Here is a 144179-nt window from a genome sequence, read left to right as displayed (position 1 = left end):
AGGTTAATAGCAAGTCTATTCTAGCTGTAGATGCCGTTGCTGTAATTACGACATTCATAATCATTCCAGGAAAAAGCACAAATCCATAAGTGTAGAAATACATACGCTCAGATTTTATGTGCAAACACAAAAGTATACTTTTTACAAATGCAGAAATGTAAGTGTGAATTTTGCAAGTATAGCTGAAAAGATCTGTTCAAAATATGGTTAGTAATAGCTACTGTAACATAAGCTATTAAAATCTTTTATGGAATCTCTAACGCCACCTATACAAATCCTTTATCACAATAATTACATCTGAATAGCAACATGGGGAATTGTAGAGACAGTAGATCATAGAATATCTCAAGTTGAAAGGGAGCCATAAGGATCATCGAGTCTAACTCCCTGCTCCTCACAGGACTACCTAAACTAAACCAGAAAGAACCTGAAACTTTGTCCAGACGCTCCTTGAACTCTGACAGGCTTGGTGCCATGACCACTACCCTCGGGAGTCTGTTCCAGTGATCAACCACCCTCTCAGTGAAGAACCTTTTCCTAATGTCCAGTCTGAACTTCCCTTGACGCAGCTTCATTCCATTTCCTTGTGTCCTATCACTGGTTACCAGAGAGAGGACATCAGCACCTCCCCCTCTGCTGCCCTCCTTGAGGAAGCTGCAGACTGCGATGAGGTCACCCCTCAGCCTTTTTGTCTCCAAACTGAACAAACCAAGTGACCTCGGCCGCTCCTCATAAGTCCCCTTGAGGCCTTTCACCATCTTGGTCGCCCTCTTCTGGACACACTCTAATAGTTTGATGGTCGCCTTATATTGAGGCACCCAAAACTGCACACAATACTCAAGTTGGGGCCGCATCAGTGCAGTGTAAATTGGGACAATCACCTCCCTCGACTGGCTAGCTATGCTGTGCTTGATGCACCCCAGGACACTATTGGCCCTTTTGGCTGCCAGGGCACACTGTTGACTCATATTCAACTTGCCATCAACCCAAACCCCCAGATCTCTTTCTGCGGGGCTGCTCTCCAGCCTCTTGTCCCCCAATTTGTACGTATAACCAGGATTACCCCATCCCAGGTGGAGAACATGGCACTTGCTCTTGTTAAATTTCATACGGTTGGTGAGTGCCCAGCTCTCTGGTCTATCCAGATCTCTCTGTAAGGCCTCTCTACCCTTGAGGAACTCCACAGCTCCTCCTAGTTTATTATCGTTGGCAAACTTACTCAATGTACATTTTATTCCTGTATCCAGATCATTTATAAAAACATTGAAGAGCAGTGGCCCTAAAATTGAGCCCTGGGGAACCCCACTGATGACTGGCCGCCAGCCTGATGTAACCCCATTTACTGTAATTCTTTGAGCTTGACCTGTCAGCCAATTTCTTATCTAGCTGTATACTGGAGGTTTTTTCCAGAGATGGTATCAAAAGCTTTGCTAAAATAAAAAAAAAAGCAACACATCTACTGGCTTCCCTTGGTCAACTAGATGGGTAACTTTATCATAAAAGGAAATTAAGTTAGTTAAGCAAGACTTTCCCCTCGTGAACCCATGCTGGCTATGACTAATGACTGTATTGTCTCTTAATGTTTTTTCAATAACTCCCAGAATAACCTTCTCCTTAATTTTACTAGGCATTGAAGTGACTGACAGGCCTGTAATTACCAGGGTCTTCCTTCCTACCCTTCCTGAAAATTGGGACAACATTTGCCATCTTCCAGTTGACTGGGATGTCTCCACACTCCCAAGACCATTGAAAAATAATGGAGAGAGGTCCCATGATAACATCAGCCAGCTCTTTCAGTACCCTGGGATGAATCCCATCGGGCCCCATAGATTTATGCGTATCCAGCTGGAGCAGCGAGTCTTGAACAAGTTCAGAGTTGGCTGGGAGTTTATCATTCCCCTAGCCGTGGTCTTCCAACACAGGGCTCTGGGGGTCCCAGGGCCCATCATTGGTGATAAAGACAGAGGCAAAGGCGGCATTAAATGTCTCTGCTTTGTCTACATCCCTATTTGTGAGGTGATCGACCTCATTAAGTAGCAGACCAATGTTATCTCTGATCCTCCTTTTGCTGTTAACATATTTTTTTAAAGCCCTTTTTTGTTGCCCTTCACAGTGCTGGTCAGCCTGAACTCTAATAGAGCTTTGGCCACATTAATTTTTTTCCCTACAGTGGCAAATAGCATCTCTGTAGTCCTTCCGTGTCACCTGTCCTTGCTTCCAATGTCCGTACACTTTCCTTTTCCGCCTAAGTTCTAGAAGAAGATCCCTGCTCATCCAAATCGGCCTTCTGCCCCACTTGCTTGACCTCCAACACTTTGGAATTGTCTACTCCTGTGCTCTTAAGAGATGGCTCTTAAAAAGTGACCAGCATTCATGGACTCCAATACCTTCAAAAGCGGATTCCCAGAGGACCTTACTATCTAGCTCCTTCAGCATCCCAAATATCCAGTGTTGAAATTCTGCTGGCAGTTTTTCTCCTGTTGCCAACAATTTGAAACTCATCTACTTTGCGGTCACTGTGACTGAGACAGCCACCAATCACCTTTTTGCCCACAATTCCCTTTCTGTTTACAAACAAATCTAAGAGGGCACCTTTCCTAGTTGGCTCCCTTAGTACCTGCACCAACAAATTCTCTTCAGCGTGCTTCACTGTGCAAAAAGTGCAAGAATCCACTTATTTTTTAAATCCCTGTGCTGCTGATGGCCTTGTATATTGTGGTCTGGATTGCTCCTGCACACAATACCAGGAATAGTAAATAAGCACAGTTAACAGTGCTGTAGCGGGCAATAAAAATATGCTTCAGATTTCCCAAAACAACATTTTAGGGATGTTCTCAATTTGGAAATTGATGTTGAAGTTTAATTAAGCCTTTTAGCTGAGAACTACAGAAAAGACTGTAGCAAAAAACAAAATGTGGAAGAGACAATTTGGTTCAAAGTTTTTAAGGTGGACAGCAAAATACACTGTTAATCCCACTAGGTCCAGAATCACCAAGGAAAATGGCAGAGTAATTGTAAGGGTCGATCTGGCTCCTGTGTCCTTCTGAGCAATGAGAGATATATCTATACTGAAAAAACCCATGTTATATCACTGTCATTTTGTATTTTTCAGCCAAAAGCTTTTTAAGGTTAAAAGCTGAATAAACAGGTAAGTAATGGAGAAGGAATACTTCAACACTGTATATAATCCAAGCAAGCTTTAAAGTTCTATGTATTTTTGTAACTTCCTCTCTAGGAAGTAAGCCCTGTTTTGGAAAGAAACTACATATGTGCTTTGCTTAATCCTGATACTTCACTGAATTGGGGCTGTGGAGCCATTGCACTGAATGTGTCAAATTTCACACCATATAGTTATCTTCTAAAAGATACAGTTATTTAAAATCCTCTTTGTATTTTATCATGTTGATAAAACATCATCAATATTTTAATTACTTTGTTAGTCTTAATGACAGAAATCACAACAAGCAATATAATTCATTCCAGACTCTCACAGCCCAGTAACTGTATTCTCTAACTCCATACCAGCCAGATCACGTATGAAGATACAAATTTTAATCTCCTTTTATAATTTGAATCTGGAGCTTGAAAGAGTCTTCTCTAGACATAAAACAAGCATTGCATGGAAGTCAAATAGCTACTACCTAAACACAGAGAATACCCAACAGGATCTGATTTCATAGTTGAGACCTGTCATGTAGCATAGAGAATTTATTTTAGTGAAGTCTATTCAGAATTGCCTTTATAGAGAGTTTGATAAAAATAGGAATTGCCATATTCTGTTTTTCCCACATAGCATGTTATTAAAGCATAGAATTCAAACAATTATCATGTATAAAAATGTTATAGGACAATATTTATTTAGAATAAAATTGGGTCATTTAATTTGCTTGATGTTTTCCTGTCCAAAAACTGGACAAACTCTTCAGTGGTCATGAAGCTGGTTTCTATCTTTTATATTCAGGATTTAAAAAAAGGCAGGAAAAACATTGGTGCAGATTAACCTATGTGTACAGTGATTGTAGTGGAAATGGATTTTTCTTTGTGCATACAATAATGTTATCTTCAGCAACCTGTCCTGCTTAGCAGAATCTCCTTAATTTAGAAACATAACTGATTCAAAACACTCCTCCTTGCTTTCTTTGAAAACAGCCATTTTTCCTAGTACAATTCTGGTGACTTTGACAGGTATTATGTCCTGTTTCTATTGTCCTAATACCCCAGTGTCCTGGTTTGAGGTAAAACAGAATCAACTTTCTGTTCAGTAGTTTCACATCTTAGCTAAGCCTCCTCTAACTCTCTGAAATTAACAGCATATTGTGCAGAAAACTCTTTGTTCTCAGAGTGATAAGATGTATGTTTATAGTTAATGCCAAGGAATGGTATGCAGAGAGGCTCTTGCTTATACTGATTGCTGTAACAACCAAGGTCAGCTTTGTTATTTGCCCTGTTGGAGGGTCAGAAACGGAAAAGCGTGGAGGGGTCCCACCTGTGGGGAGGAGCGGACAGGACAGGTGACCCAAACTTGACCAACAGGGTATTCCATCCCATCTGCATCATGCTCAGTACAAAAGCTGAAAGATCAAAGGGTCAGCCCTCTTTCTTCAATGGCCGACGTCTGAGGAGGACCCTGTCTGTTCACAGAATGACAGAATGTTAGGGGTTGGAAGGAACCTTCAGAGATCATCTAGTCCAACCCCCCACCAGAGCAGGTTCACCTAGAGCAGGTTGGACAGGAACACATACAGGCAGGTTTTGAATATCTCCAGAGAAGGAGACTCCACAACCTCTCTGGACAGCTGTTCCAGTGCTCTGTCACCCTCAAAGTAAAAAAGTTTTTCCGCATGGTCAGACGGAACTTTCTGTGTTCCACCTTGTGCCCGTTGCCTCTTGTCCTGTCACCAGGCATCACTGAGAAGAGCCTAACGCCATCTTCTTGACACCCACCCTTTAGATATTTATAAGCATTGATGAGATCCCCCCTCAGTCTTCTCTTCTCCAGGCTAAGCAGACCCAGGTCTCTCAGCCTTTCCTCATAAGAGAGGTGCTCCATTCCCTTGATCATCTTTGTAGCCCTCCGCTGGATTCTTTCCAGTAGTTGCCTGTCCTTCTTGAACCGGGGACCCCAGCACTGGACACATTACTCCAGATGTGGCCTCCCCAGGGCAGAGTAGAGGGGGAGGATGACCTCCCTTGAACTGCTGGCCGAGCTTCTTCTGCCTTTGATCCCGATCCGTGCATTCCTGACTCCAGATCTGGAATCCAGTTCCCATCCATCGCTGAGTCCAGTCTGGGACTTCCCCAGTGCCGGTGACATCATCCTGGGAGCTTGATACTGTTTTGAATATATTGTATCTATTTCATTCTGTCATTTGTATTTTATTATTAATATTTCTTTAAAGTAGTTTAGTTTCTTCGAAACTCATCAGTCTCTTTATCTCTCTCCTTCCTCTCCTCGGACTGAGAGGTGAGGTGAGAGCCTCTGTCGTCTGTCATTGGCCAATCCAGCCTAAACCACAACAGATTTATACATGTCCTCTCCATAGCTGCAGAGGCAAAGCCACAGGAAATCTCGGAGCGGGTCCTATTTTTCTTGAGTCGGTCTCATAGGAGGGCGTTTTTTCTTAATGACTGTGACGTGGGTCTGTTCAGGGGAAAAGTGGGATTCTTTCCCCCTCTTGGACAGTTTTTCAAGCAGTTTAGTAAAAAGATTATAATTTTTCTTAGCCATTTCCTTGTTTTGCTCAGCTATTGTCTTGTTCATTTTCTCTATTGTCTCAGTCATTTTCTCGTTTTTCTCAGCCACTTTTTCCACGGCTGCCACAGTGAGGGGACAAGAGAGACTGTCTTCATACTGTTGTACCTTGTTAGCCACCTCATTTACATTTGGACTATCAGCATCAGAGCGTCCCCAGACCATTGTTGACAACGTATGGGAGTACATTGATGGTGCGCTCTGCACAAACTTCCTCAACAAAGATCATTTGCACGACATTTCATCAGGGTCTACATTCACTGGCCAGTCACCATAAATCACCTCTTGCACAGCCAGCTCCCTCAGGTACTTAATACCTTTCTTCATGCTGATCCATTTGCTTGGATGGAATTCAGTATCATCCTTAAAGGGATACCTGCCCTTTACAGCTGATACCAGTCGCCTCCAGAGACTGAGAGTGTTTGTCTTCTTCCCAATTGCTTTATCGATTCCTAGCTTCTCTACCGTCTAAGTCTATGGTATCAGTCTCACTGTCCCAGCATCAGAGCAACCAAGAGATAAGCGTCTCCCCTTCTTGACAACTAAAGTCATTCCCTGTTTTTCACAAGTCCATAGAGAAGGATTTAACAATTATTTCTGCATCTGAGTCCTCCTCCTGTGCTGACGCTGCCCAGGAATGACCCTCTCCTGGATCTGTTTGAGAAGGACCCTTCCGTTATTCGTTTTAGAAGGACCCTTTTTCTGCTTTAGAAGGACCCTTTCCTTTATTTGCTTTAGAAGAACTCTCTCCCATGCTGTCTGGCTTGAGCTGGTCTTTGTCGTAAGGGACAGGGGAATGATCTGACTTCCTTTCCTGCTTTCTGATCACCGGGGCAACTTGTACCGGTTCTGATGGAATTTGAGTAGCAACAGTACACGTTGTCAAAGCAGCTGGAGTAGTGACAGTGCTCGTTGTCGAGGCTGGAGTGGATGGTGCTGATATGGACAGGGGAAGGGCTTGTGATACAGGTGTGGGGGGCGTGACTGGTCCCGGTGCAGGCAGCAGAATAACTTTTACCGCACGCTGCTGAGTGACTGGTGCCAGGATGGGCTGGGGCGTGGCTTCCACTGGTGCTGGTGCCATGGCTCCTGCCAGTACAGGCAGGGGTGTGGAAGGGGGCGTGGCCAGTGCCGGTGTCGTGACTTCTGCCAATACGGGCGGAGGTGTAGGCCTGGCTGGTGCCAGTGCCAGTGGTGGGGCAGCCGATGCCAGTGGTGGGGTGCCTTGGGGAGTGGTTTGTGCCTGTGTTGGCTGTGAATTGGCCTGTGGGATTTGAGTAGCAGTATCACACGTCACATAATACTCACTCCTGCACTGATGTTCGACAAAAAGCACCCCTGCAACACATTCAGGAAAACCAACAACAAAATCAGGATCTTATGAAAGTAACATTCATTTTCTAAACAGCTCAAAAGGTTTACATCCCCTAGCCCTGATGGTGTCACTTTGGCATAAGCATTAAAGGGCGAAGTAAACCTTCCCCAGGTAAAAGCAAAAGTTTAACTAGTAATATTATCCATCACGTGATGCTTGAGATATGCAAGTAGAACCATTATCCAAGTAATCATATTATACATCTGAATGCCAATCCACACCAAAATACTACGTTTAAACCACCGCATCCAAAACCAAAGAGCAAATAAACCATCCAATATATTCGGCAAGTTAAGCACCACTGCATCAATTAACTTCAAACAAAGCTCTCTAAAGGCACGATATAACATTTCACTTCAGAATGACATTTCCCCAACCCAAAGATACATGCAGGAAACAAACAAGCAAATCTTTTTCAGTATGGAATTGGATTCCTTACAGTACAGTGTGTGTGGGGGTGTGTGTGTGTGTAGAACCAATGTACATCTTCAAAAAGGCTGAGCAGAAAAAAACATGAATGAAATTAGGACTTTCTTCTGAAAAGCTTATATGCTGGGGAAAAAATGCTGCTTCTTCTCACAGAAAAATCTGAAAAATAGGGGATATATAAATAATTTGTTGAATATTTTACTGCTTGCATTACTACTACTCCTAGAGATGGCTTGCTAACCCACACCACTGTGAATGTGTATTCTCACATTCACACTTGCACACACTTATGCATACTTTTGCGAATTTCCTTTCAACTACCACATTTTCCACTTGTTTGCATGGATGCTCATTACCAAAATAGCTAGTCTTTGAACAGGGAAAATAAGGAAGGAAAAAAATGAAACTGACACATAAAAGCAGAGAAGTAATTAAAAATCTCTCTTTTTTTAATAGGGTGAATAAAATTGGGATTTTTAGGAATGCTAGGATATTTCTGATTTTTTTTTTCAAATCCAGAGCGATTGTTTTTAAAAATAGAATCTTGAAAATAATGACACTATATGTTGAAGATGCTTTGGTTTGCTTTTGCAAAATTGGAAGACATTTCATAGAAAAGTGTGTAGGAATGGTTTATAAGGCTAGAAGGTACAGCTATAAGGTTGCTATTTGAGCAACCTGGTCTAGTGGGAGGTGTCCTTGCCCATGGCAGGGGGGTTGGAACTTTAAGGTCCCTTCCAACCTGAACCATTCTATGATTCTATGATTCTATAAGCTTGTCCTGGTTTGAGGTAATACAGAACCTCAAACCAGGTCAAAGCTAATGTCAAAAGGCACATTGTACATTATGAATAAAATACCATTAATATATATATGTTGATAATTTGTGCTGAAGTATTTGAATTCTGTCCATTTGGTCAGTTGCCTGACAATTTCTTTTACTCTCGAACTGGAACATAGCCTAAAAAATGTCAAGGATGCTATGTTCAGCATGTTAGAAGGCTCTCAGCCGATCCGCTTTTAATCTGCTTTCCAGTGTATTAATATTATGTGTCTTCTTTAAAAGCATTTGGATTTTCTGGTTGTTAATTCACTTGTTACTAGTTGGTTGAAGGTTGTTTTTAGAACTTCATTATTCCTATCTGAAATGCTCCAAGCAGGGCTGAATTCAGACTTAAAGCAGATCGCCTGGGGCCTTGTCCAGCTGAGGTTTCAAAACCTGCAGGAATGGAGATTTTGCAGCCTCTTTGGGTAATCTGTTCCAGTGTTTAACCATCCTCATGGGGGAGAATTGTCTGTACATCCAGCTGGAACTTCCCTTGTTTGACATCATATAGGTTGTCCCTTCTTCCACTGTGCACCTCTGAGAAGAGTCTGCTGTGTCTTCTCAACAACTCCTCTTCATACACATACACATCTACAGAAAGAGTTGACTAGAAAAACAAAGGAAAAACTAATTTTCAAGGCATTATCCACCAGGATCCCCAAGTCCCATTCTGTGTAGTTGCTACCTAGCCAGCTGGGCCCTAAACTGCACTGATGTCTGAATGTACTTTCCCTCAGGTACAGGACATTGAATTTGCCTTTGTTGAGCTTCATGAGGTTATTGTCTGCCCATTCCATCATTTGAGTATGATGACCATCAAATATACACAGAGAAAGGAGAAATGTACTGTCCCTAACCATGACAGATATCTAGATAGATAGATAGATAGATATAGATAGAAAGAAAAAGAGGTCACGTCCTAAACTGTAGCAAGAGAGATCTAGGCTAGACATTAGGGAGACAAGTCAAGTAATAATGAGGGTGAAACACCAAAAAGTGGTTGCTTCAGAAGACTGTGGAATCCCTATCATTAGCGGTTGTTTCAAATGGGTTAGGCAAATCCTTGGCAGGAAAGAGGCAGGACAGGATGCGCCTGTCTTGGGATAAAGGGATTCCATAAAGGGAAGCAGAGGTGAGATCCCCTCCTGTACAGTTGGGTTTGTAAATGAGACTTAGGCATTTGCCATCAGGTTGATTCCCCAAATGATGGAAAACTTCAATTTCCTTATACCACACAATTCTTTAAGGGATTGTTTCTCATAAACATAACTCTAAAAGAAATGCATGTATTGCATTTGTGCAGAGAAGCAAAAAGTCCCATTTTCTAATAACTGAAGTTATCAACAACACCTAAGTTAGAAGCAAATGGAACTTAGTCCTGTTGGTTAGAAATTGAAATTGTTTCATCCTCCATTTTTTCATTTATAGAAAAATTACTCTTGATATTTCCTTCAACATTTTTAAATTCTCACTCAGTAGCTAAATAAATGTAAACAATTACAATGTTTATGTTGCTACTGCAACTAATTGTAAAATTAAATTCCTCCTGTGAATGGAATTTTAATGTTCTTGGTGGTGTTTTGTCAGCAATTTTCCTGCTGTTTAAAAGATCAATGTCTAATGGGATTAAGGTAGATAATCAAATCTCAAACTGGAATCTGGGTATGAGGTTTGGATGCCTGGGGAGTACTTTCTTACTGAATACGAATGAAAGATGTTCAGTGCTTAGAGTGGAGAAAAATAAATGGAAGGCCATATTTTCACACTGTGGTGTTACCTCAGACTTCTTGTCAAGGAGCTTGAATACCTTTTCTGATAGTTGCACCATTAGAGAACACAAAGAATAAATCCAACTCATCATCCAATGTCTGGGATTGAAATAATGTTTCAATGGATTTTATACTATATTACATTACTCAGAGGATGTTGCAATGTGTTTTTGCCTACAATTTTTAGTGCAACATTGAAGGTATAGCTGTTTTCTTTTAAATCTTAAGCTTTACTTATGGGCATACAGTATTGTTGGTAATGATTTTAACTCTCCCATCTCAGACATAATTCTGGGCTCCGTGTATGTGTGTGGTGTATGCAGGTGAGAAAGTTGGGGAGAAAGAGTATGCCTGGTATTAGGTGATGATTACTTCTTGCATGTGATCTGCATGTGGGAGCTATGAAACTTACTTTGTAGACTATAAAAAAATAAGTGGAAGTAACTGATTTCCATATGGGAGTGTTATCTATGCAAGTTGTAATAATAAAAGGAGGGAAAAAAAGACATAGCCAGCAAACTCCTGTCAATAACTATTAGATCTGCTTTGAGTACTGTATGTAAGCTGGAACACAGTGACAGACAGAAGGCTACATGGTCACATGGATGGATAAGTCTGTGGATGGATGGATGAGTGTGTCCATGGATGGACAAGTACATGGGAGGATGGATAGATGTGGGGTCACAGAGCAATTAACTATAACTGAAAACAGACAGAGCATTTAACTACAAAATTAGAAAGTAGATAGAACAACTAATTATAGAATAGAAGACAGATTGGAAAGGAGCAAGTGCCAACTTTACCTGTCTCCGGCAACCTAAAGTAACCTAAGACTAATTAGCATGGTAAAAATCACACCTCTGGGAGGAGATCTTATATGCTATTGTTAGACTGCCTTAGTATAATGAGCTGGTATTAATTAGCACATGCGCTGTAGTTTGTAATGTCGTGAACAATGGCTAATTAATCAATGAACTTTTTTCCTGATAAGTTAAATGTATAAAAGTTGGTTGTACCTTGTGTGGGTGTGCTAGCTTTGCGAATGATTTCCTAGCACACTCTTCTGTGCAGAACTGAATAAAGTTTCAAATGTGGAATCTTGACCCTGTGTATGGTAATTGGCTGCTGCGCACCGGGCTCAAAGCCTGTTAAGGGACAACACTATTTTCTTAACTAGGGATTGTCCTGCAGCAGTACAGAGGCCATCTTCCCAAAGGTAATAATTTTTATCTATTGATATCTGAAGCTATACTAACATATAGCAGCATACATCCTGGCAGTGGTATATCTGTAAATGACTGTGACAATTAAACTAATTAATTTATGTACATCTAAAACTGTGAATAATCACGGAATCACGGAATTGTCAGAGTTGGAAGGGACCTCTAGAGATCATCTAGTCCAACTCCCCTGCTGAAGCAGGATTGACTAGAGCACATTACTTAGGACTGCATCCAGGCAGGTCTTGAAAATCTCCAGAGAAGGGGACTCCACAACCTCCCTGGGCAGCCTGTTCCAGTGCTCTGTCACCCTCACCATAAAGAAGTTTTTCCTCATATTTGAATGGAACTTCCTATGTTCCAGCTTGTGCCCGTTGTCCCTCGTCCTATCGCTGGAAACCACTGAAAAGAGTCCAGCTCCATCCTCCTTTAACCCACCCTTTAGGTACTTGTAAACATAGATAAGGTCTCCCCTCAGCCTTCTCTTCTCCAGGCTAAAGAGTCCCAGCTCTTTGAGCCTTTCCTCATAAGGGAGGTGCTTTAATCCCTTAATCATCTTAGTTGCCCTACGTTGGACTCTCTCCAGTAGTTCCCTGTCTCTCTTGAACTGGGGAGCCCAGAACTGGACCCCTAATTTTCAAATTAGGAGAAAACTAGAAATTAGGAGAAACTCTAGTAATATTTTCAGTGTCCTGTGTGCCCTTAAGACATAACATAACCCTAAATTTCCACAAGAATAGTTTACTGAGGCAGAATAAAGGGAGAATCTAATCAATAACAGAAATGGCAGCTGTCAGTTTTTAAAATAGCAAGGATACACACATATGTGATTTAAGATGGGCTAGGTCTTAAAGGAAGAAAAGCTAAGTAGAAAAGTTATTGCTGTCAATTTAGAAATCACAATGCATGGTTTTGGATAAGGAGTACTGCTCTTCATCTGGTGAAAAAGGTTTTACTTCATGATTTCTGTAGAGCTATACTGATGTATATTGTCTGAGTATATGACCCACTGCTTCCAGATTTCAACACCTTGACACTGCAAAACATGTGCAATAGAACTGTGCAGGAATAAAATGCATTGACCAGCCCATTTTTTACATGGCCACGTTAAAGCAGGGTGAAAACTGATCTATGGAAAAGGGGTGGAAGCGCTTTGGCACCACTGAAGTGTCAGCAGCAGCAAAGGCTTTGCACATGAACACTGCCCTTTACGTAGAAGGTTATGCTCTGTGTAATATATTTGCAAAAACAGGGATGACAAGTACAGAAAGTCACATTCTATATCACAGAATCACAGAATGATATGGGGTTGGAAGGGACCTCTGGAGATCATCTAGTCCAACCTCCCTGGCAAAGCAGGTCCACCTAGAGCAGGTTGCACAGGAACATGTCCAGGCGGGTTTTCAATGTCTCCAGAGAAGGAGACCCCACCACCTCTCTGGGCAGCCTGTTCCAGTGCTCTGCCACCCTCAAAGTAAAGAAGCTCCTCCTCATGTTTAGATGGGACTTCCTATGTTTAAGTTTGTGCCCGTTCCCTCTTGTCCTGTCATTGGGCACCACGGAAAAAAGACTGGCCCCTTAATTTTGACACCCTTCCATTAAGTATTTATAGGCATTGATCAGATTCCCCCCTCAGTCTTCTCCAGACTAAAAAGACCCAAGTCCCTCAGCCTTTCCTCATAAGAGAGATGTTTTAGACCCTTAATCATCTTTGTAGCCCTTTGCTATACCCTCTCCAGCAGTTCCCTGTCCTTCTTGAATTGGGGAGCCCAGAACTGGAGACAGTACTCCAGATGGGGCCTCACCAGGGCAGAGTAGAGGGGCAGGATAACCTCCCTCGACCTGCTGGCCACCCTCTTCTTGATGCACCCCAGGATGCCATTGGCCTTCTTGGCCACAAGGGCACATTGCTGGCTCATGGTCATCCTGTTGTCCACCAGGACTCCCAGGTCTTTCTCCTCAGAGCTGCTCTCCAGCAGGTCAGCCCCCAACCTGTACTGGTGCATGGGGTTATTCCTCCCCAGGTGCAGCACCCTACACTTGCCCTTGTTGAATTTCATCAGGTTCCTCTCTGCTCAACTCTCCAGCCTGTCCAGGTCTCGCTGTATGGTGGCACAGCCTTCTGGTGTGTCAGCCACCCCTCCCAGTTTTGTGTCATCAGCAAACTTGCTGAGGGTACACTCTATCCCTTCATCCAAGTCATTGATGAATATATTGAAGAGAACTGGACCCATTACTGACCCCTGGGGAACACCACTTGTTACGGACCTCCAACTAGATTCTGTGCCCCTAATCACAACCCTCTGAGCTCTGTCTTTCAGCCAGTTTTCAATCCACCTCACTGCCCATTCATCTAACCCATACTTCTTAAGCTTACCTATGAGGATGCTGTGGGAAACTGTGTCAAAAGCCCTGCTGAAGTCAAGGTAGACAACATCCACTGCCCTCCCCTCATCTATCCATCCAGTCATGCCATCGTAGAAGGCTATCAGGTTAGTCAGACGTGACTTCCCCTTGGTGAATCCGTGTTGACTACTTCCGATAGCTTTCTTTTCCTCCATATGCTTTGAGATGACGCCCAGAATGAGCCATTCCATCATCTTTCCAGGGATGGAGGTGAGGCTGACTGGCCTGTAGTTTCCTGGGTCCTCCTTCTTGCCCCTTTTGAAGACTGGAGTGACATTGGCTTTCCTCCAGTCCTCGGGCACCTCTCCTGTTCTCCAGGACCTTTCAAAGGTGATGGAGAGTGGCCCAGCAATGACTTCTGCCAGCTCCCTCAGCACTTGCGGATATCCAGTTTGCTTAACTGTTCCCTAACTTGATCTTCCTCAACCAAGGGGAAGTCTTCCTTCATCCAGACTTTCTTTGTTACCTCCAAAGTCTGGGACTCCTGAGGGCTGGCCTGAGCATTAAAGACTGAAGCAAAGAAGGCATTCAGCAACTCCACCTTCTCTGCATCCTCTGTCACCATGGCACCCGTCTCATTCAACAGTGGGCCCACATTTTCTCTAGTTTTCCTTTTGCCTCCAATATACTTAAAGAAACCCTTCTTGTTTACTTTGACATCCCTTGCCAGGTTTAATTCCAAGGAGGCCTTGGCTTTCCTCGTTTCATCCCTGCATACTCTAACAGCATTCTTGTAATCTTCCCAAGTGGTCAGGCCCTTCTTCCATGTATTGTGAACTTCCTTCTTCCACTTGAGTTTTTTCAGAAGCTCCCTGCTCAGCCACGCAGGTCTCCTGCTTCCCTTGCCTCATTTTTTGCTCTTAGGGATGCACCGATCCTGAGCTTGGAGAAAGCGATATTTGAATATCAACCAGCTCTCTTGAGCCCCCCTACCTTCCAGAGCCCTAACCCATGGGATTTCTCCAAGCAGTTTCTTGAAGAGATCAAAGTTAGCCCTCCTGAAGTCCAAGGCATACTGCCGACGATCCTGAACTCTATCTTTTCATGATCACTGCAGCCAAGGCTGCCCCCAACCTTAATGTCCTCCACCAGTCCCTCTTTGTTTGTCAGAACTAGGTCCAGTAGTACACCTCTCCTTGTTTGCTCCTCCACCACCGGAGTCAAGAAGTTATCAATACACTGGAGGAACTTCCTGGACTGTAGATGCCTGGCTGTGTAGCCTTCCCAACAGATATCAGGGTGATTGAAGTCCCCCATGAGAACCAAGGCCTGTGATTGCAAGGCTACTGTCAGCTGACTGTAAAAGGCCTCATCAACTTCCCCATCCTGATCAGGTGGCCTGTAATAAATACCCACAACAGTGTCTCTCATATTGGCCTGCCCCTTAATCCTCACCCACAAGCTCTCAACTCTCTCTTAATCTGCCCCCAGGAAGGGCTTTAGGGACATCTCCTCACTCTCTATCCATTCCTTAACATAGAGGGCAGCACCTCCACCCCTCCTTCCTTGCCTGTCCCTTCTGAACAGCTTGTAGCCATCAATAGCCACACTCCAGTCCTAGGATTCATCCCACCAGGTTTCCGTAATGGCCACTATGTCATAGCTTTCCAGTAGCACAGTAGCTTTCCAACTCCTCCTGTTTGTTGCCCATGCTGCATGCATTCATGTAGAGGCACTTCAGCTGGGCTGTTGGCTGTGCCACCTTCTTAGAGGAACACCCCTTGAGGTGTCTCACAGGTGTTTCCCTGTTGACTTCAACTACCTCAGGAGCTGCTGGCTCATCTCCATAAGACTTTGACTGCAATGCAGTGTCTCCAGCATGCCTCAGGGCAACAGGCTGAAGGTCCTTACTAGCACCCCATCTCTCTAACCCTGATGTGATACCCCACAGCTTGTCACAGACAAGCCTGATATTATTACCTCCCTCCCCCTTCACATCTAGTTTAAAGCCCTGTCGATCAACCCTGCAAATCTCTTGGGCAAAGACCCTCTTCCCCCTTTGAGAGAGGTGTCTCCCATTTGATGCCAGCAAGCCTGGTGCCATGTAGGCCATCCCATTGTCAAAAAAACCAAAGTTATGGCGGTGACACCAGCCACAGAGCCATGTATTAATAGACCAGATTCATCTGTTCCTCCCAGCATCATTGCCTGCAGCTGGAAGGAGTGAGGAAAAAATAACCTATGCCTCAGGATTAATGAAGCATCAGACAGATAGCATAAAGGAAGTTGCAAGAGAGTTCTGTTGAGATGCATTGCAAGTCCCGTGTTTCAATAAAATATCATCCTGATGGCAGGGAATGAGCAGTTAGACAAGAGAGGTTCTTTTCTTATTACAGTGGAATGTCAGACAGTATGCCTTCACTGTATTATTGGTTGGAGTGAGTAAACATGTAAATTTATGGCGACTTGTAAGAAAAGAGAGCTTGTCCACTGGGCTATTTTTCCCAAACTCTCAGTGCTACTCCTTAAAACAGATTTGCAAACTCTCAGATGAACCTTAGAGTACATCACTGATACAGTACAACTTTTCTGAAAGTGTTTTTTACAGTAAAGGACCAAGGGGGTCTGAAATGAGATTATCCTCTTAGAAGTGATAAGAGAAAGAGTATTTCTTACCAGCAGAAGTAGGGAGGGGATTGTCCCCCTGTACTCAGCACTGGTGAGGCCACACCTGGAGTATTGTGTCCAGTTTTGGGCACCTCAATACAAGAGAGGTATCGAGGTGCTGGAGCAGGTACAGAGGAGGGCAATGAAGCTGGTGAAGCGCCTGGAGCATAAATCATACGAAGAACGATTGAGGGAGCTGGGACTGTTTAGTTTGAGGAAGAGGAGACTGAGGGGAGACCTCATCACTCTCTATAACTACTTGAAAGGACATTGTAGAAAGGTTGGTGCTGGTCTCTTCTCACAAGCAAATAGAGATAGAACAAGAGGGAATGGCTTCAAGTTGCAACAGGGTAGGTTTAGACTAGACATTAGGAAGAAGTTCTTCACAGTAAGAGTGATCAGACACTGGAACAGGCTGCCCAGGGAGGTGGTTGAGTCACCATCCCTGAATGTGTTTAAGAGTCGCTTAGATGTGGTGTTGGGGGATATGGTGTAGGGAAAAACTTTGTAGAGTAGGGAAGATGGTTGGACTCGATGATCCCAAGGGTCTTTTCCAACCTGAATGATTCTATGATTCTATGATTCTATGATCTATGGCCAGACTATATTATGTCTACTGAATTTCAGAAGTTATGTTAAGTCAGTATAATTGTAGGGGGCATAGAGTGTATATACTTTTTTCCTGTTGTTTATCTGAACCTTTCAGGACTTTTTAAAAGCACTGAATTCACAGAGGGCTCTGTTATGCCCCAGACAATGATGCACACACCTTGTAAAAGCCTCTGCTGCGCAATGACTAACTAAATAAGAAATCAGACAGTGATCCGGACACACATGGAAGCTGCAACATTTCTACTTCTGCATAACTTAAAAGGAAGAGACCAGTACCATTGTATCTTGAAAAGATAAAGTGCTTCTGGAAGGTAAATTGGGTAAGCTTCTGGGGACTTCAGCTGCGCTTTATTTGGTTGTGTTTCTTATGATCTCCAAAGCATGATTATGTCACAAAACATGATTTTTCCTAACACCAAGATAAAACTTCTCTCAAAAAAAGTGCTGGTTCCTTTGTCTTTGGATGTCATAAAGAAAGATGGGACCACACTTCTGACATAATAAGTAGCACCACAAAACTGGACAACAAAAATGCATTTAAAGAGCCACTAAGTCACTTTTGGCATGAAATAGGCAAAATGAGAAATTATATGCTTTATTAAAGGACGTTCAATATTCTATGTCTTTACAGCTAGGAGCATGAAATCCTCTTTCTGCAAATAAGCCATGATGCATATTAACTGCAAAACTCTATTCAAAAAGAGTTTCAATCCCTGAGCAGACTTCCCATGAGGAGGGGGCCATTTTAGAGTTATTTCAGTCTTCCCAAAATAAAAAGGTATTGTCTAACAACTTAATACCTTAATTATTACCTAATGTCTTATGGGTATTAGGCAGGAAATCGTGAGGAACCTTGTCCAAACACAATAGGCTTTCTCAGTAATAGATTTTTTATTTAAAACCGAATCTTTCAATACGATGAATGAACGAAGTGCAGAGCAACACAAACAACAAGGCAAATTCATGCACTACTGTAATATACAGGATGAATGTACAGATGCTATATAGAAATAAAATAAATGAAATGTAAAAGAGGAAAGGTGAGTTTTAATGAGGAGTAAATGTATATTAATGAATAAAATATAAAGGAATATTAATGAGGTGTAAAAAGTTATTTTGAAGAAATATCAGTAGGAAAATTACCAGTGATTACAGAAATATTATACTAAATACAGATTATTGTTGTGGTTTTGACTGGATTGACCAATCAGAGCGACAGATGGCCCCTCCCTCCCCCCTCTAAGAAAAAGAGAGGAGAGGAAGAGATAAAAGAGATTTATGAGTTTAGAAAAAAACTAAACTACTTTAATGAAGATATTAATAAATAATGAAATAATAAATAATAATAAAAAAATAAAAAAGGGAAAAAAATGTATACAGTATATACAAAACCGTATCAAGCTCCCAGGGTGATGATCATGTCACCAGGAGGCACAGGGGAAAAGTCCCAGGCTGGACTCGGTGATGGACAGGAGCTGGATTCCGGATCTGGAGTCAGGAATGCTCGGATCGGGATCAAAGGCAGATGAACAGACAGGGTCCTCCTCGGACGTTGGCCATTGAAGGAAGAGAGTTGACCCTTTGATCCCTCATCTTTTATACTGAGCATGATGCAGATGGGATGGAATACCCTGTTGGTCAGGTTTGGGTCACCTGTCCTGTCCGCTCTTCCCCACAGGTGTGACCCCTCTACGCTTTTCCACTTCTGACCCTCCAATGGGGCAAATAACAAATTGTTATGGTTTGAAAGAACCCATAACAATCTATTGTCATTAGACAATTATTCTATCACCCGATGACCCCTCCCCACCCGGAAAGGGGAATCGGGGAACACAAAGAAACACAAGGGTTGAAGTATAAATAGATTTAATAGACTAAGACTAAATAATTAACAATAATACTAAAGAACCAGTATTAATCCCAATACTGATATAAGATATACAGAAATTATACTCAGCCATCTATATCAGTAGGAAGCTGTGCACTCCCAGCAGTGGATACCAAGTATCGGACACTGCGAGCGCAATGGCTTCAGGAGGAAGGGGAGGCCTCAGGGCTCCGGCACCGGGGCAAGGAGTTGTCCGGACCGCCGCCATCAGGGAGAGAGCCCGCTACGCAGCAAACTTTTCTAATTTATATTGGATGTGACGTTCATGGTATGAAATACTCCTGTTGGCCAGCCTGGGTCAAATGCCCAGGCCTTGCTCCTCCTTGTCCCTGCACCTGGCAAGGCTCGAAAACACTAACCTTGAATCCCACAGAGCCTGGCTGGCTATAATGTGAATATTTTCACAAATTCAGACACTAGAGTCTTCTAAAAGTGTAATTTTCCCCAGCATTAGAAGAAAAGTTAGTCCTGTGTCTCTCAACCCAGGACACAAATTTACCTGACCTTGGTTGTTATAAGTATAAGCAAGGGCCTCTCTGCATACCATTCCTTGGCACGTAGCACAAACATTGGTCTTATCACTCTGAGAACGAGCAGTTTTCTGCACAATACACCATTAATTTCAGAGAGTTAGAAGAGGCCTCTTTCTTTGATGGCCGACATCCGAAGAGGACTCTGTTCATCTGCCACGGATCCCAATCCGTGTGTTCCTGAATCCAGATCTGGAACCCAGTTCCCATCCGTCACTAAGTCCAGTCTGGGACTTCCCCAGTGCCTGCCGGTGACGTGATTGTCATTCTGGGAGCTTGATATGGTTTTGTATATATTGTTTCTATTTCATTATTTTCTTCTTTTTAATTTTAATATTAATTCTTCATTAAAGTAGTTTAGTTCATTCTAAACTTGTAAATCTCCTTATCTCTTCCTCTCCTCTCTTTTGGGGCGGGGGGAGGGCCATCTGTCAGTCTGGTTTTGGTAAATTTGGCCAAAACCATTACACTAATAAATTATTCCACTTGGGGGAGAGAGGGGAAGAAATGGACTTAGACTGAGTTAATACCATGATAATACCATATGATAATAATTTTTTGAGAAATTATTTATATTTCATGATGTGATATAGTGATTATAGAGCGGTATACCGCAAAATTGAATAAATTTTGTTTCGCTCTGTTTCTCATGGAATCATTTCTCATTTTAAGTGATCGCCATGAAAAAAGGAATGCTGTTGTACAGACAAGTCTCTTTTCTTCTTATCTTTGTCCCAGAAAGAAAACAATAGCTTCTCTATACCATTCTCAAGTGGCTTTTAGAGCTCTGCAAACAACTAAACATATTAATGGTTTGCTATTTATAAGATTATCCTACTGAAGGACCAGCATGATAAAAGATGAAATGCAAAAATCTGCTCTGCAAAAACCTTGTCTCCCATGCATCTTATAGCTATATGCATTAATGCATTTTTAATATACCTCTTTCCTTTTGTGATTAGACTTGTCAGAACTGGAGCTCCATGATCACTAACAACTTAGTAGGCCAGCAACAATTTTTCAGAACAAGTCTTCCATGTGTGTAAATGGAAAATCTGCTAGCAAAAGGAAAGCCATTACATTATTGTTATATATGTGTTTTCTTTTTATGCTTTTGTCATCCTATAAAGTACCACAGTTCATTAACTAACTTATGTACATACAAAAAAATAGGCAGCTGTTTTTCAGCTTCCTAACCATGCTAAACTAAATGAACAATATCAGTGAATTTCTCAGCTATTTTAACATTCAGCTGTGGTCATGCTGTAATGGGAGCCTTTCCGTTGTCTGGGTAAGGCCACAAGTGATCATTTACTATCCAGAGTTCCTATTCCCGGGTGACAATCACTGTGTCTGTCCAATCTGGCAACTTGTAGCTATGACAACTGAACTTCAAGATAATTTTTTCTTTTGCCATTATTAATCATTTAGATGCTATTTAATGTGCCAATAGGGCATTTTCACAGTTTCTTAGCACATAGTGTGCTGCCCTTAAGTGAAAATGTTTCATTGCCACATCAACGAAGTCTCTTCTGCAAATGCATGGAAAAGAGCAGACAGTGTTCCCCTTATCTCTGCACTACCTGCACAGGGGTGACTTGCACATAAGGAATTGCTTCTTCACAAAAACTAAAGGTAGCAGCTCATTAAATTTATTCATAAAAGAATTGGTGATGAAGCATCCAAATAATCATTCTTCGGAGGTAAATATGTGATTTAGGAATTTGATTTTTCCTGTCAAGTCAGTTTTATTTCCTGGAACAGAGAGAGAAAGGAGTTATTTTCTGACAAGCTGTACATGTCTCCGACATCTAGACAGAAGTCAGATCACAGAAAGTGCATGATACTATTTGCATCTTTGGTGTATATATATCAGAATAAATTTTTAGTATTAAATGAAGAGGCTGCCTCATATTCCTGCTGCATTGAGCTATGAGAGGGAAATCGAGAAGGGAAAAAGCAGAAGAAAAACTCCACAGAAGGTAAGGTAGGTTTTTAGAAAAGCCATTCCAATGAGAGTCAGTAAAAAGTTCACAAAAGAAAATACATTAACTGGCCTCCTAATTGCAAAAAAACAATATCTTGATGCTTACAAAACATCAGCTCCATGCTATCTATCTTGAAGAAAGGATCTATAACATTCTCATTTTTCTCAAAGCCAAATATACCAAAAAGCAGGGGGAAAAGGCCTTCAGATGACATTGGATTCACTTCAACTTTTAAAACTGGAATGCAAATTATTCATGTTTTTATGAATGTCAGTGAGACATCATAGCTTCATGACACCTTTAGTGCAGTAAAACTGCAGGTCTTCTCTGTATCTATAATTTTCAGGAACCAAAACTTCTAGGAAAGTGACTAATCCTAAAATACTTCAAAGGAGAGGTGCAGAATAGATATGGTAAAATCATTAATACGCATTTTATCAGGAGAGAGAAAATCCTGTAGTTACTCATCAAAGGAGAAAGCTAAGAAATAAGTTCTCAAAGATACCTATATCACTTTTTGGGGTGCCCTTCCACTTTCTCAGTGTTTACCACAGATACTCCTTGTATGGTAGGGTGCTCATGTTAAAAAAAGAAAGCAAATACAAATCAACATAGATAGTCAAAAGTTATAGGAATATAGCATGCAGAACATTTAGTAAAGAGAAAATTAAATCTGTCCTTGCAGCCTTTATGTTATACTTCATCCTACATGCTGTAGCTGTGTATATTACGTTTAACCAAATGCAAAATATTTATGTCAGAAAACATAAAAAAACAGGCAAATTTCAAAACAAAATAAAGAGGAGGAATTTTTATAGCATTTCAAAAAAGGTAAGAAAAGTACTGTCCTGGTTTGAGGTAAAACAGAACTAATTTTCTGTTCAGTAATTTTTCCTTTTTAGCTGGGCCTCTTCTAACTAACTGAACTCTGAAATTAACGGCATATTGTTCAGAAACTGCTCGCTCTCATAGTGATAAGACCTGATAATACCAAGGAATGGTATGCAGAGAGGCCCTTGCTTATACTTATTGCTATAACAACCAAGGTCAGGTAAATTTGTTATTTGCCCCGTTGGAGGGTCGGAAGCGGAAAAGCGTAGAGGGGTCACACCTGTAGGGAGGAGCAGACAGGACAGGTGACCCAAACCTGACCAACAGGGTATTCCATCCCATCTGCATCATGCTCAGTATAAAAGCTGAGGGATCAAAGGGTCATCTCTCTTCCTTCAATGGCCGACATCTGAGGAGGACCCTGTCTGTTCGTCTGCCTTTGATCCCGATCCGAGCAATCCTGACTCCAGATCCGGAATCCAGCTCCTGTCCATCACCGAGTCCAGCCTGGGACTTTTCCCCTGTGCCTCTTGGGGGGAGCTGCAAAAACGGCTCAGCCCGGGGTTGTCTCAAGATTGCATCACAATAAGAACCGAAACCGAATGGAGCCTTAACTCCCTTAATAAATAAAATGCCCTGAGTCCCATCCCACCACTAGTCCCATGACTTTGAGTGCTAGACATCACAAAATTGGCAACAGAGACTTGGCCATCGCACCACCAGATTTAAATATCCCAGATAGTGTAATCCACTCAGGCATAATCCTGCACCCCCACAGAATCAGGAAATATAAACTGCAAGGTTTGGGGAGAAAAATGGGGAGTCTTCCAATGATACAGCTGGCCTGTAGGAGATTCGTCCCCCCCTTTGTCCAGGACGCTGTACAGGGTAACTTCCCAGGGAATGAGCGACCTTACCTGAGAGAAAGGGTAAGTGATAAAGAAACATACGTATGGTATATGGCATGCTATTAAGATCGTGATTTGTGCACTCTTTTAAGGTATTAATATCTAGCGCGCTTGTGGTTTGTGTTGTTACTTTTCGGGATCACTTGTAGGTTGCAATAGTGTATTCCGTGAATTTCTTTTAAATTGCAATAGTGTGTACACAGAACTCGCAATAGTGGCGTATTGGACCTGTGAGTGAAGTCCAAATAAATTGTTAATTTGAACCTCTCAGTGAAGTCTTTTTTCCCGTTTCGTCACAGTCGTGTTGGTGGTGTTTGTTGTGGTGGTGGTGTTGCTCGTTGTGGTGGTGGTGGTCGTGGTGATAGTGCTTGTGGTTGTGGTGGTGGTGGTGATTGTTGTGGTGGTGGTGGCAGTGGTTGAGGTGGTGGCGACAGTGGTTGTGGTGGTAGCAGTCGTGTTTGTGGTTGTGGTGGTCTATGTGGTAGTCATCATGGTCATTGTGGTGGTGGCAGTCATGGTGTTGGTGGTTGTCATCATGGTGGTGGTCGTGGTGGTGTTAGTAGTCGTAGTGGTCATGGTGTTCATGGTTATGGTCATCGTGGTGGTGGAGTTTGTTGCTGTGGTGGTCGTCGCTGTGGTGGTTGCGGGCGTGGTGGTGGTGGTGGTGGTGGTGGTGGTCGTTGTGATGGTTGTGGTCGTGGTGGAGGTGGTGGTGCTTGTTGTGGTGGTGGTGGTCGTGGTAGTGGTGGTTGTGCTGGTGGTAATGGTCATAGTGGTGGTGGCAGTAGTGCTCGTTGTTGTAGTGGTCAATGTGGTAGTCACCGTGGTCGTTGTGGTCATTGTGATCATTGTGGTGGTGGTGGTAGTTGTGGTAGTCATGGTGGTGTTTGTGCTTGTGTTGATGGAGGTCGTGGTGGTGGTTGTCACAGTGGTAGCGATCACTGTGGTTTCATGGTGCTGTTGGTGGTCGTGGTAGTTGTGGTGGTGGTGGTCATGGTGGTGGTGGTAGTAGTCCTGGTAGTCATGGCGGTGTTTGTGCTTGTGTTGATGGAGGTGGTGTTGGTGGTCATGGTAGTGGTGGTGGTGGTGGTCATGGTGGTGATCGTGGTGGTGGTGGTCGTGGTGGTGGTGGTTTTTGTCATGGTTGTGGTTGTGGTGCTTGTGGTGGTTGAGGTGGTGGTCATGGTGGTGGTGGTTATGGTCGTTGTGGTGGTGCTTGTAGTGATGGTGGTGTTCGTGGTGTTGGTGTTCGTGGTAGTGGTGGTTGTTGTGGTGGTGGTAGACGTGGTGGTGTTTGTCATGGTGGTGGTGGTAGCTGTGGTGGTGGTCGTGGCAGTGTTGTGCTCCCTGTCCTGGTGATGGTCGTTGTAATGGTAATGGTCGTGGTAATGGTAATGGTTGTGGTCGTGGTGGTGGTGATCATGGCGGTCGATCTGTTCGTGGTGGTGGGTGTTGTGGTGGTGGTCGATATGGTGGTGGTGGTCTTGGTAGTGGTGGTGGTGGTCGTGGTGGTGGTGGTGGTTGTGTTTGTGGCCGTGGTCACTGTGGTGGAGGTCGCGGTGGTAGTGGTGGTCGTCATCATGGTGGTTGTCGTCGTGGTGGTCGTCGTGGTGCTGTTGGTAGTAGTGGTGGTCTTGGTAGTGGTGGTGGTGTTTGTGGTGCTTGTGGGCATGGTGGATGTGGTGGTCGTTGTGTTCATGGTCGTGGTGGTGGTGGTCATAATGGTTGTTGTGGTGGTGGGCGTGGTGCTCATGGTGGTTGTGGTGGTGCTTGTAGTGCTTGTGGGAGTGGCTGTGGTGGGGGTTGTGCTGGTCGTGGTGACCGTGGTGGTGCTCGAGGTGTTTGTTGGAGTGGTTGTGGTGGTGGTGGTGGCGGCGGTCGTGGTGGTGGTCATGGTGCTCGTGGTAGTTGTGGTAGTGCTCATGCTGGTGGTGGTTGTGCTGGTCGTGGTGACCATGGTGGTGCTTGAGGTGTTTGTTGGAGTGGTTGTGGTGGTGGTTGTAGTGGTGGTGGTGGCGGCGGTCGTGGTGGTGGTGGTCGTGGCGGTTGTAGTGGTCATGGTGGTGGTGGTCTGGTGGTCGTGGTGGTACTCTTAGTTGTCATGGTGGTTGTGCTTTTCGTGGTTGTGGTCATTGTTGTTAGTCTGGTTGTGGTGGTGGTGCTTGCATTCGTGGTGGTGGTGCTTGTGGTGGTTGTGTTCGTGGTGGTAGTGGCTGTGGTGGCTGTTGTGACTGTGGTTGTGGTAGTCGTGGTGGTGCTGGTCGGGGTTGTGGTGTTCATGGTGACTGTGGCGGTCGTGGTGGTAATGCTCATGGTGGTACTCATTTTTGTGTTGGTGGTGGTCGTGATTTTGGTCGTGGTGGTTGTGGTGGTGGTAGTCGTGGTGGTGGTTGTGGTGGTGGTCTGTATGGTGGTGGTGGTGCTCATGGTAGTAATGCTCGTGGTGGTGGTCACGGTTGTCTTGGTTGTGGTGGTGGAGGTTGTCGTGGTCATTGTGGTGGTGGTATTTGTTTTGGTGGTGGTCATGGTTATGGTGGTGGTCCTTGTAGTGGTGGTGGTCCTGTTTGTGGTGGTGGTCGTTGTGGTGGTGGCGGTCGCGATGGGGGTGGTGGTTGTGGTGATGATCATGGTGGTCGTGGTGGTGGTCGTAGAGGTGGTGGTGGTGCTCTTTCTAGTGGTTGTGGTGTTGGTCATGGATGCGGTCGCGGTTGTGGTGATGGTGGTCGTGATGCTAGTTGTGCTGGTGGTCGTCCTGGTGCTGGTCTTTGTGGTGACCTGGTGGTGATGGTGACGGTGGTGGTAATTGTGGTGGTGGTGGTCGTGGTGGTGGTAGTAATGGTGGTGGTCATGGTGAGGCACGGAAACAAACTTTACAACTCACGGAGAGTTACAAAGCAAGTATGTTTATTGCAGTGCTGGGTGCAAGGGGGATCGCTCCTCCTAACTTGCATACCGTGTCGTAAAACAAGCGTCTATTTAGAATACAAAGGCATACATATTCATTAGTATGGGCTGGGTTATTTCAATTAGTTCTAAGAGTAGGTGTAACTTTTGTAATTATTACCGGAAACTCATTATCATAAGTCTCCTCCTCTTGCCGCATGCGCACTGCCATCCTGTGGTCATGGGCCGGGGTCTTCTGGACAAAGGCTCATGGTCTTCTTCACCATGTGCTCTTCACCTTTGGTATAAAATGCTGAGTTGGCTGGACTCCAAATGGCGGAACTGATTCAACTAGATGGTTGCTTCGCAAAGTGAATGCAGGCTATTCCTGTTATCTTGTACATTGTGCTTTACAACTCAAGGCTAATTCCTTATCTTTGACTAAGCTTTAGTTCTGGGCTTTAACGATTGCTGTGCTGCGCTAAGTTGCGCTAATGACATTTAACTATTTATTCTCTGAATCAGTGGTGGAGGTGGTGGTGGTGGTTTTGATCGTGGTGGTAGTAGTGGTGGTCATGCTTGTGGTCATAGGAATAGTGGTGGTCGTGGTGGTCATGGTTGTGGTGGTGTTCGTGGTGGCGGTTGTGGTGGTTGTGTTCGTGATGGGGGTGGTCGTGGTGATGGTGGTGGGGGTGGTAGTCCTGGTCGTGGTGGTAGTGGTCGTGCTGGTTGTGGTGATTGTGGTGGTGGTAGTCGAGGTTGTGGTGGTTGTTGTCAGGGGGGTGGTGGTGGTAATGCTCGTGGTGGTAGCCATTTTTGTCGTGGTAGTGGTTGTTGTGGCCGTGGTGGTGGTGGTCGCGATTTTGGTGGTGGTGGTAGTGGTCATGGTGGTTGTGGTGGTGGTGGTTTTTGTGGTGGTGGTTTTTGTGGTGGTTCTTGTCGTGTTCATGGCACTCGTGTTCGTGGTGGTGGTGGTCGCCATGGTAGTGGTGCTCGTGGTGGTGGTAGTGGTTGTGGTGGTTGTGGTGCTGGTGTTTGTAGTGGTTGTTGTCAGGGTGGTGGTGTTCATGGTGGTAGCTGTGGTGATGATAATGCTCGTGGTGCTAGTCATTTTTGTAGTGGTGGTGGTGGTCGCCATGGTAGTGGTGCTCGTGGTGGTGGTAGTGGTTGTGGTGGTTGTGGTGCTGGTGTTCGTAGTGGTTGTTGTCAGGGTGGTGGTGTTCATGGTGGTAGCTGTGGTGATGATAATGCTCGTGGTGCTAGTCATTTTTGTAGTGGTGGTGGTGATCGTGGTGGTGGTGGTCATGATAGTCATGGTGGTAGTGCTGGTAAGGGTGGTAGTTGTGGTCGTGGTCATAGTGGTCGGGGTGGTGGTGTTGGGGGTGGTGGTCATGGTGGTAATGCTCGTGGTGGTAGTCATTTTTGTGGTAGGGGTGGTTGTCATGGTCTTCGTGGTGGTGATGGTGGTTGTCGTGGTTGGGGTGGTGGTGGTAGTGGTCGTGGGAGTTGTGGTGGTGGTAGTCGTGGTGCTGGTGGTGTCCATGGTGGTGGTGATGGTCATGGTATTAATGCTCGTGGTGGTGGTCATGGTTGTCTTGGTTGTGGTGTTGGTGGTGGTTGTTGTGGTGGTGGTTTTCGTGGCGGTGGTGGTGGTCCTTGTAGTGGTAGTGGTCATGTTCGTGGTGGTGGTTGTGGTCATCATGGTGGTGGTCATGGTCGTCATGGTGGTGGTCGTGGTCATGGTTGTGGTGGTGGTGGTGGTTTTGCTGGTGTTTTAGTGGTGGTGGTTGTCGTGATGGTGGTGGTGGTAATATTGGTTGTGGTCATGCTGGTGGTGGTCGTGATTGTGGTGGTGTTGGTGGTCATGGTGGTGGTGGTTGTCGTGGTGTTGGTTGTCGTGGTGGTGGTTTTCGTGATGGTGGTGGTGGTAATATTGGTTGTGGTCATGCTGGTGGTGGTCGTGATTGTGGTGGTGTTGGTGGTCATGGTGGTGGTGGTTGTCGTGGTGTTGGTTGTCGCGGTTGTGGTTGGGGTCGTGCTGGTGGTGGTCGTGATTGTGGTGGTGGTGGTGGTTGTCGTGGTGGTGGTTGTCGCGGTTGTGGTAGTGGTCGTGGTGGTGGTGGTCGTTTTGGTGGTAGTGGTGGTTGTGGTCATTGTGGTGGGAGTGGCCGTGGTTGTAGTGGTGGTGGTGGTTGTGGTAGTAATGCTCATGGTAGTGGTCATGGTTGTCTTGGTTGTCGTGGTGGCGGTTGTCATGGTCGTTGTGTTGGTGGTGTTTGTTGTGGTGGTGGTCCTTGTAGTGGTAGTGGTCATGTTCGTGGTGGTGGTCGTTGTGGTGGAGTGTGTGGTGGTTGTGGTGATGTTCGTGGTGGTGGTGGTTGTCGTGGCAGTGGTGGTGGTTGTGGTGGTGGATATGGTGGTGGTTGTAGTGGTGGTGGTCGTTATGGTGGTGGTTGTAGAAGTGTTAATGCTGGTGGTGGTTGAGGTTGTGGTCCTGTTCGTACTGGTGATGGTCATGGTGGTCGTGGTTGTCATCGTGGCGGTAGTGGTGGTGGAGGTCATGCTTGTGGTTGTGGTGGTGGTCGTCATAGTAGTGAATGTGGTGGTGATGGTCGTTCTGGTGGTAGTGGTGGTGGTCATGGTGGTGATTTTGGTTGTGGTGGTGGTTGCGGTGCTCGCTATTGTCCTGGTGGTAGTGGTGGTCCTGGTGGTGGTGATTGTGGTGGTGGTTGTGGTTTTGGAGGTGGTCGTGGTAGTGGTGGTGGTGGTCGTGTTCTTGGTGGTGCTGGTGGTGGTCGTGGTGGTGGTTGCGGTGGTCATGGTGGTGGTGGTGGTTGTGGTTGTGGTTGTCATCATTTTCGTGGTGGTGGTCATCGTGTAGGTGATGGTTGGGGTGGGGGTGGGGGTGATCGTGGTGATAGTGGTGGTGGGGGTGATAGTCCTGGTTGTTGTGGTACTGGTCGTGGTGGTTGGGGGGGTGGTGGTGGTGGTAGTCGAGGTCATGGTGGTGGTTGTCAGAGTGGTGGTGGTGTTAGTGGCAGTGGTGGTCGTGGTGGTGGTCGTGGTGGTGGTCGTGTTGGTACTGGTGTTGTTGGTGGTAGTCGTGGTCGTTGTGGTTGTTGTGATTGTGCTGGTGGTAGTCGTGATAATGGTGCTGGTGGTTTTTGTGGTCGTCATGGTGGTGGTGTTGTTGGTGGTGGTAGTCGTGGTGATGGCGGTGGTTTTGGTGGTCGTGGTTGTGGTGGTCGCTGTGGTCCTGGTGGTGGTGGTGGTGGTGATTGTGGTGGTCGTGGTGGTGGTGGTCGTAATGGTGGTGGTCGTGGTGGTTGTGGTGGTTGTGTTTGTCTTCGTGGTGGTGGTCTTGGAGGTGGTGGTGCTTTCATGGCGGTGGCGGTGGTGGTGGTTGTGGTCGTGGATGTGGTGTTCGTGCTGGTAGATGTGGTGGTGTTCATGGTGGTGGTAGTATTGGTTGTCTGGTGTTCATGGTGGTCGTGGTGCTTGTGGTGCTGGTGCTTTTGGTGGTGCTCGTTCTTGTGTTGGTGGTGGTTGTGGTGGTGGTGGTGGTCGTGGTTTTAGTCGTGGTGGTGATTGTAGTCATGGTGTGGTTGTCATAGTGGTGTTGGTGGTCGTGGTGGTCATCGTGATGGTGGTGATCTTGGTGGTGGTGGTAGTTCTCGTGGTGGTGATTGTGCTGGTCGTTGTGGTGGTGGTGGTCGTGGTGGCTGTCGTGGTGGTGGTGGTGGTCACAATGTGGTGGCCTTGGTAATGGTGGTGGTCGTGGTGGTCATGGTGGTAGTCACGGTGGTGACTGTAGTCATGGTGTGGTCGTCGTAGTGGTGGTGGTGCTCGTGGTGGTGATTGTGGTGGTGGTGGTGATGGCGGTGGTCGTGGAGGTGGTAGTGGATGTGGTGCTGGTTGTGGTGGTCAAGGTGGCTGTCGTGGTGGTGCTGTTCATGGTGGTGGTGGTGGTGGTGGTCGCAGTGTGGTGGCCTTGGTGGTGGTTGTGGTCGTGGTGGTGGTTGTGCTCGGGGCTGTTGTGGTGGTGGTCGATGTGGTTGTGGTTTCATAATGGTGGTGGTGGTGGTTGTGGGGACTGTGGTGGTTGTGGTGAATGTCGTGGTCATGCTGGTGGTGGTGGTTGTAGTGGTGGTTGTAGTCATACTGGTTGTAGTCGCGGTGGTGGTGGTCATATTGGTGGTGGTAGTGATCGTGGTGGTGGTGGTTGTGGTCGTGGTAGGTGTGGTGCTGGTGATCTTGGTTGTGGTGGTGGTCGTGGTCATGGTGGTAGTGGTTGTGGTGGTCATCGTGGTGGTGGTGATCTTGGTGGTGATTTTGGTGGTCATAGTGGTGGTGGTGGTGGTTGTGATGGTGGTGGTGGTGGTGGTCATGGTGGTAGTGGTGGATATAATGATGGTTGTGGTGGTCATGCTGGCCTTGGTGGTGGTGGTTGTGGTTTTCATGGTGGTGGTCGTGGTGTTGGTGATGATGGTGGTGGTGGTAGTTCTGGGGGCCGTGGTGGTGGTCGTGGTGGTAGTCATGGTGGATGTCGTCGTGGTGGTGGTTGTGGTTGTCGTTGTGGGGGTGGTGGTGGTTGAGGTGGTAGTGGTACTCATGCTGGTGGTGGTGGTGATCGTAGTGGTGGTTGTCGTGGTGGTTATTGTGTTTGCGGTGGTGGTGATGGTGGTCATGGTGGATGTCGTGGTGGTGGCTGTGGTTGTCGTTGTGGGGGTGATGGTGGTGGTAGTGGTACTCATGCTGGTGGTGGTGGTGATCGTAGTGGTGGTTGTCATGGTGGTTATTGTGGTTGTGGTGGTGGTGGTGGTGATGGTGGTTGTCATGGTGGTGGTGGTAGATGTGGTGGTCGTGATGGTGGTTGTCATGGTGGTGGTGGTAGATGTGGTGGTCGTGGTGGTGGTGGTCGTAGTTGTGGTGGTGCTGGTAGTGGTGGTGTTCATGTTGGTCGTTTTGGTGATTGTGGTTGTGGCGGTGGTGATGGTGGTTGTCATGGTGGTGGTGGTAGATGTGGTGGTGGTAGATGTGGTGGTCGTGGTGGTGGTGGTCGTAGTTGTGGTGGTGCTGGTAGTGGTGGTGTTCATGTTGGTCGTTTTGGTGGTTGTGGTTGTGGCGGTGGTTGTGATCGTGGTGGTGGTGATTGTGGTGGTCGTGGTTGTGGTGGTGGTGCTGATGGTGGTGGTCGTGGTGGTGGTGCTGGTTGTTGTGGCTGTGGTGGTTGTGATCCTTGTGGTTGTGGTTGTGGTGGTCATGGTGGCTGTCATGGTGGTGCTGTTCGTGGTGGTGGTGGTCGATGTGGTTGTGGTGGTCGTAATTGTCATGGTGGTGGATGTGGTGGTGGTCGTGGTGTTGGTGGTGGTTGTGGTTGTAGTGGTGGTGGTAGTCATGCTGGTGGTGGTGGTGATTGTGGTGGTCATGGTCGTTGCGGTCGTGGTGGTTGTCTTTGTGGTGGTGGTTGTGGTGGTCATGGTGGTGGTAGTGGTGGTGCTGTTTGTGGTGGTGGTGATGGTCGCAGTGGGGTGGTCTTGGAGGTGCTTGTGGTCATGGTGGGGGTTGTGGTCAAGGTTGTCATGGTGGTGGTGGTCGATGTGGTTGTGGTGGTCGTAATCGTGGTGGTGGTGGTCGTGATGGATCATAGAATCATAGAATCGTCTATGTTGGAAGAGACCCTTGGGATCATCGAGTCCAACCATCTACCCTACTCTACAAAGTTCTTCCCTATATCATATCCCCCAACACCACATCTAAACGGCTCTTAAACACATCCAGGGATGATGACTCAACCACCTCCCTGGGCAGCCTATTCCAATGCCCGACCACTCTTTCTGTGAAAAATTCTTTCCTAATGTTCAGTCTAAACCTACCCTGCTGGAGCTTGAAGCCATTCCCTCTCATTCTGTCATTGCGAATGACAATGACCTATGCGAAGAGACCAGCACCAACCTCTCTACAGTGTCCTTTCAAGTAGTTGTAGAGAGTGATGAGGTCTCCCCTCAGCCTCCTCTTCCTCATACTAAACAGTCCCAGCTCCTTCAACCGCTCTTCATGTGATTTGTTTTCCAGGCCCTTCACCAGCTTCGTTGCCCTCCTCTGTACCCGCTCCAGCACCTCGATATCTCTCCTGTGTTGAGGTGCCCAAAACTGGACACAATACTCGAGGTGTGGCCTCACCAGTGCTGAGTACAGGGGCACAATCACCTCCCTACTTCTGCTGGTCATGCTATTTCTAATACAAGCCAGGATGCCGTTGGCTTTCTTGGCCACCTGGGTGTCGGAGTGGGAGACGGACCCGGAGTAACGATGAGTCTCAATATGAGTATGGTCGTTCTCCCTTTATTCAAGTTCACACAGAGTATATAAAGACAGACAAGCAGAGCACGCGCTAACAACAATTATACGATTGGCTTACAGTCTCTGTTCACGCGCCTAGAGCGCTCACACAATTAGTGCAGACCTCTTGTCCACGCGCAGCAGATGTTTCTCTATCTCCTGGAGGCAGTACCGCTTATCACTTACTTATCATGTAGCTACTTCTTCATACTTCTGTTTCTCAAGGACAGTTCACAGCCTCCTCCGGGCTCTCATCCCTATCAAAGACTGGGTTGCTCATTGTAATCAAGTCATGCCCTTTTTCACTCAGCCATTCCTCCACAATTCCCCCTTTTTGTTTTTGAGCAATCCAGGCTTGGTTTACTACTTTTAACATAGCTCTCTTAATACAACTAAGCACTAAACATAAGCACAGACCTATAATCACAAGAGTTATTATAATGCGCAAGCCTTCAATAAGCAAGCCTACTAACCATTGTGGCATATTCCCAAACAAGTTAGTCAGCCACCCATCTAAAAACCCATGGTTTTGACGAATTTTGTTTGCATGCTCTTTTAACCATTGCAACTGTTTATGAATTGATTCGCTGTGATCGGACAAATTCATACAGCACATGCCTTCAAAATCCTCGCAACCATGACCTTGAGCTAATAGCAAAAAGTCAATTGCCGCTCTATTCTGCAAAATTGCGTGGCGTAAGCTATTTTGATCTCCTAACAGAGTTTCTATTACCTCAGTGGTGACTTTAGCTTGTTTTTCAGCCCAACAAGCTAACCGTCCTATCTCCTTCAAAGCTCTGCCTGCTGCTGCCCCAGGTACAAACAGGGATAAAAACACTCTCTCTGTGGGATTGAGTAAGGTAACTTCATCATTGCAATTTGGTGGGAGACCCGTGACAGCCCGTTTCGTACGTGCGGCATTTTCTCCCTTGGTCACATTTTTCCACCAGTTTTGATTTGGGGCTAACAACGTTAGTTTGCCAAGATAACATGGACCACCTATCGCATTTTTCGGAATTCCCTGCCATGCCCTGTCACCACATATCAAAAACACGTTTGGTGGCAAGGCTTTTGGGGTGCCATTGTTCCAAATTTGCTGTTCCCCTTTTGTTCCAACCCCAAGGGCTCCCAGTCCTTGTTTTGATGTGTCATTTGTGCCACAAAATGCACCTTTATGTCTATAGTCATAGTAGTTTGCTTTCGGAGTGACGTTTGTCCATCCCATCCAATTAAATGTTCAATAATAATTTACGCCAGTAAAGGCAGGTCCTCCAAAAAATATGCAGGTTTGAGTCCAGTTCTGGGAGACATTTCCAATTCTCATTGATCCTAACAGTTCTAATTCTTGAGGGTCCCAAGGCATCGTAACATTCAGGCTATTAAGGAGCGTGGCACTACAATTACTAACACTCTGAGAATTAGTGCAGTTCTGCTTACTATACTTGCTAAAGTCTTCTACCTTAAAACCAGGTACTCCTATCAAACATGTCCGAAAAGGCTCTGTAGCAGAGGCAAGCGATAGACAAAAGGCTTGTTGTCCTGTCTTATTCGCCCAGGTGACCCACATGTTTTCCCTAGGTTCAATCTTGTGGAGGGTCATTACCGCCGGAATCAATATCCCCAGGGTCAGGATCTTGAACATCTTGGTTGTCAGGCGGATCATGTCGAGTCAGAGCAGGTTTTGCAGCTCGACTAGGCACCCACACTGGACCGCAATCTGTGGAGACACACATATAACCTCGACCATTAAATATAACAGGAACAGGTCCCATCCAAATTCCAGAGACTGGATCTCTATACATCACTTTGAGTTGCGGGAGTATTGTTGTACTATTGAACTTAAGGTTTTGATGGTGAATCATCACTGGCGGTTCCTCTCGATCACCCATGAGACAGAGAAAGTTCAACGTAAAGAGCACACGATGTAGCCTTTGCTGAGCATCTGTCTCTACTCCCTTTTGTTTACCTAGATAGTCCTTCAATACTTGATGAGTGCGTTCCACTAATCCTTGTCCCGTAGGTGAATGTGGGATCCCTGTTGTGTGATCAACTCCCCATCTTAGCAAGAACTTTCTAACCTTTTGACTAACATAAGCAGGCCCATTATCAGTTTTAATGCATTCAGGCACTCCTAATACAGCAAAGCAAGCAAGCGTTTACATACATGATGTGCCTTTTCTCCGGGCAATGCGGTTGCCCAGATCATTTTTGAAAATGTATCAATGGTCACATGTACATACTTCAAGCGACCAAACTCTGGGATATGTGTGACATCCATCTGCCACAACTCTAATGCTTTTAATCCTTTTGGGTTCACTCCTAACCCTATTCCTGGGCCATGGTTCCCACATTTCGGGCAGGCTTGGATAATGCCTCGAGCCTCATTTTCTGTTAAATTAAATTGTCTTTTTAGCCCTTTTGCATTTTGGTGAAAATTCTCATGACTCTGCCTAGCTTGTTGAAATTTATCCATAGGAGGCACATGACACACTGGACTAACCAGGCTGTCAGCAAGTTGATTGCCCTGGCCTAATCCAAGGTCTAGCTGATGACTACGAATATGGATAACACAACAGGCAGCTGTTCTTTGGTCAAGTACAGATCGCAACGGAATAAATAAAATTCCCAGCCTAGGATTAGCTGTCTCTCTAAGTAGAGCGTCTTCCAGGCGTGGCACTATTCCAGCCACATATAATGAATCTGTTACTACATTCAAGGGAGTGCTTAGCCAATTGTTCAAGGCCCATACTACTGCAGTTAGTTCCAATGTTTGAAGGGAATCTCGAGGTTGTCCCTCTATGATATGCTGACACCATTGACCCTTTTCCTGCCAAACACAGGCTGCACGCCGCAAGCGTTTGCCTGCATCTGTGTATACAGTGATACCATCTGACAATGGGTCTCTCCGTACCTTGGGTCTTCCTAGCCACTGATTTCTTTTTAAAACTTGCCATAATTTCCCTTGTGGCTGTTGTGAATGCACTCTCCCACTGTAGCCTAACAAGGCTTCTTGCATGGCAGCGTCATTGCGCAGCCACCATTCTAAATCTACAGCCTTAACAGGTATGCTAATATCCTCTGGTTCTTTACCACTGATTTCTATGATTCGTGATCTTCCTTTTCGTATCAATTCACCTACTGCTTCAGTTCGCGTTTGAATGCTCGTTTTTGGTTGTACACTTAAGAACACCCATTCTAAGACATTGAACACATTCTCTTTTGTTACCTTCCCTTTGCATTTGTCAGTGGCATCACCAAAGAAGGAGAAGGGAGTAGCAAGTTCCCCCTTTTTGTTTTGCCATTGACAAATGACTGCATATGGTGAATCTTTCCCATTACATATTATCAGAGACATTGGCAACATTAAAATGCGTCGAGATGACCACGTCGATTGCAGTTTTTGTGCAATTTGTTGTAGTGCTGCTTGCTGCATCGCCGTCAGAGTAGCGCCGTCGGCTGGATGATTGCTTCTCAATAATTCTGTTAACGGTGCAATGTCAGTATTGGAAATACCAACACAGTTTCGCACCCATTGAATGTCTCCAAGCAGGGTTTGGACATCAGTCAGTGTGCGCAATTGAGTTGCGAGCTCGGTTTTTTGTGGTCGAATCTTGGAGTCTATGATGGACCGTGGTGCTTTGCTTTTGAGCTTCAGTCCTTTCTACTCTCAATAACATTTCTTCAACGCCTGCTCCTTTTGGTAGACTGGCTAGAATTTGCTTGGTGGTCTTATTGGCATTATCAAAAGCCAATACTTTGAACATCTGTTGTTTACCGCTGTCATCTAAATCAGGGTGATTCATGATTGCTTCCCACAGTCGGTCAACAAAGTTACTATATTTTTCTGTAGTTCCTTGCATCATGGTACCAAATGACGGAATAGTAGATCCTGGGAGGCCGAGAAATGCCTCTAGGGCAAGTTGCGCCGATTGCTGTAATAGGTTTGCTGGAAACGTCAATTGTACTTCCAAGTCACTAAATTTTCCGTGCCCTGTGAACATCTCTGCCGTGACTCCACGGAGGGGGTCTCCCTCCCCTTGTCTTTGAGATGCTTCATTCATAGCTCGTTGTTGCCAGGAGGATTCCCACAACAAATATTGTGTTGGAGTAAGCAACAGTCTCATTAGGTTACGACAATCATATGGACACATCAGATCAGCAGAAAAAATCCAGCTGACAATTTGTCGGGTAGCCTCAGATTTTAATCCATAAGTTGAGATGGTGGTGCGAGCTTGTTGTAAAATTTTCCAATCATGTGGTTCCCATTTGCCAGTATTGTTTACATGTACAACGGGACACGCGAGAGGTGGAGTTCCGCCCAAACTAGCGGCTGTTCCCCACTGTCCTTCTAATATAGCGTCTCTAATAATGCCATTCCAGCGTGCAGTTCTCGGAGGTGTTGAGGGATTCACTAGCCATGGAGGCATGTTATCATCCTTCCTCGCCACACGTAAATCTAACTCGTCGAGCCGCCTTAAAACTGTCTGTAGCAGTTTGTCTGTGGACAGTTTACGACTCTTGTCCGGGGGTGGAGTTGGCGGACCAGAGGAGTCACTGGAGGGGGGTAGCGGTGGATACAAGGCAGGCGGAGTTGCTGGAGGCGGTGCTGTGGGCGGAGGGCGACACGCTGCTCCTCCCAAATCGATGAGATCAGTAGACGTTTCAGGCCCCTCCCCTATCGGAGTTTTCTGAGGAGACGCTTCCGCATTTGCATTACTTTTCTGTTCTGGTTTCGCATCGGTCACTTCCGCTTTTCCCGAGTTTTGCAAGGGGTTCAGCGGCAAGTCTTTACTTTTCTCAGGAGGGTCAGAGTCCTCATTAGCTCGAATTTCAGCAACAGTTTTACACACAGTCCCGGTCATTCCCTTTACCGCGGGCAGCCCAAAGAACCGCGCAATAGGTGCAGGCTTACTTTCAGGTTTTAAGGCGGCCGCTCCTGGACCTAACATTTGAGCAGCTGCACAGGCTACTTCCCGCTCCGCTTTCATCGCTTTTAAAGTCTCTAGCACAGTATGCCACAACCCACGGACGGCTTTTATCTCTTTCTCCTCTTTTTCATCCCCCTCGATTGTTTTTTGCCACATCGTCCCTCCAAAATCTTGCCATTCCGAAACAGAAAACAGCATAGGTGTGTCAGAAAAATGACCCCATCGCTGTCCTAATTTAATTAACTTTATCAACAGTTTCGCCGGTACTTCATTCTCTCTCTTAGAGAGGATTCCAGCGAGTAGCATGTAACTTATCAACAGTTTCGCCGGTATTTCACTCCCTCTCTTAGAGAGGATTCCAGCGAGTAGCGTGGCCGCAGCTTCTACTTGCATCACTGCGCCTGGGAGGCGAGAGGCCACCTCGCACCGTTGTCTGCTCCCGTCTTTGCGCCCAAGCAGCACTTCTCCCAGCCGTGGTTTCCCACTCCCCTCCTCTAGCTGCTTACCGCAGACTCGGAGAACTCAGTCCCGCTGAGCTATGGATCTCTGGGCATCCTCTGCTACCAGATGTCGGAGTGGGAGACGGACCCGGAGTAACGATGAGTCTCAATATGAGTATGGTCGTTCTCCCTTTATTCAAGTTCACACAGAGTATATAAAGACAGACAAGCAGAGCACGCGCTAGCAACAATTATACGATTGGCTTACAGTCTCTGTTCACGCGCCTAGAGCGCTCACACAATTAGTGCAGACCTCTTGTCCACGCGCAGCAGATGTTTCTCTATCTCCTGGAGGCAGTACCGCTTATCACTTACTTATCATGTAGCTACTTCTTCATACTTCTGTTTCTCAAGGACAGTTCACAGCCTCCTCCGGGCTCTCATCCCTATCAAAGACTGGGTTGCTCATTGTAATCAAGTCATGCCCTTTTTCACTCAGCCATTCCTCCACACCTGGGCACACTGCCAGCTCATATTCAGCCGCTTGTCAATTAGAACCCCCAGGTCTCTTTCTTCTAGGCAGCTTTCCAGCCACATTTCCCCAAGCCTGTAGCACTGCTTGGGGTTATTGTGGCCCAAGTGCAGAACCTGGCACTTGCCCTTGTTGAAACTCATGCCATTGATGTTGGTCCAATGATCCAATCTATCTAAGTCTCTCTGTAGAGCTTCCCTGTCCTCCTGGGAATCAACACTCCTGCTTAACTTGGTGTCATCTGCGAACTTGCTGATGATACACCCTATGTCCTTGTCGAGATCATCAATAAAGACGTTAAACAGAAATGGTCCTAACACTGAGCCCTGAGGCACACCACTTGTGACCGGCCGCCAGCTGGATTTAAATCCATTGAGCACCACTCTTTGGGACCTTCCAGTCAGCCATTGCTTGACCCAGTGGATCGTATGCTCATCCAGGCCGTGTGAAGCCAGTTTTTCCACAAGAATTGCATGGGGGACAGTATCGAATGCTTTTCGAAAGTCCAGGTATACAATATCAACAGCCTTTCCCTCGTCCAATAATCTGGTTATCTTGTCATAGAAGGAGATCAGGTTCATCTGGCAGGACCTGCCTTCTATAAACCCATACTGACTAGGCCTGATCCCCTGGTTGCCCATTATGTGGGTTTTGATGGCACTCAAGATGACCTGCTCCATGACCTTCCCTGGTATCGAGGTTAGACTGACAGGTCTATAGTTTCCTGGATCCTCCTTTTTGCCTTTCTTGTAGATGGGTGTTACATTTACCACCCTCCAGTCCATTGGGACCTCCCCAGTTAGCCATGACTTCCTGTAAATGATGGAAAGCGGTTTGGTGAGCACGTCTGCCAACTCTTTCAGCACTCTTGGGTGTAGCCCATCCGGTCCCATAGACTTGTGTGCATCCAAGTGGCATAGCAGGTCACTGATCTCTTCCTCTTTAATCGTGATGCTGTCATTCTGCTTCCCCTCCCTGTCTCCTAGCTCATGAGGCTGGGTGTCCAGGGAACAGCTAGTTCCACTGCTAAAGACTGACGCAAAGTAGGCGTTGAGCACCTCAGCCTTTTCCTCATCCTTTGTGACTATGTTTCCCTCTGCATCCAATAAAGGAGGGAGATTTTCCCTAATCCTCCTTTTGCTGTTAATGAATTTATAGAAACATTTTTTATTATCCTTAACAGCTGCAGCTAGGTTGAGCTCTAGCTGCGCTTTGGCTCTCCTTATTTTCTCCCTGCACAGCTTTGCTACATCTTTATAGTGTTCATGAGAGACTTGCCCCCTCTTCCAAAGGTCGTAGACTCTCTTTTTGTTTTTGAGATCCAGCAAGAGATCCCTATTCAGCCAGGCTGGCCTCCTACCCCACCTACTTGTTTTTCGGCACACGGGGACAGCCTGCTCCTGTGCCTTTAAGACTTCTTTCTTGAAGTATGTCCATCCTTCCTGGACTCCTGTATCCTTAAGGGCATCCTCCCAAGGGATTTTGTCTAGCAGTCTTCTGAACAGATTAAAGTTTGCCCTCCGGAAGTCTAAGGTGGCAGTTTTGGTAACCCTTCTCCTTGTTTCTCCAAGGATAGAGAACTCGATCATCTCATGATCACTGTGCCCTAGACGGCCTCCAACCTTTACTTCCCCCACAAGTTCTTCCCTGTTCACAAGGAGCAGGTCTAGGAGGGCACTTTCCCTGGTCGGCTCACTTACCAGCTGCATGAGGAAGTTATCCTCCACACATTCCAGGAACCTCCTGGATTGTTCCCTGTCTGCCGTGTTGTATTCCCAGCAGATATCAGGGAGGTTAAAGTCCCCCACAAGAACAATGGCAAACGACTGTGATATTTCTCCCAGTTGCTTATAGAAGACTTCATCCACCTCACTGCTTTGGTTGGGAGGTCTATAGCAGACTCCCACAGCGATATCACCTTTATTTGCCCTTATCCTAATCCAAACATTCTTGACCCTGTTATCACTATACTTAATTTCTGAGCTCTCATAGCATTCACTAACATACACAGCCACTCCACCACCTCTCCTTTCCTATCTATCCCTCCTGAAGAGCTTGTAGCCTTCAATTGTGGCACTCCAGTCATGTGAGGCATCCCACCACGTTTCTGTGATAGCCACTATGTCATAGTTTTCCTCCTGGTGCATCATGGCTTCAAGCTCCCCGTTTGTTGTTCATACTGCGTGCATTGGTATAGATGCACTTCAGACGATCTAATGGTTTCAACATCTTTTTGTGTGGGCCCCATTTCCTACCAGGCCCCTCTCAGGTGTTTCCATAATTTCTAGGTGTCTATCACTTCTCTGAAATGAATTGGTAGAGTAAGAGTCCTTGCTAGTCCACCATCCCTCAAGCCCTGGCGTGAGGGATGAAAACCTGTCAGTATACATGGGAGGTAAATGTAGATTAGTGAAGATACAATGTCACTGAGAACTGCAGGCTTCTGTCTTTGCTCACATTGCTGGTTACATCTATGGAAATAATTTGCTATCAGTTATGACTCTCTCCTGCTTTATGTCATGATGTGACTTATAAGCAGAAGAACTGGCTTCGCTTCTTACTAGGGAATTCTTCCAGAGTAGGATGAAGCAAGTTTTCAGCAAGTGCAAACTGGTGGTGAAGACAAGGGTTGCTATGATGCTGTATCTTTTATTGGTAGCTGCCACAGCTGCACTGAAGCTCTATGCAGCTGGGACAAAAATCAGGGTAGCCTATGAGCTGTGTGAATGTAAAGCAATTGAGTGAAGGCCACTGATTTTCTGTGCATCCAGCAGGATAGAAAACTCTGTAGCCCTTAGCAACAGCTGGTACAGAACATTACCAAGTCCATCATACAACGATCTTTGGAATCTTTGTTTATTCTGCTTCAAAATCAAGTAATTTCATAAAGATAGTTTTATTTGATACCCCACTGGAAAATCATCTCTCTTTAAGATCTCTGAGTTTAATATGTTTTTCTCTTACAAAAGATAAAGTGAAAATGCTAGTTTTGCATTCATAGGCAAGATGTTCTTGCCAGTTTTACAGACATAAACCCATTAATTTTACCTTTAACTGTTTTTAAAAAAAAAGTTCATTAGAGCCTGGGTTGCAAGAAAATTATATTAGCTTTTGTAGCTATATTTTCTCATTTTCAAATGTCGTCTCTTGTGTCAAAAGCTTAACTACATTAATTCAGGGATATGTCACAGTGTGGAAAAGGGCACTGAGCTGGGATGCTGGAGTTTATCCCCAGCAGTGCCACTCTCCTGTTCAGTGGCCTATGGTGAGTGACCTTCCAGTGTAGCATGTCTAAATACTCCCTGCCCTTTGTCCACTCAGAGCCTATGCTCTGTCTCCCCCACAACAGAAAAAAAATGGGATTCTATATTGATTAGGCATTGAGGCATTCAAATGATGATTAATAAAGTTTATTTGTACATGTTCATAGTGAAAAGCAAGACAATGGGTAGGAATCCATTTAATAGTCTAAGATTCCCTCTCTCCCTCTATGCTCCTCTTCTCTCTCTCCCTCCCCCCGAGTGTAAAAGGGGCCAAAAAGGCTACAAATAGCAGCTCTGCTCTCCCCTATGACCTTGGTGGGAACTAAAAAATCTGAAAATACAGCTCACAGTTGATAATGGATTTGGCAGCTGACTCTTGTTACTGAAAACACACTGCTCCTCCTCAGACCTTCCCTCAGTTTGGACGTATCTGTTAACTGCCCAAGGAGCTGCATTCTTCTTTAATTTGAATGTCTGGAAAAACTTCACCTTACTGTAATACCACATGACTGAGATTTGCAGCCTGTTCTTTTTTACATGCCATTGTATGCATATTAGTCACACACCATACAGATATTAGTTTTTATTACAGCACTTACAACTTGGTAACCAATATGCCTTTGTTCTAACACTTAAGTTGCAATCAGTAAAGAAAACAATAATATATCTTCCATTTCCACTAGCCAAAGGTCTATCTACTTTTCCTATGACCAATCATAACAAATACATCAAGAGTATTAAAACACAGGAAGTACTGACCAAATTCTTCTCCAGTAAAAAAGGAAATATATTTATAAAACAACACATATTTTTGTTACAGGAAACATTTCCATTTGAACTTATTGTATAAAAAACCTGTTGTGGTTTAACTCCAGCTGGCAACTAAGCACCACACAGCTGCTCGCTTTCTTCCCCACAGCAGGATGGGGGGAGAGAATTGGAAAGGTAAAAGTGAGAAAACTCGTGGGTTGAGATAAAAACAGTTTAATAATTGAAATAAAATAAAATAAAAATAATAAATTGCAATTAAAAGGAAAATAACAGAGAGAAATAAAACCCAAGAAAGACAAGCAACGCAAATGAAAACAATTGCTCACCACCAAATGACCAATGCCCAGTCAGTCCCTGAGCAGCAGCCCCTCCTGCCAACCCCCCCCCCCCCCCCCCCCCAGTTTTATTGCTGAGCACATCATATGGTATGGAATATCCCTTTGGTCAGTTGAGATCAGCTGTCCCAGCTGTGTCCCCTCCCAACTTCTTGTGCACCCCCAGCCTACTCACTTGTGGGGTGAGAAGCAGAAAAGGCCTTAACCCTGTGTAAGCACTGCTCAGCAGTAACTAAAACGTCCCTGTATTATCAACACGTTTCCAGCACAAATCCAAAACATAGCCCCATACCAGCTACTTTGAGGAAAATTAACTCTATCCCAGCCAAAACCAGCACACCCGTGTTGCACATTTAATTTCTGTCTATTTTTAGCTTGCTTTTAAGACATAGGACAGCATAAGGAAGTTACAAATTCCACGAGGTGTTTAGAAAATGCAGCTTATTGAGATAATATTACTCTCTCCACAGCTAACACCTATAAAGGTCTTCTGTGAATGATATCTCATATGTCATAAATAACATCACAAGTCTTTTGTGAATGACATAATACATCTGTTCCAATAGAACAATTTGCTAGCAAGAAAAAAGTTTTTCAATAAAATAAGATACTATCAAGAGTAAAAGCAAATCTGTAACTGATAACCTCCAAGGCATGGGTGACCCAAAGCAAATAATGCTTAATCCTAGTGATATGCAAACTATTTTAAAGATTTGCAATTGAGAAGTTGAGAGTTGAATTGAGAACTGAGCAGTTCTGAGGGCTTTTTAAAAAATGTTTCTTGGGTTTTATTGAGAATTCTTGGTGGAGGCAGTGCACCTGTGGGATGTTAATCCAGCAATAACAACTTTATCGTGACCACTCATCATGGCCAGAAAGCTCTGCCTCCTGAAAGGATGAGTAACAGGGGAGGCCCGAGGTGCTTTCCTCCATCACATACTGCAGTCTCAGAAACTGCCTTCAGCCACCCACTGCGACCATCCAAATTGGCAGGAGGACTCTGTTCCTCTGACAGGAAGTGAACATTGGTCCTTTAGGCAACCAGCAGTGATGTGCAAGGCACCAGTGGAGGACATAGCATAAGCCCTCTCCGCTGCCACACCACACACTGAGCTACCTTGGGCAAATGGCTACAGCTTAGATCTTCGAGGAAGATTTTTTATGGCACTAAATCCAGCCTACCTCTGGATGGATTTATACCTACAGGCACCTGTATGGGTACTTAAAAGTACTTAAGTTAAAAGTCCGACTTCCAGACTGGTATTTCTCTAGCCAGGCCCCTTGAGAAACTTTCCCCTTTCTCAGGATTTGCCTTATAGATGCTTATTTGTGCGGAATCAGTTTGGGATATCTCCAGACAGCCAACAGAAGCAACAAAAGTGATTACAGCCCTATGCTCACCAAAGGAGGAGAGGATCCAAGTCCCTCCTCCCAACTCAAACTTGTCCACCACTTTTAGAAAAGTCTGTGCCTGCTACTGTTAAAGAGTCAAGATTAATTAAAAATAGAAAAAAAAAAAAGTATAAGATGTTTTTTAAGTCCACAGTTTAGGGAATTCCTTGGAGACGTGTCTTAGTTCTCTGAGGAGGCAGATGTCTCCTCATGGCTTACAGCCTATGCTCTGAGGAGTAGGCTATTTTATACAGGCTATTTGCTGACATTGCATATGCTGATCCTGTTTTAAAAAAAAGCATCTGTGTAACTGTATTTTTGGAAGAATTTGGTGCTTTCATTGGGCCCCAAGGGTTAAGAGTCCTGGAAGAATTCCCAGTGGACTGGGACATGAGTGTATTGGGACATGGAACCCAGGACTCTCCTAGGTTTTAGCATGGAACAAAAATGTACCCAGTTACACCATGAGTCATTTTGCTGCTTGCTAGAACTCAGTGACAGAGTGATGTCTTCTTGCCTATTTTTCTTTGGACAAAATTACTTTTATCTACTCTATTTCATCTGGATTTTTTTCTCTCTACTTATTTTGTGAGTTTTCAATAGCAGGACTGTATCATTATTTGCTGTATAAGAAAGGAAAAAAAGGTTTGGATTTATAGCCTACCAGGAACTTAATGTATACAGGCACATAAGTTTTCAAAAGAATGAACAAAACTAAATGTAAATGAGTTTTCCTACTATTTTTAAATGGATTTTGACACTTGGCAGGTTGGAACTACTTAGTCTTTTCTCATGATTCAGAAGTAGGTCCACCATATACTTGAAAAGAATTAATGAATATATCACCCTGCAGAACACTAATGCATGTATTATTCATTCTGCCTCAGCTTGTTTGAAATGTTTGCATAGAGGAACTCTAGTAAATACTGTTTCATTTCATCACTTACAGTGCCTGCAACCTGACTGCAGTAAAATTTACAGCTCTTGTATGATTAATATACTACTGCCCTAAGAATCTGCTATACTTTTGGTACCATTACACACACGTGTTTCTGTTGGATACCACTCTGTGACTTCATATATCATGAATTCAAGGAAACATTCACTATCTTTAAAGTATGCTTTTAATCTTCTATATCAGACATAGGAGACATTCTATGAAATTTGTAGAAGAGCTCCTTTGGAAGAAGTTGATATAATTCAAGCTAAGCAAGAAACCTAAGATTAATCTGCTCATGTCTAGTCATCTGTAATTTAGAACTAGATAAGCCCCCAAAACAAAAAGACCCATAGGAGTTCTAGACAAGTAAATGAATAAAAACACCCAGCAAGGTCTCCCTCACTTAGTTATCAGGCAAAGCAAGAGAGGTGGAAACTCCACAACACACTAACCCTAACACCTCTTCGCTCTTCCTCTTTGAATTCCTCATCATAGGAAGTAGAAAGTGGCACCACAAAATCAAAAAAATAAAACTACTTGGAATGGCTTGCTTGTGGTGGAAACTGCACTGCTCAGAGGACAGAAGGCAAATGGGGAGACAGGATGTGAAGCCATAATACATGTCACTGTCTACCTGCAGTAATAGCACAGTCCTTTAGGGCATCATTTATGAAATTTGACCAATATGTTTAACTATTAAAACAAAATTAGCAAAGATCTGTATTATACACTGCTTGAATAGTATGTAATTAAGAGTAAACAAGCTCAGTTGTCTCCATTGGTATCTAATATGGTTTTATAATAAACAGAGGCAACCTTTACTTTATATAGTATTAATTTCCCAATAGCAATGAAAAACCGGGACTGAAAATTTCACTGCAGAGTTTTAAGATACAAAAGAACTGAAGAGACAAAACTTTTTTTATAAAAGATGTGATCAAAAGCCAGACATGAAAACACTTGGATTGACTAAAAGACCATTGGAAAGAGAGCATTATTTAATGAAAAAGCCTGTAGAGCTGGTAATCAGCAGCCACCTGAAACCCTACCATGCAGTGACACTTACTTGAGTTTTAATTGCAGATGTTGAAAACACAACTAGAAGGGGGAAAAAAAAGACCATTTCAGTTTTAAATACACTAACAAGATTACTGTAAGAACTAAAATGCTTTCCAGAGTACTAAATAAACCTTTAAGATAGCAATTTATCATAAATAGGTGAAAACAAAAGATCCTAACTCCTCTTGTAATGTAGAGGTATTACCTTCACAGGACAGTCATAAGACAAACTAGGACCCTCCTCCTCAGATTATCAAACCTTCCCTGGGACACAAAGGTCTCAATCATACTGTTCTTTAAGGAGCTTCCTTTGCAACCATCCCCTATTTTGAGGTGAAAAAAAAAATTTAAAAAATTAAAAAAAAAAAAAATCTTTTCTACTTAAGAAATATAATCCAGTAAGTGGATAATGGTTTGTTTTATCAATACTTTAACCATAAAACATGAATTTCATATTTCAGAGATTAAAATCTCAATATTTGCATTTCTTAAATTCCTCTATTTTGACAGCTTGTGAATCCTGACATAAATTACAAATAATTCCTATTAGGAGCACTCAAATTTGTGGATACAGCATTAGATGCAGGATAGATAAAGTATCTTCTTGTGTTTCCACTTTAATGAAACTTTAATATACAAATGTCATGGTTTGGGCTGGGTTGGACTGGCCACTGAAACGAATGACAGATGCTCTCCTCCACCTCTCTCTCCAAGGAGAGGAAGGAGAGAGAGAGAGAGAGAGAGACTTATGAGTTTAAAAAGAAACTAAACTACTTTAATGAAAATATTAATAAAATAATAAAGAAGGAAATAATGAAATATATACAAAACCATATCGAGCTCCCAGGATGACAATCACATCACCAGTAGGCACTGGGGAAGTCCCAGATGGGACTCAGCGATGGATGGGAACTGGATTCCCGATCTGGAGTCAGGAACACATGGATCGGGATCAAAGGCAGACAAACAGACAGGCTCCTCCTTGAATGTTGGCCATTGAAGAAAGAGGGCTGACCCGTTGATCCCTCAGCTTTTATACTGAGCATGGGACAGTAAAACAGAAGCAACTTTCTGTTCAGTAATTTTACTTTGTAGCTAAGCCTCTTCTAACTCTTGGAAATTAACAGCATATTGTGCAGAAAACTGTTCGTTCTCAGAGTGATAAGACCTATGTTTATAGTCAATGCTAAGGAATGGTATGCAGAGAGGGTCTTGCTTATACTTATTGCTATAACAACCAAGGTCAGTTCACTTTGTTATTTGCCCTACTGGAGGGTTGGAAACGGAGAAACATAGAGGGGTCCTACCTACAGGGAGGAGCGGACAGGACAGTTCACCCAAACCTGACCAACAGGGGTATTCCATCCCATCTGCCCCATGCTCAGTATAAAAGCTGAGGGATCAAAGGGTCAGCCCTCTTTCTTCAATGGCCAATGTCCGAGGACATCTGTTCATCTGCCTTTGATCCTGATCCATGTGTTCCTGACTCCAGAGCTGGACTCCAGTTCCCATCTGTCACTGAGTACAGTCTGAGACTTCCTCAGTGCCTGCTGGTGACGTCATCCTGGGAGCTCAATACGGTTTTGTATATATTGTATCTATTTTCATATTTTCTTTAAATTTGTTATTAATATTTTATTAAATTAGTTTAGTTCCTTCTGAACTCGTAAATCTCTTTATCCTTCTTCCTCCTCTCCTTGGAGCGAGATGTGGGGGGAGAGCATCTGTCACCAGTCATTGGGCAATTCGGCCTAAACCACAACACTCTTATTCACATAATGTCCAAGACAGCTCTAGTTGGTAAATAAAGTTTAACAGTTATTTTCTATATTCTTGTCTAGCTAGAACTGCTTTGCAGAAGTACAACCTACAGAGTTGAAAAAAAGTGTCAAGAGGTATGAATTTAAAAGTTAAATTCATATATATATGAATAAATAAATGTAGAATTCAGAGAGCCATTGCTCTAATAGACAAGTAAAACTGAGTATTAATTTATAATTTATATGTGCTGTGCAGAAAATTAGACTGCAGAGAACCAGGTTTCAGAGTGATGCACAAGAGCTACATGCTGTCTTGGAGTATATGGGGAAAAATAAAACTGATCAACTGTCATTAAGGGAAGTATGCAAACTACCTATGCATATGTTCAGCTAAAGAGTATGATCTCCCTCATTCTCAGGGGAATCTGTCTCCAGGTAAAAGTGAAATAGAGAAAGCAGAATAGTTAAGTCATGTTTCCTCTAACACTTTTTTCCTTTACTGTCTTCTCATTAGCTAACATTTCTCATTATCTTTGCAACTGGAGAAAAAGTTCTTACCTTAGAATTCACTATGATGATTGTCCTGGAATAGGGGCTGTAAATTAGTCTCTTAATTTCATAAGTAATACTTTAATGTTTTAGGACTGGTTTTGCTATTTCAAAACATCACCCTTTTGGGAATTTGGAGCATCAAATATTACTAAGCCCATTTATGAAAATGTGCAAGTACATATCTTCCTCTCAGAAAGAATCATGTATCACATTAGACTAACACAGTTAATGTAATATATCCTCAAGGCAGCTACAGAGCAATTGGATTATGCAAATCCAACCTTTTTTTTTTTTAAACACCCCACACTAGTGATATTGTTGGAACAATATTCATTACAAGTCTCGCGAAATGAGTATTTGAACTGCACTGCTTAGGTACAGAAGAGAGTGCCCAGATCTCCCTGTTTTCAAATTCCTTCCTGTAAAGTTTTCCTGCAGAATTTTAAAGCTTACACAAAAGCAAACATTTCAGTGGAGTAAAAAGCTTTTTTGTTTTGGGGTGGTTTTTGTAAATTTAAATTTTAAATTATTTGTCCTGGTTTCAGCTGAGAGTTAATTTTATTTCTAGCAGTTGTGTTTCAGATTCAGTATGAAAGGAATGTCAATAATACATATTGGTTTAGTTGTTGCCAGGTGATGTTTATAGTTTTCAAGGACTTTTTTCAGCTTCTCAGAGAAGCTGAGAAGAAGCCTAGACAGTGACGCGCGGAAACAAACCTTACAACTCGCAGAGAGTTATAAAGCAGGTATGTTTATTGCGGCGCCGGGTGCAAGGGGGATCACTCCTCCAAACTTGCACACCGGTTTGTAAAACAAGCGTCTATTTATGATGAAAAGCATACATATTCATTAATGTGGGCTGGGTTATTATAATTAATTCTAAGAAAAGGCGTTACTATTCTAATTATTTCTAGGAACTCATTATCATAAGTCTCCTCCCCTTGCCACATGCGTACTGTCGCCTGGTGGTCGTGGGCTGGGGTCTTCTGGAGGAAGGCTCGCAGTCGTCTTCACCGTGTACTTTTACCTTTGGCTTAGAATGCTGGGCTGGCCAGACCCCAAACCGCGAAACTGGTCCCGACCAGATGGACACTTTACCCAGACAGTTAGGTTCCTCCTTAGCATGCAGGCTGTTCCCGCTATCTTATACACAAGGCCATTTCTTTATCTTGGAATGCTGGGCTCCTGGGCTCCGAGCTCTGTTCTTTGCCAGGCTGTACTAAATCCACACTAACAACCTTTAACCATTCATTCTCTGAATCAACAGAACAACAGAATGGCCAATAGAATATTCCATACCATAGACGTCATGCTCTATAACCCTATATAAATGGGGTTAGCCAGGGAGTGGGTACTCATGATCACTGCTTGGGACAGTGACAATTCACTAGGCAGTGAGTGACTTGTGTCATTATTATTGTTATTTTCCTTTTTCTAATATTGTTCTATGAAATTGTCTTTTATCTCAACCCACAAGGGTTGGCTTTTTTTCCCCCTTTCCCCTCCTTTTCTCTGTACCCTTCTTGGCAGGGGGGAAGGTGGGGGGTGAGCAAGCAACTGCATGGTCCTAGCTGCCGGCTAGGGTTAAACCACGACATTTTTACAAATAATTAAGCCCTAGAATGGAAGAAAGTTAATTACACCCTCTAATCTCTCTCTTGTGCTCTGGACACCTGGCAGTCTACCTTAGCAATTATTTTGGCACAATAGAGAAAACCTGACAAACAAGGCACTTGGTGCTGATGATATGAAATCCATGCCTATATGTTTGAGGGTGTTTACTGTGGACTACCTCTAACCTGGTCCTGCAGACTGAACATTCATTCATGGCTCTAACACATCTTCTAGCTTAGTTTCAAAAGAATCCAAGTTTGTGTGCTCCAAGACTGCTCTGCGATACAAACCAAAACATAGCAAGTGGGGGGGGGGAACAACAACAACCACCCCACCCAAAAAATCCCACCCCTGTGATTCACTCCAAAAGCCAGCTTCTTATTCAAACTAAAACGCAAAAGTAGGTTCAGTCCCCAATTTCCCCCACGTGAATGAACCAGAATCACGTGCTTGCTAAAAGGAACTGACATAGCCGGATATGTATGACTCAATAGATTATGATATGGTTTCTAAAACTCCAGACTAAAGCAAGAGTTTGAGAAACTGATTGACAGATTAATAAATCACATAACTGCAAACTCATCATTTTGTAATCAGTTAAATTCCCCTACTCATAAGAAGTTACAAAGCCAATGTACCAGCACAAAACAAAACTTCATACTTTTCAGGACAGAAAGTAAACAGTGTATTTGCTAGAAACAGCAGCATTTACAAAGTTAGAATTTTATTTCTGATCTGAGTAATAAGTCATTGTCTCAAGAAGGGCAAGGGGACAGACAGGGAAACAATAGGCAAACACAGCCTAACCTTGACCCTGGGAAGGTTACACAGCCAACTCTCCTGGGAACTTCACAAAGGACAAGGTGACTAGGAACAGGCAGCATGATTTTACATGGGTAAATCATGCCTGACCAACCTGACTGCCTTCTACAGTGAGACAGCTGACCCTGTGGACACAGGAAGAGCAATAGATGTTGCATACCTTGACTTTAGCAAGGCCTTTGACAAAGTTTCCCCAGAGTTTGCAGGCACATTAGTGACGTACAGTTTGCACAGGTGGAATATCGACTAGATGGAAAACCAGCTGGTCCACCAGACTCAAATGGTTGTGATTGCACTATAAAGTCCAGCTAAATGGTGAGGTACCAGTAGCATTCATGAGAGGATCAGTACTGAAATCAACACTTTCATGTCTTTATTACTGACCTGGACAATGGGAAGGAAAACGCTCTCAGCAAATTCACAGACTTTAGCAAATTGAAAGAACAAATGATATACTGGAGGGCATGACTGTCAGAGGGACCACAGCAGACTAAAGAAATCGGTTGATGTTGACGTGTGGAAACAAACCCTACAACTCGAATAGAGTTATAAAGCAGGTATGTTTATTGCAGCGCCGGGTGCAAGGGGGATTTCTCCTCCTAACTTGCACACTGGCTCGTAAAACAAGCATCTATTTATGATAAAAAGCATACATATTCATTAATGTGGGCTGGGTTATTATAATTAATTCTAAGAAAAGGCGTTACTATTCTAATTATTTCTAGGAACTCATTATCATAAGTCTCCTCCCCATGCCACATGCGTACTGTCGCCCGGTGGTCGTGGGCCGGGGTCTTCTGGAGGAAGGCTCATAGTCTTCTTCACCGTGTACTTTTACCTTTGGCTTAGAATGCTGGGCTGGCCAGACCCCAAACCGCGAAACTGGTCCCGACCAGATGGACACTTCACCCAGACAATTGGGTTCCTCCTTAGCATGCAGGCTGTTCCTGCTATCTTATACACAAGGCCAGCTCCTTATCTTGGAATGCTGGGCTCCTGGGCTCCGAGCTCTGTTCTTTGCCAAGCTGTACTAAATCTACACTAACAACCTTTAACCATTCATTCTCCGAATCAATGTGAATCTCATTAAGTTCAAAGGCAAACGCAAAGTCCATTATTCAGGATGGAATAACCCCATACAACAGTACAGAGTGGGGGCTGACAAGCTAAAAAAAGATCTGCAGAAAAGGTCAAGATGGTCCCACTGGACAAGTTGAACAGTAATCAGCAGCACAACCTTGCTGATTATTTTGCAACCTTGCAAAGGCCAACTGCATATTGGGCTGCATCAATAAGCATATAGCCAGCAGGTAAGGGAAGTAATGATTCCCTCGCACCTTGTACTTGTGAGACTGCATGTTCAGTACAAGAAACCATTGACGTACTGAAGTGAGCCAAACTGGTAGCCATCATTCACACATTACATACAAAGAGAAATGGAAAGAACTGAGTTTCTCAGTCTTAAAAGGATAAGGGAAGAATCTTCTTGTTGCTTTCCATGAGACAGTGGAGAAAACAGACTCTTTTCTGAGGGGCACAGTAAGAGGATTAGGCTAGGTAATACACACAAGTTGCAAAAAAGGAAATTCAAATTAGATATAAAAAAAAATTGTTCATAATGGAAAGACTCAAATAATGGAACAGGGGAACAGAGAGGCTGTGAAATCTTCAACCATGAGACCTTCAAATCAAAGCCTGGAACAAGCCGATCTAACTGGATTTGTTTTGAGTAGGGGATTGGAAAAAATTATCTCTAGAGGATCCTCCCAACCTAAATTACTCTGTAACTTTAAAAATGCAGGAACTTCTATTAAAAACAAAGATTCAATGCATCTCGGGGCTGTGGACACACAATGAAAACTGGAAAAGTTTCACCAGGTGAACAGAAATTAGTGTCTTCCATCCTCTTTCCATTTGTTCTTGCTGCACTGCTTCACCATGATCTGATCAGAACAGATTTTCCTAGCCTGTTTGAGGCAAGCTAGAGTAAATTGCCGGTGACACCAAGCTGTGTAGCGCGGTTGACACGCTGGAGAGAAAGGATGCCATCTAGAGGGACCTGGACAGGCTTGAGAGGTGGGCCCCTGTGAACCTCATGAAGTTCAACCAAGCCAAGTGCAAGGTCCTGCATGTGGGTCATGGCAGTCCCAAGCACAAATACAAGTTGGGTGGAGAATGGCTGGAGAGCAGCCCTGAGGAGAAGGACTTGGGAGTGCTCGTGGATGAGAAGCTTGACATGAGCTGGCAATGTGCACTGCCAGCCCAGAAAGCCAACTCCATCCTGGGCTGCATCAAGAGAAGTGTGGCCAGCAGGTCGCGGGAGGTGATTCTGCTCCTCTGCTCTGCTCTCGTGAGACCCCACCTGGAGTGCTGTGTCCAGCTCTGGAGTCCTCAACACAGGAAGGACATGGACCTGTTGGAATGGGTCCAGCAGAGGGCCACAATGATGATCACAGAATCCTCTTGGTTGGAAGGGACCTTTGAGATCATCAAGTACAACCACAAAAAAAAAAAAAACAAAAACAAAAAAAAAACCCACGCACAAACAGACACAAACCAACAATCCCGGGCACTAGAGCATGCCCTGAAGTGCCATGTCTACACGTTCCTTAAATACCTCCAGGGATGGCGACTCCACCACCTCCCTGGGCAGGCTGTTCCAGTGCCTGACCACTCTCTCAGTCAAGTAATTCTTCCTAATATCTAATCTAAACCTCCCCTGCCACAACTTCAGACCATTTCCTCTGGTCCTGTCATTATTCCCTTGGGAGAAGAGGCCAACACCCACCTCTCTACAACCTCCTTTCAGGTAGTTGTAGAGGGCAATGAGGTCTCCCCTCAGCCTCCTCTTCTCCAAACTAAACATGCCCAGTTCCCTCAGCCTCTCCTCATATGACTTGTTCTCTAGACCCCTCACCAGCTTGGTGGCTCTCCTCTGGACACACTCCAGCACTTCAACGTCCTTCCTGTAGTGAGGGGCCCAGAACTGAACACAGTACTCAAGGTGAGGCCTCACCAGTGCCGAGTACAGAGGCACCATCACTGCCCTACTCCTGCTGGCCATGCTATTCCTGATACAGGCCAGGATGCTGTTGGCCTTCTTGGCCACCTGGGCACACTGCCGGCTCATGTTCAGCCAACAGTCGACCAACATCCCCAGGTCCTTTTCTGCCAGGCAGCTCTCCAGCCACTCTTCCCCAAGCCTGTAGCGTTGCCTGGGGTTGTTGTGATCGAAATGCAGGACCCGGCACTTGGCCTTATTAAACCTCATCCCATTGGCCTTGGCCCATTGATCCAACCTGTCCAGGTCCCTCTGTAGAGCCTGCCGACCCTCAAGCAGATCAACACTCCCACCTAGCTTGGTGTCATCTGCAAACTTACTGAGGGTGCATTCAATCCCCTTATCCAGATCATCAATAAAGATATTAAGCAAGACTGGCCCCAAAACTGAGGCCTGAGGAACACCACTGGTGACCGGCCGCCAACTGGATTTCACCCCATTAATTACAACTCTCTGGGCACAGCCATCCAGCCAGTTTTTTACCCAGTGAAGAGTACACTTGTCTATGCCATGATTCACCAGCTTCTCCAGGAGAATGCTGTGGGGGACGGTGTCAAAGGCCTCACCAAAGTCCAGGTAGACAATGTCCACAGTCTTCCCCCCATCCAGAAGGCAGGTCACATGGTCATAGAAAGAGATCAAGTTGGTTAAGCAGGACCTCCCTTTCATAAACCCATGCTGATTGGCCCTGATCCCTCGGCTGCCCTGCACTTGCCATGAGAGCTCACTCAAGACAATCCTCTCCATGATCTTTCCTGGTACTGAGGTCAGGCTGACAGGCCTGTAGTTCCCCGGATCCTCCTTCTGGCCCTTCTTGTAGATGGGCATCACATTGGCCACCCTCCAGTCATCTGGTACCTCTCCTGTTGACCAGGATTGTTGATAGATAATGGAGAGAGGCTTGGTGAGCTCTCCCGCCAGCTCCCTGAGTACCCTTGGGTGAATCCCATCCGGCCCTATAGACTTATGCGTGTCTAGGTGCATAAGCAGATCATTAACTACTTCCTCCTGGGTTACGGGGGGGTTGTTCTGCTCTCCATCCTTATCTTCCAGCCCAGGAGGCTGTACACCCTGGGGGTAGCTGTTCCGACTATTGAAGACAGAGGCAAAGGCGGCATTAAGTATCTCAGCCTTCTCCTCATCCTTGGTCACAATGTTCCCCCCCTGCATCCAGTAAGGGATGGAGATTCTCCCTGGCTCTCTTTTTGTTGACGTATTTATAAAAACTCTTTTTGTTGTCCCTTATATTAATGGCCAGGTTGAGTTCCAGCTGGGCTTTTGCCTTCCTAATTTTTTCTCTGTATAACCTAACAAGATCTCTGTACTCCTCCTGAGTTGATATCAGAGGGCTGGAGCACCTCTCCTATGAAGACAGGCTGAGGGAGTTGACGTCGTTCAGCCTGGAGAAGAGAAGGCCCCGGGGAGACCTTATCATGGCTTTCCAGTACCTGAAGGGGGCCTACAGGAGAGATGGGGAGGGACTCTATCAGGGAATGTAATGATAGGATGAGGGGTAATGGTTTTAAATTTAAAGAGGGGAGATTTAGACTACATATTAGGAAGAGATTCTTTACTGTGAGGGTGGTGAGACACTGGAACAGGTTGCCCAGGGAAGTTGTGGCTGCCCCATCCCTGGAAGTGTTCAAGACCAGGCTGGATGGGGCTTTGAGCAGCCTGGTCTAGTGGGAGGTGTCCCTGCCCATGGCAGGGGGTTTGGAACTCGATGATCTTTAAGGTCCCTTCCAACTCTAACCATTCTGATTCTATGATCAGAATGGTTAATACCTCTTGGGTGATAATAAGCAGCTGGAGACAGGAGGGAGAGAGAGAGAGAAATCTTCAAACTAGCAGTCAGATCCACAAAAAGCTATGGCTTTACCATTTGTCAGACCACAAATCCATATACTGTGTGTATATGCTCCCCAGGAGGAAAGAGTAGTTACCTCATGAATTAACACCAGGCTGCAGCCTCTAAGAGAGGCCTCAAGTCTCAGCTTGATAAAAACATGAGTTGCATCTCAGACTTGTGCATCTGTACAATTGAACAGACCATCAGATGATTAACAGTACTTATTTATCATTCACTTTGAATGTAGATACTGACATCATCCGAACTCTCAACTTGACCACCTTGTAGAACTAAATAACTAAGAACTGAAACAAACTTATATGGTATCAGGCTCATTGGGATAGGATTCCTCTCACACCTCAGCCAATGGAAAATGAAGAATTCAACCAAGTTAAAAAAGAAAGCCTGAAGAACTACATCAAAAAGGAAACACATTGGGATCAACTGCTCTCAGCAGTTGTCTAACCCTCTTCATTTACTGGAATCATAGAATAGAATCATAGAATCATAGAATTGTCCAGGTTGGAAGGGACCTTTAAGATCATCTAGTCCAACCATCGTATAGAAGTTGCTAAGGTCAGGTGATATCAGTCATACCTAGAATGAATGTTTTAACCATTCAAATACAAATTTAAAAAAAAAAACAAACACAACTGCATATTTCACTATGATTCCTTTTCACTACGTTCTTTAATCTCATCATCCTTTGGTGACACTTTGATCTTCTAAGTCCCAGAAAGAATGCCAGACTACTTATCTACTCAGGAAATACAACAGGAGAGAAAAGAGACAATGATTGGTAAAGAAAAATAATCAACTTTTTATTAGCACTTCAACAATTACCTGTTGTTCCATGGTAAAGCACAGTTTTAAAGATAACACCGGTACCTCTGATCAAACATAACTGTATGATTATTTTTTTTCCAAAGCTTTTTAAAGAAAAGCTAAGTCTTATATTAGCTCCTCATGTTGCATACTACAGTCAGATACTCCAATTTTCACAAGACAAAAATTAACATTTTAGGATGTTAAATCCTTTCAAATCCCTTTTTTTTTTCCTTTTTTTTTGCTGTGAGGGAGAGAGAATCATTTCCTAGTCTTTCCCCTCCTCCCATTTCCCTTTGCAAGAGTGTCAAAAAGAATCATTAAAAAAATATGCTCCTCTCTAAGACTTTAATTATTTCACAAGATAAGACCTACATATATCTGGAGTGAAATTAGCCTGTCCAATTGAAAGCAGAATTCAGGTAAGCAGGAAAGAGAGATAGCTAAAAATCACTGATACAGCACTTGACCTAACAGATCTACTGGACTCCATTTGTCCCTCCATCTGCAGCATTAATAATTCAGAACCTACCCAGTTAATTTGATTATAAGAAAGAAACTGAGAACTGACACATAAGTACACACTTAGTGTCTTCCTAGTAAACATACTTCAGCCTCCTAGAAACATGCATGAGCACACATTGTTTTTAAGCTGCTATTCAGCACTGGGACGGTAATTTCCATCTTATGCACACCTGAGCTATGCAGTATGTTAAGACTGATTGGGACAGCATCTTAACTGCTCATCCTTTAAAATTCTTCCAGATTTTCTTGTAGAGCAAAGAAGAATGATGACTGTAAACTGAAATAATTAAACAGTTAAAATTAATCAGCTTTATTTATTAAGTTAGAGAAATGTGCAAGTGGTACCCATCCACATGTTCTATTACTCACAAGCAATTAGAATCACGGAGAGAAAAAAAAAAAAACAGAACCCTAAACACATTTCATTAGAGCTCAGATGTAGAGGTAACAATAAAAATTCAAAAATGCAGATATAACACTAAATCCATTCTGCCACATTTTCAAATATGTAAGAAAGCTGTGTTTTCCATGTGCTCAAAACTAATTAGATTCTCAGCATCAGAAGACAGAAATGCAAGTACTGCAAGATATCTACCTATAAAAATTAGGTTTAAAAAAAAACCCAAACCCACACAAAACACACTAATGTATTAGCAACTACTTTGAAAGGCTGTTAGAGAGATAATCTGCATTTTCCTCAACCATGAGAGTTACCAGAAAACCACCATACTTTAATTATGAGTCAGATTTAGAAAGCCCATACAAAGCACAATTTTAAAAGTCCTTGCACCCTGGAATTCAGTTTCTTAATAAGAGTACTATGCAGGAAAAAAAAAAAACCACTAAGAAAAAGTCTTCAGAAAGTTATGCTGTGGCAAAAGCTAAGATACTTAACTTTGTGTGGACATGGACAGTGTCAATTACCCATACACATATGAGAATGTATACAGTTTTAAACTGTATTATAATACTATAAAAGAATTATTATAGAATATAATTTAATTATATATAAGAAATCTGAATTTCACAACTAGGGGCCAACATAGCATATGGTTGAAGAACTTCGTTGAAAGTTTTCACCTTACCAATTTACTCAGTTGTATCTTTGCAGAAACACAACTCTAGTTGTGGAACAAGCATTTCCTCTCCAAGGTCAATGAATTCTGGGGACTGCAGGATTTAACCTATGAAAAGTTTTGTTGTTTTACCCATCCATAACAAGGGAAAGCTATAATGAAGGGTCAGCAATATCCAGCTTTCTAAGTGATCCTACTAATGCATTAAAGATGTGATCTGCAAGACCATCTCAAGTAAGCGGTGCTGTTAGCTATGCAATTTAATAACTAAAACAGCCTGATGTATTCAAACTCTCCCATATTTCTAAATTTAAACCCTAGTCATAAAAGGTTATGCATCATGTTATATAATCTGTGCTCTTCACTGAGAGTGTCATGGCTATAGGCAAAGTAAATGAAAACAACAGTGTCTCAGGTTCAATCATGAGCTGTGAAGCAAAAAAAACCCAATCATATGACAGATGCAAATTTTTTTGGCACAGTACAGGCATTAAACTGATAACAATCGTATGTCCAACACTGGCACTGTGGAAGCCACAGCAGATGTGTGAGGTTGTCACTACATCCAGATGGTGAGCATACTAGGGCCCGAGGCACTCCAGGTATACTAAAACCAGAGGGACAGCAGCTGCACTCAATGAACACCATGGCAGTGCCACAAAGTGAAAGGCCTAAATGACCGCAAACTGTAAACACAGATTTATTTCATTAAAATACTAAGTAACCACTGCAGTGATCCCTTCCTGAAATTGACTCATTTCAAGTATAAGCCAGTTATTTCAAGAATTCATTCACATTTCTCCCCTGCAAAGCCAATGTAAAAGATAAAAGATTATTGGTTTTGCATCATCAAGGTTGATAAAAAAAATAAAGCTTGCCCACACAGCAGCACTGAAAGGAAAGCCAAAAGCATGCAACACTGTCATCGCATTAGCCAAGAAAGGTTCTTGGCACAACTAATGGGTCTTCAAAATTTTAATGCAATTTGGATGCACATACAGCTTTTGCTAAACATGGAGAAATAAGGTGTTAAGAGAACTGCTCCAGCAATTTTATATGCAAAATTGCAACATTCTGGGTAAACACTAACAAGTAATTGCTGCTAAGCCTTACAACAACCTTGCTGTTATCTATCACAATACATGCTATAAAACACTGCAAAGACTTATGTGCAACTTTTCTTCCATTATTTTTCCAAGTTCATGGAAAAGCAAAACAAACAAAAAAAAACCAACAAACCACTAATTGCTGGAGTATTGATTCCAAAGGAAAGTCACCATCTGATTGAAATAAACACATGGAAATCAGAGAATGAGTCTGGCTAACCAGCATCTGTCCAAATATCTTGTTTCAAATGAAAACTGAACCTTGACTAATTTTAAAATATAGAGTTGTCATAATTAGAAAATAGTTTCCCAATCTATCAGCAAGGGAGGCATGGTGTTAGCTTTCCAGTACTTTCAATACCTATAAGGTCTATGAAAAACTGAAGGAGGAAAGGACTTGGGCCAATACTGGCACCCAAGAATTATCTCTGATTTTTGGAGTAGCACTACAGCAGAATAAGTCTGTGGGACCAGCCACATGCACTCCAATAATCCTTGCATGCAATACTCAAAGAGCTCTAATAACAATATTGCTTGCAATAGCAACAATTTATGGGAACCTGATAAGAGTAGGTTTAAAATGCTTAAGGGATTTGAGTGTTTGTCATGAAGAGAGGCTGAGAGCTGGGATTCTTCAGCCTGGAGAAGGCTCAGGGGAATCTTATCACTGTGTATAAACACTGATGGAGGGGAGCAAATAAGACAGAGCCAGATTCTTCTCAGTGGTATCCAGTGAACAGACAAGAGGCAATGGTCACAAATTTAAATACAAGAAAAACCTATTTTACTCTGAGGGTGACTGAACATTGGAACAGATTGCCCAGAGATGCTGTCAAGTCTCCATCCATGGAGATTGGATATTCAAAACCCAACTGGACAAGATCCTAAGCAACCTGCTCTAGTTGACTCTGCTTTAAGTAAGGGGGCTAGCTGAACTAGACAGTCTCCAGAGATCTCTAATTTCAACCATTCTGTGAAGATTCAGGTTACATTAAAATAGTGACAGAAGTTTACATCTTCAGACCTTCCTGTGTTCGTTGGCTGCTTTCTGAACAAATCAGACTTTAGAAACCTTAAAAAAGCATGGTGTGAGAGAAAATACCACAGCCCTAATGCTTCGAAGAGGCAAAGGGAAATCAGGCAGTATACCCTGTGGAAGCTAAAATCCTGCTGCTAACATAAGATCACATGGATTGACTTATAAGGATTTTGAAGAATGTAACAAACAGGAGATCTACTTTTAACAGAGACACTGTGTGCACCACATCAGTCCAAACACAGGAGCTCTTGAGCATCTGCAAGACACCTCTCATCAATACACACTGAATGTCTTTAGCTATCCCAGAGTGCAGAAGGGGTTGGAAGAAGAGTAAAAAGGTAATGTAGACTGTGGATTTTTAACCAGAGGAGGAGGGCATCTAACATTACAGTGTGGTTAAATACTTTTTTCCAGTATTGTTTCAAACATGCCAGTCAGAATTGGATGTTACTGTCCATTTTTTTGTGGGGTGTTGGGTTTTTTTTTGGTTGGTTGGATTTTTGGGGTCTGTTGGGCTTTTTTTGGGGGGGTGTGGGGGTGTGTGTGTGGAGTGCGCATTGGGTTTTTGTTGTTGTTTGTTTTTTGGGGGTTTTTTGGTTGCTATTAATGCAAGTCAGTTATCCCAAGACTTATTTCTTTCCTGCGTTCCTGGTGCAGAGGCTGCTACCTGATCTACTCTTCTATTTCATACCAGATCGACCCTAGCAAACACTTTCTCCATGTTGCAATGAAGCTCTCATTTCCTGCCTAGAATCCTCAGTTCTTCTCATCACACCCCTTTAACTATTCCTGAACAGTTTCACAAGCAGAAGGGTCAGTTTCCTTAGGAAATCAGGACTTAAAAAAACTAAAATAAAGCTCCTTTAACCTAGTGAACAATCCCCCTTAATGGAGGTTTCTCCAGGAGGCAATTCAAAGCGCTTGCTTAGTTTAAGCCTGTTCTCTCTCCCCATTGATTACAAGCATAGAGGAAAACCTATTCTCCCTACGCTGAAGTCAGCTGTTGCGATTACTCTGCATAGTAACAATTTTCAACAGTGACTGCTTTCACACAGTTCTCCAAACTCCACCTTTAGAAAGGTTGCTAACTGTTCTCTTGAACAGAATACAAAAAGCTACATTGAAATTTTATTTTAAAAAAAAACTTCACTGCTTTTTTTTGGTAGAAAAGTACTACTATATCTAAAGGCAGAGTGTATGTAAGGAGCATACCTAAAGAGTGTATCTAAAGGAGCTTGCTAACTTACCTTACAAAAAAAGTAAGATTTTGTTGCTACAGTAAAGTAGTATTAAATTTCAAAGCCATTCTTTTTAACTAAGCTTCAGCACCAAACAAAGAAACAAGAAATAAAATTATTCTTCAACTGCTGAGGCTACCTCCCAAAAGCCAACTTTAAGAACAGTCTAAGGGATCTTAAGTCCCTGAAATAGTAAAAGGTAGAAATACCTTTTACACTAAAGCATGAAATTTCTAGATATTCAGCTATAAGTTAATAAGACTAAAACATTCCTCCAGCTGGTATTTCTGAGAGAGAGATCAGCATAAGAAAGACTGCTGAAATAAAAATTAAACCAAAACACAGACTTGTAGGAGATTTTAGTGGAATGAAAAAAAAAAAAAAGTAACACTTATCATCAAGTAAAGTACTTACCTGACATTTTTCCCTCGTTCTCTCAACATCTTCACTAGATCAGCTATGGGGTACTGAGCTTTTGCTGCACACAAACCGTAAACTGAAATAATTTCCAAATTTTAAGCTATTTTTCTGTTTCAGTGCAGACAGAATAGTCATGGAGAATAAGGGTACCTTGCACACAACCAGAAGCTCTCATAATTAAAAATAAACAAAATCCCAATATATACATCAGATACATTCCCAGGGGAGTTTCAACCTGACCACTATAATTCAGCAGCAAAATATGACTTTTAGCAGCAAATAATATTTTCAGTCTTTGTATCTGTATTCAGCAGAGCAATAAAGTCCATGAAGAAAATGCAGAGCATAAATTATTAATGGTGTCCTCAAGGTTTGACCACAGAAGCAAGAGACAAACTCCTTGAAGATATTTGCAAGCTTTGTTGGAAATAAAGGTAACTTCCCAAATTAGAACTCTATCTCACTGATGCTTTCATTTAAGCTGCAGCAAAAAGAAAGACTACTTCATTTTTTAGCATTCTTCTAATTCCAATGCTAAACTATAATTTAACACAACAGTTGTGCTGCTCAGTTGAAGGAAAACAAGCCTTGAACTACTCCCCACCTGACTTCTAACAGGAAACGTATTATTGAACTATATAAGCCTATGGCCAACATAACAGTTTCAGAGAACTCAGGATTTTCAGGTCTTCAGTTTTCAGGGGTTTTTTTACTATTTTAATTCCAGTATTTAGTGAATACTAATTAAGATTTTTTTCTGTAGGCTTTTTAACAAAAAAATGCAGAATTGAGCAAGTAGACAAGAAGCATAAACAAAAGCCTCTTTCAGAATCTTAAGAGACAGATATCATAGAATGGTTAGAGTTGGAAGGGACCTTAAAGATCATCGAGTTCCAACCCCCCTGCCATGGGCAGGGACACCTCCCACTAGACCACGTTGCTCAAAGCCCCATCCAGCCTGGCCTTGAACACCTCCAGGGATGGGGCAACCACAACCTCCCTGGGCAACCTGTTCCAGTGTCTCACCACCCTCACAGTAAAGAATTTCCTCCTAATATCTAATGTAAATCTCCCCTCTTCCAATTTAAAACCATTACCCCTTGTCTTGTCACTACATCTCCTGACAAAGAGTCCCTCTCCGGCTCTCCTGTAGGCTCCCTTCAGATATTGGAAGGCTGCTATGAGGTCTCCCTCAGAGCCTTCTCCTCTCCAGGCTGAACAACCCCAGCTCTCTCAGCCTGTCTTCATAGGGGAGGTGCTCCAGCCCTCTGATCATCTTCATGGCCCTCCGCTGGACCCGTTCCAACAGGTCCATGTCCTTCCTGTGTTGAGAACTCCAGAGCTGGACACAGTATTCCAGGTGGGGTCTCACGAGAGCAGAGCAGAGGGGCAGAATCACCTCCCGCGACCTGCTGGCCACACTTCTCTTGATGCAGCCCAGGATGCAGTTGGCTTTCTGGGCTGCCAGCGCACACTGCCGGCTCATGTTGAGCTTCTCATCCACGAGCACTCCCAAGTCCTTCTCCTCAGGGCTTCCCTCCAGCCATTCTCCACCCAACCTGTATTTGTGCCTGGGATTGCCATGTCCCAGGTGCAGGACCCTGCACTTGGCCTGGTTGAACTTCATGCGGTTTGCATGAGCCCACCTCTCAAGCCTGTCCAGGTCCCTCTGGATGGCATCCCTTCCCTCCAGCGTGTCGACTGCACCACCGAGCTCGGTGTCGTTGGCAAACTTGCTGAGGGTGCACTCTATCCCATTGTCCATGTCTCCGACAAAGATGTTTTGTTATTGGTACCATTGGTATTGTGGTAGTGCTTGGAAACTCACACCACAACAGCCATACGTAGAATTAACTGTAAACATAATTTACAGAAGACAGCCTTTGTCCTGAAGAATTTAAAAATCTAAGTAAATAGGACAAAGTTCGAAGAGACACACACAAGGAAAATTAGTGACATACACATTTCTACAAATAGGAATGATGACTAACTTGTGAACAAAAACAGATCCCACAACCCCAGTCAACATTTGACATGCTGCTGCTACGTTGCAACTACAAGACATGCTACAGGTTTTTTTGGTTTGGGTTTGTTTGTTGTGTTGGTTGTGGTTTGGGTTTTTTTCTTTGTTTGTTTGGGTTTTTGTTGTGTTTGTTTGTTTGTTTTTAAATTATTCATCCTCTTAACATCTTGCTGTATGAGTCAAGAGTGTCTTACCTGGAGTAATAATAATGTTATTGGCTTCCTTTATCATTTCTATTGTATTGTCCACATTGATTTCCGTGTGGGTTCCAGTAATTTCCATGGGCTTCCCACCAGCTGATGATGTGGTGCCATAGCCCCCTAGAATCACATTTGCAAGGGAACAGTTCGTAGCCTGAAAGACAAGAGGTTTATTGATCAGCTACAGATGAAATCCAAAACAAAGGAGAGAGGACCACAAACAAAACTTCTGAAGATATTAAAACTTTCCTGACAATAGTCTTTGTCTGCTGGTTTTACCAGTTTTCAACTCAAAACTTTTTACAAACAGGCCCCTTAAAACAGCGACCCAGATTAAAACAGCAATAGCCAAACATCAGCTTCCAACACATAACACATGTAACAAGAGATCATCAGCATTTCCCCAAGGCAAAGAACAAAACAACATAAATTAAAAAAAAAACCCACCACAAACAAAAAAAACCAAACACCTCAGCAAATATTGGTTTATTTCTGTTCTTAAAAGGCAGGACTATAAAAGAACACATATTTGATGACAGATTTATATATATATATACACAAATAAAATATACACACAATTTTTGCAAGTTATTTTCTAAGTTCTTGAGCAATTCAACATGTAAGCATAGAACTGTTATATGACAGCATGGAAGCCACCTAGCTCTTACAAGTAGCACAGAAGCAAAGCTCCTACAGCATCAAGACAGAAAAGAACAGAACAAAGCTAAGTAGCCACACAAAACTAACTAAATGCTAACACTCAAAACAAATTATAATGAACTGAAGGGGCAGGGGGCGGCGCATTAACTTGCTGTCAGAGCACCAAAGGGGAACAAGAGATCTTAAACTAGGAGCTTTAAGAGAACACATTCTGAAAATTCGGCTCTGTAGATACATAGCCAGGAAAAGTCACTGGCTAAATGCTTTCACTGGCATGCCTCTTTGTGAGTGTGATTCTAAAGCGATATCTGGAAGAAGGCAAAACTTGTAAATGCAGTAAACAAAACTTTAGAAGTAGGAAAGGAACAGGATAATTCACTACTTTAAACAAACGTGTGTCATACATCTGCTGTGCTAGCTCAGAAACCACAGCAAAATTTAAGAATGAATCTGGAGAGGCACACATACAAGCAAGAGGAAACATCCATGCAAAAGTATGCTTCCAAGGGTCCATTTTCCACTGACATTTCAAATCATGCAACTCCACAGATTTTTGCTATAGCCTGAGAAGATAGCCTATGATTTTGTGAAATTCATCATCTAGCAAATAAGAACAACAAAGATGTTAGAATTTTTGTTTATCCCAATACATCACCACTGTTTCAGATACTGTAAGGCAGGCACACAAATGCAGGCTCTGTGAAATCAGCATCTTTCTACTGACTGCAGTGGGCAGTAGTTCATATCGTCTAAGAATACACTACCTTTGATGTATATCACAATATTAAGCCTTCAAAGAGAAAAACAGACTACTTGGTATATTGCATTAGTTAAGTGTCAGCTAAGACAGTCTAGACAAAAGAATACCCTCTTCAGATGTTACACACGCTAAGCTTGCAAGCAGCAAAGCACTTTCTAGTCATATCTAAACCAAAAGACAACAGTAAGACCAGATGAGGAAAAAAGTTCAAATATTAGAAATCTGAGAATCCACACAAAGCAAGCATGAGATTGAAGCACCCTTGCCTGGTTATGTACCACAGAGCCGAGGAAAGAGGAGGGAAGTCTGGCAAAAAGGGGGTGGTAGTGTTACCTGAAACAAAAGCTCTCAAAATCAAAAGTAGTTTAGAGAGGAGATATTGCTTTATTCGGCATCAGGTGCTAGGTAGAAATCCACAAATCTAGCACACCTTACTGGGGACATTCACCCATTATTTATACACAAACAATTCTCATTATTCCACCTAGCTAATACATAACTCCACCTAGGCTTACATATTCATTAGGATAACCGAATAGCTCTTTTGCATATGCGTATTAAATTTTGCTGCATCTGCAAAACACTTCTGCGCAGGCGTGAGTTCCTTGGTGGTCATTTGGGTAGGGATACCCTTCTTCACATTATCCTTTTAAGGTATTGAGTCATCTCAGGACAGTGAAAGTTTACTGTAAGTTTGCCAGCTTCTTGAGGGTGATAAGGATATCCTTTGAAGTAGCCACAGCTCTGTCCCAATTGGTATAGGAGTGCATACTTTGACATATGAGAGAACCTTGAGGTGATTAACTACTTCTTGTTATCCCATCCTTAGCACTATCAGCTCGGTGACCAACTATTTTCTCACACAGTAAGCAGCTCGGTAATTAACTCATTTTATTTAGCGTATGGTTATAAACAAAGCAGAGGCCTGCCTTTGGTAACAGTACAGAAGGCTTCAAAATGAGCCAAGACCTCATCAAGCAACAATTAACGCAGCTACGACTTACCACAGTGTCCCTGTGCTGGTTAGATCTTCTATAGCCTCTTTCACCTTTACCACCACAGACCACAAACATACGAACAAAGCAGGCTTCACCATTCACAGATAATCCAACTACAGCCCTCTCTGCTGTGCATACACAGGTGATGCTTGCCAGGAGCTTCCAACCAGGGAAAACCAAATGCTTCATCCCTAAGAACTCTAAGTCCTTCCATACCACACTGTGCCCACATAAACCACACAGCTAGCACAGGTGATGGGCCAACATACAATTTGTAAGATTAACACTGCTTGTCCCTTCTCTTGCTCTCTTTCATCACCCCAATTAGTGGTTCCTCTTCCACCTGAAGCATTTTCCCCATCCCTAAGCATTCTGATTCTAGTACTACAGTTGTAATGAACAAGTATTTGCTCAGGGGGGGAAGCACTTGCTAATACAATCGAATGTTCTGAAAAAGTCACATTGTGTTAGTGTTTTAAAAGAAGTCATAATTCACAGGATGAGTGAACAGTACAGGCCTTTGCTTTTTTTGAAGTTAAGGTTTTTTGTCCTTGACTCACCTAAATAGGCACAAAAGAGGGATTGGTGGAAAAATCAAACTGATACAAGTACAAAAATTAAGGTATTATCTGAATATGTGTCAGTCAATTTTATCAACTCATGTAAAAAGCTTTAAGAGATTATCTTTGGATGATTAAGCTACAGTTTTATCACAAAAAGTAATTGAAAATGTAAAAAGAAGTTTTCAACAATTAAGATGTTTCCAAAAACACCTTTTAATCTGTACTATATAAGCTTCAATAAGTATATTGCTTTAGACAAAGGTAAAGGAGGGGGGGTGCGGAGGACAGACATGGAACTGCATTGGTTCATTAGCATAGGTTGCAACAGCCTAAAGCAGAGTTTATTGAAACTCTTGTACGTTTTTTTCTCCTGAAACATAGCTTGAAGACATTGATACTGAATCCCTTTATTATAAGAACACTTTTAAAAGTAATGATTTCCATTAAAGGAAGTAAAGCAGGAAAGAAAAACACTGGGGGAGAAACAAGTTATTCTGCTTATTGTTTAAAAATTATACAAAATAATTTAAATTTTACTCGCTGATCAACTTTAATTGTCTAAGTTTATGTGAATCAGCACAAGATTTTGAGAATTTTACCTCAAAAACTAAACTTCCTGAAGTTTGAGAAATACATAGAGGAAAGCCACTCTCACTGCATAACTATTTTGCTAATTATTTCCCCAGGCTTCCTATTTACTGAGATACTTGCATCTGTTTTCGGAAGTATCTCAAAACTCTGTGAGTTCTGAGAAGAGCTAGCAATAAAAAGGGGAAGTAAGAGAAAAATGAAGCTACAGAGTGACTATGCCTACTGGTAAATATGTATCCGACAGATCATATTTTCACCAAGACTTACAAGAATTTGACCTTTAAAGAACATACTTTTCATATCTGTGTTACCCCATAAGCATCATCTTTCTACTGATATTGACTGAATTGCTGGCTGTATATAAAAAAATATATATTTATATATAAAAAAGATATCCTACAAGCCACATAATTTTATTTCCTTTTGATAAGGAGATACAGGATGTTCAAGTAAGGACAGGATTCTTTAAAATTCATACCTGGGATTGTTCATTTGAACTCACCTCCGTGAAGCTGCACAAAAATACTTTAAGCTTTTCTGAAATTGTTCCTTGAGATGAAAATGAATGATACTGAACATTCCTAACACGGTAACAACACTATTTATAAGCAGAGAGGAAGTAGAAGACAACAGCCTGGGCTGACCATAGAAAAACCATCAGGATGGGAGAATAGCGACACTGATCATATAAGAACACAAGAGCAGAAGTGAAACAGAACTACACAACAGAGAATCAGGAGGTTGGTAGCTATTGCACTGTGAACAGTTTTCTTTGAGTCATTAGCTCTTCATCTTCAAAAACAAAAAGGAAACACACACTAGAAGACAAGAGACTTCTGTACAAATGTTCCAGGAAAAAAAGGAGACTATTACTAATAATGCAATACAATTACAAAGAGAGTTGAAGCTCAAGTTTGCTCTGACACAAACGTTAGTATCAGCAATGCATTAATGCAAGCCTGCTGCCACCCCATGATATTTCAGAGTAGCTGCTCTGAAGAAAGTAGCACTTTCCTATACTTCAAAAAACAAACTTTAAATTACTCTCTAGTCAAACCAAACATGTTGGTTTGTTGTTGGTTGTTTGTTTTTAAAGGAACTCACTGATAAATTTTAATTTTAGTTTAAATTTAACAACACTGCAGAGTAACTTGACTAAAAAGACAACTGAGCACAAGTAATCATATCTATTTGAGCCCAGATTCAAATCCTGAATGTTCAAGTCAATGCAAAGGCTTTCCTCAGTTTTGAAGTGGGTATCTTTCCAAATCAGAGATATGACTGACATCTCGTCCAACAGTTTCAATCAAGAACTTTCTAGTATCTAAACACCTAGCAGTCTGGTCTTCTGATTGCTGAATAAGGTTTCTCATTACTTGGAAAACAAGCACAATTTCTGTTCAATTCTTACCACACACATGATGTAAGAGAGGATGGCGCCAGAGGAGCTAATGAGTGCACCAACAATGGTCAGCAAGTTGTTGTTCAGTAGGAAACCCTCAGCACACAAAGCCCATCCAGAATGAGTTCAGGACAGTAATAACTACAGGCATGTCAGCACCTCCAATAGCTGCTGTTAAAGTTACACCCTGGAAAAGGAAAGAAAATATACACTTCAATATAAGCCATGACTAAGGAGACCATGCAAAGAGGACAGTCTGCCTTCAGCATTAAAAAATAAATATGAAGTTACTTAATAACCCAATACAAGTATTTTCAACATAGGAGACATCAAGCTGTGGCCTGAGGATTTGACTTACCAATTGTGCCTTCTGAGAGAGGACAGGAAGGCACTCCACTGTCCTCATCCTGTGCTTAGTCACATATTTTTACTCATAGAAATATCCCACTGGCTCCATGGAATTTTTCATACCAGTAAAGTATTCATACTGAGCAGACTTTGCAAGACTCAGTTTACAGAATGGTAATATGTAGGGTAAATTTTGCAACAGCTGGTGTGAGTGAATGGGGGAAGTTACACATGAGGATAATCTTAAGTGACAACCTGTAGATCCAGTGCCTTTCTAAGTATTTTAAAGATGAACTTTTTGGAAAGTCTTTTAAAATATCAGTTTATCATCACATAAAAGCCTCCATTAAGTCATAGCTGCAAAAAGTAATTATATACACACATGCTTGTTCCTTGGAACAGTTCTGTTTTACAGCTAGATTTAGGAAAGCCAGTTGCTACTTGCTACTGCAAGTTAACATACAGACACTATGATGATAGTAACTCAGGATGGTAAAATAAAAACATCAAGAGGAAACTTGTAAAGCTGAAGAATGAACCGCTTGTTTAATTTATTTCACCTCCTATAATTCCCCAACTTACCATTATGGCTGAGAGCACTGAGACAGAACCTAAACAAATAATTCCCATAGTATAACTAGGATAAATCATGTACGGAACCATTCTGCCAATGCTGGCAGCCAGCAATCCTGCATTCAATGCATGTCGACAAGGCAAGAGCAGTGGTGTAGAATTCAGGATACCTGCAGTTAAATGCATATTCAGCAATTGACACATACATGCAGGAGAACCCGTCTCTTGCCCCAGAGAAGACTGAATACCTCAGCAAAAGAAAAATTTAAAAAAAGAAGAAAAAAAGGAAGGAGTGGAAGATAAAACAAGTTAAGTGAAGCTAAGACCTTGTGCTAAGTATTGCAACACATTCAGACTTATTCTAGATTCTCAAATATTCCTGTTTAAACTCTTGTTTTACTTCCTACTTCCTTTACTACTTTTACTTTAATCTCTCAAGTGTTTCAGAATAATCACGAAGACCTCTTTTTCCTCTTGAAAAGCGCCTTTTTATTTTCCCTTCATTAAACTTGCTTAAATTCTGGCCCCAAGTCTTTGCATGCTGTGCATGAAGCTCTGTAATAGGAAGCTCTTAGCTGGAACTTCTTAGTACAGATATTATCTCAAGTCTCTCAAAAGCTGTATGCTTAGAAATATATGACTACGCAGATAACCCCAAATATAAAATAATCCTGCTTTCAAATGCTTTAGCTTCACCAGGACCCTCAGTCACACAGACTTCCCACAGCTTCCCATGTTGGCAGAGACTTGAAGGGAAGAGAGGTTTGGGAATGTGTGATTCAGTTTAAAAGGACAAAAAAGTATTTATTTTCACCCTAGGCTTTAAAACAACACAGCAAAGAGTAAAAATAATTATCCGTTACTTTTGGTGTATTTACTTACTGTCTCATTTAAATTTAGCTGAATTCAAGAGAAAGAATGAACTGATCAAAGTGTATGACCTGCTACTTCTAGTTCAATAGTATAGACAAGATTATTATCGTGCTGATATGATGGGGGGGGGAGAAAAACCAAACCAAAAAGACCAGGAGAGTGGGCTGAAACAGGCAGTGAAGTTCACCAAGGACATACGCACAAATCACTAGGAGGGGTGGAGAGGGGAAGATGGAGAAGAGAAAGAAAATAATTGCTAAGTAGTTACTCATTTTTTTCTTCTCAGAAATGCATACTACTGACAAAGCCTTCAAAAGATTATTAGAGAAGACAGCTTTCCATCCATATCATGCTTCCTCTTTCAATGGCTGGTCTCATAAACCCTGAAGAAAGCAAACAGATGTTTCCCAAAGGAACTATTGCAAGGCTAATAACAAGACTAGTAACAGGAAGCTCTTAATATCTGTACTAAGAAGTTCCAGCTATCTCAGTCTCTCAAAAGCTGTGTGCTTACAAAACCAAAAATAAATGCAATAAAGAAACCTTCAGGTGCATAAGAATCAGAAATTATCAAGTGTTTAATTTAGAAGGCATATTTAGTAAAACAGTAAGAGGCATGGAGTTTGCACAGTAGGTAAATAGATAGTGGATTGGATGGTTTAAAGCAAGTCAGTCTTAAATGATACTGCAAAACTACCTACCAAAATGAAGCCTACAATGCTAAGAACAAAACCCCATAAATATTAGCAGTGCTCACTGAGTCCAACAACACCAGGGTTTCAATTAAAATGTCTGCTCAGGAAGACAAAGCTGTGATCATAAACATTCAATAAAATAAAGTCAGGTACAGTGTCTTAGCAACACTCATTTCTACATGAGATGAACTGAGGGAAGCTTATATGATTTGGTAATTAAATAGCAGTAATATGTCCAAGCACTGAAGACAAAACCATTCATAACTAAAGCTGTACACAAGCAAGAACAGAATTTTAAAAAGTACACTCATAAAAGTTAAACATACAAACTTTTACCTGGAGCAAAATACAATGTTTCTTTCCAATTACACAGTAGTCTAAAGGCAGAGCTAAATCTTGGGGGGGGGTGTGTGTGTGTGTGTGTGTGTGAACCTTTAAGAAATACTTAGTTCTGAATGGAAGGTCTCACCTTGCAGTTTTCCATAAGCCACAAGAGAGCCACTGAAAGTCACCCCACCAATGTACATGCCAAGGTAAGCCACAATCTTGGTGAGGTTTGCAGCTGGATCAGTAGCAAAGTAAGGATATTCGATCATGTATTCTGCTACAGAGGTGAGCATAGCAGCAAAACCAACCAAACTATGAAAAGCAGCCACGAGTTGAGGCAGATCTGTAATCTGGATGCGTTTAGCAATCGTCAAACCTATTGGGAGTTGAAGACAGAAGGGAAGTCTTACAAAACACAATTAATCTGTGCAGCTAGAAATTGATATATCATGGTTCAGTGTGCAACAAATACATTGCACGCACATGCCTGTTCCAACAGAAAAACTTGTTCATGCTAGAAATTGCTAGGGCATTTAACTGGAAGGTGCATATGTGTATTTTATGCAATGAGGATATAATGGAAATTAGAGAGAAGATTAAAGCATATCATATTCTTAGAAGCTTCATTAAATATTGAGAAATTCAACATTTTCTGTTAAGAAAGCACAATGTGAAAAAGTGAATTCGGCAGCATTCAGTCAGCAACTGAACAGAAGTATGAAGTCGGGCAAGTTCATTCACCTCTGCATCCCCAGTTTCCCTAACAGAGATGATGTGCTCCTGCTTTTCTGCCAGTCTCTCCATTCTTTACCGCATCCTGATGCATTAATAAGAGCCCTGGGACTTATGATTCTTTGTTCGCATACTTGCAAAATAACACAAGCAAGCCATAAACGTAAGTTAGTCAATTCGCCTGTGACCTATACAATGCTTTGCATATTGTCCTGGGTTGAGAGACACAGGACTAACTTTTCTTCTAATGCTGGGGAAAACTGCACTTTTAGAAGACTCTAGTGTCTGAATTCATGAAAATATTTACTTTATAGCCAGCCAGGCTCTGTGGGATTCAAGGTCTTAGTGTTTTCAAGCCTTGCCAGGTGCAGGGAGAAGGAGGAGCAAGGCCTAGGGCATTTGACCCAGGCTGGCCAACAGGAGTATTTCATACCATGAATGTCACATTCAATATAAATTAGAAAAGTTTGCTGCATAGTTCTCTCTCTCCCTTGATGGCAGCGGTCCAGACAACTCCTTGCCCTGGTGCCGGACCCCTGAGGCCTTCCCTTCCTCCCGAAGCCGTTGGGCTCGCAGTGTCCGACATTTGCTATCCACTGCTGGGAGTGCACAGCTTCCTACTGATAGAATTGGCTGAGTATAATTCTTGTATATCTTATATCAGTATCGGGATTAATACTGGTTCTTTAGTATTACTGTTAATCATTTAGTTTTATTCTACTGAATCTATTTATATTTCAACCCTCATGGTTCTTTGTGTTCCCTGATTCCCCTTTCCGGGTGGGGAGGAGTCATCGGGTGATAGAATAATTGTCTAAACAACAATAAATTGTTATGGGTTTTCTCAAACCATAACACATATATATATCTTGCATAAATGCACGTATAGAGCATATTTTGTTAGTTTATAGTATCATACACATACCTATGGTACCACCGAGTACAACAATTTGGGTGAGGGTTTAAGGCCTCCGAGAGTTGCTGCTAAACCTCCTGCAACACCAATCATACCCAAAGCATTTCCAAGACGAGCTGTTCCTTGGGTGGACAGATCAGCCAGGGCACCAACACAGCATAAGCCTGAGCGCAGATACATCATCAATAAGGAAAACATAAATATGCATTATTAGTGCATTATGCAGTAGAGGCACAAAGTATATAATCTTTATCAAAATCTTTCCGATTATTACACAGAAGGGCAAATTTCTCCAGAATGCATATAAGTCACCAGATGGCTTGTTCTTAACTGAAGTAGAAGTCAAACTCTTGACTGGGAGAAATTGTATAGGGTGTGGTTTTGGACAATTAATGTGTGATATCTATTAAAACTTTTCCCCCACTTTATGAGCTAGAAGAATTAAAATAATTACACAAGTGCTTTAAGTTAGCCTCAGGAAAAAATCAAACAACCCAAACCTAACATTCATACCTGCAATATTGACTGAAGAGATAAAGGTTGAAAGCACTGCTAGACTTTGAGGAGTATTTTCAGGGAGATAGTTTCCTCCCATCAATACCAGTCCAACTGCAGTTAGTCCTATTTAAAAGGGAAAAGAAGTGTTATTGAACCTTAAAAGGCTCTATACCTAGAGCAAGTTTCCTTCCATCTGTCAAAAAAACCAAACACAAAAAACCCCCAGTCAACTCAAATTTTTACCCCTACTCTACACATTACTATTTAAACAAAGACTGCCATGATCTTTTTCAGCAATATAAACATGTTTCAAAGGAAAAAAAAAGTATATGAATGTAGCTTTGAAGTACAGTGCCTCAACCACAGAGTCAGCCTCCGAGTACTTGTTCAATAAAAGAAACGTTGCTTTTAATAGTCAAAATAGATCAGACTCAAGACCTGTCACATATATACACACACCCGCCTATATAAAATTTTACATATTTATAAGGTTACAAATCTTACAGGTCACTGTTAGGAAATTTTTCTTTTTTTCCCCCTTCCTCAAAACACATAGTTTGAGGAGAGGAAAAAAAGAAAGCAGAAAATATGAAAGAAGTTATTTTCAGGGCAACGTTTTGGGAGGAAAGATGCGTTGTATGAAAGGAGAGACTGCAGCACTCCAAGTAAAACAAACTTTAAAGCAAACAGTTTAAGAGTTGGAAATTACTTATAAAAATAAAAAATACACAGCACAACATTTGCCTTCCTTTGAAAAAAAAAAACCATACTCTTGGAAAGAGTATGTTTCAGGCTACTTCCACAAATAGCAAGGACAACTCAGAGATGCAAAGTAGTACTAGGCTCTTTTGCATTTTAAAAGTATATCAGCAGATTTTTGTCTAAAGTTGAAGTAAAAGGAGCAGTGTTTATTTCAAATAGAAAATGAGAAGTTGTATGACAGTTACTTACCTGAGATAGCAATAGTCACTGACATAAGTGGAAAGTGAAGAGCAGGAGTCACATCCCATACCGTATGGTACCCCACTATTCCAGCTAGGCCAAATGTTGTCACCATTTGTGTGAAAGCAGTATTGGGAGCTACGATGCCCAGTCCTAACACGCTCACTAAACCTAGAAGAAAAGCACAGCAAAACTTTTCTGTAATTTTTCAATTGTTTCTTACATTTAAACTCTCTACAACAGGAGCCCAGTATCGAGCTAAAAGCAAAAAGGAGTTTTGTGCATGGACTTGTTTCAAGATCAGCTAGATCATTTTTGTCAACTACAAGGCTCTTTAAGCACTAGTGGTTCTTTTACAATAGAAAATAAAACCATAAATATAATACCAACATCTTTATTATGCATGCAGACAAAGCAGTAAAGATAGTTTTCTACCCCAACATTGGCTCCTGTCACACTCCTGTTCTATAGCAAGAATGTAGAAGAGTCACAATCATGTTGAGATACTACTTGAAAGACTCAGAGTATGAAGAACAGAGGTTAACATTAAGAATACTCAACTAATTACCTCGTGCAGAAGTCCTGATGCACGTGGAATACCAAATGACAGGAAGAGCCAATATTTATTTGTCAAGGCAATGTCCTGTTCCCAATACTTCAGTAGATTGTGGGCATTTAAGTCTCATACATTAAAGACTGAAGAAAGCAATGGCATTAAATTGATTCTGTTGCAAAGTATGGGCACAGTCCCTAGCAGGAGTCCTTCAGAATTTTAAGTATTTTACTGATATTTAAATAAAGCCAAATACACATACATGCACACAGCATAAGTCAGCATCTTTTGAAATGTTAATACTTTTGGTTAAAATTCTAAAATTTTATTTTCCTCTCTCAAAAGCAATTATTATACTACACTGATTTTGCACTAGGATACACCAGCCAGTTATTAAATTGAATGAGTAAAATGAGGAGTCACTGAAAAGCATTAGCCAAATGGGAAACACTCTACACCAATTCTACAAATCTGGAAGTTGCCTACCTGCTGTGTATACAGATGCACTAGTCATAGTTTTTCTAAAAGGTGTAATAGTAGCTGCTTTTTCTGCTTCCAGCTCTGCTACAGTCTTCTGCTTCACAGTGATGCCATGAAAGGCCGAAATCAGGACTCAATAGTCGGGGATGACTATTAAGCAAGTATTCTTTATTGCAGCGCTGGACGCACAGGGGATTGATCCTCCAAATGTGCACAACAGGCAGAGTTAGTTTAACAACATATATACACACTATACATAAATATTTATGCGATTTCCAAGAACTAATTAACATATTCATTATATTTCTGAGAGTTCATTGTCATAGTGACTGGTTCTATATGTCTCATTGGTCTTGAGGCCCACTGTTCTCAGATAAGTTCTTTCTACAAGGTTACATTGTCCTATAGCATCCTGTTCTCAGGGACAATTTCCTCTTACAAAGTTACATTTGTGCTGACCTATACAATGGCTACATGCATACGTGCCTAAAAAACAAAACACTCACAGTATTTGCTAACTCATGCTTATGCTAAGAGTGGCTTAGTTATGTCAAGCAAACCTTCAAGTCGTACTCAGCCCTATTCCTTAATTCAATCCCCCCTTTTCTTTATGCTATTGCAAATTCTTTTGCAAAATCTTGTTTACAGTCCATAATACATGTACTTGTTGAGCAACAGTCCGTACTTTCCACCACATCTAAAGGTTGAGAGTAGTCAGCAGTAGGGCTACAAGGATCAGCACTAGTACAGGATGCCCTAGGAAGTTGAAAAACTGTGCAGTGGTCGGAGATTTTAGTGAGGTATTTAGAAAAACGTCCCACCGATGGTGTTCCTTGATGATTGTGATGATGTTCCTTATTTCCAGAGTATCGTGCTGGATGTGCCATAATGTTTGTTTAGAAGTTTCTTTCACTTTCTTTAGCAGTGATTTAATGTCTGGATGGGAAAGCATTTTCTTAAGGACATTAATGTCCATTCCAATCTGTAGTTTAGGTACATCATTGTACAGCGTGTAACCATCAGAGATCAACTGAGAGGTAGTTATAGGAACAGAATAGTTAAAATCACAACCTTGTATCTTGGTAAAATTACAAACACAAAAGTTAGTTCCATTTGTTTCTTCTTCACAAGTATCAATACTAACATTAACACAACTAGTCCTTATACAGGCACATCCTTTTCGTACATAATACACCTGTGATTGAGCATGTTCTGAGGGAAGCATCTCAAAAGTACATGCACTGTCCTCTGTGTCTAAGCACAGATCTTCATTTTCAATTACCGCATTTTCACAAACATATCCTAGTTGTTCCTTTATTTTGATTGCAGTGAAGGTGGTCAGTAGCACTTGGAATGGTCTGTTCCACTTCTCTTCCAGTGGATCACCTGAAAAATTATTAATATAAGCCCAATCTCCAGGACTAAAGGGATGGATAGGATGGTCCAATCCCTTAACTCTGGTTCCTAAGACATTCTTATTGATTTTCTCTAATTGTTTTCCCAAAGAAATAACATATTTTTGCAAATAAGAATTTCCCAACTGGTTTAAATCTTCTCCTTTATATTTTTTCTGGTATGGTCTCCCATATAATATTTCAAAAGGGCTTAGGTTCTCTTTAGCTCTTGGCTTTACACGTAGTCTAAGCAGAGCTATGGGTAATGCTTGATACCAATACAAATTCGCTTCTTGACATATTTTGGCTATCTGCTGTTTTATCATGTGATTCATTTTTTCTACTTGCCCACTGGCCTGTGGCCTATATGGGGTGTGTAACTGCCAATCAATTCCCAATAGGTTGCTAACTTGTTGCACTACTTGTGCACAGAAGTGAGTACCTCTATCTGATGAGATGACTGTAGGTACCCCAAATCGAGGTATTATCTCGTTCAATAACACTTTAGTCACTTCTCTCGCCTTGTTTCTTCTACAAGAAAAAGCCTCTGTCCATCCAGAAAAGGTGTCTGTAAGTACCAATAAGTACTTGTACCCCCCTTTTCTTGGGAGTTCGGAAAAATCGATTTGCCAATGGTCTCCTGGTACATTTCCTTTCCTAATAGTTCCTAACTGTACTCGATTACCTGTGTTGGGGTTGTTTCTTAAACATATTTCACACTGCTGAGTTACTTGTTGAACAGTGGTATATAAATTCTTTCCTATCCATTTCTGACTCAAAAATTTACATAACAAATCTGCTCCCCAATGTGTCTTATCGTGTTCTTCTTTAACAAGTCCCCACACTAGTTTGGCAGGTATGATAATTCTACCATCACTCAAATGAGCCCATCCCCTGGAGGGAACTTGTCCTCCTAATTCTTGTATGAGCTCCTGATCTGATCTAGAATATTCAATGCCCTCATGGTCGTCCAGGTCTTTATTTCTATTGTCTGGAATTAAGGCTAAAATTTGTTCTTTCTGTGTTCTTTCTGCTGCCTGTTTAGCCTCATAGTCAGCCAATCTGTTACCTCTTTCTTGGTCAGTGTTACCCCTCAGATGTCCTCGACAATGCATGATGGCAACTCTAGCTGGTAACTGTACTGCCTCCAATAGGCAAAGTATTTCTTCTATATGTTTGATCTGTTTTCCTTGCATGGTAAGCAATCCTCATTCCTTCCAGACTGCTCCACGGGCATGAACAACTCCAAAGGCATATTTAGAGTCTGTCCATATATTTATCTTTTTCCCTTTTGCCAATTTCAGAGCCCTAGTCAAGGCAATAATCTCAGCCTTTTGAGCTGACGTCCCGGCAGGCAATGGTTGGGATTCAATTACCTTATTTGTTGTGGTCACTGCATATCCAGCCTTATGGATACCTTGTCGGACAAAGCTGCTTCCATCCGTAAACCAGGAGTCCTGTGCATCTTCCAGGGGTTCTTCTTTCAGATCTGGTCTGCTGAAGTACACGGTCTCTATTGTTTCTAAACAGTCATGTGCCAGTGGTTCAGTTGTTGCCCCACTAAGGAAAGATGCTGGGTTCACAACGTTAGCCACCTCAATTTTAACATCATCCAATTCAACCAGGATGGCCTGGTATTTTAAAAACCTGGATGGGGAAAGCCAGTGATTCCCTTTCTGTTCTAACACAGTGGATACTGTATGTGAAACCAATACTGTCATCTTCTGGCCCAAAGTAAATTTCCGGGCTTCCTCAATATTTAGTATTACAGCCGCTACCGCTCGTAAACATCCTGGCCATCCTTTACTTACTTCATCTAATTGTTTAGAGAAGTAAGCTACGGCTCTTTTGTAGGGTCCCAGCCGTTGAGCTAGGACCCCTAGAGCTATTCCCTGTTTCTTGTGAGAAAAAAGCCAGAAAGGTTTGGTTACATCAGGTAAACCCAAAGCCGGGGCTTTCATGAGCTCTTTCTTGAGTATTTCAAACACGTTCTGGGCTTCTTTGGACCATATCAATTGAGTGGGATTATTTTTCAAAAGTTTGTATAAAGGTTTCACTATTATCCTACAGGTATAAATACATAATCAACACCAACCTGTCATTCCCAAAAAGGTTCTGAGTTCTTTTACTGTCTGAGGGAGTGGAGTTCTACAAATGGCTTCCTTTCTTCCAGTTCCCAATTCTTGTTGTCCTCCAGACAGCTCATATCCCAGGTAGGTCACTTGCTGTTGTACCATCTGAGCTTTCTGTTGAGAGACTCGATATCCATTTATTCCAAGAAAATTTAACAAGTTCACGGTCCATTGGATACACTCAGGTTTTGTTTCAGTTGCTATTAATAAGTCATCCACATATTGTAAAAGGGTTCAATTTTTGGAAGGAGGCTTCCATGCTTCAAGTTCTCATGCTAATTGATTTCCAAAAATTGTCAGGCTGTTTTTGAAACCTTGGGGTAACACTGTCCAGGTAAGCTGGGTTTTTCTACCAGTGGTGGGGCTTTCCCACTCAAATGCAAACAACTTTTGACTTTCTTTGGCTAAAGGCAGACAAAAGAATGCATCTTTTAGGTCTAGTACTGTAAACCATACCTGGCTGTTTTTCAACTTGGTGAGTAAGGTATAGGGATTGGCGACTACAGGGTGCAGATCTTTAACGATCTTATTTACTGCCCTCAGGTCTTGTGCTACTTGATAAGTCCCATCCGGTTTCTTTACCAGTAGTATGGGGGTGTTATATTCTGATTCACATTCCACTAGTAGCCCATGTTGTAAAAAGTTATTAATTGGACCTTCTATTCCTCTGCGATCTTCTAATCTCAAGGGGTATTGTTTTTGGCGTAAGGGGCTCCTTGAGGAATGTTATTTGGTGGACGTGCTAGGAAAATCACTTTGCCATCCTGACAAGAGATATTTAGTTATCCCTAACATGGCAGATGCTTTATAGTTCAAGGAGTCTACTCTTCTTAATCCTGCAACTCGAATAAGTCTTAAGACCCTAGAGCCATGCCACAAGAACATCTTCCTTTTTCCCCACATCAGGAAAAGTTTGCAAGGCTGGATGAACAGTACAGTCAGACCAAGTTAACCATACTTGTTTACACATTTTTCAGACAAGATTTAGTATCAGTGTCCAAGAACACCTGGCAGAAACACAGCACAGGGCTTGAAAGCAGGAACCAAAACAAAGGGGGAAAGTTCCTTAAATGGAAAACGTTTATCCAAAATAAAACAGTGTCTTGGAAAAAGCAAGTTTTGCTACAGATCTAAACCATAATCAGAGCCTGCCTAGACCTCAGCAAGGTTCCAGATGCAATGTCTCACATTTCTTGCCATTCTCCAGGCCTCTTAGAGGAACAACTGCTGGAGCTGTCAGACCTAAAAGTTGTACGTGCCACTTTAGTTTTTTTGTTTTGTTTTGTTTGTGGTGTTTTTTTAATTTATGTTGTTTTGTTCTTTGCCTTGGGGAAATGCTGATGATCTCTTGTTACATGTGTTGTGTTAGAACCTGATACTAACACACTAACAAGAACCAACTACTTTTGGTTTCGAGAGCTTTTGTTTCAGGTAACAGTTTTTGGCGACCCAGATGGGACATCGCATATAGGCTTGGAGTTTTACTGCTTCTCATCGGTGCGGGGAAATCACAAGTGGAACTCCAGCGCGCACCGGACCTCTTCTCTGAGACTTCCCTGGTGATTCCCCGTCGGGTGGTGAGTAACCAGCTGAATGACAAGTTGAGATGTTGCATGGTAAGATTGTATGGTAATGTATTGTATGGTAATGGTAACTTCCCCCGAATAAATCATACCAAGAAGGGGTATGTGTCGTTGGGTTATAATTGGTGTTGTTTGCAGCTGCTGGGTTGGTTTATTTCCTGCACTTGTACGGTGACTTAGGATGTATTTTGAAGCATTGGGGAAAATTTGGGAGGGATCCCCTAACGCGAAGGAAATCAATTGAATATTGTAATCAATGGTGGCCTGTATATGTGTTGGAAGAACAGGAAAAATGGCCAAAGAATGGCATGTTAAAATATAATACTATATTGCAATTAATGTTGTTTTGTAGAAGGGAAAGTAAATGGGATGAAGTTCCCTATGTTGATTTATTTTTCACCTTGAGAAATTACTGTAACAGCAGAAAAGATTGTGGTTTAATGGTTACAGATACTAATGTGCTGGCATTAGAACAGGAGTACGGGAAATCAAGATTGTTGAAGTGATGTTGTTCAGCTTGTAGTATTGGCAAAAGGTGTAATAAATATAAAAAGGAGGATGAAGTAGAAGAGGAAGATAGTCAGTTGCTGGTGGCACCACTGAGAGAGGGTGAAAAAAGGAGAGAAATTGATGAAGGGACAGAGGATGGGCAGCATCGTAGTCCTGTGGCTGGTTGTACTAGGCAAGGGGGGGGAGCAGTGCTCCAAGCTCCTTTGGGACAAGCAGCAGGACCTGCAGGGGAACCTGTGTGGGTGAAAATATCATTTTCTGTAGCAGATTTAAAATCTTGGAAGGAAGTGTCTGGAACTTATCCAATCCATACATAAGAAAGAAGTTACAGAGATAAGAAGGGGAAGCAATAAATACATTGTTAGAGACTGCTTGGAAAGTGTGTAACAGGGAAGAGAAGGAGAAACATAAACAGGGTAGAGAGCAAGTGAGGAATGCACGATTGCTTGCAGCAGCTATTGCATAAGGGAATCAGAGAGGAAGGAAATGGAATGGGAATAGAAGGGATCGGAAGATAGGGGAAAGAGATGGGAATCTTTGCCCCTGTCGTGGTTTAGCCTCAGACGGCAACAAAGGACCACGCGGCAGCCGCTCGCTCAGATGGGGCCCTCCCCCCGCCAGCGCGGCCGGGAGGGGAGAATCGGAAGAAAAAGGCAAAAAACTTGTGGGTTGAGACAAAGGCAATTTAACAGAACAGCAAGGGGAGCAAGAAACAACAACAATAATAACACCGACAGAGGAATACACAGCCACGAGTACGATACCACCGCTTGCCGACCGCACCCGGAACGCCCCCCGACCGCTCCGCTCCCCTGGGGGATGACTTCCTGCCCCTCCCCTTCCCCGGCTAGCTCCTGTTACCCCCTGGGCATGGCTCACATGGGATGGAATACCTGTGTCCCTGCTACGTCCTGGGGAGAATTAACCCTATCCCCGCCAGACCCAGGACAGCCCCACTCTGGAAAGGGATCCGTGTACATTGTGTAGGCGAAAAGGACACTGGAAGAGACAATGTCCCCAGAATAGATTTCAGGAACAATTTCCCTGAAGTGCGGAAAATCCCGGGGTAACAGAGTTACTTACTCTGGACTAAGATTCTCAGTGATGGGGACCAGGGAAAAACTCAGAAGTGCCCCCAACAGAACCCCTGGTTACCCTGAAGTTGGGGAATGAAAAGGTAGAATTTTTAGTGGATACAGGAGCAGCATGCTCTGTTTTGAATTCTTTAAAGGAAAATTAAAAGTGACTTAATATGTCTATTGTTGGTGCCACAGGGAATAGAGAAATAAGGCCTTTCTTTCAACCTATGAAATGTGGATATGGATCTTGAGTTTTTATGCACAAGTTCCTTTATGTACCTGATAGCCCTATGCCATTATTGGGAAGAGATTTATTAAGTAAACTTAATGCTCAAATTGTATTTGAAGATAATCATATCCATGTGCAAATACCAGAAGAAAAAGCATTGGAGGCACAAGTTTTCTTATTCCAGCAAAACAAAGATGTGCAAACATCTACAGTCCCCGAGGAAGTGGTGAATGCAGTGAATCCTCCCATACGGGAAGCGGGGATGCCAGGACAATCTAAAGCAGTGGAACCAGTACTACCCCAGCTCTCAGATTAAAACCTTTTGAGTGGTTTGTTCACGAGAAACAACATGTTGCTTTGGGAGTACTGATTCAGAAGACTGGATCCTGGAAAAGACTGGTGGGATATTTTTCCAAGCAACTGGACCAAGTAAGTAAAGGCTGGCCTTCGTGTTTGCAGGCAGTGGCGGCTACCCTAATGCTCATACAAGAGGCATGGAAGTTAACCCTGGGCAGAAGCTGATTGTTCAGGTACCACACGCGGTGACTACTGTTTCAGAGCAAAAAGGGGGGCATTGGTTATCCCCTAGCTGAATGATGAAACATCAAGCTGTTTTATTAGAAAAGTGACTTCAGTATTGAATCCAGCAACCTTGTTACCTTTACTGGGTGAGGCAGAATTAGAACATGATTGTTTGGCAACAATTGAACAGGTTTATTCTAGTCAAGTGGATTTAAAGGATGAAACTATACACTCAGCAGAAATTATTTGTAGACAGGAGTAGATTTGTTGATAACAGAACTAGGAAGGGAGGATATGCTGTAATCCTAGAAGAAGTTATAGAGGCAGAAGCACTCCCTCCAGGAACTTCAGCACAAAAAGCAGAATTAATTGCATTAATCAGAGCTTTAGAAATAGCAGCTGGAAAATATGGACTGACTCGAAATATACTTTTGGGGTACTGCACACCCATGGGGCATTGTGGAAGGAAAGGAGTCTCTGTCAGCTCAAGGAACACCAGTTAAATATGGAAATTTAATAAAGAAGTTCTTAGAAGTGGTGCAATTGCCTAAACAAATTGCTGTAATGCATTGTAAGGCTCATCAGTTCGGCAACTCTTTCATCATTGTGGGAAATCAAAAGGTGGATATGACTGCCAGGCAAGCTGTGGGAAAGAAAATCCTCAGGACGTGGCCTGAAGGATACCAACATTTAAGTCAGCCTCTGAAGTATACAGAAAGGGATGAACAACTAGCTAAGTAGTTAATATGTCTGATAAGGATGAAAACTGATGGTGGATGACCAAAGATCAGCATGTGATATTACCTGAGCATCTTATGAGAGACATTTCAGAGAAAACCCATGAAGAAACTAATTTCCACCTAGCACCCGATGCCGAATAAAGCAATATCTCCTCTCTAAACTACTTTTGGTTTTGAGAGCTTTTGTTTCAGGTAACAATACAGCTTCCAGTCTCACAACTGGTGAATTATGTCTGGAAGTGAAGCACTGAAAATGTGCGTCTCTGAGAGTGATTAATAGGATACCCTACTACTAGATGTTTGGGAGACTAATGTACTTTTAAATAAATTTGTGAGAAAGATTCCATTTAGAGTTACAGCTTATGTGTTAATATATGCTTTGTGTTTTGGGCTCAGTAACCACTGACTAGTGCAACAACATGCCTCATCAGTATGATAGGGATCAATATAATTCCAATTATTAATAATGTATTCTGTTTTAAAAGGTAGAACTAGTCCTCTCTGTCTTTCTAATTAGAAATATGTTGTCAGCATAAAAAAATTAAACATGTAAAAGTGCTTGTATTCTGAATAGTGACAAAGTTGCAGTTTGTGGTTTCTCAGCACCAGGCACTGCAGGTCTGTACAGTATTGCTTCTGAATTAAGTTTTAGACTATTAGGTAACATGCTTAGGATAAAGCAGATAACTCCTCTAGTGGATCTTTATAAGCTGTCATAACTGCATTTTAAGTTTTAATCCAGTTATTGAGTGCTTTGCATATGTCTTGATATCTTAGCTATCTCAAGTTTTCTGCTGTTTGGTCTCAGAGAATTGAAGTAATTTACAGGACCTCAGCTACTCGTGCCAAAACATACTAAGCAAAATTTTAGGCATTGTCTAAAGGGGTTGACTATTGTAGGTAGTATTTGGGGATTATAATTTTGGATTTAACTGCCTGAAAGATTTTTTTTTTTGATGTCTACATTAGGGAGGAGAAATCGGGTTCCCAACCAAACACAACTGCTCTCATCCAAACTTCAGTAGTGCATCTGTAATGAAAAGATGGATCTAGGATCACATTCCACTCTACATGGTAAGTAGTTGCCAAGCAGTCGTTAAATTAAGATAATAAAGAATGTCTGCTAAGTGAACAGAATTCACATTTATGACCAAAAGTGAAAAGTTGTCTGGTTCAACAACGATAACTTGAGGCATTTAATTCCTCATAGGTATATAACTTAAAAAATGAGATTTGCTTTCTTGAAAGATTGGCGTATTAAAAAGTGATGCCATTATAATAATGATGATTTTCTTAAAGCCTCAGGATCCTGAGACCAGTGATTGAGAATCTCAACTTTCTTTTCCACATTAATGTAAGCTTTTCATTCTCTTCCTGGTAAGATAAAATCTACAAATGTGACCAGAAGTCACAATATAGGCTTTAAAACCAGAACTGAAATAACACAAGAACACTGAATATTTTTTATTTAGTTATTTTAGTAGCTAATTTGTGATCTTTAAAAGCTTGGTAATACTACTTAAATCTAGTTTTGATAATTGCTTACACAAGGGAAGTCTGCTTTTTTGAAAACTCATCAAAATCTCCTACACTTGCTCTTATTTCAGTTGCAGAGTATAGATTTGTTAGTTTATCAGTCTTGACTTTTAGTAATAGTTGCCTAGGAACAGTTTTCCCATGAGTCTAATTAATTCTGTGTCACCTTTACTGTCTGGCCAACTTTGTCTCTCATCAAAAATCAGTCTGATTCATGCCTTGGGGAAGTAACAAATATTTTACTCCCTACCCCCTTCATTAATAATTAAAAATAGTAAAATGTAATAAACTAAATAGGAATATAACTTCCAAAGGCACAATTTCAGAATACAATCATTTTATTTTTTTTAATACAAGACAGGGCTATTCAGATATTTATAATGTTTCATACATATTTGCATATTTTTCATCCCCTCAGGAGTCATGAACAGAGTTTGAAGAAACACCATGCAAGCCTTTGGCTGTGGAAGTAACAGGTGGAAAGGTCAGAAAGGGCCAGACTGTTCAGGGAGACAAAATGCAAACATCAGCTGAGGTATATTCTGGGCACCCCAGTTATCTTCCTAATCTTGAAAGCAGATTGTGATCTGGAGTTTGCAAAGCAAGTAAAGCAAGACTCTAAACTGAAATTGATCATAAATAGGTGAATTAAATTGTGAATGGACATGTGAATTGACTCATTTACAGTTAATGTGATAATATTAGCAAAATGCATTACATGAATCATTTCCTTCAGTTCCTGTTGGCATAGAAGATTTTAAAAATTGGATCAGAAGAGCATTTGTTATCACATCATGTATAAAGTCTACATAAAATACATTATTCTGAACAGTTATATTAAGTAGACCTAACAGTACGATCATATTGGCACATTGGAGGCTTAACTTTGTTAGCTTAAATTTACAATTTAGCCTGCAGCTTTTCCACACAAACCCCTTTCTTGTGGAAAACAGCTGTATATGCATAGTGTGGCATGATGCTTTTAAAATCAGACATCTGTAGCTACAGGTTTCCTACCATGCATAGCTGCAATCTTGGTCCTGTTACGGTCACAGCATGCTATTTGTTCATGTAGGGAAGCAATTACAAGAGAATATTGTCTTTTTGAAAATGCCGTTTCCAAGCTTTTGTGATTTTTGAGGAAGGTGTCACTCAAATAAATCCCGAGGCCCCAGAACCGCCTGCTGACACAAATAAACCCCACGCTTGTTTGTTGTTGGAAGTCGATCCCATGGGGGGGGGGGGCGGGACTGACTCATCAGTTCTGAACACGTAGGATTGGTAACGCGGCCCGAAATCCGGACGAGAGCCTTTAACCTGTGGCAGCCGAGCTGGCCTCCTCGACGATGGCAACTCTCACAGACACCCCGCCTGGCCCACACCTGCAGGCAGTAACGGAGTGGGGCGTCCCAGGCATCCCCGGTGCGGCGGAGCCGCGGCTGCCTGGCGGGCCGCGCTCCTCCCCCTCGCGGCGGCAGGCGGTGCTAGGCCACGGTGGCGCCAAGGTTGCTATGGCGACATGCGGTGCGAGGCCGCGAGGAGGCGCTGTGCGCCGCTCTGGGTCGCGACCATCGTGGCGGTGCGCGTGGGGGTGAAACTGAAAGTGAAGAACTTGGGCCGCGGCGAAGCGGAATTGAGTCGCTGGCTCCTTCCCATGAGTGCTTGAGCCACCCCGGCCTGAGCATGTCAGATAGTTTCGACCGAGCTCCTGGTGTTGGTCGGGGTCGAGGAGGCGCCGTTCTTCTTAGCGGTGCGGGCGTGTCGGAGAGCGGTAGTGGGGCCTGCCTCGGGGACAGCGGTTCCCACGGCTCAGGCTCGGCTAAGCAGCAGCACAAAACGGGCGGCCTGTTCCCGCAGCAGGAACCGTTGCGGCCTCCGAAGACGGCGCCGCTGGGCACCGGAAACGCAGGTACTGGCCACCGTGCAGCGGCTCCCTCCCCGCCCTTCTGGAGACTCCCGGTGCCGAAGGTGTCGGGGAGCGGCCCCCTAGAGCCCGTTACGCTTCTCTCCTCTACGCGCACTGCTTTGCTCCTGCTTCGCCTGCCCCCCTCCCCCCCCATCCCCTTCGTCATCCCACTGAGAGTGGAGCACTGGGGTTTCCCCCACTCACTCACCCACCCATCTCACTCTGGTCTGGCCACGGGGACGCGTTCTTTTTCCTACCGCCCGCACCTAGGAGCTGAGAGGCCACCGTAGCCTGAGGGCCAGTGCTCCGCAGAGTCCGGGCGCTTGCTTGGCTCCTCTCGGCACCGCATGGAGATGAGCCGCGTAGGGGGCCTGGCAACTGCACTTTTCCTTAGACGAACAGTCATGTTTCTGGGCTATGGACTTGTGCTGAAGTAAAGGTGTGATGTTGCGTTGCAGCATGCTTGCAGCACCTCTCTGTCTGTCTGTCCCTCCCTTTTTGTGCCCGCAAACCTGTATGTGTGTGTTTGTTAATCTGATCGCAAATGGTCTCAGTTTCCCCCTTATTGAAGAACTCTTTAACTCTGGTCTAAAGGTTTGCCAAAAAATAAACTCAACTCACCATTAAAGCATTGTTTGTTGGTTAGATTCTAATATCTACCTAAAAAAGCTGTTTTCAATAAATTTAGGAGCTGATCTATAAAGATAGATTTGGAAAACATGCTTTAAAAAACACTGTTTCATTGGGGTTTTTTGCAAATGGTGTACAAGAACAATGATAGTTAAGTGTCTTTCAGGATTATGTTAAAAATTAGTGATGTCTTCCACTTATTGACCTTCAAAGTATTGTCTTTGCATCTGAAATCTATGAAAAACCCACAAATCCAGCAGGCATATCATAAGATTTACCAATTTCTCAGGTTAACTCTTTTAGAAAGTATGTTTTCATGTGGGAGGAGAGCGTTCTCTTCCTCCTTTTTTTTTTTTGTCACCTTCACATTAATATCATGTTTGCTTTCTGTCATGTAGAAAGGCACCTAGAGTTTGCTAAAGTGAAAACTTTATCCATATTTAAGAAAAAAACAATAAAACCAATATATTTGAAATATATTTGAATGTATATTTATAGTATAAGTAAAAGTATATTTAAAGTCCAAAAAGTGATGTATTCTATGTGAATGTATACTAATTTAGCAATTTCTAACAAAAACTGTTAAAAAAACCAAAACTTTTCAGAACACTTGCAACAGGCAAGAATTCCATCTGGATCACAAGATAAAGTTTCAGTTCCTGATTCTGGACCAGAAATGGCTGAATCTCAGGTAGCTGTGGTTCCTGTGGTAACGTCAAAGTTGTCTGTTAAAGCACCTGAGTTTTATCCATCAGGATACAACCAGAACTTCAATCAGAACTTTGCAGTGAGTATTTATATCTTATCTTCTTAGTATATGCCAATTTACTTATATTCAAATTAGCAATGTTTTCTTGAGATCTTGTGTATCAGATAACTCGAATGATGCATTTACCAAAGAGATTCCAAAAATTTGGATGATAACATCCAGAGACACAGTCAGAATATTAAGGGATAGCGAGTGAATATTATGGTGTATGTGAGAGCCTTTAGTGTGGGATATTTTGCTAAAGTTTGCTGCAGATAACCAAATTCCTTGTTGATTACCTGTCGTGGTTTAGGCCGAATCAGCCAATGACCGGTGACAGATGCTCTCCCCCCACCTCTTGCTTTAAGGAGAGGCGGAGGAAGGATAAAGAGATTTATGAGTTTAGAAGGATCTAAACTACTTTAATAAAATATTAATAATAGAATAAAAAGGAAATTATGAAATAGATACAGTATATACAAAACCATATTGAGCTCCCAGGATGACGTCACCAGCAGGCACTGAGGAAGTCCCAGACTGGACTCAGCGACGGATGGGAACTGGAGTCCAGCTCTGGAGTCAGGAACACATGGATCAGGATCAAAGGCACATGAACAGACAGGGTCCTCTTCGGACGTTGGCCATTGAAGAAAGAGGGCTGACCCTTTGATCCCTCAGCTTTTATACTGAGCATGGGGCAGATGGGATGGAATACCCCTGTTGGTCAGGTGTGGGTCACCTGTCCTGTCCGCTCCTCCCTGTAGGTAGGACCCCTCTATGTTTTTCCATTTCCAACCCTCCAGTAGGGTAAATAACAAAGTTAGCTGACTTTGGTTGTTATAGCAGTAAGTATAAGAGCCTCTCTGCATACTGTTCCTTAGCATTGACTATAAACATTGGTCTTATCACTCTGAGAACGAACAGTTTTCTGCACAATATGCTGTTAATTTCAGAGAGTTAGAAGAGGCTTACCTAAGATGTAAAATTACTGAACAGAAAGTTGCTTCTGTTTTACCTCAAACCAGGACATTACCCTAAGCATCGATTACACCCAACGTCGCAGTAAGCTTTCTTTTTGGCAACAGCCTCTTGTAGTTACATCTGCACTGCGTTTTAAGTAAAAGCTTAGCTGCACTGTTCACAGAATCACAGAATGATATGGGGTTGGAAGGGACCTCTGGAGATCATCTAGTCCAATCTGGACTTGTCCAACTAGTCCAACCTCAGACTTCACAGGTTTTTGAAGCAAGTGTAGGAGAAAGAAAAGCTAAAGTTCAAGCTAAGCACAGGATTTACCTTTCCTAAATTTACCGTGCCATGGGTATAATCGGCCATGACTGCCTAACTTTATGTACCATCATGTGTCTTTTCCTTCAGTGATGATGTATCACCAAAGGGCAAAAAAGTAGTGTTGGGCTCATTTCTAGCAGTTAACCTACCCACATACCTAATATGAAGTGTATTTGCAGCCAGACTAAGGGTAATCTCAGATCCATACTGTAGATTCATCATGTATTAAAAGTTGGTACTTCTTATTTTCTACTCCCCTTGTCTTCCATATTATTGCTACAGTAATTCTACTCCAGGGAAGATATATGTGAGTTCTTGGAATATCCTTTTATTATGCAAGCAGACAAACTCTGGTACTATATATAAATAGGTGGGAACTACTACAAATACAGTTAAGTGATAACAAACAATTGTACTGAAACAAATAGATTTTGAATAACTTACAGAAAAATACTTGATTTGAATACTACACATGGTGGTTTGGTGTTTTGAAGTTTTTTCCTGACCAGTAAAATAGATGTTATCTGGATCTTGCCAGCTTACTGAATAAAATCACTGTCCTGGATAGTACAAGCCCATAGCCAATATACAACTGTTGACAAACGCCAATATGAACATGCTTCAGTGAATGGATAATGTAGGGGAAAAATACTATTTTGCCCCAGTACAAGTTACGTGTTTTCTATAAATAAAGAAAAAAATGCCATTTGGAATGGCATGCATGTGCATACATATAATTGCAAAGTTTTGAGGCCAGCAATGTTGCTTTTCAGCTTTTTTACAAAAGCATACAAGCATGTGGGAGTTCCTGTTTGCTATGTTGTAGGAATATGCTAAGAATATGTGACTCGTATTAATTAAAAGAACTCTTAAAATGCTAGCAAAACCTAGAATATTTATTTGGAAGTATGCTTCAGGGACTCTAATTGGAGTATCTAATCAGAATAGTGATGTTTCAGACTTGTTAGTTCTTCACTATTACAAAGTTTGGGTGTTGTGGTGGTGTGTTTTTTTTTTTTTTTACTTTAATGACTGAATTAATTCCATAAACTGGGTCCACTGGCAATAAAAATAAGGAATTTAGCACACTTTACTGTTACACAGATGTTGTGGTTTAACGCCAGCGGGCAACTAGGACCATGCAGCTGTTCATCCCCCCCCACCTTCCTGGAGAAGAGGGAGAAAAAGGAGGGGAAAAAAAAAAAAAAAAGCTCGTGGGTTGAGATAAAGACAGTTTAATAGAACAGTATTAGAAGAGAAAATAATAATAATAATGGTAAAAGAATATACAAAATAAAGTGATGCAATGCAATTGCTCTCACCACCTGATGATCGATTGCCCAGCCTATCCTGAGCCACGATTGCAGGTTTCCTGCCCCTCCGGCCAACCCCCATTTATATACTGAGCATGATGTCTATGGTATGGAATATTCCTTTGGCCAGCTTGTCCTGTCTATGCTCCCTCTCAGCTTCTATGGGAAGCTGAAAAAGTCCTTGGCTTAATATAAGCCTTACTTAGCAACAACTAAACCAATACCAATAACAACAACTTAGCAACAACTAAACCAATACCCAACCTTCCAGTACCTGAGGGGGGCCTACAGGAAGGCTGGAGACAGTCTGTTTACAAAGGCCGGCAATGACAGAACAAGGGGTAATGGCTTTAAACTGGAAAAAAGCAGATTTAGATTAGACATTAGGAATAAGTTCTTTACCGTGAGGGTGGTGGAGCACTGGAATAGGTTGCCAGGGGAGGTGGTTGAGGCCCCTTCCCTGGAGACGTTCAAGGTGAGGCTCGACGAGGCCCTGGGCAACCTGGTCTAGTTGGGGGTGTCCCTGCTGACTGCGGGGGGGGGTCGGACTAGATGACCTTTGGAGGTCCCTTCCAGCCCAGAGGATTCTATGAATATGTGTTATCAACATTATTCTCGTACTAAATTCAAAACACAGCAGCTACTAGGAAGAAAATTAACTCTATCCCAGCTGAAACCAGGACAATAGGACTTCAACGTGAGTTTTAAAATTTGAATCAAAACAAAGTTTTGAGGAACTTCTGTTTTTCTGACTTAAATTAAAGCTAAGTAGTATTAAATCTATAACATTCCCTGGAATTTTTAGATCTGAAAACTCACATTGGTTTTGCTATTTATTAAGTATTTATTGTTTTAGAAATAATGTGTCGATTCCTTGTTTGATTGTACGTTACAGCAAATTACTACGTGTGTCTATATACCTTTGATTATTAGATTATTTAATCTCCAGTTAGTTCTAATACTCAAAACTATCGGTTACCTGTGAAGATACTTTAAGGAGTACAGCATCCAAGGCATACTAGAATTTTCAGAGACTTTACCAGGACTTTGGGGAGGAAAGACCTCTGTGGGATTCTGTTTGCATACAGCTGTCTATCCCACAGGAAGTTGTGAATGTCTGCAGTAGAATTGGTGACTAGACTTAGGTTTGGATTGCCAGTAGGAAATATCAGACTTGTTCTCTGCCATGGGTATATGAAAATAATGTGGCATAATGAAAATAATAGGGCGTAATGTTCTCACTTCATCGTTTTAGGAGTGAGATTTGTATTATCTTAGGTGGAATCTCTCTCCTGCCTCTCTTTTTTTTTTTTTTTTTTTTTCTTCAACTAATTTCCAAAAGGAGGCTAAGCAGCCTCAGTGGTGGGTTTTATACTTTTAGCCAAGCATGAGGGTGCCACTTAACCTCGTACAACACAAATAGGTGATTTTGTATGTGCAACAGTCTTTGTATTTAATTTTGCAGTAACTTTATTGTAAACTTGTTGAGTACTTATAATCCGAAGGGAAAAAAAAAAAAAAGCTTGTTCCTAAGAAGTCTGAAAAAATCAAATCAATGATAAGTCATTGGTGATGAAGTTCCGAAGTGGAAATGTTGTGAATACTTCTCAGGTATAGGAAAGTGGTAATTAGCACATGTACTGAAACAGAGCATGAGAGCAGATTTGGTTCATGGATCTTTTCTATAGACTTTCTGGTTTTTTGTCTTTTATGTAAATCAGAGGGGTTTTAGTACCTACTTAGCCTTTTCATTGTTATGTCTTTAAACTCTTGAACTGACTCTTAGTAGAAAAGAGGCAAACCTATTACCTTTAAGTTAGTGACTCTTAAGTTTTTGATGTGAATAATCCAGGGTCCAGTCCTATAGCTGTCAAACATAAAGGAGAAGGATTAGACAGCCTGGGCCCAACTGAGAAATCATTGGAATTAATGTAAAATTTCTAGTTGATTTTCATGGCTTTGAATCATAAATTTGTAATGAATGTGTAAACTTATAACCTCCTGTTAGCCAACTGCTGTTTAAAAATAACCAAGATGAATTTGCTTTACTTTCCCTTAGTTGATACAGTATGTGGTGCTGTCTTCTCTGTTAAATCTTAAAATCTGCCAGTGAGAAACAGAGTGGTTTGTCTAGAAGTTACTGGACTAAATCTAATTAGTTTTTTAAGTATCAAGTGTTACTAATTGAGCAATATACAACATATAATAATGTTTGAATTATTAATTTTTCTCTCCCATTTGTTCTGTTCCCCGGCATAGTTACTAAAACCTAGACTGCCTTTGGAGTTGCATATTTAGTATAGGTAGATGAATGCGGTGCTGAGTTTAGCCTCTGTGTTTAGACTTTTAATTACAGAATGGGAAGAGGAGTATGAATACAGTGACACCAGTATACCAAATGGGATTGGAGTCCCTTCCAGAACAAGGGCATTTTCCTCCAAGATAAAATATTCAATCAGGTGAGGATGACAGAAAGATACCTTCCTCACTGCTAAATGAGGATCTCATAACAACCTGATGGCTGTCAGAAAAAGCAGTTTCTTTTACTAGCCACAGCAATTGCATCCCCTGCAACCTGACTGGACAGTTTTCAAATGGGTTATTTGAAGAGATGCTAGTTCAGCAGTATGTGACTAAGCTGCAGTTGTTGCATAATAATGTCATAGGTCTCTGGAACAAAATAGTTTAACTTTATTGTACAGAACTTCTACTGAGCTATTTGAAATTGCCTAGTAAAAGTTGATTTCCTTTAGAGAAATAGAATATTTAGCAAGTTACACAGAGGCCTGTTAGCTTTTATTCTTTGGCTTTGTAAGCTCTGAACCATTAGAATCGTAGAATAATGTAGGTTGGAAAGGACCTCTGAAGTTCCTCTGGTCCAATCCCCAACTCAAAGCAAAAGCAACTTGGATCAGGTTGTTGAAGGTTTTACCCTTATGAGTAGTAACGATTTGTCACCGTTTCCTTAAACGCTTTTTTTTTTTTTTTCCCCGATTTCTGGTGGACCACTGTCATGGTTTAGCCTCAGACGGCAACAAAGGACCACGTGGCAGCCGCTCGCTCAGATCGGGCCCGGGACGCCCCCTGACCGCCGCTCCCCCTGGGGGATGACTTCCTGCCCCTCCCCTTCCCCGGCTAGCTCCTGTTACCCCCTGGGCATGGCTCACATGGGATGGAATACCTGTGTCCCTGCTAGGTCCTGGGGAGAATTAACCCTATCCCCGCCAGACCCAGGACAACCACATAAAGTAATTTTGTCTTCAGTATTATTAACTGGGCAAATATTCTACTTAATTAAGCATCATGTGAAATCTTTCTGGTTTTTCTTCTGTTACATTGATATGTCCCTCATTAGCTTAAGTTGTATACCCTTACAACATGGGTCTGAAGGATTTTGGAAAATCTGCATTTTTTCCCCATACATTCTTCACAGGTTGTTAAATTAATGTCAATACTTGACTTTTAGCAATGTTTATCTGTCTTTCTCCACAGTTTGTGTTCAGGGCTTTTATCTTTCACAGATCCATGTTGCTTCACAGTAGAGAGACTGAGGCGTTTTGAAGACAGAAAGTAAACAACATCCCTTCATTAAGGGAAGGGGTGGTGGGGAGAGAGAGAATATAATTATAAACCTTATCAATGTATTTATTTCCACTAAGAAAGAAAAAATGATTTATCATTTTTAGTTCAATCCTTCATTACAGTAGATATTTAACATGAAAAAGATTTAAAATATAGTAGATCAGCTGAGATTTCTGATATCCTGTATGTTACCCTTATGTCTTGAATCACTAATTATAAGTCAGTTCTCTAGCAATCCCTCTTCAAGCTCCTGCTTGCACTTCTGAGTTCTCATATGAGATACTTTTCACAATCTTTGGGAAGTGTGACAAACTGAATTATTTTTACTGTGTTATTACTAGTGTCCTGGTTTGAGTGACACAGGACTATTTTCTCTTCTAATGCTTGGGAAAACCTCATTTTTAGAAGACTCTCGTGTCTGAATTTGTGAAAATATTTACTTTATAGCTAGCCAGGCTATGTGGGATTCAAGGTCTTAGTGTTTTTGAGCCTGCCAGGTGAAGGAGGAGCGAGACCCAAGCTGGCCAACAGGATTATTTCATACCATGAACATCACATTCAATATAAATTAGAAAGCTTGCTGTGAAGGTCTCTCCCTTGATGGCGGCGGTCCAGAGAACTTCTTGCCCCAGTGCTGGACCCTTGAAGCCTTCCCTTCCTCCCAAAGCTGTAGCACTCACAGTGTCCGACATTTGCTGTCCACTGCTGGGAGTGCACAGCTTCCTACTGATAGAATTGGCTAAGTATAATCCTTGTATATATGATAATGGTATTGAGATCAATATTGGTTCTTTAGTGTTATGAATATTAATTATTTAGTCTTATTCTATTAAATCTATTTATATTTCAACCCTTGTGTTTCCTTGTTTTTTCCTCATTCCCCTTTCTGGGTGGGGGAGGGGTCATCGGATGATAGAATAATTGTCTAAATGACAATAAATTGTTGTGGGTTTGTCAAACCATAACAACTAGTTACATAACAAAGTATGTTGCTTCCTATGCTATTCCTCTTGTATACTAGCATTCTAAACATCCAGAACAGCATTGACTTCAGAGACTGTTACATACATTCACTTTTGAATGGACAAAATTACCAGCCTTCTGCTCCATCAGCAGGAGCATAAACATTGATAAAGTGGTATTGTTCTAGCTCCCTCTTTCTTAAGGCACCAGGTATGTTTATTGTCAGGTTTTTAATCTCAGTAACTGCAAATTAATGCAATACCATTTTGATAGTTTCATGTCATGCCTTGTAGTCTTTCATCCATTGCCAAGAGATGCAAACTTGCTGACTTTAAAAGGTCAGTTTTCCTGGCTATATTTTATACATGGGAACACTACAGTGTATTGTATTTCTGTAATTTCTCCCTCTCCTGCATATTTTGGAGCACTTTTGCACTCTATGTAAGCTCAAAATATTTTGTTTTCAATTTTCAGGTTTTTTTTCTATAGTTCATATATCTGCGGCACAGTTTCTGTGCATATCAGGAAAGGGTGTTGAGCCTCAGTTTGGTAGTTTTATTGTTAACAGATTAACTAACAAACTAACAAGTAAGTATATCTTGTACCCAACTTGGCAAACTGTTTTATTTTTAATCTGTCTTTTGATGTGTGTTGCTGGGAGACCCTAATCTCTATAAAAATATGTTACCTAGTTCTTAAGATGATAGGAGTACTGGAGCTTTCTGATGCATTGAGGTCTATGCTTTCTAAAAATGTTTAAGTGAACTATGTAATAAATATCACTATCAAGTATGCAGAGCATCAGGAGTTACTCAAGGCTAAAGGTTACTTCTGGAGATACTAAGTGCAACAAAAATTTTAGTTTCCTTTTAAATAGCTGGTATATTCTTTCACTGCTATAGGATTCTTCCTTTGAAGATGGATATGATGGCTATCTGACTTTGGCAGAATACGTACAAGATTTCCTAAATCACCTCACCGAGCAACCTGGTTGTTTTGAAACTGAAATAGAGCAGTTTGCCGAAACACTGAATGGCTGGGTCACTGCAGATGAAACTTTGCAAGAACTTGTTGAACTCGTGTATCAGCAGGTAGTCTGTGCATTCTGTCTTATAACATAGATGTTATGCCTCTGTTACCTAGTGTTCAAGATAGGCATACTAGTTTTATTTGTTATATCATTGTACCTATGTAGTATTTTAATGGTTTGAATTTTTCTTTTTAGACTGAAACTTATAGGGAAAGATTTTTCTCAATAAACTGAAATGATAGCTCAAGTGTGGGATGCTTGGCTGGTTGATAAATTTCCCCAATTTACTCTGTTTCCTTTGCATATTTGAATCTCCTGGGTCACATACTAGAGTTGAAATTACAGCAGCTAATTAAAGGAGTTATATTTGAATAGCTGGATTTATATAGTAGAGACTGAAGAAACATAGATAATGTCAGTCATGCATTTTTATTCTATCCTACAAAAAAATCTTCATAATACTTAAGTATTTTTCATTTGTTGGTATTTTAAAAAAATAAATTTGTATCTACTGTACGCATCACCCTTTGGGAAATTCTCTTTTACTGACAGGCTTTGTTCTTCATTTGGAATTATACCTATTTCAGAACAACATAATTGGAAAAAAAGAAAGCTAATCTGGTGGTAACTAGGTCCAGTCCCACTGATGGCCATAGAAATGAGGACAGAGACCTTGAACTGAACTCTACTAATTCAGGGATCCATTGGAAAGAACAGCTTAATCTGTGTTGCGAAGCAAATGAGTTGCTGTTACGGTCTTCTGGGCTTGCTGCAGAGAATGAAGTCACACTTGTGCTTGCTTTTTATTACATTGGGTTAATAGTTAATAAAAGATTAAAATATTCCATATAACTTAATGTAAGTCTTTTAATGTTGCCTCTTCTCTCCCTGTATTTAAAACAAGTCCAATATTAGGTTTGGCTGTGCCTTCCTTAACTGAGAAGCATTGAGTGTTATCAGTCTGCAATATAACAGTTTTATATGGAAAAATAAAACTTAGCTCAGTGCAAAATGCTGTCCTAGTATCCAAAAGCGCATGATTTAGCTTTGTTGTATGTCAGGATATGTTAGTGTTTGAGTTTCAGTCAACTATGCTTATTATTCTTCTGTCTTGAGTTTCTGCTCAAGTATTTTTTTCTTCATCCTGGTTTATCACAAAACTTCAATTAAAATTGTTGAAGTGTATTTATAAGTATCTGCTTCAGTGATGTTTGAGCAGATTTGCAGATGTTATGTTTGTGAAGGAAAAGGGCTAAAATGAAAGAAACCCAAGTCCTGTACAGTCTTCCCTTCATCTGAGTATCCCACTGTTCTTCCTAATCCATTTACGTCTTGACAGTGAAGTGTCAGTTCTCGTTTTCCAAAAGCTGAATGCTCTGACTTCATGGCTTAAGAATCTTGACTGTTGTCTAGTTAATACAGTGAATGGTTGCTGTAACAGCAACAAAAATTTCTCAAGATATGTATTGGTAGACTAGCCTTCATGCTTAGATTGTGACTTCTTTTGAGTTGGAGATAAACTGGGATTACCAAGCAACAATAATTCAGGGAAGACATTATTGCACTGTAATGATTGGTTATTAAGATGACGTGAGGTGGTTTTCTTTGGTCTCTGTGTGCTATGCCAGGTCATAATACCTGAAATCGAATTGTTTCAGTATTTAATGCAACCACAAGTACAAACTGACTAATTGGGAAGGAAATGGTTTAAAAAAATAAAGACAGATTAGGTTTGAAGAAGTTGTGGGTTTTGGTTGTGTGGGGTTTTGGTGTTTTTTGTTTTGGTTTTTTGGTTTATTTTGTGGTGGGTTTTGGTTGGTTTTGGTTTTTATGTTTTGTTGTTGTGGTGGGTTTTTTTTGTTTTGGTGTTCTTGGGGTTGTGGTTTTTTTGTTGGTTTTTTTTTGAAAGAGAAGTGTAATTTAAGTGATGTATTTTGCCTTATAAAAAAGGGGGCACCTCTTCTAGTCCAAGCAACTGAATGAACCAAAGCACCAAAAGCTCGTTAGCTATTTCACATGCTTCTTACTGGAAACTAAATTTAATTTGACTATCTTAATTACTTGTATCTTCCAAAGATACCTCAGTTTTTTCCAGCAACGTTATGCACATAGTATAGTTACATTGAGTGCATATTTTCCTCTGCCTGTAGAAGGTAACTAGCTATAATGCATTGACATGCTAATGACAAGATGCTTTTTTTCAAACGCGCTAGAAGCAGCAGCATGCAAGCACATCTGTAGCACTGATAGATGGTCGAGATGTAAAAAGAATGTTCGAAGATGATAAAGCCAAAGGAGAAGATTAATGAATTCTTAGTATCCCTGGATTTTTTTTTTTTTTTTGGCAGAGCTGATTGAGTTACTCAGACCAGAGCCTCTTTTCACTGAAGCTGCATCTGAGAAATAATCTCAAAGTAGAGAAGAGTTAGAAGAGAGTTCAAAACAAATGAACAGTAATAAATTGCCAAAATAAGGGGACGTTCTACTTTATGTCCTAAGAGAGGTTGAATGTAGACAGTAAAGAATTCCAAGAGGTGGAAAACGTAATTAGGAATATTCAAGTATTAGATTTAAAACAAAATATTTTTCAGACTGTATAACATATGTTGTGGAATTTTGTTGCCACCACCTGTTTTTAGATGATAAAAGTATAAATGTTCACTGGTAACAGTATTTGTTTTAGAAAAAAGGACCTATCAAGAGCTATTAACTGTAATGATACAGTTTTAATATCTGAATTGGGAGTTTGCTATTCTGCAGTTTGCTGGAGCATGTACAGGAGAAATTATTTATCTTTACTTGCCATGTTCTTGTGCTCTTTCCCTGAGCATTCGTTATTGCAAAAAATAGGTTCAGGGATAAATAGCACTTAGATCGAATAAAGGTGATTGATATTTTTTTTTTTTTTTTTTTTTTTCCATTCGCTCATTGCTCCTTGAGACAGTGTCTTAATATCCACTGTTAGTTTTTTTGGTTTGGGTGGGTTTTGTTTGTTTGGTATAAACAGTAAGTGACTTTTCAGATACTCTGGTGTAGGTCACAATGGAGAAGTAGAATTGAGGGGACATAGCATAATGGTGGTTGTTTTCTTAAAGCTACAAAATCACAGTATAATGAACTTCTAAGTGCTGAAATATGTATAGCAAAGTGTTGATGAGATACAAAAATTAACATGAGAAATAGTAGTTATTAATCTTCTGTCCTTCAATTGTCTAGTCAACTGTTGTTTAACATGGTTTTCCAATAAGCTTTTAAAGATATTTCCTGATAAACTAATCATAATTCTTATGAATAATTTTTTTTTTTACTTCCTTTTTTTGGAAGGCCACATCTGTCCCAAATTTTTCCTACATGGGAGCACGGTTGTGTAATTATTTATCTCACCATCTAACCATTAGTCCACAAAGTGGGAACTTCCGACAGTTGTTACTTCAAAGGTCAGTATCAGCATGTTACTTTCTCAGGTTAGGTGTCTTCCTCTTTTGTATGTAGCTCTTAACATAGCGTGTAAAAAGGTACATATTTAAAACAGAAGTTTAGAATGAGGATTGTTAAAGCACAGGTACATACTGGATATCAAATACATACATTTTAAAATATTTTTATATTTTTTAACGTGGAAATGGGAATCAATGGGTTCTGTAGGCTTTTTTTGAACTGAGTATGTTAGACTGATACCGAATTTCAGGGTAAACTTTTCAAAGTATACTAAATGCGCATATGTGTACTGTCCTTGCTCTTTGATTCTTGCCAGGACTTATTTCATTGTGTTTTTTCTTTAATTACTTTTCTTGCTGGAGTTGCTGTGTAAGGTTTATTCATTGATTGGCTAACTGACTTTACACCTATGAAGTAGATGCATAAAATCCAGGATAAATTTCTTCAATTTTCAGTTATTACAGAACTTGGGGGCTTACGGTTTAATAATGATTAGACTTCATAGTTGACAAAAATGCAACATTTTTTAAATGGATGTATTTCTTTTTAAATCTTACTGCATGACACTTGAAGGAGTAGTACACTTAAGTATTTAAGAATTCTTTAGAAATCAGGCTTTTTTTCTTTAAGGACTTTTGGCTTTCTAAGCTTCAAACTTGCTCCTTATTTTAAAAGTTTCACCTAGTCCACCTATGTTTAGGAGAAAAAGGCGTGATAAACTTAAAAGATCATCAAAATGCATTGCTGTTAATTAGGAGCGATACCTTATGGAGAAGCTGGATTATTTTTATTTTTTTTAATCCTAAAGCAGATGAGCTTTTTTGCCTTCAGATTTATCGCTTTTATCTTGTGTTTGTTGTTGTTTTGGTTTTTTTTTTAAACAATGTGTGTTACTTGAACAATACCATGAAGGAAATCCCTGTTAATGTTGGATTATCTCATTCCTGGTTTTAAAGCTAACCCAATAGATAAACATTCCTTTTAGCACCCTGAAGCCATAAATTTAAGTTGCTTATGGCTTTTATTGCTAATATGGATGGAATTGGGGGAAGGAGTGATAAGCTAACAATATGAATACAGGGAACTCCTGTTTCTCAGCCCAAATTTCTGCTTCAGTTTTTTTTTATTTCAACTCCTTAGATTTTTCAGTTTCTCAGGTATTTCTTAATCTTTTACATAACCAATGAGAATACATTGGAGGTTGTCTTGCTTTTCTTTTTACTTCAAATATTTTTTAATTTGTTTTTGAACTGCTATGTAAACTTGTATATTTTTGACACAGTTAACACTGCCATGTTATCTTAATACTTAGTATTTGCATTTATATCTAAATTATGCATCACTTAAGACGGTGGGGTAAAGAATTTAACGAATAAGTGTAAAGGCATCTAAGACAATGTGGGCAACACCCTGAAAGGGGGAAAATGTCTTTCAGAGTATACTTACTTTATTTCTGTTGATGTTTGACTGTCTACGCAAAACTTCCTGGACCTATATTCTAATATATAAGCTGTGTAACTGTCTTCTAATTCTTACATGTTGCAATTTGCTCTATTTCATTTTGCTGTCTCAGATATCTCAGTGCTTGAAAACACAATCATATAATCTTATGTATTCATCTAGAAGGACAAAAATCCACAGTCTTTGTGAAGTCCTCTCAATTCCTTCACAAATCGTACTTCCTAGCATTCAGCATTTAACAGTTTTAATGCAGTGAATAAGTTCTTAGTATTCTATTAAATAAGTAGTACATTACATATGTTGGGATGTCTACAGATTATATGATTTTTTGGTTTAATGTTTTCAGGTGTCAATCAGAGTACAAAAACAGAGATGAAGCTACCAAAGGAGATGAGACTACTCGAAAACAATTTCATGCCTTTGTGTTGTTCTTAGCTGAACTTTACCTTAACCTAGAGGTAAGAAGAAAATTGCACGTCAGATGGTTCTTCATTAATTTTTTTGTTGTGTTTAGGTAAACACTAAAATGGATTATCATTTGAGGTATGGTGATTTTGTTTTGGGAGAGGGAAATAAAGTAAAAGAACTTTAGAACAGTTTCATTATCTGTTTCTTGGACACACATTATAAACAAAAAAGGACAAGATCAGAAGAGAAATATAAGTATTTTAAAAATGAAAAAAAGTGTAACAAGTCATAAAAAGACTCATCCATAAACCACCTTTGGAATGAAGCTTTTGGTGTTTTCTTTTGTCTGGTAAAGCCACCAGATTACTACACTTAACCAACATAGGAAATGTTACAACCTGGCAGAAACAGATCAGGGGCAATAACCCATGTAATTCAGTATTCACCCACTAATAAGAGCTATTATTAAATGCTTGAGGAAGGCGTAGGAATCTTCAAAATGAGCAATTAAAAATGCAGACCTTTAAAGAGTTTTCTTTTGAAGGTTGAGCTTTCCAAAGGGTTTGGGGGAGGGGGAGGAGTTGCCCAGTTTAGAATAAACCGTTCATTTTTTAAACCATTTTCTAGAATTTTTAAATATATAAAGAGTGCCTGCTAGAAGTAAGCTACTCTACAGCTGTAGAGAATGCATAATGTAGGATGGGAAAGAACATTCTTAGAATTTGGGATGATGTGGACCACTTGCCAGGCATTTTGCAGTTTTTTAAGCAATTTATTAGCAAAGAAACAATGTTAGACAAGCGTTGTTATGTGTATGTCAGAATTGTAAGGATACTACTCAAAGTCTGTGTTCTGGAATAGTTACAGTATTAGACATATTCTTCCAACTGAAGAGCTCAACTATGTTAATCACCAAATCATACAGCATTCGAGAGAGAAAATGTGACTAAATTAATTTCAAAAACTTAAGTCTTTTAAATGTAGTTTGGTTCTGTTTTTTTAAAATATATTTTGCAGATTAAAGGAACAAAGGGACAGGTAACACGAGCAGAAATTCTTCAAGAAGGCCTTCGGGAATTACTAAATGCGCTCTTCTCTAATCCTGTGGATAATAATTTGATATGTGCAGTGAAACTGCTGAAGGTGAGACAGTAGTTTTAAAAGAAGGAAAAAAAAAAAGCTTTTTTTTTTTTTTAAATATAACATCATAGTCCTAAATGAAAGACGAATCTAGTGAGCACTACTTGTTTATATCTAGATCATAATATATTTTAAATACAAATACTAAGATACTTTGGGTTTTTTTCTTCTTGAGATTTTTATCATCAGGGATAAGTAAAAAATAGAGTACATGGCAGCTGACAGTGGAAAGTGAGAAAAACGAGATATGGTCATATATGATTCCTGCTGGTGAACCAGTGGGGGGAAAAAAAAATAATAAAGAAGTGAAAGCCTATTTCTTTTTGCCTTAGGCTAGAATGGATTCCTGAGCCACAGATTCAAGATCTAGGCTAACAGAGGTAGCCACATCACACAATTCCTTCTGTAGGTCTGTGCTATTGTATGTGGTTAACAGCTTTAATTAAATGAAGCAATATGGATAGGCTTCTAATTATGGGTAATTAGAAATTCAGAATTTATTGGGTAAAAGGAGGGGGGGTAGTGTTTTGTCTCTTAAACAGTATGAACATTATTGGAGTTAAGTAACTGTCATTCTTGGATGTCCAGCTCGTATGCTTCCATGCCCTGTGTATGCTTTCACTGGATGCCTCAAAAGAGAAATGAGCAATGCATAAAGTCAGTGGGTATTGCTTCTGGAACACATAAAGTGTAGGTGACAGTGTCTTATGAAAATATTTCTTGTCAGAAAGATGAGAATTTTTGTGTATCTAAATGAAATGCTTGAAGACTGGGAAGAGAAAGTGGAGAGGCTTTGGATAATGGGAAGAGTGTGGTGGGTTTGTTTTGTTTTTTCTTTCAAAAAGCCCTACTAGACAAGGAAAGGTATGCGAGGAGCATTATGTTTCTTTTTGAGGCAATGGATGTACCTTTGGGAGCAGCAGAGGAAATGCAACTGCAAATGAGGAAATATTTACGGGGTTTTATGCATTACATCATTAGTGGAGCAAGCTGTACTTTTTTTTTTTTTCCTGTAGTACTTTTATGAAATTGAGCAAACGAAAAAAGTAACATACTACTCTTAAAAGTAAAATGCAAGGCCATTTGTGTACATGTAAGAGCAGTAGAACTGAAGCCAAGGTGCAAAGGAGTAAGCAATCTCTTCAGCTCTCCTTTTTGCTGGTTCTGGTGTGGGAGAAAACTGTAAACAACTTGAATGAATTGTGGGGTTTTGGGTATGTTCTCTGTTCTGAAGGACACTCAGCAGTTAGGGTTTATCACTTGAATTTTTTTGCAGCAAAAGGTTCTTTGTATCAGTTATTTCCTACTGCATTGTATGCATCATTATTACTATAGAAATTTATTTCTCTCATGAAGACAAGCCTCTGCTCTTAAATATTTTTTTTTTTAAAGTAAAACTTATGCTTTATGCAGGGAGAAACTCTTATCTTCACAAGCTGCGGTTATACTCATAGTTGTGGAAAACAGTTTATTTTGGGAATTAAGGTCAAAAGCTAAACAGTATTTTTGTGGAGTTTTGTTTCTGGTTTTTGTGGTTGGTCGGTTTGTTTTTCCTCATTCTTCCCCCTTCCTTTCACTTTGTAATTTTTTTCAGACTCTTCTATCTTAAATTCAAATTCTGGGAGCTTCTTTTGATATGGTGAATAGGGAAGAGAGGTTTTACATCTGCCAATTTAAACCCTTCAAAGGAAGTTTGGATGTTTAAGCAGGTTGCTTCATAGCAAGTGTGGAGTCGTGTTCAATGAGTATGTTCATTCCTGTGGTCAATCCTTATGTTGAAAGTACTTCCCTGAAGCAAGGCCCACTGAAGTACCTTTCAAAAAGACAGTATACAAATCTGGAAGCTTTCCAGTGCTGCTGTGTTTTCTGATTGTTCTCCAAAGATGGAGGGCTCACTATTTCTGTAGATACTCACAGAAATATTTATTTGGCTTCACTGTCCATTCCAGAATTAAAGACAGTTTTGTGGGGTTTTTTGTTTTGTTTTTGTGGGGTGTGGGGGGGTGTGGGGTGTTGTTTGTTTGTTTGTTTGTTTGTTTTATGCAAGTGTTTTATAGATACTTTGAGACATCAGAAATGTTGGAGTGTATCTGTAGCTAGACTGGGCTACCTCATGAAACCTTGGTGTCACTACTGAAGTAATAAGTGTCTCCTGTTGTCCTTTCCATTTAATATAGTGATAGATACAGGTTTTTCACTTATTTGCTTTGCAATATATTTATTTTTAATTAAACCTTCTTGGTGCTGTTATCTAATTACCTAGGATCAAGGCAGGACAGCAGTAGAAAACCGGGAATGTGAAATAAGTGCTGACCAAGATGCTTGCTTTTAGCTTTGCATTTTATTCCTTTGTATCATCAGATGCCATTCCAAGCATTTTTGGATCATGTAATATTTATGCTGAGTAGATCAGGAATTGCTGTTAACTTTGACCATAGTGGCAAACTATTTTTTCCTAGTTTAACTCTTATCTACTACTGTGCAATTATTGGGCAATGAAGTACCTATTCTTAAAGGAAAAGCCTTTCATCCACAGCAATTCTAGACTGTTTGCTGCTAAAGCTCTCAGCAGCAGCTTCAGTCTCACAGATTTTATGTATTTAAAACTCAGGCTGGCTTGGTCAGATATTTCTTGGCTCCTCTTGTATATATCCAGTTGTAATTCTCTGGCATGTCTGATGCTAGGTATGTTGACTGAAGTCTTTCGAAAGCTTACTAACCTATTGTTATTCTCGGGTAAGCTTGTGGTGGTGTCTGCAAAAATATGGTCTCTTTTTTCATAGCATGTACTTAAAGCAATTAAGATCTGACAAATGCTGTTAGTCCTTTCAAACAGGATTCAGAATGTTGCAATATTTGTGTTGAAGTGACCCAAGTAACAATATGGTCAAATGCGATTTCCATGTCTGTCTGATGTGCAACTTCAAAAAAATGAAGCATAACAATTTTTCACAAGAAATCACTGCAGTATTAAAAAAAATAGTTACATGTATGCACTTTGTTGTAATGTGACTGTTTCACAGTGTAATTAAATCACTGGAGAATTGTTTCAAAATCATGTCTGGAGACCAAAAGGAGGGAAGTGGCTGTGAACTACTAGGCAACATAAACATTGAACATAGAGTTACCATACTGTCTGTAGTCTAAGGTAAACTATTTACAAGGTCTATTAATCTGTTTAGCAAAAATATGTAGGAGGTTGGGACCTTCAACCCTCAGGTAGTCACACAATGCATCTAAATGTTATGGATTGTTACAGAATCTTTTCTGTTGACAGTTTTTTAAAGTTTTATAATTTGCTTTAAAAAAAAATAATTACTAATCCCTTGTCCTTTAGTTGACAGGCTCAGTTTTAGAAGATGCCTGGAAAGAAAAAGGAAAGAATGATATGGAGGAAATGATTCAGAGAATCGAAAATGTTGTGTTGGATGCAAACTGTAGCAGGTGAGAAGATGAATTCATGTGCAGTGTTTTGTTTTTATATTAAATAGAACACCTTAAAAATCTTCAAGAATAATGAATATGTCCAAAGCTTTACCTTAAAAACTTTCATTTACAAAAAGTAATTTTCAGTTGGGGGTGTGTGTTTATTTCCTCTTTTACTGGAGATGCATGTTTTACTTAATGAGATCATGGTGGTTTGGGACTTTTTTTTTTTCATTGTTTTTGTATTTGGATTTTTTTAAACCTTTTAGGTGTTGAAATCTCCCTAAAGTGCCTTAGGCTCTAAAAGCACGTATAAATATAAAAATACAATAGTGGCGATATTTCATAGTTGATACTTTTAAATCTGAATTTAACAGCATTAAATATAGTATACAAATCACTATAAATGTAAGGGTAAAATGGAATATGGTTTTGGTTTCTGGAGAACGTATGTTTTTGGCAAGTTCTTTCTACGGGCTGGAAAAGAATGAGTGGTTGGCTAATGTATTCTGCATGCATGAGGTTACCTTATTCTGCTGTATTTCATCCTCATTCTTGCAAACTTACTAAAAACCTATAGAGGGTTCAGACATTGTGACCTGATTTCTTTAATTTTTTTCCTTAATGAGACTTAGTGAACTTTTTTCCATGGAGTCGCTTAAAAGAAGACAGCAATTTCTCTTATTTTAGGGATTAAATGCGTGGTAGCTTTTAATGTATTGGAGACATTACTTCTCACCGTCGACTAGAATTTCAATGGGATTTAGAGAGCTAAATTTAGGAGCATAAATTAGATGATTAAAATACAATTTAAAGATCACCTCCTGTTTTCCTCAGTACTGTCCTTTTATAAGAAAAGGATTTGTTCCTCAACTTGTGCTGTGGGTTTGGTATCTTGATTTAAAAACTATAGCACTTTCTATTTCATATGGACTCCTTACTTCACCGCAGAGGAAGCAGAGAGAGTGAGTGTCTCGTAATTCAGGGACATGTAAAGCATTTAGATTTGCAGGGGAAAAAAAACTAACTCAAAATTATCTGCAGACTGGACCAAATTTTGTCCTTTTCAGAGCTTTTTTTTGAGATTCACCTATCTAGTATATGCAAGATATAACACGAATATTGCTTAGCAAAAAACATTCTAACTTTTGTGGTACTTCTGTTATTTCAGAGATGTGAAACACATGCTTCTGAAACTAGTAGAACTCCGATCAAGTAACTGGGGTAGAGTTCATGGAACTTCTCCACATACAGAAGCTACCCCTGAAAATGACCCAAACTATTTTATGGTAAGAATGTATTGATGCTTCAGTTTCTTAATTTAGAATCATAGAATGGTTAGAGTTGGAAGGGACCTTTAAAGATCATCGAGTTCCAACCCCCCTGCCCTGGGCAGGGACACCTCCCACTAGACCAGGTTGCTCAAAGCCCCATCCAGCCTGGTCTAGAACACTTCCAGGGATGGGGCATCCACAACTTCCCTGGGCAACCTGTTCCAGTGTCTCGGCACCCTCACAGTAAAAGAATTCCTTCGTAGTATCTAATCTAAATCTCCCCTCTTTCAATTTAAAACCATTACCCCTCATCCTATCGCTCCACTCCCTGATAAAGAGTCCCTCCCCATCTCTCCTGTAGGCCCCCTTCAGGTACTGGAAGGCCATTATAAGGTCTCCCCGGAGCCTTCTCTTCTCCAGGCTGAACAGCCCCCACTCCCTCAGTCTGTCCTCATAGGAGAGGTGCTCCAGCCTGATCATTTTCGTGTCCCTCTGTTGGGCTCATTCCAACAGGTCCATGTCCTTCCTGTGTTGAGGACTCCAGAGCTGGACACAGTCCTCCAGGTGGGGTCCCACCAGAGCAGAGTAGAGGGGCAGAATCACTTCCTGCAACCTGCTGGCCACGCTTCTTTTCATGCAGCCCAGGATGCGGTTGGCTTTCTTGGCTGCCAGCACACATTGCCAGCTCATGTCGAGCTTCTCATCCATGAGCACCCCCAAGTCCTTCTCCTCAGGGCTGCTCTCTAGCCATTCTCTGCCCAACCTGTATTTGTGCCTGGGATTGCCGTGACCCACGTGCAGGACCTTGCACTTGGCCTGGTTGAACTTCATGAGGTTTGCACAGGCTCAATTCTCAAGCCTGTCCAGGTCCCTCTGGATGGCATCCTTTCTTTCCAGCGTGTCGACTGCGCAACACAGCTTGGTTGTCATTGGCAAACTTTCTGAGGGTGCACTCTATCCCACTGTCCATGTCTCCCACAAAGATGTTGAACAGCACTGGTCCCAGTACCGACCTCTGAGGACCACCACTTGTCACTGGCATCCACTTGGACATTGAGCCCTTGACATCAACCCTTTGAGTGCAGCCATCCACCCAGTTCCTTATCCACTGAGTCGTCCATCCACCAAATCCGTATCTCTCCAGTTTAGAGACCAGGATGTCATGTGGGACACGCTTTGCATAAGTCCAGGTAGATGATGTCTTTTGCTCTGCCCTTGTCTACCAAGGCTGTGGCAATATCGTAAAAGGCCACCAAATTTGTCAGGCATGACTTGCCCTTGGTGAGGCCACGTTGGCTGTCACCAATCACCTCCTTGTTTTCCATGTGCCTTAGTAGAGATTCCAGGAGGATCTGCTCCATGATCTTGGCGGGTACAGAGGTGAGACTGACCAACCTGTAGTTCTCCGGGTCTTTCTTTTTTCCCTTTTTGAAAATGGGGGTTATGTTTCTCCTTTTCTAGTCAGCAGGAACTTCACCAGACTGCTACGACTTCTCAAATATAATGGAAAGCAGCATAGCAACTTCGTCTGTCAGTTGTGAATTTAACTTAATTCATAGACAGTCACATTGCTGAAAGCTGTAAACAGCTGTTTCTCTGAATGTGTGTAACTTACTGTGTATAACTTTATTCTTAGAATGAACCAACATTTTATACTTCCGATGGTGTTCCTTTCACTGCAGCAGATCCAGGTATGTCACAAGCTTAGTATGCCTGTCTTCTCAGTCTTTAAAAATTTGTAATTGTGTTTATGTCCTGTTGAGGTACATAAAAAGTTGTTTTTAAAATATCTGACACTTGTACAACTTAAAAGACAAAATTATGTCTGAATTCCTGGCTTTGTGTAACACATGCTTTATTCTGTATTAAAAGAAGGTAGGTGTTTGAAATGGAGAATATGCATTTGAGTTCTTATAGTTCAGAAGAATTTGTGCCATAGTCCTCAGCACTTGGTCTCTCCAGGAAGCCAGAAATCTTCAAATTGTCTTTTGTTTGTCCATTGTTAGTAGCAAAAGGGTTTGTTTCTTCCTTGGTTTGTTTGCTATAATTTGAGTGCAACATGGCATGACATCATTTGAGGTAAAGACATCTGTGACTACCTTTACAGTTCTCTGGGAAGATAGGTATCATTCTTGGAGGTTGACTGATGTCCTGAGAAAATACTGTAGCAGGAGGTTGGTTTTTTTTCTATAATATGTTTCATGCCATTTATAGTTTCATTAAATAGGCTATTTTCAAACTGTATAGATGTGTGTTAATTTAGAGGACTAGTCTTATATATTGCTTGGTCTCATTTTTACTGTGCCAGATTACCAAGAAAAATACCAAGAGCTGCTTGAAAGAGAGGATTTGTTTCCAGATTATGAAGAAAATGGAACAGATTTATCAGAACCTGGAGATCAGTATGTTTTCTTTTTTGAGTGTTAGTTGTTGTTTGTTTGCTTGTTTTTAACACTAGTTATTTTTACTGCAAACTTAATTTTTGTCAAGATTGAATTAAGTTAAATAATATAATTATTTAGCCCTACAATGGAAATTATGTATTTGTTCAGGTATAAGTTAGTTTGTAGTCACACAAGTTTGAAACAAATTTTATATTTATCCAGTGGAGTAGGGCAATTAAATTTCAGATATTTTTGCACACGTGCAACCATATTCTCTTCTGCTTTTTTAAAAAAAATAAATTTGCAAGCAAAATGAAGCACCAAACCTTCAGGTGTTGGTAGTGAGGCAACCTGAATTCATTTGACTGATGTACGTACACATCCTAGCTAGAGATAACTGCAAAATTTTCAGTGTCTTTCAAAGGGAGGAGGTTGTTAAATTTTTCTCCTCAGGATAAGTAGTATTCCCTCAATTAAATGGCTATTCCTGTAGAACAAGAAAAGCAACATAATGGCAAAAGGGGAAGTAATAGATGGGAATATAGCCTGACTTTCTGATACTGGTTTATAAGAATTTGATAGGAAACCAGAGAAAGAAATACAGTCTAAAATAAATTGCTCTGAGCTTTGTATTCATCTGGTTGAAGGAGGTCTTTCAGATCATACCCAAAAACACTTTCAGCGTAGTGTTTGTGTGTGATAGGAGTGCTGGTCTAGATTGATATTTTTGTTAGTAAATTAGAAAATTTTTAGATGGCACCTAGGTGGGGGGAATTGCAGGAACTTTGGAAGATAAATTAGAGATGTCATCAGAAATCAACAAGCTCGTACTGTGGGAAAAAAAAAACCTACCCTCGTGAACTGCTGTGCTTATAACAAATTAAATGTAAAATGGAGACAGACCACTTAAACACAGCAAATCTGAAGAGTGACACGTGGAAGACTGAGTCAACATTCATGCAAGGTGACTGCGGAACCTTCTTTGTTGAAGGCTTAAGAAAAGCTTAGACAAATCTATCCTTATCATGTCAGCTATTTCTCATGACTGACATCAGGGAGAAGGGTTCAACGTTGAGTTCCTTCTCAAGTCTACACTCCTACAGGAAAGGAGGAACAAATAAAATAAGTATGTAGACTGCTTCTTTAATGTGCATGCCGATTCCCTTGTTTGGAACTAAGGCACAGATGATAAACTGGGCACCTGAAACTAATGCACACTTCTTGAGAGTCAATAGCTGTTGACTTTTTTTTTTAAGGCTGTTTAGAATTATATACAGTATTGTGTTCAAGCTACAATTCCATTGTCCTAGTTTATGGTGATGAACACTTCAGTTAGACCTAGAGAAAACAAGGAACACTCAAGATACTTCCCAATAACTGTGAGGAGAAAGCAAGCTGTTAAGTGATCCCCATCTCTTCCCAGCTTTATTTTGAAACTCTGTGGTAGTCTCCACTTAGCACAATACTGATTATCATTAATGGGATCCAGTCTTTTCTCTGACATAAACGAGAGAGATCTTTTTCTGAAAGACTGGTTGCCATGTAATAGAAGGTAATATAATGCAGATGCAAAAGGGAGGTGAATTAAGGCTGCCTTCTTTCATATATCAACAAATAGGAATACTGGTTTTCTATATAAATATATTTTTCTGACTAGTGTGGAACCAAGACAGATTTAAACTAGGATGTTAACCAACCAAAATGATGCTAATATGGTGCTAATTATGTTTTTTTCTAAATACATCAGTGCTAATGCGTTATTAAATTTTGGAAAGATTGTATTGCATTATTGCATTTTTTCTGTCATTTTGGAAACTGTTTCTGTCTTTTAACCTGTGGACAGCATAAGATGTTCTAAAATGGTGACAAACACTGTAGCAATTTGTACATATCTATGCTGTTCTGAGGTTTCTGTTTCTTTTCCCTAGTACCCATAATTATTTTCTTCAACCCCTTTTATAAATGTCAGTTAACTACTATTTATAAAGCTCTGTTTTATTCCTGACATCTACATGAATATTTCACCTATTCACTGTTTCTGAAAATCTGTACATAACCTTAACATTTTTTGGTGATTTTTTTTTTTTTTTTAGGTATTTTGATGACCTTGATGACAAGATGGATCCAGAAATTGAAGAAGCATATGAAAAATTCTGTCTAGAATCAGAACACAAGAGAAAACAGTGAGATGTTACACATGAATGTTATTTTATTAAACCAGTTTAGGTATGGCTAGAATACAGAGGGACACAAAACATTTGTACCTAAATAAGGAAGTTTAGTTTCTCCAAGTACTAAAGTTACACAATTTCCATTTTGTTAAACATAATCTGCCAAAAATTGTAAACTTATGCCCTGTAACTTAAAATGTTGTGTATATATCATAGTTTATTTTATGTACAAGTATATGAACAATGTTTTGGCTGCAATAAAATTGATTTCAAAAGTATCATAATGGAAATTAAAATTTAATGCGGAACTGTCCCATAAAATTTCCCTTGGGAGGGGGAGGGGAAGAATAACTTTGATTTAAATTTAATTAATTGCTTGGTTTAGTATACAATAGGCTTTATCCTTTTTACTATATACTAGATCTGATATTTAATTTTTTATTGATTTATTTTTTAACTAAGGAGCATATGATTCAAATACGGATTTTTTTTTTTTCTATAGATCACAATCATGAAATCATGAGAAGTGGTTTGTGATGGGTTTGTTTTGTGGGGTGTGTTTTTCATATTTTTTTTTTTCCTTTTCCTTCCTCTTTCAAAACACATATGAGTAAGGTCTGGACTCTTTTTCTTGGAATAACATGTTATATGTTGATATGTGAAAAAGCAAGCAGTATTTTGGAAGTCAGGTGCTTTCAAGGTAAGCTTATTTTCAACTTTTACAAGCAAAAACAATCCTTTAATTTGCTGTGTTCTTTAAGACTACATGAATGTAGTTCTGTTTTACTCTTGGACAAGCATGGGTTATGTGCAGTGCTTGATATATTCTTTGAAGGTAACATGTCTAACGTTCCAGCAACCCTTGTAACTTTCTCCATTCTTTTAGTTACTTTATATAGTTTGTTTTAACTTTGTAGTTTGAGTAAATTAATATATTTCATAAATTAGAATATTCTGAAGCCAACTGCTCTTACTTGACCCCATATAATCATGCTAGGATGCACCATTTTTGTTGTTGCCAAACTCGGTTGTACATATTCCTGTTACCTGTTATTGGTTAGACTGAGTAGAACAAAAAACAAATGGGAAATATTTCCCAAAAGGTAGCTACTGTAAACACATATCGTAAATAATTGTTATTCGTTTGGTGAAATAACTTGTGTGTCTGCTAGCACAGTGAGCACTAATTGTTTTCTGGATGTTTATTTAACATACTTGTTTCGGTTGTAGTTTTGGAAAGGAAAATTTAACTAGCTTTGTTTCCTTTGGTATAATTTCCACTATCTTGTATTTTTGCTTTAAAAAAAAGGGACATTTTTTTTTGCATTCAAATATGCATTATAGTAAGGTAATAGTGTCTTCAAGGGACTCTGCCTTATGTGTTTAGTTTTGCATCTTTTGTGTAAAGTGTCTTTTTTTTTTTTCCTGAAAAGTATGTCAGACTCCAGATGTATACTCTGTCAACTTGCAGAGACAGTATGTCTTAAATGTAGATAAGAAATACACCAAGTCATACTGTATAAAAACTTTGGGAACTATGAATTGTATATTTAAGGCAATTCCGGTCAAGATTTGCAACATAAACTTTTTTTTCTCCACTAGAAATACTGAAATATCAAAGTGGGACTTTTGCTCAAAAGAGGGGAGAAGTTTGTGGTGTCTGTACGTATGAAGGTTTGTAAGAGCTTTAAGCCTGAATTGCAGTAAGGAAAAACTCTGTCCTGCTGAGTAAGGAAGACAGGATAATCTTTACTGGAAATGTTTAACAATCTGTCCTACTTAAATTTCAGAGGTGTCTAATACTAAATTTAGTGATGGTGGAATGAGATGTGAGAGCGCAAAAGAAAGAAGCAGGTTTTGCACTGTCACAATCACCATTTGCTGCTTCTCTGCCCACTTCTAACTGCCAGTAGTTCTGTGTATGATAGAGGTGAGTCTTGAGAGGTTTAAAGATGATTTCACCTGAATTTTAGCATTCACAACTCTCAAGTGCACTGTGTAAGTGTTTTTTATCTACAAGTTTCTGAACAATATCTTACAGATAAACAACCCTTTAAAAATTTATTTTCTTTGTGACATAATGCTAAGCCAGTGAAGGCACAGAAACATGGAAAGTAAACTTTAGGGGAGAAGTAAAGCAAACTTTTATTTTTAGCACTGGTTCTGAAAAGAAACATCCTTTGCATTCAAATTCTGGCACATGACCAAGCTTCACACATCAGAAAAAGTATGCACAATATTTGCCACTCTTGAAAAATCGATTGTCATTTAAGGAAAAAGTTTAGTATTTGAAAATCACACTTGTCGTGGTTTAGCCTCAGACGGCAACAAAGGACCACGCGGCAGCCGCTCGCTCAGATGGGGCCCTCCCCCCGCCAGCGCGGCCGGGAGGGGAGAATCGGAAGAAAAAGGCAAAAACTCGTGGGTTGAGACAAAGGCAATTTAACAGAACAGCAAGGGGAGCAAGAAACAAGAACAACAATAACACCGACAGAGGAATACACAGCCACGAGTACGATACCACCACTTGCCGACCGCACCGGGGACGCCCCCCGACCGCTCCGCTCCCCTGGGGGATGACTTCCTGCCCCTCCCCTTCCCCGGCTAGCTCCTGTTACCCCCTGGGCATGGCTCACATGGGATGGAATACCTGTGTCCCTGCTACGTCCTGGGGAGAATTAACCCTATCCCCGCCAGACCCAGGACAACACTTTAAGCCAAGTTTTGGTTGTTTTGTTTTTGGTTTGTTTTTTTTTTTTTTTTCAAACTTGGCTGCAAGAGGTGCTGCTTTGCATGTGGTTTGCTTATGAATGAGAGTTACATATTCAGAAACAAAGTCAACTTTTTCTCAGTAATTTCTTTTCAAATCTACTAAGAACTTCTTGCTATTGGCCAATTTATTTATATTTATTGGGAAAACAGGTGGTGACTGGGTTTTTGAATGTTGGTTTATTTCTTTCTGGGCCATTTCATTACCGCATTCTGCCTTTCCTTCCTACTGCACAGAACTCATTCAATTAGTGATAGTTCAAGTTTGCAACTTCTCTCTGACTCAATTATAGTTCTAATCATCCAGTTTATGCCTGTGGATCCTAGTAGTTGATAGAGGAACAGAAAATGACATTTAGGCCAAAAGTCAGGGAAGGTACTGCACTGTTTGCACTCTGTGAATTGTTGATTTGCCACCTCTACTTCAGCTTACTTGACCTACTACCGCAGTTCCTATGCTTAGGGTTCTGACAAAATAGTGAAGTTGCCAGCGAAATATAATGCATCTTCCATAAATAATAAAAAGTAATAAAACAGAGAAGTACTGTTATTTGTACTTTTGATGGATAAAATACAAATTCTTGAAAACAGTCAGGACTAGAATGTGCATTTCTGAACCCTAGTCCAGCCCTATAAACGTTATACTTGCTTGCTTTAAAACCAAGTATCTCTATACTGCTAGATTTACATACAATAAAAGTTATAAAAGGAGGATTCATAACCCAAATATATAGAATCATAGAATGGTTAGAGTTGGAAGGGACCTTAAAGATCATCGAGTTCCAACCCCCCTGTCATGGGCAGGGACACCTCCCACTAGACCAGCTTGCTCAAAGCCCCATCCAGCCTGGCCTTAAACACTTCCAGGGATGGGGCAGCCACAACTTCTCTGGGCAACCTGTTCCAGTGCCTCACCACCCTCACAGTAAAGAAATTCTTTCTAGTATCTAATCTAAATCTCCCCTCTTCCAATTTAAAACCATTACCCCTTGTCCTGTCACTACATTTCCTGACAAAGAGTCCCTCCCCATCTCTCCTGTAGGCCCCCTTCAGGTACTGGAAAGCTGTTAGAAGGTCTCCCCGGAGCCTTCTCTTCTCCAGACTGAACAACGCCAACTCCCTCAGTCTGTCCTCATAGGAGAGGTGGTCCAGCCCTCTGAATCATCTTCGTGTCCCTCTGCTGGACCCGTTCCAACAGGTCCATGTCCTTCCTGTGTTGAGGACTCCAAAGCTGGACACAATATATATACTTTGAAACTTGCTTCAGGCAAGTACTATGCAGATTAATAACCATTAGAAAGGGTGTTTCAAATAGAAACAGATTTCTTTTGATGCATGGCTGTGTCTGCAGCCACTTGACTGGATGTTGACCTACCCTCTACTTTGCTGAGAAAGCGGTTGGAGAGAATGGAAATTTATACTGAATTCACTTCTTCCATGATTACATGCTAATCTAAGAAACTTATACTTCTGTAGGTAAGGAATGATTGTTACAGCTAGATGAGACAATATGATCTAGTGTGGCCTGTATAGCAAAGGATCTTGAATTACATTTGCTTAGTGCTTTAAGCGGGAATTGATAATAAATTGACACTTAACTGTAAACTGTCAATCCTCTTAAAACAACTTTGATTAAACTGTAAATAGTGGGGGGGGAGTGTATATATCTTCCAAAAAGGCAACTAGGGTTAATTTTTAAATTGGCCTTTGGGAAATTAATCTTTCAATCTATTCAGGTAGGGCTTCTGAGACCCTGTTCTAAGTATATGAATATTTGTTGGATTTCATAGAATGGTTAGAGTTGGAAGGGACCTTAAAGATCATCTTGTTCCAACCCCCCCTGCCATGGTCAGGCACACGTCTCATTAGACGAGGTGCTCCAAAGCTGGATGCAGTACTCCAGGTGGGGTCTCACCAGAGTGAAGTAGAGGGGCAGAACCACCTCCCTTGACCTGCTGGCCACGCTTCTTTTCATGCAGCCCAGGATACAGTTGGCTTTCTGGGCTACCGGTGCGCACTGCCAGCTCATGTCAAGCTTCTCATCCATGAGCACTCCCAAGTCCTTCTCCTCAGGGCTGCTCTCCAGCCATTCTCTGCCCAACCTGTATTTGTGCCTGGGATTGCCACATCCCAGGTGCAAGACCCTGCACTTGGCTTGGTTGAACTTCATGAGGTTTGCACGGGCCCACTTCTCAAGCCTGTCCAGGTCCCTCTGGATGGCATCCTTTCCCTCCAGCGTGTCAATTGTGACACACAGCTTGGTGTCATCTGCAAACTTTCTGAGGGTGCACTCTATCCCACTGTCCATGTCTCCGACAAAGATGTTAAACAGCACTGGTCCCAGTACCGACCTCTGAGGACCACCACTTGTCACTGGCATCCACTTGGACATTGAGCCGTTGACTGCAACCTTTTGAGTGTGGCCATCCAGCCAGTTCCTGATCCACCGAGTGGTCTATCCATGAAATCTGTGTCTCTCCAGTTTAGAGACCAGGATGTCATGCAGGACAGCGTCAAATGCTTTGCACAGTTCCAGGTAGATGATGTCTTTTGCTCTGCCCTTATCTACCAATGCTGTAGCACCATCGTAGAAGGCCACCAAATTTGTCAGGCATGACTTGCCCTTGGTGAAGCCATGTTTGCTGTCACCAGTCACCTCCTTATTTTCCATGTGCCTTAGCAGAGATTCCAGGAGGATCTGCTCCATGATCTTGCCAGGCACAAAGGTGAGACTGACCAACCTGTAGTTCCCCGGGTCTTTCTTTTTTTCCCTTTTTGAAAATGGGGGTTATGTTTCTCCTTTTCTAGTCAGCGGGAACTTCACCAGACTGCCACAATTTTTCAAATATAATGTAAAGCGGCTTATTAACTTCATCCGCCAGCTCCCTCGGGACCCATGGATGGATTTCATCAGGTCCCATGGACTTATGCACCTTCAGGTTCCTTAGAAGGTCTCAAACCTGGTCTTCTCCAAGAATAGGTGGTTCTTCATTCTCATAGCCCCTGTTTTTGCCTGGTCTTTCAACTCGGGAGGTGTCGGGAGAGGGGTTGGCAGTGAAGACCAAGGCAAAAAAGTTGTTGAGAACCTCAGCCTTCTCCTCATCTGTTGTTACTGGTTTGTCAGTCTTGCTCATCACAGGGGGATACGCTTTCTTTAACCTTCCTTTTCTGGTTGACATAACTGTAGAAGCCCTTCTTGTTATTCTTAGCATCCCTTGCCAAGTTCAGCTCCAGCCACGCCTTGGCCTTCCTGACCTCATCCCTACATGACTGGGCAGTGTCCCTATACTCTTCCCAGTTTACCTGATCTGCTTGAACTGCCTGTGCCGTTCCTTCTTGCCTTTTAGTTTGACCAGCAGGTCCCTACTCAGCCATGCCGGTCTCTTGCCTTTCTTTCCTGATTTCTTACACCTGGGGATCGAGAGCTCTTGTGCTCTATGGAAAGTGTCCTTAAAGTTCTGCCAGCTCTGTTCTGCCCCCTTGTCCCTGAGGGCGGTTTCCCAGGGGGTCCTATTGACTAACTCCTTGAAGAGCTGGAAGTTTGCTTTCCTAAAATTCAGGGTCCTGACTACGCTCCTTGTCTGACAGTGATCCCTTAGGACTGTGAACTCCACCAGGGCATGATCGCTGCAGCCCAGGCTGCCTCCAATCTTGACATCCCTGATGAGCTCACTTGCATTGGTGACTATCAGGTCCAGTATTGCATCCCCTTGGGTAGGGGTGTCTGTTTCCTGCCTTAGCAAGTTATCGTCGAGGCACTCCAGGAACCTCCTGGATTGCCTACAGCTCGCTGTGTTGCTTTTCCAGCAGATGTTGGGGTGGTTGAAATCCCCCAGCAAGATGAGAGCCTTCGGGTGTGATGCCTCCTCTAGCTGGAGTAAGAAGGTTTCATCAGTAGGCTCCCCTTGATCAGGTGGTCTGTAGTAGACACCTGATGCGCGGAAACAAACTTTGCAACTCACGGAGAGTTACAAAGCAGGTATGTTTATTGCAGCGCTGGGTGCAAGGGGGATCGCTCCTCCTAACTTGCACACCGTGCCATAAAACAAGCGTCTATTTAGAATACAAAGGCATACATATTCATTAGTATGGGCTGGGTTATTACAATTAGTTCTAAGAGTAGGCGTAACTATTGTAATTATTTCTGGAAACTCATTATCATAAGTCTCCTCCCCTTGCCGCATGCGCACTGCCATCCGGTGGTCGTGGGCTGGGGTCTTTTGGAGGAAGGCTCATAGTCTTCTTCACCGTGTGCTCTTCACCTTTGGTATAAAATGCTGAGTTGGCTAGACTCCAAACTACGGAACTGATTCAACTAGATGGTCGCTTCACAAAGTGCGTGCGGGCTGTTCCTGTTATCTTGTACATTGTGCCTTACAACTCAAGGCTAATTCCTTATCTTTGACTAAGCTTTAGTTCCAGGCTTAGACGTTTGCTGTGCTGCGCTAAGTTGCGCTAACAGCATTTAACTATTTATTCTCTGAATCACACCAACCACAAGGTTCCCCTTGTTGCCTCGGTCTCTAATTCCTACCTATAAGCTTTCCACTTCCTCTTTGCTATTCTTTAGGGACATCTCTTGACACTCTATCCGTTCCTTAACATAGAGGGCAACTCCTCCGCCCCTCCTTCCTTGCCTGTCCCTTCTGAACAGCTTATAGCCATCGATAGCCACACTCCAGTCATAGGATTCCTCCCACCAGGTTTCAGTAATAGCCACGATGTCATAGCTTTCCAGCAGCACAGTAGCTTCCAACTCTTCCTGTTTGTTGCCCATGCTGCGTGCGTTTGTGTAGAGGCACTTCAGCTGGGCTATTGGCTGTGCCATCTTCTTAGGGGAGCGCCCCTTGAGGTGTTTCATGGGTGTTTCCCTGTTGGCATCAACTACCTCAGGAGCCCCTGGCTCTTCTCCATAAGACTTTGACTGCAATGCAGTGTCCTCAGCCTGCCTCAGGGCAACAGGTTGAATGAAGGCCCTTACTAGCACCCCATCCCTCTAACCCTGATGTGTTATCCCACAGCTTGTCACAGAAAAGCCTGATATTATTACCCCCCTCCCCCTTCACATCTAGTTTAAAGCCCTGTCAATCAGCCCTGCAATTTCTTGGGCAAAGACCCTCTTCCCCCTTTGAGAGAGGTGTCTCCCATTTGATGTCAACAAGCCCAGTGCCGTGTAGGCCATCCCATTGTCAAAATGGTTGTCCTGCATGTGCTGCATAATGGCACTCCGGATGATCTGTTCCATAACCTTCCCCAGCACTGAGGTCAGACTGACAGGCCTGTAGTTCCCCAGATCCTCTTTCCGTCCATTCTTGTGGATGGGAATCACATTTACTAACCTCCAGTCAGCTGAGACCTCCCCGGTTAGACAGGACCGCTGGTAAACGATGGAACATGGCTCGGTGAGCACTTCCGCCAGTTCCCTCAGTACCCTCGGGTGGATCCCATCTGGCCCCATAGACTTGTGCATGTCTAGGTGCTGAAGCAGGTCCCTCACCATCTCCCTTTGGATTATGGGGGCTTCATTCTGCTCCCTGTCTTCTAGCTCAGGGGTCTGGGTACTCAGGGAACCAACGGTCCTACTACTAAAGACAGAGGCAAAGAAGGCATTAAGTACTCAGCTTTCTCCTCATCCTTTGTCACCATGTTACTGCCCCCATCTAATAAAGGATGGAGATTCTCCTTAGTTCTCCTTTTATTACTAATGTATTTATAGAAACTCTTTTTTATTGTTCTTAATATCCAAAGCCAGGTTAAGTTCTAGTTGGGCTTTGGCCCTTCTAATTTTCTCCCTACGTAGCCTCACATCATCTTTGTAGTCCTCATGAGTGGCCTGCCCCTTCTTCCAAAGGCCATAAACTCTCCTTTTTTCCCTGAGTTGCAACCATATCTCTTTGTTCAGTCAGGTCGGTCTTTTCCCCCCGACAGCTTATTTTTCAGCACATGGGGACAGCCTGCTCCTGCACCTTTAAGACTTCCTTCTTGAAAAACATCCAGCCTTCCTGGAATCCTTTGCCCTTCAAGACTGCTTCCCAAGGGACTCTGTCAAGCAAGGTCCTGAAAAGACCAAAGTCTGCCCTCTGGAAGTCCATGGTGGCAGTTCTGCCAATCCCCCTCCTTGCTTCTCTGAGAATCGAAAACTCTATCATTTCATGGTCACTGTGCCCAAGACAGCCTCCAACTGTCACATCCCCCACAAGTCCTTCTCTGTTCACAAACAACAGATCCAGCAGGGCTCCTTCCCTAGTTGGCTCCCTCACCAGCTGTGTCAGGAAGTTATCCCCAACACACTCCAGGAACCTCCTAGACTGTTCCCTCTCAGCTGTATTGTATTCCCAGCAGACATCTGGTAGGTTGAATTCCCCCATGAGGGCAAGGGCTAGTGATCATGAGACCCCTCCCAGCTGCTTGTAGAATATTTCATCTGCCTCTCCATCCTGGTTGGAGAGTCTATAACAGACTCCCACCATGATATCAGCCTTGTTGGCCCTCCCCCTCATTCTTACCCATAAACACTCAACCCTATTGTCACCATCATTAAGTTCTAGACATTCATACCACTCCCTAACACATAGGGCCACCCCTCCTCCTCTCCTTCCTTGCCTGTCCCTTCTGAAGAGTTTATAGCCATCCATTGCAGCACTCCAGTCATGCGAGTCACCCCACCATGTATCCGTGATGGCGACTACATCATAGTTTTCCTGCTGTGCAATGGCTTCCAGCTCCTCCTGTTTGTTGCCCATGCTGTGTGCGTTAGTGTAGAAGCGCTTCAGTTGGGCTATTGGTTCTGCCACCTTTTTGCTGGGAGAAGCCTGAACTCCTATCTGTCCATTCCCAGGTGCTGCTGTAGTTTCTAACCCATCAATGACCCTCACATCTCTGCTGCTGCATGAATCTCCATCCCCTGCCTTCCCTGAGTCAGCAGACTGAGGGACCTCACTAGCATCCCATCCCACAGACATTGGTACACCACCTCCAGGCTTACCTCTAAAGAGCCTGGTTTCATTCCCTTTCCCCTTCAAATCTAGTTTAAAGCCTGTTTGATGAGCTCTGCCAACTCCTGCACCAAGAACCCTTTCCCCCTTTGAGACAGGTGTACCCCATCCATCTCCAGCAGGCCTGGTATCATGTAAACCAACTTGTGACGACCAAAGTCCTGCTGCTGACACCAGGCTCGGAGCCAGGTATCGATCTGCTGGCTCTTGTTGCTTCCGTCATCCTTCCCTGCAACTGGAATGACAGAGGAGAACACTACTTGCGCTCCTGACCCCTTAACCAGTCGTCCCAAGTCCCAGACATCTCTCTTGATCACCCTTGGGTTTCTTGTTATCAGTTCATCAGTGCCAGTCTGAAAAATCAGTAGTGGGTAGTAATCTGAAGGGCTTACCGGGGGGGGAGTTTTCTTTTTATATCTTTAACCCGAGCCCCAGGGAGGCAGCAGACTTCCCTGAGAAGTGGGTCTGGTCTGCATATCATGCCTTCCGCTCGCTTCAGGATGGAGTCATCTATGACAGTGACCCATCTTTTTTTCTTTACTGAAGAGGTTTTGATGCGGGGTGTAGTTTGACTTAACCTTGGTGACACCTCCATGGACGTTGAATTGTCTTCCTTGTCATGATTTGATTTCCCTTGCAGAGCCTCATAACTATTTTTAAGGGTACCTGGGAAAGTGGGGGAGACATGCCTGCTTTGCTGGGTGGGAACATGTTCCCATAGCCCCCTATTCTCTAAGTTACCTTGTTCAGCCGGGCAGAGAGGACAGGGAATCCTCTGTTAGTGACTACCTGCTTCAGGATATTGATGGATAATTTCCCAAGCCTTATGTTGCTTAGCTTTTTTTCTTTCTTTTTTTTTTTTTCCTTTGGTTTATCAGTTGCTGCTTTTCTTAAAGCAACAGCAATCTTTTTGTAGCTCTTGAGATTGTCCTTCTTCAGTGACCAGTAATTTACTATTGGTTTATTGTTCTGTGGCCTCTATTTTCAACCAGTGCCCACATTTTCGAGGCCTTTGCTATTTCCCACGCTTCAGCAGTCCATTATAACAAAATAACAGTTATCAAGCTCCAGTTTATTCAGCATGTTCTCATAACAAGTTGGTAATGAGCCTAACAGGCCAGCCTGGGGCTTTGCACAGTTAGCATAAGGCATAGCTAGTGTAAGACTTGTGGCCTGTTACTAGCTGTGACAATACTACTTTTACTGGGCCACTGAGTACAAAAATGCTTCTACAGTTATACTGTATTACTTTGTTTTGAATTTGAGCATAAGCAATCTAGTATTATGGTTTGCTTAGGCTCTGCTTTTGCCAACACCAACCAACTACATCTCTAGGCAGCTTGACGAGGGGGATCCTGTCAGTGGTGGTATGGCCTGTGTAGAACTGCATATAGTATTCAAAATGCAGGTTAACCACAAATATATTCAGCGGTATAGTTCTATTTTCTGTTTTGTTCTTGTTCTGTTCCTAGAAATTTCTAACATTTGATATACTGCTTAAACTGCTACTGAATATAGAGTATGTTTTCATGGAACTGTCAATCATAACACCAAGATCTCATTCCTAGATGGTGGTAGTCAGCTCAGAGCCCATCCTTTTATATGTAAACTTAGGATTGTCTTTTCCCATGTATATCACATATTTATCTCTGCTGAAATTTTATCTGCAGCCTTATTATGCAGATAATTTTTTTAGGGTCCTTTTGAAATTCTTTATGGTAAATTTTCATCTTTAGTGCCCCAAATACCTTCAGCAGACATTCTCACCTTACTAATACACTAGTGCTGTCATATTTCATTTTTATTGGACTCCAGGCTTTTCCAGTGCTAGGCCAAAGTATGATCCTGGCTGAAACATATTTGATTAAAGGTCAGTCAAATGAGGCAAAGCTGATTAAATTGAAATATAACAAATGATGAGGAGTGTGAATAATCTTTGGTTTGTTTTTTTTTTTTTTTTCCCACACCTTATTTGAGAGGGTTTGCACTTCTGTGTTTATCCAGTGTTGTACCTGGAGTCTTCAAATTAAAGCAGCCTAAGGATATTTTCTGTGCAGTGATCAGGCATAAGGACAATACAAAGGAAAATATCTCTTTTTGGGGCAGAACTTTTGCAGATGACTAGAAAAGCATTCTCTAGCTTGACAGAGTCTTTCTAGTTTCAGGATATGATTAATGCGTTTTCTAAACTATATCTAACTATATCTCCTCTTTGGATAGAGCTTTAATCTGGGATTTGAAGTAGATGCAGTGTTTAGAGTAAACTGTTGAGAATCATCGGCTTCATTTTTGTAGCAGGGGTAGCACAAGGGCATATGCCATGAAAATGTTCTTTGTTTTGAACAAAAGTGCTATTTGAAGCAGCAATCTGTACTTGAATATCATTGCAGTAAGATGAGGCTATTCTTTTGAGACTTTCCAAATGTTGTATTGTAAAAGTCTAAAATCTTTATCATATTTTAAATTCTTCTTCAGAAATATGCTCTATCCACATCCCAGCAATAGCTGTGCAACTTAATCTTCAGTGCTGGGGATTAATTAAGTTTACCTGCATAGCTGCAAAACCTTTTCAATAAATTTACCAATTTTGGTAAAAGCACATAAATACATTACATGCTGGTTTTACAGGCTTATTTTAATTTTATAAATAAAGAGAAAATTTCAGAGCATGTGGTCTTTTGATATACACAATTTTAATGGGGACTTTCCATGAACTCTACTGATAACTGATATGATCAAGATAATTTAGGCTTTCTCTTCAGTTTTTCTTAAGAAGCAGTTAGAAACAGAAATATCTACTGTCTGTGGACAATCGTGCCTGGTCAGTTGGCCATGTATCTTACTAGTTTATGAATGGGTATTAAATGACAACCTTATTGCTAGATAGAATCCTGTTAGAACAGGAGGAAGTGGATATGAAGGTTAGACATTTTGTTTCCTCTTGAGTTCATGTATGCAAATAAATAGAATAAAGTTTCTTGCCATATGTCACCTTGCAGAAGGGCCTAATTAATTTAAATGTAAATCCTCCATTGTAATTTCTGGCAAGCATTTCATTTTTATCTTGCAACACATTCCTATCCTTTTTCTTGTATTAGATTCTTTTCAGTGATGTCTTGGAAGTTAGATGGCCTGACCCTGCTATGGCTGATCTGACAAGACGTATAGAGAATGTCAGTGTGAAGATCTTATCAGTAGATGATTATGCTCACCTTTACCTGTCAGAATTGCGGAAAAAATTTACAATAGAGTTCTTATGCAAAGTCAGCCAGTCATCTGCAGCATCCTTACACTCCTCTCAAAAGAACAGCAACTATCAAACTGGAGGAGATCAGTATGGAAAAAGCAAGTAAAAAATTCTGTTCCATAAATGTCTTCAAAACAAACAAGAATAGAGAATAAGAAGAATTAACATGGTTGTGCTGAAGGTAAATACAGAGAACCAACCAAACCAAAGGACCAAAGAGAGAGAGAGATGGAGTCCCTTTGTTTTACACAAATTGTTCTTCTGAATACACCTGGGTTGCATAGCATTGGTCTGTTTTCTCGTACCTAGAAGAATGGAAATAGCCTTTGTCATTGGCTTTAGCATGCTATAACTTACATACTGTTAAGAATGTAATGAAGACATGTGAGAATAACAATCATACATCTATAGGAGCTGATGTTTTAATAGACCCTGAAACACATGTAACAGTTTCTCATTTGCCTATAGCTTTGCTATGCACCTGCAGAGCCCCATATTTACACAGGTAATTTAAAGTGTTGACTACTTAATTGTTAACATATGTTTTACAATTCTGCAATTCTGAACTTCAACCTCTAGCAAAATAACTGAATTCTAGCTATAAGAAATAAAAAATTACTATCATATTCTTTTTTTTTTTGTCAGGAACTTTTTGAAACATGAGATGTGTGAAACCAACATTCTGTATCCTACTGAAATGGATAAATAGTAATTATTCCAGAGAAGAATAGGTTTTATTTTCTGACATACTGTATAAATATGTAAATGAAAAAGAAAATACTGAAAAAAAACAAAGGGGTTTGGTTTTTTCTTTGTTTTTGAGAAAATAATACTTCTGAGGTGGGCTGGTGACATATATTATCTGTCAGCACCACTAAAAATAATTAAAAAACCTGTGCAGGTTTGAGAAAATAAATTCGGTGACTAATGTGGATAACTAAGGAATTGGAGGACACTGAAAATACGTGGCCTTTTTTCCTTTGAATAAATGTACATGCATCTGTTCTTGTGTCCTGGTTCCAGTGGGGATAGGGTTTGTTCTCCCCAGGATCTAGCAGGGACACAGGTATTCCAGCCCATGTGAGGCCATGCCCAGGGGGTAGTGGGAACTGGTTGAGGGAGGGGGCAGGAAGTCGCACTTGGGGAGCAGGCTGGGGCGTCCTGGGTGCGATCAAGAGTGGTGGTATTGTAATCGTGTTTGTACATTCCTCTGTCAGTATTATTGTTGTTGTTTTCTTGTTCCCTTTGCTGTTCTGTTAAACTGCCTTTGTCCCAACCCATGAGTTTTGCCTTTTTCTTCCGATTCTCCCCTCACGGCCTTGGGGGCATGGGGGCCAAGAGAGCAGCTGCCACGTGGTTCTTTGTTGCTGTCTGAGGCTAAACCACGACAGTCCTTTTTGGTGCCCAAGGTGGGGCACTCGGAGGGTTGAGATAATGACAAATCCGACTAGAGCCTGTAAAAACAAATTTGTTGTGTGCCTTTATTGTATTAGTTGAATAGCCGCCAGTCACCATGTGGCTTTCTTTGTTCTCGTGGTTCTGTTACGTAAATTCTTATATGGTTTATGTACTCCCCATGATGCTGTTTATCACCTCTGGGAGAGGGATCAGGATTACAATTTTGCTGCCCTGTGTGATATCAACTTATGATATGATAGCATCACTGTTCAGACGGTTATGGGGGGGTGTTTATGTGGTATTGTTGTCCTGCCCGTACCTCGGGTGCTGTCTCTTGGAATTTATTAATTATCAAACCCAACCTATAGGGGAAACAGGGGGGGATACTTTCCCCAGCTCTTTCACCTCCCTTTTCTCCTTCGGGCCAGGTATGACAGCTTTTGAGAATTTTTAATATCCTTGGGATGCTGAAACCAGCCTGGTCCTATTGCTAGGTCTGCTGAATGTGTTCCAGGTCTTGATTAGGTTCAAACAACTACTTAATACTACCACCCGAGGTAGTGACGACTACTGTGCCCCAAGGCTGGATAGTCATGGGTGGCATGGCATGTGGGAGAATATGGGCAGGTATCTAGAGAGCTTTTCACCTCCAATGGTCTGGGACTTCATCCCTGAACAACTACAGGACCCTGATAAAGGGATAGAATATTTGAAAGGAAAATGCTGTGGCTATTCCAGAGGCACAACTTATTGCATGATCCTGGGCCCTGGCCAGTATCTACCAGACACTGCTCAATATTGTGCAGCATCCTCAGGAGAAAGAGAGGGAAACCAGGCCGACAGACGCTGCGACTACTCCAACCCCTGTGGCAGGCAATGTGGTTACTCCAACTCCAGTGGCAGGCACTGCAGCTGAACCAGAAAACCAGCCCGTGCCCGTATCAGTTGCCCCTATCCATAAGAAGAAATACACCAAGAAATCAGTTCGCTTAGTAAGGGATGACGATGATCCAGGGTCATCACGAGAACAAGAGGAAGAGGCAGAAGCAGAGACAATCACCTGATCCCTATCCTTGAGCAAGCTGTGGGATATACAAAAAGATTTCAGCCGACTTCGAGGCGAGCACATTGTCACCTGGCTGCTCTGATGCTGGGATGGCGGGGCCAGTAGCTTGGAATTGGAGGGTAGGGAAGCCAGGCAGCTGGGGTCTCTGTATAGGGAAGGGGGCATTGACAAGATGATGGGGAAAAAGACACAAGCCCTCAGCCTCTGGAGGCGATTCCTGTCAGGCATGTGGGAAAGGTACCCCTTCAGTGAAGATGTTGTATGTCATCCAAGCAAGTGGACCACCATGGAGAGAGGTACCTAGTACGTGAGAGAATTAGCTGTGTGGGAGATGATTTATTATGACCTGGACAATGTACAGTTATCAACAGATCCCGATGAGGTCCAATGTATGAGGCCCATGTGGCAGAAGTTTGTACGAAGCGCACCATTGTCATATGCCAACTCATTAGCAGTAATGGAATGGAAAGGCGAAGAGGGACCAACGGTGGATGAGGTGGCTGCCCGACTCTGGCAATATGAAGAAAGTCTCTCTTCTTCCCTCGTCTCAGCTGTGGAGAAACTGTCCCGGAAGGTCCAGCAACTTGAAGAGAATATGTCCTTCTCCCCACCTGTATGAGCCAGTATCTCAGCTGTTAGGAGCAGACGTTTCTCCACTCAAGAGAGAGAATACAGGGGGTACACGCCACGAGGCACCCTGTGGCTCTACCTGCGTGACCATGGAGAGGACATGAGGAAGTGGAATGGACAACCTGCTTGGATCCTACGGGCACGGGTACAGGAGTTGCAAGGAAGAACAACCACAAAAGGGGATCTCTCCAGGAAAAGCGCCGCCCCAGTTTCCAATGTGCAGTTCCCCAGACAGAATAGAAGGCCTGATCTTACTTCTGATCCTCTTGAAGGAACATCCAAGTCTTTTCTGCAAGAAGTGAGTAACAGATACTATGACCAGGATGAGAGGGGCCCTGCCTCCAGCCAGGTGGGGGAAAGGGACAACCGGGTTTATTGGACAGTGTGGATTCGATGGCCTGGCACATGAGACCCACAGGAGTATAAGGCTCTAGTGGACATGGGTGTACAGTGTACCCTAATACCATCAAGCTATAGAGGGACAGAACCCATTTGTATTTCTGGAGTGAACCCAAGAGCTGGAGGGATCCCAAGAGTTGACTGTACTGGAAGCTGAAGTGAGCCTAACTGGGAATGAGTGGCAAAAGCATCCCATTGTGACTGGTCCAGATGCTCCATGCATCCTTGGTATAGATTATCTCAGGAGAGGGTATTTTAAGGACCCAAAAGGGTACCGGTGGGCTTTTGGCATAGCTGCCTTGGAGGCGGAAGAAGTCAAACAGTTGTCTACCTTGCCTGGTCTCTCGGAGGATCCTTCTGTTGTGGGGTTGTTGAGGGTTGAAGAACAACAGGTGCCAATCGCTACCACAACAGTTCATCGGCGGCAGTATCGCACTAACCGAGACTCTCTGATCCCCATCCATAAACTGATTCGTCAACTAGAGATTCAAGGAGTGATCAGCAAGACTCGCTCACCCTTTAACAGTCCCATATGGTCGGTGCAGAAATCTAATGGAGAGTGGAGGCTAACTGTGGACTGTCGTGGCCTGAATGAAGTCACGCCACCACTGAGTGCTGCTGTGCCGGACATGTTAGAACTTCAAAACAAACTGGAGTCCAAGGCAGCCAAGTGGTATGCCACCACTGATATCGCTAATGCATTCTTCTCAATCCCTTTGGTAGCAGAGTGCAGGCCACAGTTTGCTTTCACTTGGAGGGGCATCCAGTACATCTGTAATTGACTGCCCCAGGGTGGAAATACAGCCCTACTATTTGCCATGGACTGATCCAGACTGCACTGGAACAGGGTGAAGCTCCGGAGTCTGTTTACAAAGGCCTGCAGTGACAGGACAAGGCACAATGGTTTTAAGTTGGAGAAGGGGAGAATTAGATTGGATATTAGGAAAAAGTTCTTTACCATGAGGGTGGTGGAACACTGGAACAGGTTGCCCAGGGAGGTGGTTGAGGCCCCTTCCCTTGAGATACTCAAGGTGAAGCTCGACGAGGCCCTGGGCAACCTCATCTAGTTGGGGGTGTCCCTGCTGACTGCGGGGAGGTCGGACTAGATGACCTTTGGAGGTCCCTTCCGGCGTGGACCAATCTATGAATCTATGAATCTGCAGTACATTGACGACATCATCGTATGGGGCAACACAGCAGAAGAAGTTTTTGAGAAGGGGAATAAAACAGTTCAAATCCTTCTGAAAGCTGGTTTTGCCATAAAATGAAGTAAGGTCAGGGGACCTGCGCAGGAGATCCAGTTTTTAGGAATAAAATGGCAAGATGGACACCATCAGATCCCGATGGATGTGATCAACAAAATAGCAGCTATGTCTCCACCAACTAGTAAAAAAGAAACACATGCTTTCTTAGGCATTGTGGTTTTCTGGAGGATGCATATCCCAGATTACAGTCTGATTGTGAGCCCTCTGTATCAAGTAACCCGGAAGAACGATTTTAAATGGGGTCCTGAGCAGCGACAAGCTTTTGAACACATTAAACAGGAAATAGTCCATGCAGTAGCTCTGGGGCCAGTCCGGATGGGACAAGATGTTAAAAATGTGCTCTACACTGCAGCTGGGGAGAACGGCCCTACCTGGAGCCTCTGGCAGAAAGCACCAGGGGAGACTCGAGGTTGACCCCTAGGGTTTTGGAGTTGAGGATACAGAGGATCCGAAGCCTGCTATACTCTAACAGAAAAGGAGATATTGGGGGTTGAGCTGCTTTGGAAGTGATTGGTACAGAAGCACAGCTCCTCTTAGCACCTCGGCTGCCGGTGCTGGCCTGGATGTTCAAAGAAAGGGCCCCTGCCACACATCATGCAACGGATGCTACATGGAGTAAGTGGATTGCACTGATCACACAGAAAACTCGAATGGGAAACCCCAGTCGCCCAGGAATTCTGGAAGTGATCATGGACTGGCCAGCAGGCAAGGATTTTGGAATGTCACCGGAGGAGGAGGTGACACGTGCGGAAGAGGCCCCACCGTATAATAAACTATCAGAAAATGAACAAGAAGAAGAAATGTGCCCTGTTCACTGACAGATCGTGCCAGATTGTGGGAAAGCATTGAAAGTGGAAGGCTGCTGTGTGGAGTCCTACAGGATGAGTTGCAGAAGTCACTGAAGGACAAGGTGAATCGAGCCAGTTTGCAGAGGTGAAAGCAATTCAGCTGGCTTTAGGCCTTGCCGAGCGGGAAAAATGGCCGGAACTTTATCTCTACACCAATTCATGGATGGTGGCAAATGCTCTGTGGGGGTGGTTACGGCAGTGGAAGCAGAGCAACTGGCAGCACAGAGGCAAACCTATCTGGGCTGCTGAATTGTGGCAAGATATCGCTGCCCGGGTAGAGAATCTGGTTGTGAAAGTACGTCACGTAGATGCCCATGTACCCAAGAGCCGGGCCGCTGAGGAACATCAGAACAACCAGCAGGTGGATCAGGCTGCTAAGATTGAAGTGATGCAGGGGGATCTGGACTGGCAACATAAGGGTGAATTATTCATAGCTCAATGGGCCCATGACACCTCAGGCCATCAAGGAAGAGATGCCTCATATAGATGGGCTCGTGACTTAGAGGTGGATTTGACCATGGACACTATTGCACAGGTCATCCATGAATGCAGTCAAGCAAGCCAAGCGATTAAAGCCTCTTTGGTATGGAGGACGATGGCTGAAATATAAATATGAGGAGGCCTGGCAGATTGATTATATCACACTCCCACAAACCCATCAAGGCAAGCGCCATGTGCTCACAATGGTGGAAGCAACTACTGGATGGCTGGAAACATACCCTGTGCCCCACGCCACCGCCTGGAACACCATCCTGGGCCTTGAAAAGCCAGTCCTGTGGCGACATGGCACCCCAGAGAGAATTCAACATCTTCATCCCATGGACCGTGGGCATGAGCCACACTGGATACATCAGATGCAAGCCCTGAAAATACACTGTGCGACAGTCCAGCACCACACACCATCTTGCCTGCCCCGAGAGACTGTTCTAATAGGTGGAGCTCAAAGTCATGGATTAAATGAACTCAATGGACATTTTAGAGTGATGGCCCATAGACTAAGGACATTATATCTGTATGGATATATATGTACATATATATATATGACAGGGGAAACTGATGGCAATTAATTGGAAACTGTAAGATCTGGGCGTGGCATAGATGGTATGGAATAAGGGGTGGATAATGTCTTGCTTCCAGTGGGGATAGGGTTCATTCTCCCCAGGATATAGCAGGGACACAGGTATTCCAGCCCATGTGAGGCCATACCCAGGGGGTAGTGGGAGCTGGCCGGGGGAGGGGGCAGGAAGTCACTGCTTGGGAGCGGGCTGGGGCATCCTGGTGAGGTCATGAGCGGTGGTATCGTAATCGTGTTTGTACATTCCTCTGTTAGTGGTGGTGTTGTTTTCTTGTTCTTTTTGCTGTTCTGTTAAACTGCCTTTGTCCCAACCCACAAGTTTTGCCTTTTTCTTCTGATTCTCCCCTCATGGCCGTGGTGGGGGGTTGTGGTAGGGGTAAGAGAGCAGCTGCCACATGGTTCTTTGTTGCTGTCTGAGGCTAAACCACGACATCTTGGTATAGAAATATATTTCTGTTTAGGATACAGAAATTATCAGCAATAAGAAAAAAACCCAAACCACCAAAAAACAACACACCTTTGAACCTACTAAAGCTTTTATTGTATTTTATGCAGGTGGAGTTTCTGTGACTTCTTTCTATAGAACAATCAAGATACTGAAAAGCATTCATGCCCTCAGCTAATTCAAATTGTATGGTTCCAGGTTGTTTTTATAGATATGAATGAGATCGTGCTTTTCATCTTTAGGGACAAGTAAGACATTTCATCTTTTCTCACCCCTTGAGAAATTGTACACAATCTTCATGGAACATTCTGTTTATTTCTGCTGTTTGTTCATTGAGCTTCAAATTTTCTAGTACAGTATATTTCCAGGTCTGAAATTGATTGTTTCAGGCGTACCCAATCTAATTTCTTGGAGGTTTACTGGACAGCTGGAGCTCCCACAGACTTCACTGACAATTATGGTGTTTGGTTTCTTTGCAAATTACATCACTTCTTTTGATGCTGAAGATTTCACGCTTTAGTAATGTGTGTCTTGGTTACCTACTGTGTGAACTGATGCAGGCAGGATGCAGGAACAACCACAAAACCACGGATTAAAGGCAAAGAACAAATTTAATCTCGATACCTCATGGATCGGGGAATCTCTGAAGCAGCACCTGGGCAGAGGCATGCAAGCAGGGGACATAGGCACCACGGAGCAAGAGAGTCCTTATTAGCAAGAGAGTCCTTGTTAGCAAAGGAGTGAGAGAGCAAGAGAGCTCACGCTTGCTGTTCTGGCCTGTGTTTCAAGGATTCTGGCAGGCAGAGTTTTCCGCTGTGCTTTGATCTTCTTCAACAGCAGGGCAGGAATCTCAGGCGTGTTCGATAAGGTGCCCCTGAGTCCATCCCAGGCCTACGTTATCTAAGTGCAGATGTTCTACCTGTTGAGCACATAAGACTAAACAACAATTAGTGTGATATATGTGTTTTCCAGCACCCCACATGCGAGTCACTTGAGTGTGTTTACAGTCCTCCTCACCGATCTTCCATTACTTTCCCATGTTCCACCCCCTCGCTGAAGAGACCGCTTCTGCTGGGGTAGGGGAGGAAAACAGCAGTGACATCTCTTTCCAGTAATACATACGTGCTGCTCCAGCTCCTTCGGCTAATATTACTCTGGGTTTGATAACCTGATGTGGGGTAATTCAGATTGAACTTCAATTCGATGTTGGATTTGCAACATCAATAACTGTTCCAATGCTATCTCCTCTAGATAAGGCACAGGTATTCGCTGAAGACACCTGAAATACAAAAACTCGAGAATCTGATATTAACAAAGGATGTAAAATAAGAGGAGAAGTTGGGTTATGATGTTTAGTGGAACCTTGTAATGCCTTGGACCAAAACCCTACAGGTTCTTTCTGATTTTTCATCCCAGTCATCTGCCACAATCCTGAGACTGTATCATCTGGAATTGTTACTAATTCAAATGAATATCCTTGCTCAGGAGTGTATAATTGTGCATGCTCAATCAAAGCATCTTTGCAGGCATCAAAGGCTTCTTGTTGTTGCTTGGTCTCCTGCCAGCCAACTTTCTTCCTAGTTAATTTCTGCCAAAGGCATATTAATATGACCAAATGTGGCATAAAAGTTCTCCAATACCCTAAAAGTCCTCCAAAGGTCTGTGACTGTTTTACTGTGATTGGTACAGGAAATCACTGCGCTGTTTGCTGTACCTGATTTGGTATTTTTCTGATCTGTCCGTGCCAAACTATTCCCAAAAATTGTACAGTAGTACTAGGGCCCTGTATTTTCTTTGGATTAATTGCCCAACCTCAGTCCTGCAAATGAACTTTTAGCAATTCGGCAGCTGCTTCACTTTCTTGTTGTGACTCTGCCATAATCAATTGATCATCAATATAATGATAAACAGTAACTGTACCTGACCACACTGCTAAATCAGCTGCTATCATTAGGTGGCAAATGGAGGGACTGAGTTTGTATCCCTGAGGCAATACTTGTAAAGTATATTGCTTTCGTTGCCGGGCAACATCCTGCACTGAGGTGTCAGGTGGGATGGAGGGAAGACGTGGAGTTGGTGGTGGGGCTGGGGGCGGTCGGCTTTTTTGCTTAAATGCTAATTTTTGCCATTGGGGAAACATTTCTGATGTTGTGATCCCATCTATTTCCGGTTGTGAGTTACCAGCTTGTACAAAATAATTCCACGTTTGTTTCCTTGTCACCCGTGCTGTAACTCCTTTCCATTTTGCCGTCTCTCCATTATTCACCACCCACATAGAGGGTCCCAAAATCACAGCCCCAGTTTCCCTCAAGGTATTTGCTAGGGCTAGCGTGTTTACAGTCCTCCTCGCCAATCTTCTGCTACTTTCCCACACCTATATAATTTGCATGTTGCAGGCAACTAAACTGTGGATTTTCCTAGCAAATCACCTTGTCCATATGTTGTTTTCAAGAAATGTTTTAAATTGCACTTTCAAATTGATAAGATAGGGATAGGAGTGTCTTTATAAATAGGGGACTTGACTGAAATTGCAGAAGTTAAATAACTGAAAAATAAAGGAGTTAACTGAAGCTGCAAAAGTTAGACAACTGAAAAACTGCAAAGGTTGACCTTTTCACCTTTTGAGTTAGTGCACATGCTTAATAAGCTTATGAATATTAACTTCTCCACCTCTGGGCAGCATAAAGGTAGAGGTAATGATACATGCAACATATGATATGTATGATGTGAGGGTAGGGTACATGTTGGAGGAAAATATCCAGGAAAGGAAGAGGGTTACATGCGGCTGGGGAATTAGGATAAAATGGAGGCTGCGTCCTCCGGAAAATTGAGAGACCCCACAGGGGTATGCCCCAGTGGACTCTCCCTTTATTCAAATAAAGTCTTTGCAGGACTCCTCTGTCTCCTTTGTGAACATCAATCTCTGGCAACGGGATTTTCTGCACAAAATCTATTATACAAACTTTGAAAATGCTACACTTGCTATCGGCATCTAAAAGTCTTTGATAAAAGCATAATCAATCTCTAAAGCTTTGTCATGGTTTGGGCCAGGTTTGCCAGTGACAAGATGCTCTCCCCCACCTCTTACTCCAAGGAAAGGAAGAAGAGAAATAGATATTTATGAGTTTAGAAAAAACAAAACTACTTTAATGAACTACTAATTAATAAAGATTTATTTAAAAGATAATAATTGTATACATACAATATATATAAATATATACAAAACTGTATCAAGTTCCCAGGAAGACATCACTGGCAAAGTTCAAGACTGGACTCAGTGACAAATGGGAACTGGATTCCAGAACGCTCTGATTAGGATTGAAGGCAGACAAACTGACAAGGTCCTCCTCAAATATCAGCCACTGAAAAAAGAAAACCCTTCAAGAGAAGCCCGATCTGATCCTTTTCATCCCTCAGCTTTTATACTGAGCATGGCAGATGGGATGGAATACCCTATTGGTCACTTTGGGTCACCTGTCCTGTCCACTCCTCCCCACAGGTGCAACCCCTCCACAGGGTAAACAACCTAGTCAGCTGACCCTGGTTGCTACAGCAACAAGTATAAGCAAGAGCCTCTGTCACTGAACAGAAAGTTGACTCTGCTCCGCCCCAAATCAGGACAAGCTTTAATCTTTCTGCCCAGTGTTCTTCACTTTTTTCTCAGTGTAATTCCTAAATTTTCATTTCATCTGAACAAAATGTTTAGCAGCTTTTCAGTATTATAATTTATTTCTTTGGAAATATGGTGAGTAGCCATACTTAGTCTTACAAGTCCTATTAAGACTTAGTCTTAAAGTCCCATTACTGAAGTCCACACGTCTAACCACAGAATTGAGTAATTTAAATGGGTTTTAGACTCCAAGATATATGATCACAAGTAAAAGACCACTGATCTTAGTGAAAAACACACGGCTGCAGTAGAAATTAAGACTTCAGGTTGTTCAGGAAACATTGTCTGACAATTCTCTTCTTGTGTACACTAGGTAGGGCTGGTCCACTAAGAAGAGTGGATTTTCTCTTTAGCATTGCTATATTTTGTGTTTGGTGGAATGGGGATTGAGCAGCTCTTGTGAGATGTTTACCTCAACACAAGAAAGCTCTACTTAGCTTGTTTAAAAATAAATACACTCACACTCTACCACCCCCATGCAAACAAAGAGCCTGGTAATGCTAATCTTCTGTGTTAAAAGCAATAATTGGTACACTCTGTTGTTTGTGAAACAGTAGAAAGTTTTTCATGTTGGAGTTGTGTTGAAAATGTGTTCGTGCTTAGTGTTTTCTTCAAGTGTACTAACTTGTTTTGCTTGTCTAGTGACACAGCATTTTAAATACTTTGTAAAATCTTGTTATTTCTCTTAGATTTATCCGTGGTAGGACAAACATCACAGAAATTTATCCTGGTGATGACTAATTTTTAAATCAGAGGGAGCATTTTGGGGAAACTACTTCATATATTATGTAATCCAGAAAGGAACAAAAAAGGTATAAAACTATTTTAAAATATGTTTCAAACTCCTTCAAGTTAGCAGCTTGCTTAGTTTTAAGACATTTGGCTATGGAGTCTATAGTGAAGTCCCTACATTGATAATTACTGTAATGACTGAATCAAGCAATCAATCATACAAAAAATTAGATTATTCCTTCTGTTTCAGAATGTATTTTAATACATTTTAGACACAATGAGAAAAATCTTATGTGTTGTAACACTTATTTCACAAGCTCAAGTAAATACTACAGTAAGATTCTATAATATCCATTTCTCACTAATTTAGAAGAGTAGTTTACTTTTTAAACTAATATATTAATTAGAGTTTAATCTTTATCTACTTGGAAGTGTTTTCTTTTTTACTATATGAAGTTTCTAGAAGTACTATAGCAGAAATGCTTTTTTGTTTTCAAGTGAGAAGTTTCTTTGCCATGGCTTTTACGCCATTTGTGTTTCTTAACTTTATCCTTTGCTTTTTCAACATTTATTAAATATATTTGCAAATTTAAAAGGTTTTTTTTTTCTTCTGTCCTTAGATTTGGATATTTTTATTTTAAAAGCAGAATTAAGGGTCAACTTCGTCCCCTTCAAATATAGCCTTTAACTTGTTAGTCAAAATTAGTAATGAACTATAGTCTTCTCTCTCTCATAAGAGAGCTACTTGGTCCATACTGAGTGCATAGAAACTGTGAATGTGTTTCTTCCCACAGAAGTAGACTTAAAGGATACAACTGCATTTTTTACTTTTCAAAAAGATATTTTTCTATTTACGACATTAATATAAATTCCTTTAATTTTTATACTTAGCACTGAGGATGTCTATAAACTTACAGGACAAAGGTCACAATTGTTTAGAAGACATTATAGTAAATACGTATGAAATGCTTAATATTTTGTTTTGTTTTCTCAGAATGTTTCAGGTACTGCTACAAGACTAAACTATCATTAACTCATAATTATCATCTCTGCTGCTGGAAAATGGTATGTAACTGAAGACTTATAAATCTTTCTGTGATATAAAGATGATTATAAGGGCTATAGGTAATAGGACCTAGTCTAGAGGGAATAATGGTGAGTGTATCCTATAAACAAAGATCAGAAGGTATATATTTGGGAACCCAAACCATGCAGTGTTAAGGTATATTTGTGAAGCAGAAAAAAAATTTCATGATAGAGTAAGCTAGTTGTGGTCTGGAAAAACAAGTGAATTGAAAATCTGGAAGAGATACAAACAGCTCTAATGATGTAAGTGACCGTTCCTCAAGTTTTTAATGTATTTGTTTGGTTCTAGGTACCCAGACAGGTGGATGAGAAGTGTTGCCAGTTTTGCTGTATGAAAAGGTTATTTCCAGTATATAAAGACTTGTTGTGTACTCAGATCATGAAGTCCATGCTGCTTCTTGGGATGGGATGACCTTGAACACGGTCTGGGATTTCAGATCTTGCTGTAGTAAGATCCAGGTAATTAATGGGTTAGAGGAATTATTAACATTAGTTTTTAATGAAGAATGACAAACAAAAAGTTTTGATACCTATAAAATGCAAACCAAAGTCTTTTGAGAGATTAATAACTCATAGCAGTTTTCTACTGTGGCTTACTCTTGAGCTGATATAGTAGCCTAAGTATATAGTAGCCAAGAAGGCCAATGGTATCCTGGGGTGCATTAAAAAGAGTGGGGCCAGCAGGTCAAGGGAGGTTATCCTCCCCTTCTACTCCGCCCTGGTGAGGCCCCATCTGGAGTACTGTGGCCAGTTCTAGGCCCCCCAGTTCAAGAAGGGCAGGGAACTACTAGAGAGAGTCCAGTGGAGGGCTACATAGATGATCAAGGGAATGAAGCACCTCTCTTATGAGAAAAGGCTGAGAGACCTGGGTCTGCTTAGCCTGGAGGAGAGAAGACTGAGAGGGTATCTCATCAATGCTTTTAAATATCTGAAGGGCAGGTGTCAAGAGGACAGGGTCAGGCTCTTCTCAGTGGCGCCTGGTGACAAGACAAGGGATAACAGACACAAGCTGGAACACAGGAAGTTCCATCTCAACATGAGAAAAAGCTTCTTTACTTTGAGGGTGACAGAGCACTGGAACAGGCTGCCCAGAGAGGTTCTGGAGTCTCCTTCTCTGGAGATATTCAAAACCCACCTGGATGCATTCCTGCCCAGGCTGCTGTAGGTGAACCTGCTTTGGCAGGGAGGTTGGAACAGGATCATAGAATCACAGAATGGTTAGAGTTGGAAGGGACCTTAAAGATCATCGAGTTCCAACTCCCCCCACCATGGGCAGGGACACCTCCCACTAGACCAGGCTGCTCAAAGCCCCATCCAGCCTGGTCCTGAACACCTCCAGGGATGGGGCAGCCACAATTTCCCTGGGCAACCTGTTCCAGTGTCTCACCACCCTCACAGTAAAGAATTTCTTCCTGAGATCTCATCTAAATCTCCCCTCTTTCAGGTTAAAACCATTACCCCTCATCCTATCGCTCCACTCCCTGATAAAGAGTCCCTCCCCATCTCTCCTGTAGGCCCCCTTCAGGTACTGGAAGGCCATTATATGGTCTCCCCAGAGCCTTCTCTTCTCTAGGCTGAGCAACTCCAACTCTCTCAGCCTGTCTCCATAGGAGAGGTGCTCCAGCCCTCTGATCATTTTCGTGTCCCTCTGTTGGGCTCATTCCAACAGGTCCATGTCCTTCCTGTGTTGAGGACTCCAGAGCTGGACACAGTCCTCCAGGTGGGGGTCCCACCAGAGCAGAGTAGAGGGGCAGAATCACTTCCTGCAACCTGCTGGCCACGCTTCTTTTGTTGCGGCCCAGGATGCGGTTGGCTTTCTTGGCTGCCAGTACACATTGCCAGCTCATGTTGAGCTTCTCATCCACAAGCACCCCCAAGTCCTTCTCCTCAGGGCTGCTCTCCAGCCATTCTCCACCCAACCTGTATTTGTGCCTGGGATTGCCATGTCCCAGGTGCCAGACCCTGCACTTGGCTTGGTTTCTTTCTCGCACTCCCTGATGCTCCACAGCCTTTCTACTTCCTCTTTTAGTTCTGCTACCAGGCTGAGTAGGTCACCTACCTGGTTGCACCTCACACAGTTGTCATCCCTTCTACCATCTGTTAGCCATGAGAGGTTAAAGCACTCCCTGCAGCCAGAGACCTGGGTGGCCGCATGTTTCCACAGGAGCTCTGTCTGTATGGCTATGTCTGCTCTGGCAAGTGCAGAAGATGTAGCTTTCTGTGTCTTTCGAGTAGAAACAATGGCTGAACTCCCTCTTAAGCTTCACACACCCTCCCATACAAACTACCATACCATACTCCTACTCACTCATGCTCCCTAGGGCCGCCTTTGGAGGGGAGGGGAGGGGCGGGGCGGGGCGGGGCTGGGCTGGCGGCGGCGGCGGCGGCGGCGGCGGCGGCGGCGGCGGCGGCGGCGGCGGCGGCGGCGGCGGCGGCGGCGGCGGCGGCGGCGGCGGCGGCGGCGGCGGCGGCGGCGGCGGCGGCGGCTCTCGCGCGAGCTGCTGGCTCCCTGCCGCTGCCCTGGTCTTTCCCCGCCTCAGAAAAGCTCGGGAAAAGGCCCTTTTCGCCGCGATAGCTCGGCTCTGCTGCAGATGTGCTTGCACTGGAGCCGTTTGTCTCGGCAAGTAGATGATCTTTAAGGTCCTTTCCAACCCAAACTATTCTATGATTCTGTGATATCGATCAAAGAAGAGAGTGTGTGTTTAGTTTTTATTTCAAATCATCTATAATTGAGCAAATGAACAGTGAAAAATTACTCGGAAAAGTAACCTACTGTATGCTGTCATTCTATTATAATTGTTACAGTAATGTCTTTTTTAAAAGGAACTAGAATTGTAACTTGGTACTATATATCAGTGGATAAGAAAAAAAAAATCTTTGCCATATATAGAGCTGGCTAGCACTTGATCCAATTTTTGCTTTATTACAGATATTGACCTCTGCTTGCGGATTGCTTTCTCTAATCTGCTTACTCTAATTACAGCCTCATGGGAATCATCAGAAGTTTACTGTGCTGCTGCATTTTAGCAAGCAGGTATTCACACACAAAAATTAACATTTATACACTATTCATTACAAATCATATGGCTTGGTTATAATTTTCTATACATGCATAGATTTAAATATGAAGGAGATTCTAGGAGAAAAAAAGTGGGAATCAAAAAATTGCAAAGAAACCTAGAGAAAAAGCTAGATTTTGAATCATGGCTTTTTCTTTCAGATCCAGGTGTATTGCTTTAATGCCTTCATTTTTTTTGCTTGAATTACTAGAGTATATTTCTAATCTAAATAACTACTTTTTTGGTGAATTTTCATGTTAACATTGATACATCAGAACAGCAATAGAATGTTGCAAAAGTTTGCATGAATAGAAGGAGATTCCTGAATATGCTGCACACTCTGTAACTGAAGAAAATTGGCATTCATCTTTATCCTAAATAATTGGCTACAAATAATGTTGAAAATAAAGCTCAAAAAGATTATAAATTCTGAATTTTATAGACTGCATTTCCTAAAGGTCAAAAGTGAAAACTGTAAATCCATTTATTTTGTATGGTTTCATATTTTTCTTATAGTGTTTAAAACGTTAGATAAATTGAGTTCTAGGTGAAGCTTGTTTCATTGCACTTCTGCCTGCCTTATTTAAAAATCTGGATTATGGTGACTTTGCCAAAGTAGGATTAATGTTACAGAGATAGTATCTTGCAAGGTGAAAAGGAGAAACAAGACTAAGAAATTAATTGTTTAACAGAACACCTAGCAGTTCAGAATAGTACTTTGAACTGTTAAATGACATTTGAATCTCTTGCTAATATATATGTCCTTTTTAATACATGCTAGTGACTGAAGGTCTAATGACATCATATACGAACATAATTGGGAAACAAAAATGTGTTAATTGAAATCGATTACACAAGCACTTGTTATTCAAATTATAGCAGATTCAGTAGCTGATTAAATGAAAATTATATCTATATTTATACTTATATATAGCATATATATACTTATAGCAAAGAGACTATTCTTAGCAGAGCCCTGATTTTTGGAAACATGATTGACAAATGGCAGCCATTGACTAGTGATATGAAAGACAAAAATAAAGCATTTTTTCCACTTGGATTTTGCTCATCTAATTTTCACTATTGTTGGAAACTATTAAAAATGAAAACCTGAAGTAGAAAAATACATTTGAGAACCTTTTTTGATACTAAATCAATTAATAATCTTTATCATCTTGGACAGGTCTGCATTTTTAGATCGTCAAAGGCTCTCTATCCTGTTCTCACCTCTTCTACTGTTTTACCCACTTCTTAAAATTAGATTTTTAAGCCTTTTTTTTTGTTTTCTCATTTATCATTTTTATAACTTATCTTGTCCAACTTCTGTGTAACAGCACCAGAAACAAAAACAGCAACAGAGTACAAAACTAAAATTAAAAAAAAAAATCACAAAAAAAGGAAGCTCTTTAATGGATATTGCATCAGTTTTCCTAACACTCGTCTGCTAATCTGCTCTTAAAAGAGGGATGATGTAGTTGCCTTTGGGCTTGCTATTGTAGTACAATATCTTTCTGTTTATCAACTACCTCAGTATTGTTCCACTGTCCAGACAGTTCTAAAAAGTGTGCTGTGCTGCATGTCTTTAAGCCAGTGTTCAATTTTATTAGTATGAAAAGTGCATGCTGTTCAACTGGGCAATGTGACATCAGATAGTTTCCTTTTTAAAGTAACTTTTGGATGAATTGGAGTCTTAAAGACCTTTTCTAGAAATCTTATAGTTTTAAGTAATATACTTTCAATTTTTTTTAGCTTTATGTAATTACCATGCTATGAAATGTGAGACTTTGTAATGCAGAATGATGAGTACAAATATCGAGAAGCATTTTTCTCATTATTAGGGGGAAGACTTTGATTTTATTTTTTTTTAACAAAATAACACTAGTTTTATTGGATAATAGCAATGTTCTGGAAAGGACATCTGCAAAAAACAATCCATCTGGCATTACTGTCAGAAAATGGGAGTGAGCTGGAAGAAATCAGTGAAGGGTACATCTTGGAGGCTTGGGAAAAAATACTTCTAAAGTAATTCAGGATATTGAATCTCTGCTTGCAGCTTCTGGGAAGTGAAGCCTCATAGCATGTGAAAACCTGTGTTGCATATCTTCATAGGAGCTGTCCCAGCCATGTCTGAAGAGGCTTTGAGGTGCAAGAGGAATAAAGGCTGAAGCTATAGTTGAATGAATGCCCTATCAGACCAGCAAAGTGTTTAATTTGGCATTAAAATACCACAATTGTATAATGTGGATAGGCAAAAAGTATGGGCAAAATAATAAAGAATAGCTGTATAAATATGACAGTGCAACTTTATAACTTTATGAATGTCTGTTTGAATAGTTTAATTTTATAGAGGATGGCACAAGCATCTTAAACTGCTCAAGTGACTAGAGTAGGGATAAGCAATTTTAACTGTAAAAATGTACTTTTATTCAGAAGCTTACACCAAATAGTGCAGTATTAAATAGAGTAAAAAGTTTTCCAAATATTTTATACTCTACTGTTTTGTAGTAAATAAATATTTGTTTAAATTGTGTTTAGTCCTTTCTGGTGCACAGTCACTTG

The 144179-nt window shown here is 41.8% G+C and overlaps 1 protein-coding gene and 2 pseudogenes across 1 annotated transcript; 2 read left to right on the top strand and 1 right to left on the bottom strand.

Moving 5' to 3' along the window:
- Nucleotides 1-61903: 61903 nt before the first annotated feature.
- LOC141476747 (NAD(P) transhydrogenase, mitochondrial-like) lies at nt 61904-83947 on the bottom strand (annotated as a pseudogene).
- Nucleotides 83948-87332: 3385 nt separating this feature from the next.
- LOC141476640 (polyadenylate-binding protein-interacting protein 1-like) lies at nt 87333-113207 on the top strand. The gene is made up of 11 exons (XM_074165422.1): nt 87333-87681; nt 88914-89095; nt 97107-97295; nt 100559-100671; nt 102480-102591; nt 103559-103684; nt 107019-107125; nt 108279-108396; nt 110018-110072; nt 110690-110783; nt 112859-113207. Exons 1-11 carry the CDS (start codon nt 87456-87458, stop codon nt 112950-112952), a joined length of 1416 nt encoding a protein of 471 aa, XP_074021523.1. The 5' UTR covers nt 87333-87455; the 3' UTR covers nt 112953-113207.
- Nucleotides 113208-125615: 12408 nt separating this feature from the next.
- Nucleotides 125616-141998, top strand: LOC141476746 (uncharacterized protein C5orf34-like; annotated as a pseudogene).
- The last annotated feature ends 2181 nt before the right edge of the window (nt 141999-144179 follow it).

Source organism: Numenius arquata, chromosome W (assembly GCF_964106895.1).
Source record: "Numenius arquata chromosome W, bNumArq3.hap1.1, whole genome shotgun sequence".
Classification (NCBI taxonomy): Eukaryota; Metazoa; Chordata; class Aves; order Charadriiformes; family Scolopacidae; genus Numenius; species Numenius arquata.
This window is presented reverse-complemented; position numbering and strand designations above follow the sequence as displayed.

Coding starts and splice junctions, on each gene's coding strand:
- LOC141476640 (XM_074165422.1), top strand. CDS start 87,456: ATGTCAGATAGTTTCGACCGAGCTCCTGGTGTTGGTCGGGGTCGAGGA. Junction 89,096..97,106: donor ACTTCAATCAGAACTTTGCA/GTGAGTATTTAT, acceptor TCACTGCTATAG/GATTCTTCCTTTGAAGATGG. Junction 108,397..110,017: donor ATGACCCAAACTATTTTATG/GTAAGAATGTAT, acceptor CTTTATTCTTAG/AATGAACCAACATTTTATAC.